Raw genomic sequence first — 130,756 nt, 5'->3', positions numbered from 1 at the left:
AATGGGTTTTTATGTTTTTAATTTGCTCCTGGTGCCTTTTTCTGATGGTATAAGACATACATAAAGACAATTAGGCTTAAAAATTGCATTTATGAATATTTCTTTATTCAAATCGTTATAAATCAGGAGCAGACGAAAAAAAGCTGTTTGAGAAAGATTGTATTTGTGACATAGAAAGCTACAGTCATCAGACAACAAGCTCCCTGGGACCACTGGGAACACTTTCAGGGTCCCGTTTCTGACCAGGGGCTCAGCTATTGGTGCCACCAATTTGAAATGGATCACATTTGCATAAGTAAAATCTTCAGTAAAATAATTTTAACTCTTTTTGTTGGACTTTCTTTTATTGTCTTAAGTTAAATTATCTATGAATTAAAGTTTTGTCTTTTCCTTCTCATCGTTTGTTAGCTAAGAATCGCAAAGAATTATTAGTTTCAACATGCAATCTGCACACAGAAAGATCTCCTCTAGGTTTTGAGTCTTATTGCTGCAAGGAGCAATCAACCAGATACTACCTTAAACCCTGACCTATAAGTAACAAATATTCCTTAAGAAACTTCTTTGCAGTGTTTCTACCGGTGAACGAGAAATTAACAGATCATGATGCAATGCATAAAAAAAGAAAAAACAAACGTCAAATACAAATTTTCTTTGTTTTGTGATATTATAAAAGGGTAGGACTGAACTGTATGCACAAACATTATGAGCTGAAACAGCATATTGGGTCTTTTTTTTCATAATTTGACAACCCATTCATACTGCAGAATAAAATAATGCATCAATCACTTTTATCAAAAGTAGTCAGAAGAGGGCAGCACATTACACATTTTGATTGTTCAAACCCTTCCAGTTAATTTCAGTGTTCATGTGGGGGAACATTTCTAAACAGGTCAGATTCAAGAGCTGCAGTGAATAAAGGAAATTTCTGCGTTTTTTATTTGCAGTTTTTTGGCCAAAAGAAGTTACTTTCTACTCTTTCTGTCTATATTGAGGAGAAAAGAAACAGATATCTTGGAGTGCCACACCTATAGTTTATTCATGTTCTGGAAGCAGTAACAGTATATCCTTTAGCTATTACTTGCTACATTAAGGTTCACCTTTTTGTGAAGACCACCTATGTTTCCTGCAGGGAGGATGTTGTCCTCTATTCACAAAGATAGCCACACCGACTAGTCAGCCACAATATGTGTCATTTATTTCTCAGCAAACCACACGTGCATACTAAACAAACTACTTATAGGCCAAATAAATACATATTTTAGCCCAAGACTCAAATGTATGTTTAATGTATGGATAAACATTTTTTTAACTAAACATTTTTAAACTGAAAACAAAAATAAGCTTAGTTTCCTTGAGCATAAAAAAATCAGGATGAGATATCAAACATTCCATGCAATGATTTCACCCGATTAAAAGATCTCAGTAAGAAACCACTCTTCCTCTGACCCATTTGAAACACAAACATGCATGGACACCCAGTTACAGAAAAAAATCTGCATTATTCTGCATGCTCATTGGCCATTGGCCACTGAACAGCTCTTTCTGGATTCAAAGTGAAACAGAGACACCATTGGTGCACTGATCAAAAGAACAAATGCATTTTTTTCATTTTTATCTTCAGAAGGTTGTAATATTAAAACCTTTAGAGATAAATCAAAATCCATTTTAAGACAGCACTTCATCTTAATTTAGGTTATTACTCATCTCTATCCATAAATTGATTTGTACACAAAAGATAAAGCAAAAACTTTTATTTTTTATTTTATGATACAAAAAGAACATGTCCGTTTTAACAAGAAAGAAGATCTCAGCACAGCCATTTGGTATTGCAGCAGAAACCCAACATGAATGAAAAAACATGAATCCAGATGCAGTCCAGGCACGTGTTTTCATTGTTTATGCAGAAGACTCTTTGTTTTTGTGGGCAAAACCTAATAATGTGCTAACTTCTAGAAATGCAAATGAGTGTTTCTGCTCAAACAGCACGAACCTGATTACATTTACATTCAATCAATTCACATCCGGTGCCTTGTGAACATGTGACATTTGGAAATGCCACTAGAAATGTTTTAAGGTCCCAGACGGTGTCCCCAAAGAAAAAAAACATACTATATTTCCTGCCGTTTTCCAAAGCAAAGAAGAATACATTTTTAAAGTTATCCAGCCAATTAGTGTTGAAAACATTTGTTTCTATTTCTGTTTCTTTCATCTCATCACCTCTTTCGAAGGTCCAACTTTACACATGTCAGCACAATTTCAAGAGAACAGTGTTATTCTGACCTGATGAGTGTAGAAACAAAGAATTTGTTTAATGATTCATTTTTTGAGAAAAGGCTGTCCACACATGAGGGCGTTAAAGTTTCATAGAAAGTTGGTTTAATAATGTCCACATTTATGTCGATGGTCCTTGCAGATAAATTCCGTTTTGTGGTTTACACATTCTTGTCACATAAAATCGTATATAAATAAAGCAGCAAATGACGCACATCAGAGGAGGACTGTGCAATGCCATATCGGTTACCACTTTTGCTTCACAGCGAGAAGGCCCTGGTCAGAATCCTGCCTGGGACCTTTCTGTGTGGTGTTTGTATGTTCTCCTTGTGCATGCGTGGCTTTTCTCCGGGCACTCCGGTTGCCTCCCACAGTCCAAAAACATGAATCAGGTAACTCTAAATTACCTCTATAGGTGTGAGTGTGTGTGGTCCTACAACAAACTGGCGACCTGTTCAATGTGTACCCCGCCTTCGTCCAACATATCTGGGTTGGCTCCAGCGGCCCGCATGACAGAAATTTAGCAGATTCTGAAGAAGGATGGATGTTTCAGAAGAATTTCTGCTTTTTACAGTATTATAGACTCACCTGTGCAGGGATCCTATATATTTTTTTAATCGTGTCATGATTTGCATAAATGCAGGATTTCAATTTAATTTTCCTAAATTTGGTTTTCCTCATTACCCTATCTAAAACAATTTTAGTTTGTATTTTGTATTATTTATTATAAAAAAAGAAATATTTCTTATTCATGAGTGGGCAGTTGATTCTTAGCGTTGTCTAGTATGGTATTGGCGGCTGAGGTGCAGCAGTAGGGCAGTCGACCTCTGATCTGAAGATTGAGGGGCGTGACTGAATGGGACTGTGAATGTAAAGTATACACCATTTACCATTATTAAAAGACGCACATTTTTGTAGAGAAAAAAAAATCCCACGGCATTCTTTTTTAAAATGCGCAGTATCATCATGTAGATGTTTGGGGATCGCAGGTTTATTTCTAGAAAAAGAGATTCATTATAAGTTTATGAGAAGCTTATGAGAAGTAATTTCCTTATAAAAACAGAAGGTAAAGGAGGCCCAGACTTTGGGACAAAACTAAGCTTCCCTGGGGCTAACATTTAAAAAATACATTTTTGTCACCCGTTAGATTAAAAATTTGCCTTTTTTATCTTTTTTTATTAGTCCAGAGACTGTTACTAAGAAAAGATGGATCTTTCTTCAGACATTGGTTTTGCTGGTTTAAAGTTCTTGGATCACCATATTTTGAACTTGATTTAATGCAGAGATAAATGCATAGGTTTGTTTAACTATCTCCTGCATTTCTAAGAAAACTATGTGTGCATTTAACAGTCTGTTGGTTTAGACTCAACACCCACGTAAACCAGAAAAAGCAGTTTAACTGGACATATGACAGTTTTTCTGCATACCTTAGATCCATTAGTAACTCTGAATGTAACACTTTTAAACGGATAAACTTCGCTTTGCTACATCGAACTTCCAACACTGTGCATACTCATAGTCACAGTCAAAGATTAAGTCACTGGATTACTCTCTTTTGCTGACATGTTTGAGGTATGAGGTACTGCATTGTAGTATCAGCTCAGTGAATCAATTGTCCCAACCTTAATACACTACATGTGTCGAGAGCTGCAAGCAGACGGCTACACAAAAACGGTTCCTCTGATGTTTGCTGAAGGATCGCACAGCTAATCCAGGTGCAAACATTTGCCTCGATGTTCCGCGTTAAGGGCCGACACCGACCACATGCTAACCAAACACGAAAAGAAAAATCACAATTTACTCTAATGCAGAACAGAAAGTGAACCACCTCTCATTTTCTTATCTTTTTTTTTTTTTTTTTTTTTACAGAACTTCGCAATAAACCATCATCTGACCTTTACAAGCTCCAAGAACATCCTGAAACCAAAAGAGCGAGATGCAGCAAAGGGTTGCCACAGCAAACAGGAACTTATTGCTGAACTTGAGTCAACCACAGAAAGACGTATTCTAAGTCGGAATGCAACAGGTCAGCAATAGGAATCACAGGTCCACACCTGAATTGCTTGAAAGCAAAAAAAAGGGTCATGTCAAAGGTCACTCTATTACCCAATGGAGTGACTTTAACAGGTGGAACACAAACAAAGGATTACTTAGAAGCACACATTTTTTTAAAATTCTGACTCCAACAGAGTTAATTTGTAATAAAAATATAGTTTGGTTATATCGTTTGTGTACAATTGTGTGAACATTGCTTATCAAACTAACTGGTCTGACAAAAACTAAAATTATATCCGTTTAAGAGATGGTAGATTTTTTAAAGAAGAAAGCAATTTAGTCATCATTCTGGGTAAGGGTCTGCAACCTGAGGCTCTGGACATGTGGCTCTTCTATCCATCCTTTGTGGCTCTTTGACTCAGAAGAAAAATACTAACAATTTTAACAATGGTTTTGGTTTATTTGATTTTGTTAATTAAATTATGGCATTTATTTTTAGTGGAAAAAAAACATTACAGCGCACCTAAGTCATAACAGTAGAAAATGACATATTTGACTTAGATTTCTTGCTTTTTGTTTAGGTAAATCTGCTGCAGCAGGAGGATCTTAGTCAACACATGGTGTATTTTATTTTTGAAGGAACTTGTGTGTGTTGCTGTCAAAAAAAAAAAGTAAACTTTTTTATGAATAGAAAACTGTAATACTGGTTTAATTCAATTATTGTAATAATTTAAAAGCTACATTTCATAAACGAAAGGCTTAATGGCCACAAAAACATGAATAAGGTGTATTTTTCCAAATTATAAAATGGGGCTTTGCGACAGTAAAAACTGGACCAAATTGCTCTTTTAGCGTTAAAGGTTGTAGATTCCTAGCTTTGGGCAATAAAATACCTTGATACTGATAGTATTCGTATCGAATTGTCTTTTTTTTACCAGTTGAAAAAATAGAAAATGAAACTGTTAATGCTTATTGCTGCTCATTCTGCTCATTGCCTGGTAAACATTGTCTATAGGTGCTGTTAACCTGGCTGTCTTGGACTCATTTTCAGATTTTACAACATCTTTGGGTTTTTTATTGACTCTACTTGTGCAGCTCGAAACCTGTGCCACAATAACTGGTTTATTTCATCTATTTTAGTTCTGTGACTTCATGAAAATAGATGCAGGGATCGTTCCATGCAGCTGTTCTCCATATGTTTTGAATTAATATTTTTGGTTGCAGAGGAATTCAGAAACGTCTGGTAACGATGTTCTCCCCTGAGTTCCATGCAACTTTGATGCATTTAAAAGAAATGATGTGAAATGCTAAAGTCTGCCCAGATCCCGAGACTTTCTCTCCCACCTCTCTGATGATTGTGTTTTTACTTCTAGCTTATCGTTTACATTTCTCATCAGTGTAGTGTTTGATCTTCCAGTGCAGATCTTTAACTTTGTCGGTGAAGGCTTGTAACGTATTGCTTGTTGACTGGCTGAAGAGGAAACAAACACAGAAGGCGCACACATGACTGGCGGGCTGTTTTGTAACCCTCCGCCCTTCTTCCTCTATCCGATAGCGGTTTAATTTGACAGGGCCTACCCTCCCTCAGCTCTGGAACCACAGGCCAAACACAGACTCACGACAAGCCCTGACAAGTCAGCCAAAGTTAACTTCAGCCCGTACGTACAAGTGGATAATATCAAATGTGATTATCATGCTGCTGAGTGAGAGGATCAAAACATCACGTGAAAGGACTTTGTCGGGTTGCAGCCACACGCCAGAAGAAAAATGTTGTGCACTGTAATCCAAAGATTTAGGCTTTAAATCTTTGGTTTTCATCTGCATAGTAGAGATTAGATTACAGAGTCTCACCGGAAAAACAAACTGGAGTTCTCTTATAGAAGTTAAGCACGGTATTTTTCACCTTTGTTCAAACCTAGCTCAAGGAAGCTGAAATTTCATCATCAGATTTAGCAGCATTTGGCTGCAGCCTCTTTATTCAACGGGTTTCAGAGACTTCCTCATGCACAGGGCTGACCTGTGCAACAGGACAACTAAACAACTCAACTTATTCGAAGGGAAAGTGTCTTCCCCAACCCAAAGGATTCTTCACTCAGGTTTCCAAACTGTCTGACAAACCAAGAAAACAAATTAGGTGACGAACTTAAAAATTAGTAAATAATGCAGGAAAAAGTATAGCACATTAAGAAAATAAAAGCCACAGAGGAACAAATGAATAAAGTTCTATGTTTTCTTCCCCCACTCCTGTTGACTTTTTGGACTTTCTTCACTAGTTTCTGCTGCTGAAGCTGCTGACATAATACTTTTGTCTAAGTTGGGCACAAATACAGACAATCGGGCCAGGAAAGGAACAGGGAAGAATGCCCAGGACAAAGACATTTCAGCAAGGCTCTCTGAAAGCGATAACCCGGTTAGAAGAGGAAACTCCAGCAAAAAAAAGCAACTCCCTTGTCAGAGGGTAAGATGATTCTCTGAGGATTGTCACCTGCTAGAAATAGTAACTTTTAAGCCACATACACATGGACACATACACATTCTTGAATGCACCAAACGCTGTTTCCTGAACATGCATTTAACCCACGGCATTCACACTGGACAAGCAGGGAGGGGCCTCCTCTTCTTTTTCTTTTCAACTGTTAACTAGTGCACGAACGCCACCTACAGTTGGGAAGAAGCTTAGTGTGAAATATCAAAGTGGTGCAAATCTGGTGAATCTTATTCCAGGATTTTTTCTTTCACAGCTCTATGTGGGCATATGAAAGACCTGGTGTCATATAAATCCGGCCGGGCACAAACCGCGATTATTCATTTCTCAAATTTAAAAAAAGTTGGCACATCCATGAAGTAAGGAGGACGAAATCCATATGTTACTAATAAATCCGAGTCCCTGATTGGTCAAAGTTTGACCTGGCTTAACTTGAAAAGCCTTTTCGGTGGCTGCACAATTTGCATGTAGATCCAAAAAATGGTTGTAAAAACTTGCGTAGCTGCGCATGATAGTGAGAGTTTTGAACAAGGAAGTCTGAAACGCACATCTATGCATGTTTACATATACTTTTCGTTGGAAGTGGCCACTTGAACGCACGTTGCTGAGAGCAGTGTGAACTCAGCTTCAGACTGTACATATTTGTGCTGTGTGGTGTCATAAATGTCAAAAGTGGATTACCGTGTGAGCTCTGTAAATAAAGAACCTGTCTTACGTGCATGTCCTAAAAGTTTTTCTTGTGTTCTAACACTATTTTGGTTTCAAAGAGTTACAAAGTTCTCTTATTGCTTATAAGAGTTTAGCACTAAAACATGATTCTTGCTTTGATATGGTGACAAAAACATTCTACGGTATCAAGAAAACACTTTCCTGCAAAAAGATTCCATTTTACTGTAATACAAACAGGTTTCCAAACACATTTTTGCATCAATCTGCAACTTCCTAATTTATTTGGTGCCTAAATTTGTTTTCCCGCTCCTCCTTTCTTTCTGCATCCTTTTTTTTTTTTTTTTGCAGCATGAGCCCACTGTTCCTCTTGTCTGTTTTTCTTTGGGTTTTTTTTGAGACCTGAGACACAATGACCCACTTCCAGTTCCTTCCTCTCTCTGAAGTTGACTGTGTAAATGTTAAAGTTAACAGTTGCTGTTTTTGCAGCAGATCATCCCCTCTCCTGCGGCTTTTTTTTCTCCATCCCTTTTGCAACCCACCCCGGGTCTCTGTGCTCCATCTGCAGCAGAGCGCCCTGTTTAAGAACTGAAGTGGATGAGGAACTTGGCCACAAGTCAATACCAGGGGACCCCCGTACCCCTTTCTGCATGCAAGGAATGCCCCGCTAAATGCACACAAGCCTCGATGCAAAGGCAAACTAATTTAGATCCAAACAAAGGAACTTTAGTGAAGTTTGACAGACAGCTGAGATTTGCCAAAGAAAGGCAAAAAAGCAGGGTTTTCCAAGTGGAACAAGTTCATTCAAGGCTGCTGAAAACTGATGGTCAGGGTGTTTTATGAATCCCCCCCCCCTTTTTCCCCCTCATTTTGCTCTGCACAGCTGCATGTTGAAAATGTGGAAACATTTGAACGCACCAAAGTTGGGTATCTGACATGCTGTGTCATTAAAACATATATGCGGATTAAGCAACCTGCTCGATCCATCAGAGCATGAAACAAAGTTCTTTTCCTTATCTTTTTTACCCACGCTGCCTCAGCCTCTTTCGCCTTGTTTTTCTCCCTTCTGCCTTCCCCCATGGCTGAATCTGGCAGGGCTATGGGTTCAAAGACGTGCGAGCAGCAGAATGTAGGTCAGCCATCGGTGCTGAGTTACCGATTAGAAACAGCTGTGTTTGCGGGCCACTCTCTCTGTCTGCTGGAGCTCGCAGCCATGCATTGCAGAGCCGTGCAGAGCAAAAATTTTACAGTAGGAACGATCCCTGCACTAAAATGTTCTCATTCTCGTGAAGAAGGGAAAAACAAAAACAGTCTCCTCGTCTGTTTGGAGAGCCGTTCTCCTGCATCAAATTGCGAACAAGTCTGGAGAATCTTTTTTGCTGACACACATTTTGTTGTTTGTCTTCTCTGAAGAGCGTGTTTCCTTTAAATGTCGCCTTTTCACTTCCTTTATGAAGAAAAAAACAGCCATGGAAGCTCATTGCCTATCTTTTCCTGCAACAGTGTGGCATTTCTACGGTTCTGCCCATTGTTTTTAAACGAAGTTTGCTCAGCTGCAGAATGTGTTTCCCTCCTGCTGCTCTGGACAATAGCCCATGTGTCACCATGCCGAAGCAACTCACAGATGCATCAAAAACAGCGGGGTCTATGAAAGCTGCACCAGTGCACAGGCATATGTGGGAAAAGGCAGGCTGGATGTGCACCACTTCTTACGAGAAAAAAAAACACACAAAGACCAGAACACTCGACTTGGTTGTGCTTCCTGAAAGCAGCGGTGAGTCTCTGCACTCCAGACTGCTTTAACTATCCTTCCTCCACTGCCAGCTCAGCAGCGGATGTGAGGCAAACCCTGCAGCTGCGGGTCAAAATGCCCAAAGGGCAAAATAATTCACACAGACACCTAAACACACACACACAGACAGTGTACTCACAATGCAAGTATGCACAGAAAGCACACAAACAAGGGGTCACACGCCACAGCTCAAAAAAACACCAGTTGCACGGAATTCATGACCTTGAGGGATAGTGGTAATCACTGTGGCGTGTTGTCTCTGACATGTGTCCATGCCACACCCTTTGATTACTTGTGAGCCAGCTGATGAAAAGCTTGAGCAAGGCATTTCAGCAACACAGGCTTTGGCACACACGCGAGCACACACAGCTGATTAGTGGTTGGACACGTGCATTTGTAAAGGTGGCTGTACATGGAAAAAAGGTAAAAAACCTGGAGGGAAAGGTTTCAGTTAGGTTTCATACTTGTTACGGATTGTGTAAACACATTTTTGCATGAAGTTGTGTTTTTGCCAGTCTTTTTAAACTAAGAGCATTCAGGGTCCCTTTTGACTAATTCAGACTTGCCCTTCAATGTATAGGCTAGTAAGCTTTCCAAATAAATATGAAATTATAACACATTTTCAACAATGTATGAATTTCTGTTTTGTCTCTTCTGCGAAGTAAGTCACTTGGTGTATAATCAAGACCACTGCTATCTCAAAACTGACAAGCATTTAAGACATCAGTGTGCTAACAGAAAGAGATCTTAAGTATTCCTGCAGCTGGAACCACAGAAATGCAATAACTCAACTCATGCAAGGTCTATAGAATAACACAGTTTGGGAGATATGACATGCAAAAGGGTCCATTAATGCAAAATGCTTCCATATTCTTTTTGTTTCATTAAATAATCACTTTGAATATCTTTTGATGTCTTTTCAAAGTGTTCCCAGTGGTCTTTTTATTAATTTAAGCCAAAATTTAGGGGGGAAAAAAAAAATCGTTTTTGGGACATAGTTTCTGCAGAGTGGCAGGAGTTCATTAGAAATTCGCCTCTGAGTTGTGGATGGGACCGTTAGGTATGGAGCAACTCCTCCCCCTCTCCGATGCAGGGAGCTTGTGGCTGGCCAGTGCATTTTCCACAAATATGTTCTTGTTCAAACAGCATTTTTTTTGTTTGTTTGTTCCTGATTCCTAACGATTTCAATAAAGAAATACTCAGAAATGCAATTTTTAAGATTAATTTTCTTTATGAATGTCCATCATCATCAGAAAATAACCACATGAACACGTTAAAAACACCAAAAACACAATTTTTGCCTGCCTGCCTGCAGGAAAAGATATGCTTGGTTTGCAGATTTTTTTGGGAGCATGTTTGTTTGAAACCTATGGATCGAATGGGTTTAACTTCACCAGCTGCCATGGTCATGATTATGTTTGTTTTATTTGAGCCTTTGAGCTCACATACACACAAACCAGTGTCGTAAACCCTCTGGTGTTTTCTTGACACACTGCAGCTGTGGACCATTTCACGTGTGGCGTCTTCTGAACCGCCCTAAAAAAGGTGGGATTTTGGTACCACCAACCTGACCGTCCCGAATGTTGGATACAACATAAACAAATCACAGTTGCAGTGCTGCAGCATAACGTGAGCAGGAGGAACTGGAAGGCCAAGACGTCTGCACACGGACAGTTATCCAGGCTCTGACATTTGTGCTACTAAGAAGCAGGATCACAAGGCTGAAACAGTGAAGGGTGTTGCTCAGCTTTGAATGCACAGTAACACTCTCAGGTTTAGGAGATGTGTCAGAAGCACATTGCTGAATTAGGCATGACTGCATTATTTAGGTGGACGTGACCGATTGCACGTACAACTGAATTTTAAAAGGCAAGGATGCTTAATGGCAAAGAAAAATGATGGATCTGACTAAAAAAGTCCAGCCAACTTTTTTGGCTAAAGATGTGTGCTAATTTGAGGCAGAATTTCACATCTTTACAAAATCCTGAAGCGTGTCCATAGCTCCTCATTGTGTGCTAAACATGGATTGATTCAATGTAAAGTTTTGCACCGAACACACTGGACTAAATCTCGACTCTCTCGGATATACCCAGATATTAATCCTGAATGCGATCGTTGTCACCACTCCCCCGCCTCTTCTACTCATATGTTTTGGTCATGTCCATCACTTGCACAATACTGGACTAACGTCTTCGGATTCTTATCGCAGACCCTCAAATTGCCCCTCAAACCTGAGCCGTTAACTGCCTTGTTTGGGGTCATCCCCAATATGACAAACTTGCCAACACTACAATCTGATTTTGTGGCATTTCTTACTTTTTTGGCAAGACGCAGGATTTTGTTGTGTTGGAAGTCTCCCTGTCCTCCTACGCTAGAAATCTGGATCAAGGATGTTTTGCACTATAGTAAACTTGAAAAGATTAAGTTTACTCTACGTGGTGCCACGGGCAAGTTCTTTAAAATTTGGCAACCCTTTTTTGGACATGTTAACACCTTACAATCACGTAACATACCCACCTAGCTGGCTCTCATTTTCCTAAAAAATATACTTTTAGGTATTTCGATTATTTCGTTTGCGCTCACTCATTTTTACTTTAAAATATCACTGACCTGAACTATTTGTTCTCTATTTATGAAGACCCTTTTTATGTATTTTTTTTTTTTGTGTGTGTTCTAATGCTTTACACATCTCCTATTCGTGATCCCTGGAGAGTTTCTTTTGATATATCACACATGTTGTGCTGCCATTTTATTTTCTTAATTTTAATGATTCATTACTATTATTGTAAGTCTTTGGTGTATATTAGGCTTAGTGATGGGATGTGTATTGCCTTTCTGTTTGGTTTTTTTTTTTTTTTTGCTTTTGTTCTAGGTTTCAATGGGGGGGAGGGAAAAAAAAGTGTAATCATTGTTGTTATCATGTGTTTACTATTGCTGCTCTAAAATCCAATAAAAACAATTTTGAAAAAAAAAAGAATTTCACATCTTTTAATCACCCAGAACATGCCCGAACACATAAATGCTTCATTCCTCCTTTTAAAAGGTCTTAACAGCCAGAGTGAGTGTCCTTCCTTGCTGTGCCATGCTTATTTATGGAAGGACTGCAGGGCAAAGAGCTAGCTCAAGGCTGATTGAGGTTCCTGCTCACAGATGAGTGTATACGTAAAATATTAATAAAAGATTGAATAGAAAGGTTCAGAAATGACAGCTTGAAGTTGGAGGAGCTTGTGAGTCTGAGCTGAAGTGAGTCAAAAACTGACCAAAGCATTTTAGAAATGTCATACCTTAATTATGTGGGGCAATATTTCACCAGTTTTTGCGCTAAAAAAAGAGTTTTAGGTAGAGATCATGTGATAGATGTGATTCCACCCATTGGTGGGAACACGCCGACTCACCCGTCAGGACAAATATTTTCCCTTCAACAGTTCCCTGCTATTTCATTGGTGTGTCACTAATTATGAAACACAGGATGCTTCAGTAATGGAGTTGTGATAGAACATGACCAGTACCTTAACTGACTAAAGCAGTTTGTGTCAGAGTCAACCGCTCAAACCACGCCATGTGTTGCAGCCGGATGGAAATTTTTTGAGCAGCAAGTGTGAGGCCATGGTTTAATGAGTCAGCTGTATCTTTTCATCATTGTCACGGGATTTAGCCAGTCAAGTAAGCATAAGGAGATGCCGATGACCAATCAGAGCACACCCCTTCTGAAGCACTCTGACCCTTGTACAGTGTGAGCATAAATACTTAGGATCTTAGCATGGGAAGCTGGTTTTATTTCTTTTCTCGTCTTTCATCTGCTTTAATGGTCTCATAATTACTTGGCGCATGTTGTATTTTGGAATTCAACTGACAGAGAAAGCTAAATATTTCTGTGCACTCTTGGCCTATTTGCAGTCAGACTGCTGTGGAACCAACATCTGTGACATGTGACAGCGACGCCAACACATCCACACACACTCAACAAACTAAGGTTTAAATGATCTGTAAGTCATAACCAACAAATGAAGGCTCAAAATACTTTAATCTATGTGTAAGAATTAAACTGTTGACAAATAATTGTGACATTGTGAAAATTTTTCTGATGATGGAGGACATATATGTTGAAATGACTCTTAAAATTCCTTTCTGAGTATTCAAATTGTAAATCACATGAGCAGTCAAAACGCAGTTTAAAAGACGGCTTGTTTGTGATGTAGTTAATACGATTGGTGAGCCCCAGGCTCCCGTCTCCAAACTCTCAGCAACAGGAAAGGAAAGGGGGGCGGGGTTGCTCAAACCCTAAGGTCCCACCCCCAACTCAGAGGTGAATTTCTAACAAACTACTGCTGCTCTGCAGAAACAATGTCCTAGAAAACAATACAGGTTATTTATTTATTTATTTATTTGACTAAAAACTGCATAATCATAATTAAAAGACCACTTTTAAAATAAATCAAAAGATGATTTGAGGTGCAGTTTTCTTCCCCTTCTCTAAATACCCTAATAAACAACCTCTTTTAAGTGAAACAGAAATGACGGACATGAGGTTGAGGTGAACATTGCATCAATTTAAAGACATTTAAAGTGTCTGAGGTTTGGTGGTACACCTAGCGAAATTTAAGAAACAGCTTTTGGCTCAGTTGTTATCACAGACAAAAATTTGAGAAACAAGCCTTGCATGACATATACACACAAATGCAAACAGCTTCTATACACTGAATATTTTTCTATCTCAATTCTCATTTTCACAAATATTTTCTGTTAATGTGGGGCACTGGTCTCTGACCAACCGTGGCTTGTGTGTGGAGACTCAAGATGGAAGGATGGAGACAGATGAAAAGGAGAGAAGCGACTGTGCTCATTTGGCTGCAAAGGCCAGAGGCAAGGTGCAGTGTGAGGCCTGAGCCTCAGTGATCATAGAGCATGCAGATGATAAGTCTATAAATAGAAACTGGGACAAAGGCTTTTCCCTTTCGAATAAGGCAGAAGGATCATTCGGTCTGTTGTATAGGACTAGATGTTATTACCCCTAAATATATTTTTTGATTGATGAGAATGTAAAAGGTTGACCTGTCAAAAATCTCCAAAGAAGGTTCAAAAGCAGGAGCATGATGACTGTTTGGATCATGTCACATTTTAAATTAAAAGTCACGAAGCTCAAATGTCACCTTGCAGACCGAACGATTAGCTGTTTTATCACACAAAAATATTTTAATTTAAAAAACAATGCAAAAGACAAATGATTTTGTCAAATCTTAAGGCATTCCAACACTTCAGTTTAAATGGAAAAATAACGAGTTTCTATACTCAGTAGTATGACTCTGAACATTTGCAGTAAACGCACAAGCTAAGAAAAACCAGAACTTTTTTCTTAAAATTCCACGTCAATAAGATAGGAAACAGAACTTGTAAAACAGAAGTGACTACATGCTCAAGATGATGAATGCATGCTTACATTAAAGATCCTTGGAGGGTCGAGATCAGCTTACTTGCAGGGCTTTGCTTTAGTGCGCTGGCCTCCTGGTAGGTCAAACAAATGTTAAACCTGAGGAGACATATACCTTATGTGACTCTTCAGACCAGCTGGAGTCGGAATGTGGTTTTAAACAGAATTCGGCACTACATCACATCAAAGTCGTCACATAGTTTCGCTCTATGATAATATTGTCTCATATTATTCAATATTGTATTACAGTTATGTGATCAAAAACAAAATTAGAATAAAAATGTATAGGATTAGATGTAGGTCTTAGCTTTTGTGAAACATATGCAATATATTACTGGTGAAATGACAGTGTGACTTACACTATGAGTATGTACTGGTTGCACAAATTCAAAAAATGACTTTTATGTTCTTTAAATGACGAACTTAAATGTAAATTTATTTTCTTGCGTACAGTTTTTTTTTACCTCCTTAAAAATGTAATAAAGTTGTTCTAAATGTGAAGACATTGGTTGAAATGACCACCTGATTTTAGTCTTTATTATTGCTGTTTGTATTAGATTTACAACTTTGCTAACCCTTATTTGTGTGAAGCTGAAATGATGGAAAATACAAGGGAGAAGGTGCTCGATATGCATAGATCATGCGATAAACAGCTCAGCTTGCAGCTGAATGTGGTTTCTGCATGGCTTGAGCTTGGTGAGCCAAATACAAGAACCTTTTTTTGTACATCACACATCAAAACGCAGCAGCACTCTGGGTATTCACACAGTCTGGAAACACTGGTATTTTAATCTATAGTATTTTTAAAAAATTCCCAGTTGTTTTTTGAATTATGACCATGTCAGTTTCAGCCAAAACCGAATAACCTGTGCTGTCCCCGCCAGTTTACAGCCCCTCACACCCCAACCTAGCATTACTAGTGGAACAAAAATGGCGAGCAACATTGGAGCTATCCAGCCGTGCAGTTTTGAGCAAGATGCCAGCTCGGACGAGAAAAGCGAAAACCTTCATGGATCTAGTCGTCTACAAGTGGACGTATCAGAATGAAGTGGAGCAGGTAGCTTGTGGCCCGCCCTGTTTATTTTCTACATCACAAATAAGCTCTTCTTCAGGCTCCTTTTTTTCATCTTATTCTTATTCACAATAATTTGAATAAAGAAAATACCCAGAAATGTGTACATTTTCTTTATATACAGTATATTTACAACCTAAAACAACTTCCCACCTTTGGATCGTGCATGTTTTTAGCAATTGTTTCTGTGTAACATCAATGTTCTTTCATAGTGGCAGTCTTATGCAGCTGTGCGCAAATTGCATTGCCTCATATGTTGTCGTGTAGAAGCTCTAAATTACTGGACTGATAGTTAACCCCTATGAAACATTCTGTATTACAGTGGTTCAAACAGGGCCTACTACAGTGGTTCTCGGTGGACTTTTTACTCATCACTCTGAAAGTTACTTTCTTGTGTACCACATTTGAGATTTGTCGATAATAGGGTCATACATTTTCCAGAACTAATATCTTGCCATGCTTGGCAAACCACATCTGTCCTCCCATCTTCAGACATTCATAACTTTTCCACAACTTCAGCAACTTTGACACCTTAATCGTGCTTACTGGGCATTTGATGTGAGGTTTTCTTTTAATAAAATTAAATTGAACATCTGTTTTGTAAGCTAGGGTGTGCACTCTATTCACATGGCCTTTAGTCACCTGAGTCACGAATCATGCTTGCAGACTTAACTCAACAGACACAAAAATAGATATGAAACCCAGCTTAGTTAGCAAAAAGGAAGGTTTTCTTTCTCTCCCTTTCTTTTTCTTTCTTCAGTGAGCTTCGGTTACATAAGGGAAAAAATATTAAGACACTAAATCCATAGACAAAACCCTCATTTTCACATTTGTACAGGATAATGAGGCCATAACACACAATATTTTACAGATTTGCATTTAAAGATTCATCTAAAATATATGATCTCCTGTTTCTTTTCAGCTTCAAAATTGAAAAAACAAACAAAAAAACAAATTTCTGATCAGATTATAACATCAAGGTCTCCCCACACTTAAATGTTAGCATTTGATGATTGTTAGGCAAAATAATAACACTCCCAGCATGCATTTAACATAAATTCTCTATAAAAGTAGATTATAATGAGCAAACATATTACTCATAATATGCCAAATGTGTATACAGCGGAACAAAAAGCAATCAAATAACTCAAATAACTTAAATAACTCAACGCACTTACTTTTTAGAGAATATACTATATGTAATTTTTTTTACTATCCAATGTTAGACAACTAAAACAAACAACACAATCTAATTTACTTTACAAGAATTTTGGTTCACAGTCGTAAAACATGTAATATTTTAAAAATGAATTTTTACTTCTAATTCCTTTATATGTGCTTACAAACTTTTTGATAGCATAATATTTCACTAACAAATTGCATACCCTATGATTTATTTAGAAAGCGAAATGCTTTTGGACATAATATTTTATGAGTCATGTCTGTACCACAATCTGCAAATTAAAACCTGTAACTGTGGTTATTTCTACGATGAACATCTTCAAGACAAACATTTCAAAGATTGTGTGTTTCATTTCTCCTACACTTTTGTGTGTTTTTTTCATCATAATAGGAAACCATGTTACGCCATATGCTCTTATATATTAATTGTGATAACTTTGCAAACGTGCAGGCCTGCACAGAACTTTCACCATGACTTGGACAGGAAATTAGAAGAAGTTAAAAAAAGAGGAAGAATGACCAATTCTCTTCCCAAAAAAACTCACGCTAACGACAGATGACGTACGGTATATGAAATATCTTGACTGAAAACATCTAGTTTACTTTATAATTTCAAAGGAAAGGCGTACACGGGGAGGTTCCAGCTTGGCCTCCAAAACAACACCCAAGTTCAGCAACTACACATTAATTTCCTTCTAACCAATCAAATCGCTCTCTTCTGAGCATGCAGCCAATCAGCTGCGGAAAAGGTGGGCTGCTTCGGCTGTTGCTAGGGCATGCCTCTTGTGACTTTCGCAGCGTGTAGCCAATCAGATCGCACCTAGGAGGTGTCGACCGATTCATTGGTCTAGACACGCCCAAGAGACGACGGAATACTTTTTTCATTGGACGGAGGTACGATCACTCACTTCCCTGAGTTAGGTGCTGTTGTTACTGTAGTTTGGAGTCATCTCGACTCAGAAGTGATCATAGCAGGGCGCTCACACCGCTCTAAAAGAGTTTTTACACGGTCATTACACCATTTTATGAACTGTACATTAGTGTAAATAGGCTATTTCTATTTTTTATATAAAGACAACAAGAAGATGGAACTTAATTCTCTTTTAATTCTACTGGAGGCTGCAGAGTACTTGGAAAGAAGAGACAGAGGTATTTAAACATTTGCGATTATTTGTGAGTGGAGGATGCCAGTAACAGCTAGCTTAAGTTTGTGTGTGTTGTTACGTTTTGACGTGCCCTGCCATAGTGCAGGTATGATGTCACTTCAGGCTCAGTGGGACACTATCGGGCGATGGGTCCAAGCTGTATCCTCACAGCAGCTTCCAACTGTTATTTGTCACACGTTTACGACCTAATTTTTTTTCTACAAATTGCTCAAACTTATTTCGACTGCGTGTCGAATTAGTAAACAAATATTGTACAAAATGTCTTTAAATGGTTGTGTATCAATATTTAGCCTGCCTAACATAGATCTAACCGACTATATAGTTTACCCTCCAGTGTATTGTAATCCAATAACGATCGATCACCCTTTTTTTATCCCTTAAAGTGACACCAAGCTGATGCATTTGTCTTTATGCCTTGTCTTTAATGCCTCGTTAATTTCGTTTTGCTGCTCCTGCAGCAAGCTATAGCATTTATGTTTGCTTTGTGTGCCAACAGAGGCAGAGCACGGTTATGCCTCTGTTTTACCATACACCAACGACTTTTCTCGAAAGAAAACGAAAACCTCTACAATGTCCAGAAAAACTCAAAACAATAGGTAAGTATTTTATTTTGGTTTTTTTTAAAAAAATTCCGGGCTTTTATTTTTTAAACTCCCGGTTTGTGTTGATGGAAACCCTCCCAGTCGCACGGTGGGTTTCCGGCCGCCAGCGTTCAGCCTTCACGGTGTTTTTTTTTTTTTCTCACGGAGCTGGGCCTGGCTCTGGTGTTTTGGTCTGTCCAATAAACAGTGCCACGCGTACACTGTCAACTCTGCAGCCTCTGCTCTGTCTCTTTCACTCTCACCTTTTACCACCCCCACCAATCTAAAAACACAACACTTCACATGGGTTTAACCTTTTGTTTATGCAGACCCTCTGATCTGCTGCTTCCACCAAAAGCTTCAAAATGCCTTTTTTTTCTCCTCTTCATGTGGTGTCTGTGTTTAGTTTGATGTGTTTGATGTAAAGTCACATAACGCCGGGTCCTGGGCTCAGAAACCGCAGCCCTGTTTAGATGCATTAACACTTGGTATTAAACTTGTGTTTTTTTGCACTGAACCATTGCTCCTGCAGGAAAAACAAACAAACAAAAAAAAAAACACTCGACACCTCCCATTATTGCTGCTGCAAGAAATCCTCTGGAGTAGTATTACAATACTGTAAGTTTCAGTTTCACTTCGGCCTCGTTTTGCTTTGAGCACAGCTGCACAGCTGGTTAAAGGTCATTTAAACACCAGCAGGTTAATATTTAACTTTGAAATAAGAGAAAAAAGGAAAAAACAGACGAGCAGAAACAGGTGTAGCTGCAGATTAATAACAACGTCTCAATAATGCAGCCTTTTCAGCTAAAAGGATGTTTTTTTCTATTGTTAGGTGTGAGAATTTTACAATAGAAAAGCTTTTATTTCGACGAACCTCCTCCACAGAATTCAACTACTCTTAAAATATAAGGCACAGCAGTTGTTTACTTGATAATCAGACAATTTCAAATGCTAATTGCACATAATGTGCACCAATGAAATCCAAAACAGAAAGAAAATGCCCTCCTTGTGTGCATCAGTGGACCCTTCTGTTCATTATCTATGCCATTTACAGTAAACAGGCAGCTTGACATGACTTGCACGATATGACAAAAGTGTTGTTAGAAACACCAAAATGTCGCCATTGGGCAAGAACAAAAAAATTCATTACAACCACCGTTAGGAAAGATCAGCAGGAGCGAGTGCTATGTCACCACAGGCACTTTTAAATGTGTAGTTTTGTGAAATCAAAGGTGATATTTTTAGGGCGCGGATCCCTCCGCGTTCCTTTGATTTCTTTTCTGACACAGAAACATGCTGGGTTTGTGCGTGTGGATGTGAAAGGTATGAGTTTGTTTGTGCTTGACACATGCATACACTCTGTAACAAACAAACCCACTGGGCTTTAGGCCCGCTTTCTCCTTCAAGTTCTTTGGATTGGCAAATACGCCAGCCAACGGCCATTTATAGGCTTTGCCAAAATGTTTAGCGTCTTTTTTTTTTTACTTTTGAGGCTCAACGCTTGCTTGGTGAATCTGTCTCTTCAGGAGCAAAATGCTTTGTTACAATGTAATAAGCATGTTCTGTGCATAGAGAAATAAGAAATCCTGATGGGGTTTCCTGAGTTACTCATAGGCTGTTGTGAAATCAGAAATGCTTCTAAAAAAGGCCTGAAATTTGATTGGCCAGCGATGCCTCGCTTCAATTCTGTCACAGAAGAAAGTGATATTAGAGTATAAATAGCACTGATGAAAAGAGAAACCCCCTCCTGCGGTTTTGACCCCGACTTCAAGGACAGGCTTTTGATGCTGCGCATCGCAAAAAAAAAGAAAAAAAATTGGACATTAAAGTAATTTTGCATATGGGACACTCATCTTTTACATAACATGTAAAGCAGCGTGCCGATTTGCTGTCCTTACAGGTTTGCCGGGTGTCCCTCCCTCATAGTCGTTTCCTGTTCGTACTCTATGCTTTGACTTTAATGTTTCCCCAATTTGCGCTTGTTTGAGGAGCATAACTTCCTTCATGTCCGACTCTTTGTCTGCTTTTGTAGAAAGGCACCAATGAGACACCCAGAGATTCTTCTTAGGAGGATATTTGTGCAGACTCTCTGTTATCACAGACTCAACTGTGACTCCTCTGATAGGGCGGACAGTGCAGTGGTGTGGAGGCCCTGGGCCCGCTCCCTCCTCAACACAGCTGTGGGAACCACTGCTTGGCGAGCACAAGGAGCTCCCAAACAGGGAAAAAGTCTGAAAAGGCCTGTTGTCCGTCTGGCTCTTTGTTGTTGCTGTTTTTGTTTGTAGCTGCTGCGGTAACCATGACGGGTGTCATGAAGGGAGAGGCTGTTTCTTATACGGACTGCAGGGCCCTCCCAGCTGCGTGTCATAATAGGGGCTCTCCCCGGAATAGCCCACATGCAGAGGAATTCTGCAGCGTCTCAGCCTCCAGACGTCTGAGTTTGTTTTTGTTCGCTGTCCAGGCTGCTGTTCGGTGAGCATGCAGCAATGGCCGCAGAGGGCGCATGCTGTTTGCCCGATTGTGGGGCAGATAGGGAAGAGAGCTTTTTACCCCACAGGCTTTCTTATGCTCTTAATTGCTAGACTGTTAAAAAATGCAAATGTATAATCAATCAGAAAAGGTTACGTGTTACAGATGTTGTGAATATGCTAACATGGTTAACGGTAGCGGTATTCGACTATGTTTGGTTTTTTTTTTACGTGTAACTAACAAAGTTGGGAGGTGACAGTTCTTGTAATGTTTGTTTTAGTTGCATTAGTCTGTCTTTTTCATATACAAAAAAGGTTGGGAGTTACAAGTATTGTGAATACGCTAACACGGCTAACGTGTAGCAGTGTCGTAATGTGTTTTTTTTTTTGTATGTGTAGCAGTGTCTGACTGTGTTTTTTTTACGTGTTACTAAGAAGGTTGGGAGTTAACACAGTCACAGTAACGTTTTCATAGCAGTATCTGTTTTTTACATGTCGCCAAAAGGGTTGGAAGTTACTAGAATTTTGAATACGCCAACATGGCTAACATGTAGCAGTTTCCTACTGTGTGTATTTTTATTTAATTTTTTTACGTGTAGCAGTGTCTGGCTGTGTTTTTTTGTTTACATGTAACTAAGAAGCATGAGAGTTAACATAGTCACAGTAACGTTTTCGTTGCAGTATCTGTTTTTTACATGTCGCCAAAAAGGTTGGAAGTTACAAGTATGGTGAATACGCTAAGGGGGCTAACATGTCGCAGTATCCGACTTTATGTCTTTTTTTTTACATGTTACGAAAAAGGTTTGGAGTGAACGTTTACAGTAACATTTTTGTAACGGTATCTGTTTTTTTACGTCTCAAAAAAGGGTTGGGAGTTACAGATGTGGTGAATATGCTAACGCGGCGAACGTTTCTAATGTGGCTAACGTGTAGCGTGTTACAAACAGGTTATGGAGTTAATGGGAATGCAGTTAATAAAGTCTGACCAACTGATGGACCTACCTCTGACTCTTTTTGTCTGCTCAATTCGCCTTATATATAACATAAGTTATAAAAAAGAACATTTATTGTCTGTGCCCCTTATAGTGCAGAAAAATGGTAATTGTCCACATTACCTTCACCAAAATTGAACTCTAGTCTTCAAAGAGCACTGGGTTTGACTTGTTATTGCTATCATAGTTGCAAGCTGTTGTCCTGATGTGGATCATTGGGCATTAGCGTTAGACAATTTGAGAGGAGGCCCTAATTGCTTCCAATCACCCTGAGCTCCATTGTTAGCTCGCTGACTTTTAAGCTGCTCCTGGAAACGTCTTTGATGCTTTGGCCCCAAGATGCTTGTGATTTTGAACCATATACAGACAAGTCTCTAGTACCTGTGGATCAACTCCAACCTTTTATCTTTTATCTTCATCACAGCCAATAACTCTCAGAAATGTTTTCAATGAGTCTACCTTCATTTGAAGGTCTAAAAGACACACAAAAGACAAAGGGGAGACACAGCATTTTCCACTTTTTTGTTCTTTTATTATTTTCTTTGTTACATCAAAATGTTTGATTGTTTGCATCTCCCACCTTTTGTTTAAATAAATGTAAGTATAACTTTTTAATAAATGCAATTGCTTTACTGACACTCCTCTTTCCTTGTTTCAGATCGTCACACAATGAGCTGGAGAAACACAGGTGAGTCCATATTTAAACGGCCCCTACCTTGTGTTCAGTTGATGTGCGTCTTTGAGCTCCGACTCACTAGCCGAAACAGTCACGGCTAATTAGGGTTTTCATTTTAAAGGCACGTCAGAGATTGAAGGTCATCTTGATTCCAACGGTACTTAATTGTGTCAGAAATTAGATACGGAGACGATGTCCAAGAGCTTCACATTTATTACATCTGTTGCCATTTTTGCAACCAATTCCCTGTCATGGAGTAATCCTAGCTACAATGACACATTACTTATCCTATGCCGTTAAGCACCTCATCCCAGCTCACATAAATGGGAATTTTTTTTATTGCGTTTTCTCATAGATGTAAAATAGACGTTAGGCTTTCATCAGCAGGGAGACGACTTCACAGATTCAGATGGTTTCCTCACGGGACAGAAAACCCCTCTGTGTGTTTGTGTGTGTGTTTAGTCAGAGCTGCCTTGCAAAGAAGGAAAAAAAAAAAAGCATTTAGGCAGCGCTTGTGAGAAACTTCCTTTAATTGGTGTTTTCGGAAACAGCTGATGCGGCTATCAGCATGTGAGTAGAGAGCTGAAATAGGCATGTTTAGTCTGCTCGTGTGACACGCTGTCACTCACGTTGAGGGCCCGGAGTTGGCTCGTCACATGTCTCGGGAGTGAGTAAGAGCGTGTGGCGCCCAGAGAAACAAGTCGGAACTTATCCCCCCCCCCCTCTTTGACTTGAGAGGCATAGATGTAGGCCAGGGATGATTACACTTACATATGTTGAGCCATAGCAGTTAACTCCCATTCAGTGATGGGTGTGGTCGATTACCAACGAAATGACGTGCAGTCAACCTGACAAATGCCAGGAAAACCTTCCAAATTTTCTTAGCTCACTTCCTATTTCATCAGTAACCATTTCTGTAAGAGCGGGCATTCTCATCTTACCGTAGAGATGAACTACACCTGGAACTGTAAAAAAAAAGTCATGACTTAGCCCACATTCCTGCTGAATATTTAAATGGAAAAACTTGAGAAGCGTAGTTTCTGATGACAGATTATAAACTGACTGAGAAGTGTTGTGACTCCTTCAAGGTGAGTCAACCACTGTCTGAACCTGTTGGCCCTAAATTATATGGTTCATAGCATACCTGTTGAAAACAGGAACATTCTGAACCACACGGCCACTCAGATGCATGCTCAGTTTGTAGGATTACAGGGATCCCTCGTTCATCTTTAGCTAAAACACACAAAGTTCACATTTTTGTAGAAAAGACCAGTATTTTGGAATGAACCAAAGATTGAAGATTTATGTAAATTTGGCAAGCTAAACGGCTTCTGTACAGGAGACACAACACGGAGGATATCGATTGACAATGGTCTACAACCAATCAAAACATAATGTGCTGTAAAAAAGCAAAACTTACAATCACACATAAAACCTGCCAAACTGTGAGGTCATTTTGCTTGTTTCGATCGTGTGACTGGTCACATCTACAGACCATTTTTTATAGTGCAGTTGTAAAAATTTGACCTTATGTAGACTATTAGAAGAAAACAAATCACAAGAGTTTTGGTTCGGCGTTCTTGCATTCTTTGTGTAGCTCTTTGAGATTACTTGCGTAAGGGTAGGTACTTTCTGAACAAACTATATTTAGTAAATTGTTTTGCCAGCCGCATACTTCTGCATACATGTTTGACCTGTTAAAGATTCGTTAGAGACGTCCAGTTGTTTTTCAGCCCTGCATGATTGACGTCAGGTTGGCCTTTAGAAAGGACCATCTGCATTCTGCAGTGGCGTTAAAGGCCATATTACAAACCTTTCTGGGAACATGAGTCAAACTACGGGTGTGTTTCAAGAACAAAGAGTCCACCTTGAACTGATATCGTCTGCGTAGGTTAAGGTGGAATCATTGAAGAGTAAACAGGTACGCCAACACGTGGTAATGAGAGAAAACTGGTTCTAAATTAAAAATAAAATGATTTAGACTAACTCTAGTTGGTCAAACGGGGGTCAGTCAGGTGTAATTGTGTTCTCAAATGTTGACCATTGATCAAACTTTTGAACTCACCGAACTTTCTGGCATCTGCAGTGTATTTGTCGTAAACATTCTGTAAATATCTGGAACGACACGGATGCAGAAAAGTCCCCAAACAGCTTAGTCATGCCCAAAACCAAAAGCTTTCTGGTGGGCCTGTTCTACCAGTTTACCAAATGCGTGACCAGTTTAATGTCTGTTTAAAGCCTCAGCCCTGTTTAATCTCCAGCAATCCGACTGTTGCCGCTGAAATCTCTGCCTCCTTCACGCCTTCAGACATCAGTCCAGGGAGGTGCTGCTGTTTTGGTCCTGACTCACTGTCTTTGTGTGGTCACATGTCTTGTTTTTCTTTGCGCCACAGAGCCATCCCTTGTGCTGTAGTTTGTTCACATGGCAGACGAGTTGACTGATGAATGTCTGGTTTAAATGCTGGAAGGCTTGAAATCAGTAGTAGAACAGCGTGAGCATGCCACAAGAGCTACAATTTCAGTTCCAATACCAATGAACTTTTTTGTTGTTTTTTTTTGCTCACACTCAGCTTCACAGGTAGTTTTTGTGGAAATATAGTTTCATTATCTCATCAAAGTCACGCAGAGCTCGACTCCCTCGATCTGGCTTGGGTTCTTTGGTCAAACTGAAACCAATTTTCCTAACATTTTGTGTGATTGGTATTTATTTGTTTCCATTTTTACAACTTTACAGCACTTCCAAAGTATTTAATCAACAAAACTTCCCATAACTTATCCTTATTTTAGCTTAAAATTGCTCTAATAGGAGTTCCTGCAACTAACTGATGAATCAACCAATCACAGGTACTAGAACAGTTGTCAAAAGAAATGATCAAATATTTAAAATGATCTTTTGTTTGCTGAATGCTCTTTGATCCTGTGCAAGTGAGGTGTTCCTCACTGCTGTCGCGCCGCTCCCTGCTATATTTGTGCCCCCATTATCAGAATTAGTCATCTGTTTTGGTGGGTGTGGGGGCTCTCACAGGGTCATTTGCCAAGACACTTTCTTCTTATCTGCAGCAGCATGAGGGCAGCTGTGACAGCTGTGTCTGCAGTTGCACGGGTGCAGGCAGAATGCAGCAAAGCATCAGCACCGATGACATTTGTGAAACCATTTGCGGCCGTGCGGTTGGTCTCCGCTGGCATTTCTTCCTTCCTTTTTCTGACTCGAGCCGCTCTCGATCAGCCTCGCGACGAGTCGCGCCGCCGCAGAATTTCCTTTTTTCTTGAGCGGAGCAGAGAGGAAAAAAAAGCCCCAACGCTTTCGTCTTCTCCACTCGCTTCCACTTGTTTACAGGAAATCAGAATCCACTTGTTAACATGTGCTACGTCTGTGCTGGTACTTTGATCCAAAAAAAGGATTTGCTTCCAATTTTTCCCCCCATAATCCACATTTAATGACCTATTTTTATCAGTATCAATAATATTAACGTTAGTGAAAAACACACTGCAATGACTCGCAACCCTTCTGCAGACAAAGTGCTATAAGAACTGCTGATCTTCTAAAGTTTCTCATACTTTATGGATGTTGGAACAAGCAGACCATTTGTCATGGTCTATTCTTCTTGCTAATTAAATTTACTCCCCTTGTGTCATCTTCTCTCAGCTTTGATGAATGACTTATTTGTCTTCTGAGGGGCTCTTTTTCCCTGGAGGGACGCTCAGCAGCGGCCTGCCAAGCTGTTTAAGTTATGCAAGTGTTTCGATGGAGGGGAGGCCCGTCTATCGCCTTGTTGCTTTACCTCTTACTCTCTCTAGAGACAACATCTGTTTTTTTCTGGGTTATTCTGTTTTTCTTTTTCTTTCTTCTCCTTCCCCTCTCCCTGGCTCTCCTTTTGGCCCACAAAAAGTGTCTGAGTCAGCAGAACCCTGAGAAAAAATAGCAGAGGAAAGCTGGCCTCAGACATTCATCACGCTGTGCTGCAGAATAAAACCCCTGCACGCCGGTTTCTCCACATCTGGACCATTAGTCCGTTTTATTGTATAATTTGTGGCAGAATATGACTTGCAAAACCTTTTTTTTTTAGCTCCTGTTAAGCCATATTTCTTTTGGTAGTTTGGACGTAGAAGTCACCTTATATTTTTAAAAGGGTTAAAGGTCACGTTTGCCCCTGTGCAGGATCGTTTAAAAAAGTTTGGAACATTTCGTCACTTCCTCCAAGTTCGTTTTTGCCCAACCGCCGCATGCTTACGTGCATTTACTTAAACGGTGACGCTCGTCTGTTGCACATATCCAGCCAACATAATCAGCAGTACTTATGCAAGAGGGGGTCGCATTTGTGAAGTTTTCTTCAGGTAGTGGGATCTGTTCGGCCCATTAGCGACATTTAAAGACAAAAAGCTTCTTTCATATGGAGCTGCAGCGTAATAAAACCAAATGTACCTAAAACGTACAAACTCAGAATCTCAGAGGTCACTCAGGTCAAAGCTGGCTACACTCGTTCTGTTGTGTAGTTTACCTTTTTCACGACCAGTGAATGCACAGCGTCCTCTGATGTCAGTGATCTGTGGTAACGTCCTGATGGGATCATTAGACAACGGGAGGACAGTGAGTTCTTCCATAAGTCAGGTTGTTGTCAGGATGTTCAGTGTGTCACGGACAGCTTCAATGAGGGTAGGTCGTTCCGTCATGCAGAGACGGGTAGATTAGGGGCGTCTTGTCTACGTCCTAGCAAACAAAGGTTTAGCTGTGCTGAATGTTTTTTCCTCTAAAAGGTAACCAGGTTGGTGCAAATTCTCCTTCTCAATGTGGATAATAGCCCTTTTTTCCCTTTATTTTGTTCTGTTTATTCAAATTTTGTATTTAATCTCCCTTATCAACTCTTCCTTGTAACCAGAATTTTGTAATCGCAGGCTGGCTTTCTGACCTGTGAGCTTCCTCTGTGGGTAAACCCCTCGTCTTTCATTGATTTTTGAACGTGGATCAGCTTCCTCATGTATTTCACGATTGTCATGTTGGATAAATAAAATGTGTGGATGGGTTTAGGGAAACTGTGGAGAGGGAAAAAAGCAGTTTAAAAGCCAAAGAGGAGGAGTGCAGGGACGACAAGTTCACATGTATACCCAAGGCAGAGGAGGAGGAGGAGGAGGAGGTGCAGATGAAGACATTCTTAAGCACAACTGAAGACAAGAATGAGAAGCAATGGAGAGGGGGGGCGGGGGGGGGGGGGGGGGGGGGCGGCTACAGTGTGTCAGCGTGTCAGGCTGCCTGAAATTCAGGTCAGCGGGGCAAACGCTCCAGTGTTGGAATGTAGAAACAGTAAAATTCAACGGGGAGTTCAGTCCATGCCTGGCAGACACAGACCGAGCCCACTTCAGCTTTGCTGGGGATCTCAGCCGCCGCTTCCACCTTTGGTTGTGTCAGTTACCTTTATTTTCTTCTTTTCAATTTTTTTTAGTTGACCCAAACACAGTCAAACATTTGTGGAAATTGTTGCCGTGCAAATGAGTGAGTTCACCAGCCAGATTTTTTTTTCTTTTTTTTGCTAATTTCCAACAGCCACAAAAGAAAAAAAACATTAGATATTGATCAATAAGTCAAAAACCTCTATTGTTTGGTCACAAATAACAGTTTTTAACAAACCAGTGGCTCTATCTACACAAAAGTGAAGGATTAAATAGTTGAATTAGTTATTGTTAGATGCAAATAACTGCAAATTATTTTAGCGATCCACAAACTTGAAATTAGCATTTTCAGTTTACAGTTTATACATTTATCATTGTTTTGAAGTCTCCGATTTCGTATCATATACAACATATTACTAACATTCATGTATGTAGCACAAAGAAATCCTATTGAATTCAGGATTAAAATCACATGTTGAACTGACTGCAGCCACAATGAGTGTTTTTTGCTACAGAGTTAAAAAAAAATGTAATTGTTTTGTGTCATTTGGTCTATATATTCTGTTTGAAACTGTTCTATTTAATCTAGAAAAGGTTGTAATCCTTTCTTTCCTCTTGCGGATTTGGTTGCAATTTGTAAATTGTCCTGCTGAAACATTTAAAACCCACTCTGATCATATTTTAAAAGTGGTCTTTTAATTATAGTTATGCTGTAAAATAAAAATAAAACATTTTTGTGGATATTTTTAGTCGGACACAGTTTCTGCATTTGAAATTTGCCTCTCAGTTGTGGGCGGGACTGTTGGCTCAGAGCAACCCCGCCCGCACTTCTCTGAGAGCTCTCTGTTTACAAGCTTTTTTTACAAAATCTATAGACATTTAAGGCTGTATGAGAGAGTCTCAGACATACTTTAACATTTTATAGTTTAAACACACAAAGTTCAAATTTTGGTAGAAACATTTTGGAATAAAACCAAAGATCTGATCGCAATTGACGATTTATGTAACTTTGGCAAGCTGAACGCGTTCTTGCATTCTTCGTGTAGCTCTTTGAGATAACTTGCATAAGGGTAGGTACTTTCTGAACAAACTATATTTAGTAAATTGTTTTGCCAGCCGCATACTTCTACATACATGTTTGACCTGTTAAAGATTCGTTAGAGACGTCCAGTTGTTTTTCAGCCCTGCATGATTGACGTCAGGTTGGCCTTTAGAAAGGACCATCTGCATTCTGCAGTGGCGTTAAAGGCCATATTACAAACCTTTCTGGGAACATGAGTCAAACTACGGGTGTGTTTCAAGAACAAAGAGTCCACCTTGAACTGATATCGTCTGCGTAAGTTAAGGTGGAATCATTGAAGAGTAAACAGGTACGCAAACATGTGTTAAAGCTTACTATATGTTACACATTACCGCTGCAACAAAAATGGCGAAGAACATCGCAGCTATCCAGCTCTACAGTTTTGAGTCAGACATCAGCTTGGTCGAACAAAAGACGGACACGGATCTAGTCGTCTATAATTGAATGCACCAGAATGGAGCTCGTGGCCCTGCCTAGCGTATTTTCTACATCACAAATACGATCTTTTTCAAATGGCTTTTTTCTCATCTGCTCCTAATTTACAACGATTTGAATAAATAAATACTCAGAAATGCAATTTTGAGCTTAATATTCTTTATATATGTCTTCCATCATGAGAAAAACGCCACAAAAACACGTTCAAAACACAAATTTCATCAGAGTGGGTCTTTAAAGGGTTAAAGCTCCTGCATCCCACTGTGTTTTATTTCTGTAGGATCATTTTATTACAGTGAGCGTCTTAGAAATGTTGTCCGTGCTCTGCAATCTGCAAAAACTGTAAAAGATCTGTAAAAAGTTGTAAAACAAAAACCGCTTTCCAGTGTGCTTTCAGGTCAGTTAGTTCTCTCTGGATTTGTCAGAGTTTCCTCGTTGGTTCTTTCCTAGACTTTCAGTCAGGAGATCTTCCGGAGTGAACGGCTCAAGAAGCCTAAAAACATCTCACGCGTTTAGCAAATCATTGTGAAGGATCATTATAAAACCCCAGCTTCTCCGTGTTGAGGGGGGGGGACGATGTGGTATTTGAACTTGCAGAACTTGCCTCCACTAGTCAGTCCAGCATTTGCAGATGTGTTCTTTTTTTGGGGTGGGGGACGGAGCAGAAGGCAGTAAAAGTGCAGGCCTGTCATTTAAGGTGGTGTTAAAGAAAAACATCTAGTGATGCACAAAGGAGCCGTTCTTCTGGCCGCAGCTCTCTGTTTGCTCGCACAGTCACCTCATGTGTTTTTGTGCGAACGCCGCAATCAGCAGGTCGCGTGAGGAGAGGACTCTGTAATGATCCATGCTCACATGGAGGGGGGGGGGGGGCGGGGGGTGAGTACACGAAAACAATCAAACGAATCCAATTACTCTGCATTCCTGAGCACGCCCAGTGGAAACCCTCATTTGTCGTGTGGTTACGCTACTACAGCGCATGAGCAGGAAAGTTCTTCCATTTCCTGTTTAATCGCCACCTAAGCGTGGATCGCTGTTGGAGTTTCTTTAGGGGTTTGTGCGCGGGGCGGCCGCTCTGCGTTCAGGTTTCTGTTTTCTGTCTGCGTGCGAAGGCAGAGTCATGTGAGAGCCGACGGGCTGCGTGTTCCTGCAGTCAGGAAAATAAGTCTGTGAACGGGGGGGGGGGATTGTATCCGTCTGCCTCGCCTTGTAGTTGTCACAGCACACAGTGGGTGGGGCGTCCTCGATGACAGAAAACAAACACAGCCTGTCCCAGACGACTGACATTTCATATCGGCGCGATTAAAAAGCGCCTGTGTGTGTGCGTGTCGTCCCGCAGGGCGTGGGCAGCGCGGCGGACAACAGGTTCGTATTCCTGCCCTCGAACGTGGACAGAGGAGTCCTGCGGAGACGACTAATGAAGGGCCGCTGACAGATGGTGGGACTGTCATGCTTGTCCTGCCCCGCACCTCAAACCTCCCCTCCTGTCGAAGGAACCTGCCAGCCAGATGTAGAGCCACTTTGCAGCCCCCCCCCCCCCCCCCCCCCCCCCCCCAAAAAAAAAAAAAAATTCCAAGGCCCCACAGCCGTGGTCGTACTCACGCAAGGAGGCCTCCCCTTTCCCCCTCATGTGGAACGTGCACGCTGTAAACACCCACTTTGAGAAATAGATTTCAGCTTAGAAATGTAACCCTTAAGATGTTTCGTCAGAATTCAAATCCTTGAGGATGACCTGTTGTTGTTTTTTTCTTCGGCTGCTCGTCGAGTCAGACCAGGGTTGTCCTGCATGCAGACTGGAAACAACAAACCCGTCGTTTCCTCTTCCTTTAAACCCAGCAGAGAAAGTGCAGAGGCTGCTCAGGCAGGACGACCCAGAACTCTTCGGCTGCGCTCCTGTCGACCCGCCCTCAGTCCGGCGAGCCGCCACTCACTGTAGTGGGAAAGCACTGCAACACGAGCACGGAGGGCAGACCTGTTGTCTGTTGGCTCCTCAGTCACTGCAGCTCTTTGTGATCTGTCCAGGGACACTGCGTGCCCACAAGGGCAGTTCCCGTGAAAACTTGAACGTGTACACGGAGTACCAAACCCGTTTCAGAATATTCCTGAATGTGCCCTTCTCAGGAATAGTTGCTGCACTCAGCAGTAATGGAGCAGACATCAGCAGGAATGATGGCTTTGGATGTTCTACTTTAAGCTGTGTAAAACTTTTTGACAAGAAGTCGTTTTTAGTCTTTTGGTGCTGATCTGATGATGAGAAGGGGGACAAAAAGGGAGGAAAGGCCGGAGGTCTGTCACAAATAATCCCATACAGCTCAGGACGTGGGAGCAGTGAAGTGCAGATCTGCATTTTTAGGCCTCAATCGAGGATCCTACGCCCCCACAACAACAACAACAACAACAAGTCTTCCTCGCCCCCAAAACTCTTCCTATTTCCCCGACAAATTGGCTAGAAGGAAAATGTGTGATTCAGAGACACGTGGTGCAGGGAGCGCACGCCGTCCTGCCCTCTCAGGGACACAACGTTCGCGTTCATCTGGTGCCACGTTCGCTCTGATAAACATTGCGTGAGGAGAGCCTGGCTTAAGGATAACAAACGTGAGTGAGGGAGGGTCCAAACGCCCCCGCCCGCTCCCACACAGCTCCAACTCGTCGGCGTGCTCGAGTGTGTGTGTTTGTGTTGTGGAAGGGGAAGCACATGTTGTTGTGAGGGAGCTGTCACAGACAAGCTCCAGAGTTTATTTAGGTCTCATTGATATGCATCAAGAACACAAGAAAAACAACACTTCACTGAGGGTTTAGCCCACTTCAGGGAAAATTGAGTTTTTAACATTTTTCTGATGATGCCGGACATATAGAAAGAAAATCAGACATAAAATAGAATTTCTAAGGAATTCTTTATTTTTAATCGTCGTGAATCAAGAGCAGTTGGAAAAAGATGGTATTTGTGACATTAAAAACACGCTGGGCGGGACTCAAGCTCCTTTCTCGGCTTCATTCTGATGCATCGACTCGTTTTCCTCATCCAAGCTGGTGTCTGACTCTAAAACTGGATTAGCTCCAATATCGCTCAGCATTTTTGTTGCACTTGTGATGCTAGGTTGGTGTTGTGAGGGTCGGTAAGCTAGCGGGTGAGAGTGCACACAAAGGGATGATGGGAAATCAGCAGAGGCTTTTTACTCAGCCCGGTCCCAGCCACATCTCAGATGAATTTCTGATGAACTTCTGCCGCTCTGCAGAAACTATGTCTTAGAAAACGACACAGGTTTTTAGATTTGAGCTAAAATTGGCATAATAATAATTAAAATAGCACTGGGAATGGTTTTTAAATAAATCCAAAGATGATCAGGGTGGGACTTCAATGTTTTGTGACTGTGAGGTTTTCTATTTACTGTATTAAAGGCTGTAACATTACATCACATTAGCTTCTCACAAACACATCAGTCATGCCTAACTGACTCTTTTCCGTCATTCTGTGACTTTGCACATTATTTATGTTAGCATTTTAACTGTAAACACCTATTTTTAGTTATTTTCCTCCATAAATAGTTTCCATCTTTCCCAGCATGCACTGGTCAGCAGATGTTATTTGATGGCAGGATAAACTGTATGTTTGACCGTTTTAGGCGTCGCTCCTTTTGCTTCTCTCCGGGGAGACATTTCTTTATGTTTTGCTAGAAGCTAAATAAATGTTGGCGCTTTGCTTTGAAAGTGGTGAACATTCACCGGAGCTCTTTCTTGTTTTTTCGGAGTGTCAGGTGAAAAAGGTGGTGAGTGAACGTTGGGGAGGAGGGCGGAGGACGTAAGAAGGGTCTAAAACACTGAGCTCTTTAAAAGAGGGTAGTCAAGCAGAGTATTTTTTTTGGGTGGTGGTGGGGGGGAGACGCCTTGTTTTGCTTTTTATTACTAGAGAGGAATGGGGTTTGGGGTGGGGGGTGCAAGATGGTTGGCTCAAGTTACCCTTTGGATGATGTGCTGCTTGGTGTAGCTGAGCACACTGCATTCAAATACCCCCCTTTTTTTTTCCAGCGCAAGGGAAAGAAGTCACAGGCGAGCTCAGACCGCATTCCCTTTCCCAAAACAACACCCCTCCCCCCCCCCCCCCCCCGTGCTGCAGACCCCTCCGCTTCTTCCTGCCTGCTTCCCCTGGCCGCAGACCAAGTGCTTCATGTGGCTGGACTTGAGGCAGGTTGGGGGGCGGCCCCCGCCCTGTCCTCAGAAGACACTTGTTTTCCAGTGGGAGCAGGGTGTGTTAGTGTTGGCAGGGTGGAGCAGAGGGTTGAAGGGGTTCAGTCGGGGTCGTCCCCCCCCGAGAGAGCAGGAAATAAAAGAAAAAGAGCACTTTCACACGGCCTCTGTGCTGGAAGGCCTCTATGCACCTGTAGAGCCCAGAAGTTGTTTTAAGCCTTTTTTTTTTACGATAAATCTTCTTTCTTACATGAAAAAAACTTTTAAATAATTCAGTGACTGCAATTTAAAGGTGTAGTTTGGATTAAAAAAACACAACTGATCTTTTAGAAAACTTTTTAGTCCGATCTACTTGAGGGGGGCGTACGGTGTTTTCCTTAAGCAGAATGCAGGTGATGTCCTTCTTGGAAAATGTTGTTGTTTTTTTATTCCAAAAGGGAGCAGAGGGTAGCTGTGCTCCTCTGTGTTCCCTGCAGAGGAGATCTATCTTCCTGATTAGGTTTATTGTGGTTGGAGCTGATGGCCAGAGGAGATCTCACATTGTCGGAGCTTGTTTGCCGTTCAGCCAGAGTTAGCTGAAAGAACAAGGAAGCGCTTCACGGGTTCAGCCCGACTAAACGGGAGGACTGTAAAGTCTTTATGAATACATGTGATACCGGGACACACAGGAAGAAGGGGGGGGTTGGTTTAGAACAGTCGGGAATAAGGTCTTGGAAAGCGTCTGTAGAAAGTGGACGGGCTGGAAGATTAGCTCCGTTTAAGCCTCGCTGTCACTTAAACAAACTTAGTTTACTCGAGGATCCGGGGTTGCTGGCCTGCAGGGCTTTGGCGGGGATTTTTCTTGGGTCACTCACAGTCTGTGTCTTGGATTTGAGTCTGCAGGGGTCACTAGAGCAGATGAGAAGCTTATAGTGGTTCCCATTGGGAAAGATTATTGATCTGTACAGAGATATGAAGCCATTAGTCGGCGTGAAGCACATTTTGTTAAGCCGTAGCGGATTCAGACCTAACTGTTTTGATAAGAAGGCATAGATGGGAGGAAAATTCATGAGAAAAATGATAAAAAAATAAACTTGCATCATAAATTAGCAGCTTATTTCACCAAACAGATGGAAACTCAATAAAGACAGACTGATGTAAATAGTGTTTTGGTGTTTTTAAACATGTTTCTGTGGCATTTTTCTGATGAAAAAAGGACATGTATAAAGAAAATTAAGCTTAAATTTGTATTTCTGAGTATTTCTTTATATAAATCATTGTGAATTAGGAGCAGACGAAAAAATACTGCTGGAAAAAGATGGGCGGGCCACAAGCTTCCGCTCCACTCTGATGCATCCACCAGTAGACTAGATCCATGCGCCTAAACAGAGAGCTCTCAGCAACAGGCAGAGGAATGGAGGTTTCCCATCGCCAAAAGCCCCACCCACAACTCAGAGGGGGACTCTTTATTTTTATTTTATTTTTTTACTTGTCCTGTCCAACAGCTGAGCAAACAGATGAGAGTTGAAGGCCTCTTGTGTTGTACAGATTTTACTGTTACAACATGGGGTTATGAATCTTCTGACACACGAGGAGTATATTTGAATAAACCCCTTTTGTGATTTAGGCTAAACTTTATGTATATTGTATATATTTGTAACCGTTTATTGTTGGACCGGACATAAAAGAAGAGGAGGGAAGAAGAGAGACTGATGTTGGGGGGAGGGGGGTGAATGATGATTACAAGGGGGGGGGGGTAATAAAGCATCATAAATTATAAAGTAACAAGTTGCTGGAAGTTTATATTCATTACTGTCAGGTGTAGATGTATAATATATCTAAAAGGGGCGGGGCCTGTCCACACACACTCAAGATTTTCACAAGAAAATCATGTTGTTGATACAATTCTGACTCTTTTTATGCCCTGTGTGAGGTATTTAATGCAAGTAGGCAAACAGGGGAGGCGTCTCCCGCCATCACAACTCTCGATGTGTGGGAGACACTGCAGTGACATGACAGCACAGTTATGAAACCCGGCTGCATGCGTCTCACAGCTCTTCTGATCATTTATCGTAGCTGCAGCTCTTGGTGTTCACTTGCATTGATTGTCAGCTAAAGTTGATTTAAACAATCCCTGAAACTCCTGACCCCACTCGACCTTCTGGAGACGTGTCAAATTTAAAAAGCGAAACCCAAGCTGGCTTTTATGTGTTTTGAAGCTGTGGAGATGCAGATGGGAGCGTTGACTCATTCTGTCTTTGTGTGCTTGCAGACGTGCCAAACTGCGGCTCTACTTGGAGCAGCTGAAGAAACTGGTGCCTTTGGGGCCAGACAGCACGAGACACACCACTCTGAGTTTGCTCAAAAGGGCCAAGATGCACATCAAGGTAAACAAAGAACCGAGGGAATGTGCTCACATGACGGCAGACCAAACAGGGGACAAGTGTGTTTGGAACATAAAAGAGGAAAACTGTATTTGTTATCATCTACAACCTTGTGGGTTTGAACTTAGTTTCTTCTCCTCTAGGAATACCCTGAAAGAAAAAAAAAAAGACCGAAAGGAAGAAAAATAACCTTTATAACCAACGAGCAAACAAAGGGGACCAGAATTCTGTCAGCTGATCTGTAGATAAGAAGACAACATGATGTTGGGTTTGTGAGCCACCTTTCCCCTTTAAGGTCCATTCAGGTGACAGAAATGAAGACAGGAGCAATAAAAAAAACACACACAAAAAAGAAAGTAGCTGAGCAGGATGGATGATAAAAGGAAATCCAGGAAGGAGTGTGTGTGGATGCAGCTGTTGAGATGCAAAGAGCAGTTGATGTCGTGGCTTCGTGATCAGGCTGTTTACAGGCAGCAACAGTGTGGTTGGTGGAAGGCAAAGATGTTGGCAGAGGTTTTTTTTTTTTTAACCCTTTCGTTTCCTGTTTACTGTGTATGTTCTTCTCTCTGCTTGAGAGGACGCGCGCCAATTCTCTTCACTGTTCTGGTGTCACAGAAGGGTTTCGCGCCAGGAGCGCCTTTGATTCACCACCGGAAAAAAAAAAAAACTTCAGATGCAAACGAGAGCAGACTAAACCCCAGAAAAGTTTGGGTTTGTTCTTCTAGCTTTTTATGGGTAAACATTTAGAGGTTACAGAGAAATTCCAGCTGACGTCTGTCTCTATCTGAGTATCTGTTGGTACATTTTCTTCTTCTGGAACTCTGTCAGGCATGAAATAGAGGCATGTTTGAGGGGCTTTTGTTCTCCAGAACATCAGGAACAGCACTGATGTGATTTCTATCTCAGTCTCGCCTATGCAACATTATAGAAAACTGCAACAATTGGGTACATGGAAAAAAAGAAAAGACAGGAATTTTATCTTTATCTTTTTTTTCTTTTTGCATCCTGAAAATTCAAAAAAGGAAAAAATCTTAATCTTAAGAAACATTTAGTCAAGCCTGATGCCAATCTTTCCTTTTTTCTGTCTGCAGAAGCTGGAAGAGCAAGACAAGAAAGCTTTAAATGTGAAGGAGCAGCTCCAGAGAGAGCACCGCTACCTCAAACGCCGCCTGGAGCAGCTTTCTCTGTCGGGATCGGTAGAGCGCATCCGCACCGACAGCATGGGCTCCACCATTTCTACTGATTCAGAACAAGGTATGCTGGTTCAGATGGGAATTTTTGGGCCCCTTTCAGTCCCTAATTTCTCCCAAATCTGGATACTAAAAAATCCTGAGTGCACACAGATGAGAAGGATGTGAGCTTCTCTGTGTCCTCTGAAGTGGAGGTGGCACTTAAAGCCTCACTTAGGGGGGGTTTTAAGGCTGGTCTCTGATAAACTCCCGATTAGCTCAGGATTGTTTGAAGGGTAAAGAGTCGGGTTAAAGGTTAACCCCTTAGATTACAGATAAAGAGGTCTGTTGTCCCTTTTTTTAGCTGCTATAGGGAGATGTTGCGGCATGCGGGCCCTTTGCCGTGCGATTCCGAGACCATTCCTCATCCCTGCGATTGTTAGTCTGCTTGTCGGGTCACACGTCCCTGGAAAGCTATAGGCTGCAGAAGTATGCGTCCTAATCCTGCATGAGGAAAACACACATGCAGTTGTTTATCACAGTGGATTGTCTGTGGGAGCACAAAGATCTGTCCGTTCACTCCGTATCAAAGGGTTAGGTTTAATCCTGAGGTGCAACATGCTTCCTTGCATTTTTTTGTTTGTGATGTACTTAATGCGTGAAGCTTTGAGACACCGGGCATTTGACGAGTTCAAGAACATGCTAGACACGGGTTCTTGAATGCGCATATAGCCCATGGTGTTCACACTTGACGAACAGGGAGGGGCTTCTTCTTCTTTTTCTACTGTTTACCAGCACATGTCCGCCACCCACAGTTGGAGGAGGAGGTTTGGTGTGAAATGTCAAAGCGGTGCCAATCTTGCTCCAGGTGTTTTCTTTCACACAAAGACTTAGCATCATAGATTTCAAGCCAGGCAAAAACCACAATTATTCATTTCTCCTCCATGATCAATTTTCAAACGGTTGGGCATTTTGTGAATTAAAAGCTGTTCAATCAATGCATCACTACCAAATCAGAGGCCCTGATTGGTCAAACTTTGACCTGGTTTAACTTTCAATGTGCATTCAATGGTTGCAAATGGTCCAAAAAAGTCCTAAAAACTTGCATAGCTATGTGTAAACACCTATGAACCTTTTCACATAGACTTCATTGGAAGTGGTCGCATGTTGCTAAGGGCGATAAGAACGTGGACTGCCTTTATGGGTGGATGTGGGGTGTGGACAGGCAAAAATGGGCGATAATGTACAGGGCAGTCAGTTAGCTCGCCCGTGGCCTGTAGAGCCAAACTGTCCCTGTGCAATTTTAGATTTTTCCACGCAAACTGTACATGTCAACCCCCCCATACTGGTGGATGAGACTGAGGTCTAAGTGAGGGGCTTTATTTTTTTTTGTCTCTAATATGCTTTCTGTTTTCGTGCAGAGGTGGACATCGAGGGCATGGAGTTCACCCCGGTGGAGGCCGACAGCGTGGACAGCATCAGTGACGGCGAGGAGTTGGAGGAGGAGGAGGAAGAGGAGGACCACTACAGCCTCCAGAGCAGCTCCAGCGACACCAGCTACACGGCGACACATTCCCACAGACTGCAGCCACACCACTGTTAGACACGGCGCCAGGCCTCCGCCCCCCCTCCTTCTCCTAATTGATTTGCAGCTCGCCCTTCATCAGAGTAGTTCACGACGGCGGTACGCTCTGAACTTTTGTTCCTCCTTTCCTGGACACGACTCAGCAGGAAGCATACCCCCCACACTCCCAACTGTTTACCTGCCACCCCCCCTCCAACCCCTTTCCTCTGTTGCTGCAGGCTCAGAAAGTGCAAAGAGTTGGTGGTTTTTCCATCTGATCGTTCTGTGGTGAGGTGGACAGCTTTGACTTGTTAAGCGGCACGCGAAGAGGAGGTCAAACGCAGGCCTTCAGCTATTGTTACAGAGGAATACGCCTTAAAGCTTTTCCTCAGAAGTCTAAAATCGGACCGATGCTAGATGCTAAAAACGTTTTTTTTAACCAAAATTCAGAAAAAATAAGAGAAAGACGTATCAGTTTCTAAAATTCATTAAAAACACATGCTTTACTATTTTTCTTCATTTAACGTTAAGCATGCAGTACAAGTTGACAGAAATGATTTTTTTCCCTCCATGATGTCATTTGACCATGAAGACGCTTGAAAAGGATCAGAGCTGATCAAATAATGTAAATAGTTGTACAGATGTTGTTCAAACCCTTATGGCTCCGCCTGGTTGGGCTGCCTAACCACTACTCCACACTACTGACCACTACACTGTAGCACCCTATGGTGTGGATGGACTACTATGTCACACAAGCAGAGAGAAAAATGTTTCCCAACTATAAAATCACCTTCTCAGTAGCTGATTGATGTAGCAATAAGTACAAGAGGCTTCCTGTGGGTGTTGACTAGTTCCTAGTGGAGCATAAGGTGCAAGTCGGACATAAGCCCCCCCCCCCCCTTTTTTTTTCAGCCAGTAGTTGGCGTGCTGGCACTTTCAAATAGACCCCCCCCCCCCCCCCATTTCATTCACTAATGGCACTGTCCGTGCGCAGCTCTGATGGTTTTCCTGTTGCGTTTGGTGCACAGATGCATCTCCCTTCAGCGTTCCGGTTAACAAGTCAAAGCTAGGAATGCTGGGAAAAAACAAAAAAAGTCTTCTCCTTTCTGTCACCCTCCATCTACGTTCTTTGGGGTCCGTGTTTCTAAAGTACCCCCCCCCGACTGTACCTTTTGCACAATCCTGACAGACAAGGCGCTTCTGTTCTTTGGTCATTCAATAATCAGTAGCCTCCATCTCTTGCAGTCTCTAGAGCTTGGCACTTTAAAGTTAAAAACAAAAGAAACAAAACAAAACAAAACAAAAGTGGGCCGGTCCAAGTCGGCAGGTCTGACCAAAAAAATATAAAAGTACAGAAAAAAGAAAAACCTGCAAACAAAAAGAAGCTACTTGTCACTAAAAGTGATCCTATTAACTAGTGTAGTTTATATTTCTTGTATTAAATTTTGTATTATATTTTCCTAAATGTTCTCATATGATGAAAATACAAAAAAATGTAAAAAAAAATAAAAATGGAGCAAATGTATTTATCCCCCTCCTCATCTCTACCTTCGATACATTTCTATAAATATATTTATCAGAGAGACGGGCAGAAGCCGGGCTTTTTGAAGGGAACCTGGGGACAAAGCTAATACACTGACCCGCCCCTCCCTCCTTCTCCCTTGGGTGACATTTCTGCTGTCATTCTGTGCCTTGGCGAGTCTTTTACATCTCTCCTCCTCCTCCTCAGGTCCCACTCTCTCCAGTTCCTCCCTAGTCTTCCTTCTGTTTGCTTGTGGCGGTGATTTCAACTACGCAAACCGCCGCCACGAGGAACAACAGGGTAGGATGCAATTTTCAGCACAGTAAGGACAAAATTACCCCCCCCCCCCCCCCCCCTCATTGCTCTGTTGGGGTTTTTGCTGAAACCACCACCGCCGCCAACCCACTCCCTCATGATGCCAGTACCACCTCCGTCGTGGAAAATGTGCGTGCGAACACACTGGTAAACCCCCCCTCCTCTCTTCCCAATGGCAGCTTCCAGTTGCTCCGGACGGTCACCAACGGGGTCGTAATCCCCTGGGGTTTTTTTTGTTTCTATCTTCTTATTACAAATGTTTGATGGCTGTGTTTGTTCAGTGGGAGCCACTGGGAGAGGAGCGATAAGTGAATAATCCAATCAATGGCAGCTTAAGGTGTTATCCTCCGAGCTCCTAGTGCTCCTTCTAATATATATTTAGTGTTATCCATTGATCAGGGGACCTCTTGACACACAGCAATATTACCATCTTGTGCTTTCTGAGGGGGGAGGGACAGGGACGGGGTTGTTTATGCGTTTGTTTTTGAGGACAAACCGGTGGTTTTGCTTTTCACTCTGTGGTGCATTTTCTTTTATTTTGGTGACCAACACTTTTATTTGGATGATTTGACCTCCTATCTGCACTCTCTCCAAAACACTGCAGGAGGCCAAAACCCCCCGAAAAAAAACTTTTTTCTTTTTTTAAATTAAAGTTTACATTCGCGTTAAGGGAAAAAAAAAAACTGACTCTTTGTAGCAAATAAAAGAGAAAACAATTTTTTTTTTCAGCTTGGTAAAAACAACAACAACAAAGCGAACAGCGCAGTCCAGTGTGAACGTGATGAGAGGATTCTCTTGCACAGAACCTTCCATGAAAATGAACAAAGCCGGATATGAGATTACGTGTTTTTCAGTGCCGTCATTGAAAAATGTACATAGCACACAAACGCACACACTCGGGATGAGTTCAAGGTGTTAACATTTGGCTTGAATGTCAGCGGGAATGTGTGTATGGAAATTCTTTTAATGATGTGCCTTGAAAAAAACAACAACAAAAAGTTATTTTCGTAAAGGAAACCACAAGATTGTACCATTTCTATGGACTGTTGAATTAGTTCCAAAAAGAGCCTTCTGATGGACGGTGCTCATTTAACCCACACGACGGCTTCCAGCTAATATTATTCCTGCCAAACAGATAGTCACTTTGTTTTTTTTTCTTTTTATTCCATGCTTTGAGCTCATATTCCTGAATAGCTTTAACTACCTTTAGAACAGCTTACTATTTTTCTGCACTCATGTCCCGTTTGTCTCCGTGTTGTGGGCTGACGCTCTCCAGTCAGCTGAGAAGAATCACCAAAGGGTGAACTGACTTAGATGTTGCTGATGTCTGATGTTCTGTCAGAGACCTGTGAAAATGTTATTTTCAACAACAGAGAAAAGTTATCGAAGTTCTTTTGTTTGTTTGTTTTGTGTGTCAGAGTGCATGCACGCAACTACCTGGTGCTGGCTACCTGTAAGCAAACACTTGAAGGTATTGTGCATTCTCTCATTGTAATATAAATAAAAATTTTATATATAAATATCTGATGGCTTTTGTTGTGATTGGTAGGTTGGAGATGGTTTAGTTTATTCCAAAATCTTTTAAAAAACGGCACACCCGCGCTTGAAAGAAAGCCAAATTGATTCGTCAGGCTTACCAGGTCGGGTTCTTCTCTGTGCTCTCCGCCGTCGGAGGCCACCCATTCCAAAATTGGCAAGTTCAGGTAGGTAAATAATAGCTTATATCCAGTCATTCAATTAAAAAAGTAGAAATTAATGCTACAGATGCTGAACGCTAATCAGGTTTTAATGTAAATGAAAAAGCTGCGTCATTTTTTGTCTCTCATAGTCTATTACAGTGTTTTTCAACCAGTGTGCCGTGGGAAATTGCCCTCATTAACTGATCTAACAACTTTTTCCATCTCCAAGAGATCAGCTCTTCATCCAAACAAGCCCTGATTAAACACTAAGTAGTTGTGAATATGAAATATCGTAAAAGACTTTTTTCTTTGTTTCTTTGATTCTATTAAAGACATTTTGATAAGAACGACGGTACCGTGATTTAGCAGCAACTAAAGCTGTTTTCTGAAAATTTTTAAAAATACATGGTCATGGATGCATTCTGGTAGCTAGTTATTCACTTCTTAATCAAGAAACTAAGACTAATTGGAGCCTCATGATTTCTCATTCAAACCCCTAGTTTAATTTGCCATTAGGTCTTGCTGGTCCTAAAAAAGAATTTGGATAATTGCTAAAAGTAACACAATCCTACAATCTAAACTTTTCCTTAAAGCTACTGCTAAAACATACAAATGCTAAAATATAGTAACATCAAAGCCCCAAATGGCAAAAAGAACACCAGTAACTATGATATTCTATGAAAGTACCTCATTTATTTGTACATGATTTCTGCTTAAGAAATGACAGATGTACAACATCCACTTGCACTGTTTTCTCAAACCATAATTACATCAAAATATGGGATCTGCTTTAAACTATCTAACTATCTTTCTATACAAAGTACACCAAGCATGACCTGTAAGAAGTAAATACATTTATTGAATAAAATGCACTACTAGTATATTTCATTTTCATCTGCATCTTTGAGTCCGACTGCAGTGAGTTTTGATCAATGTGGTCGGTTATTCTGCAGTCTGACCAAGAAAATCTACAAGGGGGGGGTTCTCCTGGTCAATGGGGCACTGATCAAAGAAATAAAAAAAAAAGATCCCAGACCAGATTTAACTGATTTAAATACTACAAAACGGTACATACAAACCATTCACAGATTTGACATAAATGTCAATTTCAAACAATGTATAAGACAGTTGGCATGTTTTAATCTCTGCATAAATTCCACCGTGACTAATTGTATGAGAGTGAAATTCTGAACAACACAAATTGTACCCACATCCAACATTTGTCTTGCAAATGTACGATGAAAAGAAATAACCATATTTGTCGTTTTCTTCCAGCCAAGACCACTTAAATTTGTTTATCGTCTTCTCTAGACTGATGTCATGACCACGCTCAATAATAACGATGCCCGCCATTATTTTAACACAAATTTGATCACAAACTCTTCAGATTTGTTTGTGAAAGTTTAGCGTGGGTCCACCATTTTTGGTCTCTAGGGAATCTGTCACGCTGACCACGTGGTACAGACAGCCAATCAGAGCAGTCGACGCATCCGAAAGCAACTAAAACGTCCCGGGATTGGTCAATTAGGCCGGAAAGAGGAAGACAGAGACGGAGAAATATCAAAAATAAAGCAAAAATTCGCCGATTGACAATTTTTTCATCCGGAAAGCGATTTGTCTGTAGAGATCAGGTCTTTATTTCCTGGAAGGTACGATCGCTTTGCTGAAAAACCCGAATTTCCGGGAATACCCGGAAGACTTTCATCACTGTAAAAGGTTCAGTCTTCATAAAAGTTCGTGTTCTGTGACATTTTTAATGTGGGCACAGATTCATGGTGGCGTCCTGCAAACATTAGCTTGCCTTTCATTCATTGTGTGTTGTTAGGTGACTAATGGAAAGATTGACAGGGTTTTGGAGGAGGACATTAAAGGACTCGCTCTAAACATCGAGTCTGACACCGTTTCGTGAGTTTTCTCAGTTCCTCCTCTGCTGCAGTACAAAGTAGAGACGCTGAATAGATAAACGTGTTGTTGCTTCACTTATGTGCTTCCAAACTCCGCCTTCCTGCAGCACCACATACATCACGTGTCCCACAGACCCCACAAAGATCCCGGGGATCAAATCCCCATTCCTGGTCTTGATTCTTAAAACAACGGAAATGTTTAGTTTTGAGGTCCAAGTAAGGTTTCAGACTGGTTTTGTGTCGCTGAACGCCGTAATTGCCTTCATTCATTGCAATTTCTTAGTCTACAATTGACTCCACATCAGATTTCGGACAACAGAAATGTGCGTTGGTGGCTGAAGTGGTCCACCATCCATAAAGAGAAGAAGGTGGACCACTTCAGGGCAAACCTGCCTTTCCAGGGAGACGGGTGGAGGCGTCTGGTTTTCGACTTGCAAAACATAACTAATACATCCTTCGGATCCAGCTACATCGAGACACTGCGGATCCAGATTTGTGGACGTGAAGCCAGCGAGGGGATGTTTGTCTGCAGATTGATTGATCTTAGGTTGTCGTCTTCATCAGATGGATCCGGAGGGTGTATTTTACAGACAGGGAGTACTCAGAGGACGAGATCTTCAAAGATTTCAAGCTCCCCCTCCCCCAGAGGGCCAAAGTGAGTAGCGTCTACATACTGGACTGGTTCTGGGTTCCATCAGAACTCAAAATATTCTCTTTTTTTTTACAGAAGTAGATCCTGATGGCCCTCTGTACTGGTTCGCTGGTTCCAAATTATCTGGTGGAGGAATCTGCAGACTTTTCCTCCTTAGAATGAATGTTTTTGTCTTATCAGTTGTAAAGTTTACATTTTAACATTGTTGTAAGTTTTGTTTTGTAATAAATTCAAATTTGTTTTACAGAAGTAGATCCTGATGGCCTGAAGTGGTTCGCTGGTTCCAAGTCTGTGGTGGAGGAATCCTTCACTTTCGTCCTTTACCGTGTCCCTGAGCAGCCGCAGGGGCACCTCTCCTGCAAGACCAGAGAGCTGCACTTTTGAGATCCTTTCCCTAGAAAAATAAAAAAAGGAAATGAATCCCTATAAACTGAAGTCATGATTTACTCTAGAAAAAGCTTACACACATCTCTTCTCATCACTACTACTAAAAAACTTCTAAGTCAGCTACTAGTCTGTGAGGCTCATGTTCAGAATTATTGGGACAGTCTTACATGGCGTTTCATCTCTGAAACGGGCGTGAAAGGGCTTAAAGTGAAAGGGCGTAAAGACAACTGTGCGGGCGTATTCAGGAACTGAGTGAAGAACCTTACAACCATACAACCGCGCAGACGCAATTCTAACCGAGCGACCCCGCATTTTAAAAGTGCACTGTTGCAGTCTTAACCGAATGGCGATCCTGCGCCACGTTGGGTTTGCGCGCAGTGTTCGGGGTGTGTTTGTCACTTGGGGGCAGTGACCTTTCTGGTTGATCTGATTGGCTGCAATTTGCTGGTCAAATCCGGCGAGAGAGCGGGGGGGTTTAACTCTTGAGCTAACCCCCCCTACATACAGTACTTTCACAACCATAGGGCAGTTCAATTTTTTTATTCCTTTTTAACTTGTTCTGTCCAACAACTGAGCAAACAGATTAGAGCTGAAGGCCTTTTATGTTGGACAGGTTTTACTAGCACAAAAAGAGGTTATAAACCTCTTTTTATTGTATTATTGTTTATTTGTTATATTTAGTGTGTGTGGGGAGGGAGAGGGGAAGAATGTGGGGGGGGGGGGGGGGGGGGGTAGAAGAGAATAAAAGAGAGAGAGGTGGAGAAATTGGGGGACACAAGCGCTGATTTGAACAAGTTATTCTAAACTGTGTAACAATTATACCAGATCTGCTGAGATGACAAATATTACATCCAAAGGTGAAATTCTGACACTAAGATGGGGGGGGGGTATCTGTCCATCAATACACTATGGGTTAGGAACAGGGATGAAGCAGACAGGGAGCAGTGTGGCAGTGTGTACGTGGGGATGGAGATACAGACATGCTGCCGAAGTTAACCGTGTGTTCACAATGGGAACCAGATCCTACCCAGCCCGACCAGGAGAGGGGGGAAGAGACCCCCGGGCCATGAGCACCCCCGGCCTAACCACCCACCCACCCAGGCAGGTGCAGAGGGAGCCCCCGGGAGGCATAGGAGAACCCGGCGTGTGTGCTGCTAACATGCAGTGTGTGTGTCTAAAGTGGAAGTTAAAATTGTGAGGCGGACCAGTGAAAGATGAGCACAGATGTATCGCTGTGCCCCCCTCCACCAGACCATCCCAACAAGGCCCTTAAATGATACAAGGTTTCTAATATGCGAGTAAAAGTTGAATAGAGGGCGGGCGCCGACGCGACCCCAGAGAGAGACGCCCCCAGCGAGCCCCACCAGCATGTCCCACCCATCCAGTTCCCGGAGCCCTATGTGCAACGCTGGTTTGTGTGTGATGGCAGCATACCCTGCCACACCCACAAACTAAATGGCGGTAACCTCCCCATTGCACACTTTTTAATTATTATTTCAGATTTTTATTCTTAAATAAATGCACACATTTCTTTGAGTTAAAATGCACATTTATTCTGGTTTCAGTATTTATTTGTAGCAAATACACATACATTTGTTTAGTTTACTTATTCTGGTTTGTTTAATTAATGTCACCTATTTTTGAGTTGTCAGTGCTGAGGGTGCTACTGGTCCCTACAGATGTGGCTGAGGTTCTGCTCCTGCAGCTGTGCTGTGAGGACTGGCAAAGGAGGAGCTCAAATCTTCACAGCCTTTAAATACTCCAGTCAGACAATTGGGCAGGTGCCATGTACAGAAGCCTCCAAGGTAGGGTTGGGCCGATGGACGATATCATCGTCCATCGTGATGGGTGACTGACATCCCGATGGAGAGACCACCATCGTGATGCCACGCCCCCGCCACGTTGCGCGTCGACACCATAAGCCGCGGTTACATGTAGAAAATATCCTGATGGGATCAATGGTCGGATTAGAATCCAACCGTGTAGATGGGCCCAGAAAAATGTTTTCAGAATGTAAAAACGTTCACTAAGGTCACAATTTCGGTCGGAATAAATCATTCGCACATGCGCAGTATTCGCACATGCGCAGTTTGAAAACCGGAAGAGGATACAACTTCCGCCGAGCGGCTTTTTTTCCAAACTTTATTGAATATAACAATTCAATACAAAACGATAACAGCGCCGAGCGGCTATATACATTGACATGTCAGCTCGGTAAAATACGAGATGATCTTCTAAACTTGCTTTTAATAATGTTACGGTTATTATGAAACACCTGTTCGCTCATCATTTGAATTTTAATCCGTATGGTCAGTGCTTTTTCTGAACGTAGCCAGGATTAGCAGTATGCTAACACGGGCTAACAACATTAGCTTTGGGTGGCGCTGCATGCTGTGATAACATCAGCCTTTATTTAGTCGGGACACGACTGGAAACCCAAATCCACGTGATTGTTTGAATGTTTTCTAAGGACTGAGCGACATTTCTGCTTTGATGCTTAAACCTCTGTGTGTCTGCTGACGATCTGAGCTGTGCTCAGACACACTTTTAGACCCGGTTCTGAGTTTGATAGCTCGTCCCCCTAGAGCTGCGGGACGGATCGCAGTCTAAAATCTCCCACACATACCGCTCATGTACCCCCCCCCCCATCCCCCCATCAAACACAGAGCTGTAAATCCGCACTCCGCCGGTCCACTCCGCCAGTTAAGTGCGGGAGCGGACCACTTCTTTTCTATCTTGCTTGTTACTTTTTCTGTTAAAGTCACTTCCCTCAGTTTATACTGGATCATCGCGGATTAACCATTAGTTGGGAAATAAAATGAAAAAAGCAAAATAACGAATAGCAGTTATATAAGAACGAAAAATGCAAAAATACCCCCCCCCCCCCCCCCCCGACGATGTCATCGTCCATCCCGATGGTTGACAGCAAACATCGTCAACGGCCAATTTAGGGGACATCGCCCAACCCTACTCCAAGGTGAGAAACCAATGGACTTATTTAATGTTTATTTGCTTTGCTTCTGTTGGTCATTATTCATTTTGTTCCACTTTTGATGATTTTTCTTTTCCACTAAGAGACAAAGTTTTGTGTTTAGTCTTGTCTTTATAGTCTTTGTTAAATGTCTGTGTAGTCTATGTTAAATGTTAGTTCCCCCCCATGTTTCCCAGGTGGTCTGATCAGCCACTATATATGTTCCCTGTTGTCTCTTTGGTTAGGTCAGTATGATTCTGTTACTTGGTCTGCTCAGTCGCTTAAGTTCAAGTTAAAGTTAAGTTTGTTGCCCGAGTTAATTATGTTTCTGTTGAGCTCTTTTAAGGGCCCAGTTTGTTAATCCTTTTACATTTGAGAAAAATGAAAACTTTAATTTTTTGATAAACTTCTGTTGTCCTCTTTGGCCGCTCGATCCCTCACAGGGTGGGAGTGGGAAGGAGCAGGAGGATGGGCACAACCGGGGGAAGAAGACTCCCCCAGGGCGACCAGGGTGTCAGGAGGCGACAAGCCAGACACAGACAGAGGCCAGAGTTGCGCCAGCGCAGAGGGATAGTCAGCAAAAAAGGGGGCCCGGTGCCACCCCCGAGGGGCAGGAGGTCCAACCCCACCAATCATGCCCTGACTTCCCTAAGAGAACCCCTTAACCCAGGGGTGGGGAAACTATGGCCAGCTGTTCATTTCAGATACAGAAGATGAGGACTTTGATAGATTTTTTGGATGCTGATTGATGACTGAAAAAATTCAAAATAAATCAAAACCAACTCAGATTTGCGCTCGCTGCCTCTTTTTTTTATTTTTTAACTTGTCCTGTCCAACAGCTAGGCAGACAGATGAGAACTGAGGGCCTCTTGTGTTGGACATATTTTACTTTAACAACAGGGGTTGTTAATCTTCAGACAAACCAAAGGTATGTCTATGTATAAACCCCTTTTGTAATTGAGGCCACGCTCACTGCCTCTTTCAAACACACACCAGCGTGCACGTTTTACCGGTATGTGTTAACGTTAAATACAGGAAAAAAAGACTGATAACTGAAACTGTGCCTTTCAGTACTATTGTATTGTGAAGTTGAGGAGTGCGTTATGGGAAATAATATGGCTTTCACTGTTTGTTTGTGTGTGTATGTCTGGCAGCTCAGTGTGTGGTGTGGCTCTTTGACTATCACAGTTAGAAATTTCAGCTTTTTGTGTCAAAACTTGTTCGCCACCCCTGCATATGTTAGAGGCTTTAATAGAAAAAAAAACGGCTGATGTAACGTGGATTTAAACATTAACCACTGACCTAAAACCAAGGTAAGAAAGTGCAGCGTGTTTTTCTGTGCTGTAAGTGAAAGTATGTATGTGAAAGTCACTGCATTTGTTACCGTTTTAATCCATGTTACATCCGCCATTTGGACGCTGACTCCATCCAAAGTCTGGGAGAGTCCTGTCAAAATAAAACAGAAATATGAATAAATCAATGAGAGGATCGGACAGTGACATCTTTATTCCACAAATTATGATTTCATTATTAGGTTTGACCAAGAGTGGAGATTTATTATTATTATTATGTGTGTGTAATCATCATTTGTTTCAATATAAAAACCACTGTTGATAGAAAATGCATCTTTAGCGACCGAATGTGTCTGTTTAGTTGAGGGTTGAGTGATAGGTTCACGGACTGCCGTAAATGTAAATAACCTGCTAACACGGTGGTTTCTAAGTCGATTTTGTAGCGGCCATAGGGTGAGCAGGATGGTATAGACGGTGAAAACCGAGAGGCTATGTCTACCTACGATGACCACATCGAAAACAAAACGAAAAGGTTACTTCACAGTAGAGGCTTCACAGTAGAGGGCTGCAGTGGGATTGGGTCCCGCTGGGTCCCACAGGACCCAACGCAAATCTCGCGGGAGATGGCAGTTTGAATTGTGCTGCGGGTGGGAGCGGGCGCCCATGTTTCCATCTCTCTGACAGAGTTTGAAGCCAAAGCCCCTCCCCCGTCTTTTTACCTGCTTTTCCTCTCTACCTGTTCACCTCATCTGCAGCTGAGAGTTGTTTTTCCCGCACTCCTCAGTCTGTTCTACAAAGAGCGCAAAATAGGGTCATCGTAGGTTGACACGACAGTCGGGGCGCTCTAGTGCAAGCGCAGCACAAGGATGAAAGAGCTGTGACTCTATCTGGCAACACTGAGCGGGATAAGGAAACGCATGGTGTTCTGGGGCCTCATTTATAAAACTTTGCGTAGGATTTGCGTCAGAAGTGGCGTACGGATGAAACATAGGACGTGCGTACGCACAGAAATATTCGGAGTTATAAAACCGTGCGCACGCACATCCTACGCATCTTTCCCTTAATAAATCACAACCAATTCTAAATGCTGCGCAGCTTTTGCGGCCTCATCACACGCCCATAGTTGCCCATAAATAGTCCGTGAAACGCCCACAAATGAATATTCATTGATTGCGAAACCATGCCAAACACGGAGAGAAAATCAAAACAACGTAACTTCACTCAATGTGAAGTAGAAGTTATCGTTGGCGAGGTGGAAAAGAGGAGAATAATGTTGTTTGGAGGGCACAGTGTGGGCATTATTAATGCCAAAAAGGCACGTGAGTGCAGACAGCGGCAGACGCCGAAAATGCTGCAGCCTCACAACCTTGGACCGTGGCCGAAATAAAAAAGAAAAGGTCGGACATCAAAGTCAAAGCAAAAAAACGTCTAGCGCTGTACACGGGGGTGGGGTGGGGGGGGGGGGGGGGGCACCGGAGCTGACCCCTCCTGATGAGAGACTGGCGGCAATAATTGGGGAATCCCTTTTAAGTGGAGTGGTGACTGAGGCGCAGGGGGACACCGACGCGCCAGATGCACGGGGTGACACACCCCCAAAAGCCTGAAGAGGAAGTCGGAACCGGCTCATAAGCCACTCGTCCTCGTTTGCCAACAAGTCTCCTTGCTGTCTAAAGATGCGTTCACTCCGAATTCTTCCATTTGCCACATCTTCTAAGAGCTCAAGATCAGCCATTGTGCGTCATTACGCATTGTGATGGGGCATTTTATTTCCATCCATTTAATTACATCTGACAAGCTACAGATGTCGGGAATAATCGACGTGGAAATGGGAAATTGATCAGCGCAAATGTAATTTCTTGTTGCTTTCTGAATGGTTGAGACATACGCCATACATTGTTTTATGAAAAATAAAACAAACTAAAGGCATATGCATGAATACCATAATTCTGTAGCTTATGAAGAAATATTTTACTATGAAAACAACTTTCCCCAGTGGAGAATTAATGCATCTCTCTCTATCTATCCATCTGTCTGTCTAATTGCACCTATATCTGCTCCACCAGACGGACACATTGACGGGAATATCAGTTGTGTACATTATTTCGTTCTGTTAACTATATTATTTATATTATTTATGAGGATGAATTGCACAACATGCCAATATTGCAGAACATGTTTCACTTTTCTTTTTGCAAATAAGTGTTCATTTGAATTTCTGTTGTAATTTTCGTTTGATATTTTTATTTGTTTCACTGCTGATCGATCAAACGTGTTCGTGTAGGCTGTTAATTGTAAGACTTGCTTTGTGAAGTCTTCATGTTATTTCTGAGAGGCAGTATTGTCATTTTCACTTTCACGTGTTTCTTCCATCTGCCGACGGTGTCGCCGTTTCTCCTTTCACCCGTTTTTGTGCGTACGCCTGGGTCAGAGTTTGCGTGAAGGACCGCACATTTTCCCGTCAAGTTTGCTTTTTATAAATCTCAATTATTGCGTAGAGAGTGGCGTACGCCTTCTTTTGTGCGTACGCAACGTTTATAAATGAGGCCCCAGATCTGCATGCTGATGCCCCACTGAGGCGCAAAACAGCAAAAACTGGAAAAGGCTGAAGCTAAAAAGTATTTTTCCATCAGGAAAAAAATAATTCATAGATTTTCATCTCTGTTGAACCATTAATGTTTTTTTCCTCCATAAATTCAAGTGACTTTGACCTGCATCTGTACCAGGTGGTTCAGCGCGCTTTAAGAGATTTAACCGCTGGCTTCAGAGGGACATCACTTTAAGAGGAAGAACTTTACTGTCCAAAGCTGAAGGAATCTCCAGATTGACATATCCAGCACTTGCTCTCAATGTCAACACATCCATTCTTAAAACCGTGGATAAAATGCTCTACAAATTTATTTGGAAAAATAAAACTCATTACTACATTAAAGATAACGTGCTTTTGAACACAATAGACACAGGAGGACTTAATGTCTTAGATTTCACCACCTTAAATTACACTTTTAAGATCAATTGGATTAAGAAATTTCTTAGCAACCCAGATTCCTTATGGAATTTTATTCCAAACTATTTATTTGCTAAACTCGGTGGACTCCCTTTTCTTCTCCAATCTAACTATAACATTCAAAAGTTGCCCATTAAATTTGCAAATTTTCCCAAACAAATGCTTCTGGCCTGGTCCCTAATCTATAAACATTCATTTTCTCCTCACAACTTTCATATCTGGAATAAAACTAATATTTTATACAAAAATAAATCTTTATTCTTCCCCTACTGGTTTCAAAATAATATACTCTATGTAAATCAACTTTTTAACTCAGAAGGGTGTTTAATGTCATACAATCAATTTTTAACCACTTATAATATTCCAGTTACCCCCAAAGAATTTGCAGTAGTCATGGATGCTATTCCTGAAGGTATTATAATCAGTGATGAAAGTCAGGCAAGGAAAAAATCCCTGAACTTTTCTTTGAGCGATATGGCGGGCACAGAGCGAAATTTTGGAAAAATACGTGGTCTTAGATGCATTCTGGTGCATTCTGGCAGCTAGTTATTCACTTCTTTATCAAGAAACTAAGACTAATTGGAGCATCATGATTTGTCATTCAAACCCCTAGTTTGACTCTCCATTAAGGACTTGCTGGTCCTAAAAAAGAATTTGGAAAATTGCTCAAAGTAACACAATCCTACAATCTACGCTTTTCCTTAAAGCTGCAAAACATACAATTGCTAAAATATAGTAACATCAAAGCCCCAAATGGCAAAAAGAACACCAGTAACTATGATATTCTATGAAAATACCTCAGTTATTTATACATTATTTCTGCTTTAGAAATGACTGATGTACAACATCCACTTGCACTGTTTTCTCAAACTATAATTACATCAAAATATGGGATCTGCTTTAAACTATAATTCTATAACATAATACATCAATTCTTTAACACCAATACTAAGTAATCTGGGAAATATCAAAACAAACATACAAACTAAACTAAACATTGTAAACATTATTTTTTAAGGGAGTGCGGGTCCAAACCATCAAATACTTATAATTAATGTTAACTATACTGAACTAAATCATGGTAATTAGGAAATACAAATAAATTAGATAGAGAAATGTATTCAAAATAAAAACTGAAACTCAAAACTAAAATTGAAATTATTTCAAAATGTGGTTTTGAGATTATTTTACACAAAAAAGTATTTGACCTACACTACCTTAAAAATCTTTTTTTTTTTTTTTCCAGCCAAGACCACTTCAATTTGTTTTTTATCGTCTTCTCACAACTGAGGTCGTGACCACGCTCAATAATGACGATGCCTGCCATTATTTGAACACAAATTTGATCGCAAACTCTTCAGATGTGTTTGTGAAAGTTTAGCGTGGGTCCGCCAGTTTTGGTCTCTAGGGAAGCAAGTCACGCTGACCACGTGGTGCAGACAGAGCCAATCAGACCCGTCGACGCATCCGAAAGCAACTAAAACGTCCCGTATGTTGGTCAATTAGGCCGGGAAGACGAAAGATGGCCACGACCATAGAGGAAGCGATCTGCGGAGAAATATAGAAAATAAAGCTAAAATTAGCTGATTTCAGACCATTTTCTAATCCGGAAAGCGATTTGTCCGTAGAGATCAGGTCTTTATTTCCCGGAAAGTACGTTCGGTTTGCTCAAAAACCCGGATTTCCGGGAATTCCCGGAAGACTTTCATCACTGATAATGTTATTTAAAGGTCTTGTACACCCTTTACCCTCACGTTCAGTCTCTTTATTTGAAACCAATATTGGCAAGACCTGCTTTACTACGAGAACGTCTATAAAAAAACAAGATCACTGTTTCAGAGAGATATTGCAGTTGTTCCCTATGTAACCCACTATTGGGGAAAATTTGCCCCAGATATTGAATGGAAGAAAGTTTGGACTTTATCCTCTAAATATTTTATTTCAAATAAATCCCAGGATGTTTGCTTTAAACTTCTTCACAGATGCTACCCAGCCAAATCCTCACTACACATAGACATTGATAAAAACTGCTCCTTCTGTAAATTAGATACTGAAACAATTATACATAAATCTTTTCTGGAAATGCCCCCAAAGAGGAACTTTTTGGAAAGACTTTACCTCTTTTGTTCAATGTAAAATTTATAAAAAATTTGATTTGGTATACAAGAATATATTATTTGTTTTTTTATAATGTTAATAATTCACTAATAAGGGAATACTATTTAATTAACCTTTTATTAATACTAGCCAAATTCCATATTCCTGAATGCAAATTTTCTGGAAAAAAAAAAAACCTTATTCAAACTTTTTATGATTGAGATAAGCCAATCTATCAGAACAATAAAATTTTTCTTCCAACCTCAGAGCTATAAGAATCTTTGACACCCTGGAATTTTTTAAATGTATAGAATAGCAACTTCTGCTTTTACTGCTCTTGTTTATAATCTTTTTTTCCTCCTTTGTTCTTTATGTTCCCCTGGCACATTTTGTTACTCTTTTTTAATCTATGTACTTAAAAACTGACTTGCTTTTGTATCCTGTATATCTTCAATAAAGTTTTAAAGAAAAAAAAGAATGTAAGAGCAGGCTGCGCCATTTTGTTCGTGCTGTAACCGTTCTGACGTACAAGGTTAATAAAAGCTGTTTGACCACCGCCCGTCTGAGGAGCTTCTTTGCGGCCACTACAGTATCAACACAAATACGTGTTTCATTTTTCCTGCGGGGCGGGAGTGTAACGAATACATTACGGGATTGGTCAGAAATTCGGCGGGCGGGATGAAGAAAATAGTCCCGCGCAGGGCTCGACTTCACAGCATGTGATTGGTCACCATCATGAAGTGACCCATCTTTACAAAATTAATCTAGATTTACCATCGAAATTACAGTGATATACATATATTCTAATACTATTTCATAGTCTTACCTGTATAATATGTAAACAAAGGCAGAGTTTTTATGATATCCAAAGACAGAAGGGTGAGGTTTACATGGAACAACTCGTTCGCCAGTGTTAGCTAATTTGACACATTACGCTATTAACAAACAGGAAGGTCGTTTGAGCATTAGCATCTTGGCTATACTATAGTGACGTACCAGCTAGGTTGTAGCATTGGTGTCAGAAGTGGAATCCTTCGCCGATGCCAGTGGCGGTTTCTGACAGTGCCAGGCCAGGGCGGCACTTCACTGGGAGAGGCGTATCCCGTGTCTGCGGTGTAACACAGACGGACATGAGAAATTCTACATGGAGACTATCAGCCATTATTTTTCACTTACCTGCAACAGCACACATTTAACTCTCTTAGTAGAGAGTAGGCAGACGTGGAACATCGCACCCATCTCTTCATCCTCTCCCCTCTCCTTACTTATGGTGCAAAAATAAATAAATAAATAAATAAATAAATAAATAAATAAATAAGGATGAAATAACTAAGAGTAAAACAACGTAAACCAGTCACATGAAAAATAATTAGGCAGAAAAAAACTGTGTTTAACCCTATTTCGACGAGAGCAGGCAATGGGGATTATTTCCCACAATCCCCCTCTCCGACACAACGTGCACGTGACCACCGCCCTCTGCTGCAAGACACTTGCGCCCACCACACCTCTTTGAGGTAGTCTTTGGAACATAACAAGTCAAAAAATTCGAGAGGGGGCGCAACTCACCGGTGGCTGGCTGAATCACACACTAACACAGGTAATTGGGAATCTTTCACTCTAACAATCAACTCTAGGCCGCAGCAGATGCGCGTTCCCGTCATAAAGACGGAGCTGTGTCAGAAGGAAGCGGAGGGGGAGGCAGCAAGGAGTGCAGTTTACATTACGCAACACCTGAATCATCGGTGCTGTTGGATCACTCAGCAGCTCATGTTAATAATGTCATTATTTACTAATTATTGTAGATATTTTCATTAAGATTCTTTTCTGTGGTTTAGTTGGTGTTAATATTTGACAAAAACACAGCAGGTAATGCGGGAAAACAGCTGCACTTTATGAGACCATAAATAATTGATCTTTTTTTATTGATTGTGGTCTTTTGGAGGATTGTTAATGTTGGTGTTGCACAAAATTAGGGAAATGCCAAATATTTTTGGAGGAATCTCACTGATGGGTACTATGATTTAGTTTGTAATGTTTTATAAGACCACCGGCCACCCCAGCCGTATCTAAAACCGCCACTGACCCTGATGGTGGTGCTGCCACTCACGTGGAGACAGTTTGATTCTGCTGGCTGGGCACATACTGGCACGGAACTGTGTCAGTAGGTTACAGATGTGCGAACCCAGTTAGACTGTTACACGGTCAGGTGGTTGGAACCCAGAATTGTGAGCACGAGTCTTCAGCCAGTGTGTTCATGTGTTTTGCTGTTTGTGTTGTTTGGTTCTCAGCTATGTGAGGGTTGTGGGGTTACTTAACTTAACCCTCTAGGTGGGGGCACTGTAGCGACCTGGGGGTTAGCCCCGCCGTCAGCCCCTAAGACTCATGAGAAGTGGAGAATCTTGGTGAGAAAACCATGTGTGAGATGGCTGGGAACAGAAGTGAAGTCCATGCTGTTTGGCTCATTTTCCTTATCCTCCCCCCAGAGGCTGTCCGGAGTCGTGCGGTGTATGGGGCACGGACAGCTTTCTCTTGGAGTCATCAGCAAGGCTCCCTACGCCATTAAAGCAAGTCTTACAATTAAAAAAAGTATAAATCAATTTAAAAATTATGCTATATAGTCATGTTTTTGTGTAAGTGTGAATCTGGCCTCCTTTTTTGTCTCTAATGTCAAGGTGCGCTTGACAAAATGCGGAAGTGACGTTGATGACTAGAGGCGGGAAAGATGACCTTTTGGCTAAGGCTAACAACCCAAGGAAATCGTGTTTCGCAAATATCAGCGGGGATGTTTTTCTGTCTTTACGCCGTTGGAAGCCACCTCTTCGACAACTGGCAAAAAGAGGTAGGTAAAGATCGGATCATTCAACTAAAAAAAGTAGAATTTGGTGCTAATGTTACTAACGCTAACCAGGTTGTAATGTAAATGAAAAAGTGGCGACATTCTTGTCTCATTATAGTCGATCTAAGTGGACCATCTTAGTTTTGTTTGGGTTTTACCGCAGAACCTACATTATCTGAAATCAACACATCGTCACGGAGCCTGAAAATGTCTCTTTTGAAGTCCAGGTACAGTTTTAGTCCTGTTTGTGTTGCTGAACGCCGTATTTTCCTTCCTTCCTTCATTGCTATGTCTTTTGTCTACAAATCCACGTCAGATTTTGTATGATTAAGAAGGCCCACCTGTGGTTGAAGTGGTCCACCATCCAGACCGAGACCAATGTGGACAATTAAGGTCCCCCATGGCCTCGTAGCTGGGGTTGGGTGGAACAAACTAGAGTTCAACTTGGATCCAACTACCTGGAGTCGCTTTGGATCCAGGTTTGTAGACGTGAAGCCGGCGAGGGGGTGTTTGTCCGGGTTTTCTTTTTCTAGGGGGGGCTTGCAAAAATTGAGACTGCCATAAACCAACCATCATAAAAATTTCTGTTGGATTATTCAACCTTGTGGTTTTGTAATAACCATAATTTTTGCTGCAGTACAAAGTAGAGACGCTGAATAGATAAACATGTTGTTGCTTCACTTATGTGTTTCCAAACTCCGCCTTCCTGCAGCACCACAAACATCTCCTGTCCCGCAGACCCCATAAAGACCCCGGGGATCAAATCCCCATTCCTTGTCTTTATTCTTAAAACAACAGAATTGTTTTCTTTTGAGGTCCAGGTAAGGTTTCAGACTGGTTTTGTGTCACTGAACGCCGTAATTGCCTTCATTCATTGCAATTTCTTTGTCCACAATTGACTCCACAGAAATGTGTGTCGGTGGCTGAAGTGGTCCACCAGCCAAAAGAAAAACAAGGTGGACCACTTCAGAGCCACATTTATATTGGACATGGGGGAACGTTGGGGAAAGGAGATCTTCAACCTGGCCGAATTTACATCATCTTCGTTTGGATCCAGATATGTGGAGACACTTGAAGGTATTGTGCATTCTCTCATTGTAATATAAATAAAATTTATATATAAATATCTGTCTTTTGTTGTGATTGGTAGATTGGCGATGGTTTAGTTTATTCTAAAAAAATGTAAAAAACGGCACACCCACGCTTGAAAGAAAGACGAAATTGCAGTTGACAAGAGGCGGTAAAGACGACCGGCAAACGGACATTCTACAAAAATGTTTCGTCAGGCTTACCAAGTCGAGGTTTTCTGTGCTCACCGCCGTCGGAGGCCACCCATTCCAAAATTGGTGGGTTCAGGTAGGTAAATAATAGCTTATATCCAGTCATTGGATTGTCCAACCGTGTGGTTTTGTAATAACCATGATTTAAATATTCTCCATAGATGTCAAGTTAAAAGGTTCAGTCTTCATAAAGGTTCGTGTTCTGTGACATTTTTAATGTGGGCACAGATTCATGGTGGCGTCCTGCAAACATTAGCTTGCCTTTCATCATTGTGTGTTAATAGGTGACAAATGGAACCACAGACAGGGGTTTGGACAAGGACATTAAAGGACTCGTCCTAAACATCGAGTCTGACACCATTTGAGTTTTGTCAGTTCCTCCTCTGCTGCAGTACAAAGTAGAGACGCTGAATAGATAAACGTCTTGTTGCTTCACTTATGTGCTTCCAAACTCCGCCTTCCTGCAGCACCACATACATCTGTCACGCAGACCCCTTATGATCCAGCTACATGGAGACACTGCGGATCCAGGTTTGTGGACGTGAAGCCAGCGAAGGTACGTTTGTCTGCAGATTGATTGATCTTAGCTTGTCATCTTCATCAGATGGATCCGGAGGGTGTATTTTACAGACGGGGAGTACTCAGAGGACGAGATCTTCAATGATTTTTAAGCTCCCCCTCCCCCAGTGGGCCAAAGTGAGTAGAGTCTACATACTGGACCGGTTCTGGTTTCCATCAGAACTTGCATGTTACCTTTGTTTTACAGTAGTAGATCCTGATGGCCCGCAGAGTCTGCTGGTTGTCTCTACCTGCTGGATCAACCCCACCAACAGCTGCATGAGAAGAATGACTGTAAAGTCCCCCCCCCAACAATGACTGCACAGAGGAATCTGCCCCCACCATTACACCATTTCAGAGTCACCTCATCAAGAACTGTTATCAGATCCAGGGAGAACGCTGGAAGATCAACTGATAGCAGAGAGTCGGGGCCAGGATAAAGTAGCACATGTCTTCAAAATGAATGGACCTGTTGGATCAAACTGTTTCCTGTTGAAAGTAGAGTAGATGTTTACAGAGTTCTGCAGGATCAGGTTTTGGTTTCTGACATTTTGCTTTGTTACATTTTTTTTTTTAAATTGACGTTGGGATCTTAATGTTTTTGTATCGAGTGATTTGTTGAATGATTTGCACTTCAGGGCCTCTGTATTATATTCTTTATTTCTGTCTGACAAACACATTAAAACAAAGAATTATAATAACAATTCATTTGCATGAGCTGATCATTAAACATGCTAGAGTCTCAAAAGTACATTTAACTCATATTTTATTAGAATTTAACACAAAAATAAACATTCAGTCAGAACTATCACGCATTGACATGTTTACACTATTGCACATGAGTTGGGTCACTACACAGGCGTTCTGAGCTGACTTTCATATAAACCACTAGTGTTGTGATTGTCAGTTATGCTTTCTAACCATCTGTCCACTGCAGTGTTTTGTGATGGTTCTGCTCCTTCAGAGTCCTGATGTGATCTAACACTCATTTGGTTTGTACTTGTTAGTCCAGATTGAAATAAATGTGCGTTAGTTCAAAGATTCAGTCAAATCTGAACTTTGAGTCAGCAGAACGGCCGTCCGTCATGAGCAGCTTCAACCTGCAGCACATTAGGCCTTAAACGGAAGCTTTCATAGCTTCAAAATGTCCAGCTGCTGTCTGAGGCAGACGGTTTTTTAAAAAGAGACTTGTATATTTTAAAGCTTAGAGACACAAAATATACTTAAAAAAGAAAAGAGGTGACGAGGTAATTCAACAGATGCTGGTTGAAACCACAGAGCAGCCCAGGTCCCAGCGTGATCAGACGCCACCGTCACCATCCGACATACTGCTGGGGTTTCTGTGGGGTGGCGGCGGCTGAGGCCAACGTCTTGGCTGCCTCTTTGGCTTTCTCTGAGGCGTCCTTTACCGTGTCCCTGAGCAGCCGCTGGGGCGCCTCTCCTGCAAGACCAGAGAGCAGCACTTTTGAGATCCTTGAGATAAACAGTTAGAAAACCTGCTACCTTTAGGCTTTTGCTGTATTATTTGTGTGACTTCTTTTATTTTAAACCAAACAAGAGAAAGAATCTGGGATCTTGAGAGTACCTTACAGCTTAATCTATGACTTCACAGTGACCAAAAATTCTCATGTAGCAGCTCATGCAGAGCTGACACCTTTAAAAACAGAGCACAAAATACACTATTTTGTTTTTTAGACTTCTTAAAAGCTAGAAAATATATTTTTTAAATGTGAAATGGGGTTGATTCTGCAGTTTTGATGTCAGAGGATGGTCAGGGGAACCGTCCGCATGCAAACACAGCTTTTCCTTCAGAATGGTCCCACATCACAGCAGCCTTCCTTGCCATGCTGGCAGAACAACACACAAACTAAATGAACCATACAAGGAATCTCTAAAGGGAGGAGGAAGAACAAAGCACTGCACAGACCTGATAAAAGGAACCACAACAATTCCACATTTTATTGTTGCTTTTGGAACCAAAAATAAAAAAAGGAAATGAATCACTATAAACTGAAGTCATGATTTACTATAGAAAGAGCTTACACACATCTCTTCTCATCACTACTACTAAAAATCTTCTAAGTCAGCTACTAGTCTGTGAGGCTCATGTTGGGAATTATTGGGACAGTCCTACTGCAGCAGATCCCAGCAGACGTACTCACCACAACGCTCAGCCTGATGCCGAGTCCTGCAGTGCCATCAGCAGAGGCATTAGGACAGAACCGTGACAACAGAAGAAGATCCTCACTCATTAAACACTCTTCTGCCAACTCAAATCAACCACTTTTACAGAGTTGGTAGTTCACAGTCCCCCTTAGCACCTTCTGTAACTGGCTTCAAAGCAGACATCTTCTGCTTTAAGCTAGAAGTGATGTCAAACTTTTCTAGAGAGACGGGTCAGGACGGGGGATTGCAACCCCTCCATTGTACCCTTCCATTGTGGCTCTGTGGTTAAAGAAATGAAAACGTTTTTCATTTAAAAAAGTTACTGTAAAGTAAAAGTAAGTAGCAGGGTAAAACAACTTTAAACTCAAACTTTATTCAACTAGTTGCCAAACAGTTGAAGGATGGTCCGCATCACACGTCAAACTAAACACTTTGACAGAGTTTTGAGCAGAGCACTGTGTAGCACAGAAAGTCATTCGGAAGTCAGTAAATTCAAGGATTTTAAGTAGAAAAATACGGTAAGGGTCACTCAAGTAGCTTTGATTCAATTTTAGGTTCCAGACGTAGAAATTTCTGGCTGAGATGAAACACAAACGGTAAAAACTGTTTCCTTATTTCTTTTTTAATTACGGCTGATGTCACACTGCTAATACATTTGTTCCATTGAGATGAACTATGTGACACAGGGTCTCTTATTTTGAACGAAAGGTTATGTAAACCTCTGTCAAAAATATTTCATTTTTGAAAAAAAGGCTATTATGTCTTTATATTTATCTTTTTAATTCAGAAAAAGCAACTTTATATTTTTTCCCCAATAGTAACAATAACATAAAAGAAATCAGTGTCTTCCTTTTCTACAGGGTGAAGTCTCCTACCGGGTTGTAGTGAGTGAGTGTGTGTGTGTGTGCGTGTGTGAGGAATGGCTCTGTGAGTGCAGGTTGCAGACTCAAAGGTTGGGGGTTTTCTGTGATGTTTGTTTCCTAAATAAAGCGAGAAGCCGTGACGTACCTTGCAGGTTGGTCAGTGCGTACTCCAGGCCTTTCAGGGCTTTCACCTGGTTGCTCTTGAAACGGGCCAATCCAAACTCCTAAGAGAACGGCAAAGCAGAAGGATATATTAAAGACAACGGTCTCAGAATCACTTTCACTTCTGCTGTTCAAACCATCAACTTCTGTATCTTGTTCACAGGTTCCAGCTTTTCGCTGCATGGAGTTCTCTGACCGATTCTTTTAGTCCAAACATCACTGTTGGCCTCCATCTTCCCTCGCTATATCGCGGTTCACCTTTTGCTAATTTGTTTTCAGTGCACTTTCTCCTCCCTCCCCCTCTAAATAATGTCCACACTGATCTTCATCTGACCTGTTAGTCACTCAGAAATGCTGTTTATTTACGGTCTGTAACTTGTATTTGTAACTGTACACAAATAGTTTCTGTGTTCTTCTGGAAGGATCCTGATCTGCCTCATCTGAATGATGAAGGACTTAGAAAAGGTCTTCAGAGGTTGTCCTACCTCCTACTGCTGCTCTTTTAAGTAAGTCGAAATCTAAGTGGACTTTTCTTTTGTTTACCTTTAAATTATTGATTCTGTAAGTTAACAGAATCCTTTTACTCCTTATTGGTGACCATTTCATTTCAGTTTCAGAGGAGGCTTTAACATCAGAAACAGTTATTGGACACAATATCCTTATTTTTAAGATAACACGTTGACGTTGAATAGAATAAGAAAGACGTCTGGTGCCACTTTTATAAAAAATCAGTCAAAGTCTAATTTTTAATTTAAATCCCAGCTGGATTTTAGTGTCTGTTAGTAAACTGAGAGGAAAACATCCCATAAAGGAATCAAACTAGTTATGATGTAAGAAAACAGCTTCAAGCATCTTCATGTGCTGCTTTACGTTGTGTTCGGGAGGCTTGAAGGACGTTTTTCTCAGTTTCTGTCACCTGAATGGGTTTGGAGAAGCCATAAATGCTGGAGGATATCCACGCCTCCCGTTTCAGCTGTGTGGTGGCCGGATGCTCCACCGACTCCAGGAAAACGCAGCGCTCCTCTACAGACTGATGAGACGACAGCAGAGACAGCAGGCTGTGAAAGCCGCTTCATGTGATCACTTTTGTGTCAAATAATTATAGCAACATGCAGATAAAGCAGGCTTCTAGAAGACAGAGTTTGGCAGCACAAAGTACAAACAAAGCTTTGATTGAATGTGACCAAATGTTTAAACTAGAACAAACATTTTAAAAGCAGAGATAATTTCACACAAAATGAGGCGATTGAACCAGAAGGACACGAAAGCATGAGAGCGTCCTCACCATGAGAGTGGTGTGGTTGAGGTTCCAAGTGTACGTGGTCAAACTCCGCTCCACAGGATCTACGATGGAGTCCTCCACGATGTATACGGAGCGAGACATGCCGGCAGGGAAGAGCCGCTCCGCCCAGCGCGGCAGCCGGTTGGTTTTCATCAGGAGGCGTCTGGAGAGGAGCCGGTGGTCCGCCGTCAGCTCTCGGTAAACCACATCCTCTGTGAGAACATGGGTGCTGCGGGACACACAAACACATTAGTGGTATTGGTAAAGAAATGCATCAAATAAAGCAAAATCTCCTCACCTGACCTTGTGCTCTGAGCTATTTGTACTTCCCTGTTATATTTTCTCACTTCTCTCTTCTAATAATGGGTGACACTTTGTCACTTCTAAGTGAGGCTAGAGTTTGCCATTATTTCATACAGCAAGTAATTTAATAAAAATGAACTGCATTCAGCAGAAACATTCTATCTTTTCTCTGATTTTACACAAGATAACTTAAAATCTTTTAACATAGGGATGTAAATCAGATGTATCTTAAATATATCAGTGGAGTCTGTGAAACTCTAGACATTAAATGACAGAAAGATATAGGTGACTAAAACACTGCTGAGCTGAAACTTTCACTGATTAAAGCTAGTTTAAAGAATTATAGCCACTTAGATCAACATGTGAAGGTTAGTATTATAAAAACAATTAAACAGATATCCCTAATTTTGGAGCTGTGATGCTAAACATCTCTACATGCATGATGTGTGGCGTCCATACCTGAATGGGTTCGGGTACCTCTGCCAGAAAGCAGACACCACGTGATCCCAAGTGCTTTTGATGTCTATGTTGCTACAAAAATACTTGACCATTTTTCTGGCAGTGATGTACACACTGGTCTGAATGTTGTTTTTCTGTAAAAAACACTAAAAATCTGGACGCTGACTCCATCCAAAGTCTGGGAGAGTCCTGTCAAAATAAAAAAGAAATATGAATAAATCAATGAGAGGATCGGACAGAGTGACATCTTTATTCCACAAATTATGATTTCATTATTAGGTTTGACCAAGAGTGGAATTTTATTATTATTATTATTATTATTATTGTTATTATTCTTATTAATATTATGCATGTGTGTGTAATCATCATTTGTTTCAATATAACCCCCTGTTGACAGAAAATGTATATTTAGCCACCAAAGGCGTCTTTTTAGTTGAGGGTTGAGTGATAGGTTCACGGACTGCCGTAAATGTAAATAACCTGCTAACACGGTGGTTTCTAAGTCGATTTTGTAGCGGCCATAGGGTGAGCAGGATGGTATAGACGGTGAAAACCGAGAGGCTATGTCTACCTACGATGACCACATCGAAAACAAAACGAAAATGTTACTTCACACCATATGATTGGTCACTATCACGAACTAAGTGACCCATTTTTCAAAAATTAATCTAGATTTACCGTCGAAATTACAGTGATATATATATATATATATATGTTCAATTACTATTTCAGAGTCTTACCTGTGTAAAATGTAAATAAAGGTGGAGTTTTTGTAATATCCAAAGACAGAAGGGTGAGGTTTACATGGAACAACTCGTTCGCCGGTGTTGGCTAATTTGACACATTACGCTGTATTAACAAACAGGAAGGTCGTTTGAGCATGCGTCAGAATTATTTTCAAAGTAATACTATTTCCGGGTAAAATATAAAAAACTTACAAGTTCAAGTGACCTTTTCTGTAGTTGATTACAAGATATACCTTTGCAAACTCCATCATCAACATTTCTTAAAAAATAGTAATGATTTTAAAATTTTGTAGAATAATTATCTAAAAATGCTATCTTTGATAAATCTCTTCTAGATTCCCATTGATATGATCCTAAATTAGCATTTAGATTTTTTTACTTAATATTAATACTTAATTATTAACCCACCCACCCACTTAATTATTAGTTATTGCTTATAGTGTTTGGTAGAGATTTCCCAATTTAAAAAGGAAATTAATGCTCCCTTTTTTTCCAGAGACAGCTGATCAACTTACTTTGGATCTGCTGACATTCAAGAACTTTTTAGAAAAACGTCCACAGACATGTTATTGATCATCTTCATAAGTACTTCCCTTTTAACTGTGAAAAAAAATTTTTTTTGTTTCTTTAGAAAGCAAAAAAAGAAGACTCTTATTTCAGAAATGTGTTGATCATGATGCCAATATAACACGTTCATAAATTTAATACACTTTCATGATGATATTATTTTCTATGCTAATGATAACAATCACTGACTGTGTTTAAATTGTTTATTGTTGTATACTGACTGTGTATTTTAATTTGACATAAGAAAAATAATTTCTTTCCATTTTCCGCCAGTAGAGGTCGCCATGCAAAACAGGTCAGCCCTTTTTTACCGGTGACATTTCCTCCTGTTCTTCTTCGTTGGTGCCCTCCAGAGGAAGTGTCCTCCATGGTGTCATTGTAGGTTGATCGAGGTTGAAAATACTGAAATAAAAAAAATGAGTGGTTACACACCAGACGAGAAGCTCCGTTTCGAGCAGATAGTTAAGCTGCGGAGGCAGTGGCTGAAGGACCAGGAGCTCAGTCCCAGGGAGCCCGTGGTGACGCCGAAACCCCCCGGTCCTGTTGCCAAATTCTGGGCTGGTTTTCTGGAGCCGAAGACCCTCTGGAGGCTTTACGTGAGTCCCGGCAGTCAGCATCTGTTTACGTTGTTTTAGTTTAGTTGGAAACGAGAATAACAACAAGCCTTTTATACGTTCAAATCAATGGCTGTTATTCTTTTGTTGTGATTTAAGGTACAGATTAATATGTAGTAGCGTCAGCGTGTTATGTTTATAAGACTTATCCTAATTCAAGAACGTTTATTTTGATCAACAATTTGACTTGGAAAAAAAAGAGCCTACATCGAATTGTTTAACATGGAATAAAGTGTATTTAAAGTCCTAAACGTCTTTACAATGTTTAGCTGTTATCATAGAGAAAAATAAAACATTTAAACTAATTTAATAGGATACATTTTTTTAAATTTTGTAGTTGTTGGCAAGTATTTCATTTACACTACCTAGTGTCTATGTATAAACATAAACAAATCATTCAAATATATTATTAATACATTTTATACAAAAAGGTATTAATAATATACTCAAATATATTATCAATACCTTTTTGTATAAATATAAACATAAATATCTACATTTTTTGAGAGTGTAGTTGTCTTTTTGCACCTTTTAACGCTCTTTAAACTCTCAATTTGCACAGGAAGCCGTTCTAATGATCCTGAATGTTTTCATGTCAAATCATCTGCACATTTTCTTTCATTTTGAAATCACTACATTCATCAGTTTGGGAAATCCTGCTTTATTTTTGATTTTGTTTACTGTTCTGGCTTTTGATCTAGAAGCTGCCTTGCAGTTTAAATGAATAGAAAAGTATTTATATCTATTCAAAATAGTCTGTAGACCTTTAGCAGGAAAGACCAGACTTTCATCAATTAAGAAGAAATGAGCTTATTTAATATTTACCAATTATCTAAAGTATTATAAAAGCTAAACATCTTTTTTTAATTAAAAAATTGCCTTGTGTTATTTTTTGATTGTTTTTTTAACTGGGTTAATTAATCATATTTTAACTTTTACATTAATACTAAAATATATTAAATGTATTTAGCAATAAGCACATGTTCAATGAAGCTCCTTTTTGGTTTTTTTCCACCAACAATTGAGAACATTCTCTCCCATTTAAATGGTAAATGGCGTATACTTGTATAGCGCCTTTCTTCCTACAAGGACAAAGCGCTTTACAGTCACAGACCCATTCACCCAGTCACACACACATTCACACACACATTCATACACTGATGGCGGCTCCGCTGCCAAACACAGGCGCCTGCCTACCACCAGAGGCAAGGTGGGGTTCAGTGTCTTGCCCAAGGACACTTCGACTCATGGGCGTGCAAGGCGGGAATCGAACCTGCAATCTTATGATCATGGGTCATGGGTCGATCGCCCTACCGCTGCACCACGGCCGCCCCTGGCACCCTGGCAGCAATGAAATATTTTGAATAATTCTTACTTTTTGTATTTATTTTTCTGTGTTAAACTTCATCTTAAATTATGGGATTAGCATTTTTTAAGCGTTCTATGTTTGTCTTTATTTCTTTAGTTTGGTGTCTTAAGCTGTTGGCCTTTAAACACACATTGTAGCAGGAAATATATATTTTTGATCGTTTATTGATTTTGTGTTTTTATTTCTCTCTTTCAGACCTACAAAGTATACAAAGGTGGAGTTTTCACATTGACAAGACTGCTGATTCCTGCCTGGGTTGTCCACTATTGTGTGAAATATCACATTGCTGTGAGTTCATTTGCAGAAGCTTTTAGATGTATTTGACACTGTTTTGTTTTGTCTTTTGTGCTGTATATAAATAAGAAAGGTTTAGTATCAAGATCAACAACATAAATATTATGTTTAGTTAATATGTAACAAAAAGAAAAGAAAAAAAAGTATTTATCCTTCCCCTTTTTAAAATTGACCTAAAATTTAAAAAAATGGCTGCACGGTGGTGCAGTTGATGCCACTTTCACTTCACTCCCACCTCCCAGTGAGAAGGTTCAAATCCCGGCTGGAACCTTTCTGTGTAGAGTTTGCATGTTCTCCCCGTGCATGTGTGGGTTTCTCCGGGCGCTCTGGCTTCCTCCCACCTTCCAAAAACATGCTTCATTGGTTCCTCTAAATTGCCCCTAGGTGTGCATGTGTGAGTGTGTGGGGGGAGTGATTGTGTGACCTGGGACAGACTGGTGGCCTGCCCAGGGTGGACCCTGCCTTCGCCCAGCAGTAGCTGGGACAGACTCCCTCAACCCTGTGACCCCAAAAGGAATTTAGCGGGTAAAGAAAATGGATGGACCTAAAATATAGTTTTCATGCCTTTTCTTAAAAAAAAAAATCCTTAACACCTACAATGGGGCAAAAACTATCTAGTGTGCCACCAATTGTGCAAGTTCTTCCACTTAAAAAGATGACAGAGGCCTGCTAATTTCATCATAGGTATACCTCAACTATGACAGACAAAATGAGAAAAAATAAATCCAGAAAATCACTGTCTTATTTTTTGAAGAATTCTTTAAAAATCTGATTATTGTGACTGTGTTCCCTATGTAGCCACCTCTCCTGCAGGTTTTGAGGATGTAAACGCAAGGACATTTTAGTTCCGAGGCTGCAATTCTGAACAGTTGAAATTATAATTAAATCTTTCCACAATCACAATATTATATTTACCCCACTTTAGAATAAATATCAGAGAATGTGAGTATTATAAAAAACATCTGCACTTCCAGGAATCCCAGGAGCGACACGCAGAATAAGACTGCATCTGCACAGATGTGCTGTAAAACCTTCATTTTAGGATGTCAACAAGGTTCCACAGCTTCACTGAATTTATCAATGAAGAAGAATTTAAGGGATTTCAGGCATAAACATAGAAATATTGTATACTTTCAAACACCACATTGTGTATGCACACATGTCCTTGTGTGTCATCAGCAGCATCTTCAATTTTACTGCAGTCAATTTTTAATAAATCATTCTCAAAATATGGATAGTGTTTTCTAAATATGTACATTATGTTATTAATGCGTATCAGTCAGTCACAAGTGTTTCTACAGTATTGTCAAACTTTTTAGAATTTTCCATAGATACAGTATTGTGTCTGTTGTGCATTTTGTTTAGATGTTCACTTCAGTTAAATGATCAGAGCCGTACACCTGACAGCACATGCTAATTATGAATGCTTTGTTTTCCAGCAAAAGCCCTACGGCATTGTGGAACTAAAACCCAGACTGTTTCCTGTAAGTTGTCTTCATTTTTGGCTTTCTGTTTGTGGTTATTGTATTCATCATAAAATATATGTATATAATCAACCTTTTTTCTGTTCAGGGTGACACCATTCTGGAGACCGGGGAAGTTGTTCCAGATCTCCCAGAGACTCATAGCCATCATTAAAATCAGAACTATTTCAGTCATTTTCTTAAATTTCTGTTGTAAAAACTATGTAAATTCCATCAAAGTGTCAATAAAGGCTAAAAATATAACTTCACTGGTTTCTAGTGAAATTATTTCTACAAAAAAAGATTATATTTCAATTAATTGTCATTTATTAAAGAACATAGAAATGCAGCATAATGCAACTTGATGCATTAGGTTTTGCAGCATTAAGGTCAGAATATTACTCATGGTGATATTAGTGACAGAAAGATTTAAACTTTTCTTAGGATAAAGTCAGTTTGCAGATATAATCATCTAATTCTTATACAGTAACTGTTAACAATCATGGGAAACAAGGACATTAGAAGATAGATTTAGATTTTGTGTTGTGATTTATGACCAATGCATTAATCTCCCACTCCCATCATTTTTTGATCTATTGTAAAAGCATTTCCAGTGGTCTTTCAGTTATGAGAAAGCAGTTTTTAGGCAAAAGTTAAAAAACTACAGTTTTCTAGGACAGTTTCTGCAGAGCAGCAGTAGTTCATCAGAAATTCACCTCTGAGTTGTGGACGGAACTGTTGGCGTGGAGTAAGCCTTCACTCATTTCCCATCATCCCTTTCTTTACTCTCTCTCTCCCCCACTAGCTTACAGCTCACAACTGGAGCCAGTTATACACTTATAATGCAGATGCCATCTCAGACGAGGAAAACGAAGACGATCATGGATCTATTTGTCAGCTAGTGGATGTTTTAGAATGAAGGGTAGCAGGGAAATTGTGGACCTGTCAACTGTAGCACCTACGTCAGCGTTATAAGATTTTTCCAACAGCAGTTTTTCATCTAACGAACTCAAGACGATTTGAATAAACAAATACTCCCAAATGCAATTTTGATCTTAATTTTCATATGCATGTCCTCCATTGTGAGAAAAATGCTACAGGAAGATGTTATAAACCCCAAAAACAGGATTTTGGGGTCTTTAATTTTCTTTTAATGGGGAATGGTACTCTTTTCATTAGATCGTTTAAAGTTAGACGTGCACTTATAGGCCAATAATGGGCAGTAATGCATTATTGGAAAACTGTTAATGTTTTCAATTTTTTGGCCATTTCCTACGAACATAAAAATGTAAACAAAGTTCCTGTCTACAGTCAAGCTATAATTTCCTGTGTTTGGACTTGTTGACATTTTATTTTGAAAATCGGAAACCTGTACCGACTATTAATAGCTTCCGTAATGAAGTCTGAGGAAGGAAGGGTTAATACGACCGTTTACTTTTTATTTTTTTTTAAATTGACTGTGTTTCTACCAGACTAGAGGTTTAACCCATATCCTGTGGCACACGGCTTCAACGAAGTCGAAGGTAAACTCGACACCTTTTTTATGAACTTACTGAACCGATGTGTGGTTGTTTTGTTAGCTCTGCTGGCTAAACTTTAGCCGCTGTGTGTGCTAGCCAACTTAGCTAGCCTGCTAAGTTTTATTGGGGAATGTATCCCCTTATTATATTATACTTACTGTTTATGTGTTTGTAAAAAATAAGTCTAGAAATATTGGAGAGGCTTATATGTTTGTGTCAAGCCTATACTTGGGTTTTGATGTCATTAGCTGCTCAAGACAAGAAATCAGGCTATTAGCTTAAACAGAATCAGACAAACAAAACACGAACGTTACAAATTACAAAACGACATTTGACGAAATATTTGATAGAGTGCGAAAAGCTCTTTATCCTGACGCTCTTTCAATTGGAGAAAAGAATAGACTCAGATAATCATATTTCGGGGGACAGTGTTAAAGTATGGCGATGACGATTATGAAAGGCTGCCATGTTATAACACGTACAGTAGACTCATTCTCTATGTTTATTTTAACTATACATACGATAGAAACAGAAGGTCAGTGAAAGTATTTGAGGCTTTGGGTAATTTAATATTAGTTAAAAACCGTGTTGATAAAGAAAACAACACACATCTTTTACCATTAAGCGTTCCAACAACTAGTGTGATGTCACTACATTTAGCATGACCAGGACAACCTTGCATGAGAAACCTGCCTCACGTTTCTCATGTAAGCCTAGACACTAGTGTTTTTCATTCTTTACCAAATAAATGTAAATAATATCATATATTTGGATTGTATGTTGAGTAAAAATGCTAATTGGGCTTTGTCACTGTATATGTAAAGGTGTTGTCCATATCTGTGATCTATGCACCATATGTTGTTGGATGTTCAAAAGTTCAAAAGTAAACAAGAGTATAAGTACAAGGCTGCGGGAGAAGAAAGGAATTAAGTGTTATATGTCTACATCTAATACTTAAAGCATAAAATTGACAGCTCAGGATTTCTGTTCAGCCCAATGAGTGTTACATTTCCCCTCAAATTCATGCCAGACCCAAAGTGATCCAAACTGCACTGCATATTACTTCATTAATTGTGATGTCAAACTTGTAAGTTTAAGATTTCTGTACCAATCCCTATTTTACTTAGAGCTAGAGCCAGATTCCTAAACCAGCTCCATTTAGTTTCAGAAGATCATGTTTAGGTATGAATTAATATTAATTACTTTTCCAAATTAGCCCTTCAAACTTACATTTGATTAGTTTAAAAATAAACAAGAAAATGTTAAATTTTTTCTTTTAAAATTATTATTATTACTTTCTTTTGAATGTATTTCTTTATTTTACTTTATTTATTTTATTATTATTCATTTTTTTATTTTTATCTATTTTTAGTTCTCCATTTATTTATTTTCTTTTTAGGTGTGTGTGTGTGTGGGGGGGGTGCTAGTCCATTAGGGAAGTCAGGGCATGAATGGAGGGGCTGGACCTCCTGCCCCTCTGGGTTGGCACGGGCCCCTTCCTTGCTGACTGTCTCTCGGCGCTGTCACGGCTTTGGCCCTTGTCTGCGGCTGGCTTGCCGCCTCCTGACTGCCTGGCTGCCCTGGGAGGGGGGGCGCCTACCGCGGCCGGCTGGGGGAGCCTTCTTCCCCTGGTTGTGCCCATCCGCCTGCTCATCCCCGCTCCCACCCAAACAAACGTTGCACACAGGCACATAGGGCTCCAGAAACTGGATGGGTGGGACATGCTGGCGGGGCTTACTGGGGGTGACTCTCTCTGGGGTCGCATCGGCGCCTACCCTCCATTCCATTCCACTTTTACTTTTACTTTAGACACCCTGATTCATCTAGGCCCTCTTTTTGTGATAGTAAAACCTGTCCAACACAAAAGGACTTCAGCTCTAATCTGTTTGCTCAATATTTTTAGGACTAAGTTTAACAAAACCAAAATGATTGAATTGAACTTTTCTTCGAAAATGATTTAGTGATTCATTTAGTTTTTTTGCAGTGATACTCAGCCTTAGTCATCCCTAAGATTGAAAACTGAGAAACTATGTGAGCACACATGCTAACAAATGTTAACTTGTGCATAAAAAACAAAAGCAAATGCTTTATTTAGATTTAATTTGTTCACTGCCAATTTCTTGACTAGTAGTCTCTGCATGAAGCCAAGTGAATGTTTTCAGCATTTAGTGATTTCACATCTTTTTTCAAAATGTGTTTAAGTCTCCTCTTAAATTCCCCTGCATAAATAAAAAAAGGACTATACTGATAAGATCATAAGAAATTTTATAAGGTTGACCTCTATTTGAATTTTTTTTCTTCATTTTTTTTCCAGATCATGTCGGCTGTCAAGGTCGCCCTGCAGCACGCTCAGAAAAACGGCAGGAGAAAAACCTCTGAAGCGATGTCTGTGGAAGTGTCTCCCGACTCCAAGTGTCCCATCTGTTTGGACGGTTTTCACAACGTTTCTTACTTGGATCGTTGCCTGCACAAGTTCTGCTTTCGCTGCATTCTTGAGTGGTCCAAGAACAAAGCCGAGTGTCCACTCTGCAAACAGCCGTTCAATACAATCTATCACAGTATAAAATCCGAGCAAGACTTTCAAAAGTATGAACTGAAGCAGCAAGTGGAGAACTCCTCTTTTGGGTATTTCGAGGGAGTGAGGTTCAGGTACCGCACCACTCTTACCGGTGTCCATCGGCAGATGCGAGGAAGAACCTCTCCGCCTCCGGATAACGGGGTGATGTTTGAAGCTTCGGCGCATCCTCCCTTTCAGCGGCAAGATCGCTACATTCGGCGCATGATGGCGCGGTTGGCAGCCAGAAGGAGAGCCGAGAGCGAAGGCAGGACGGTGAACAATGTCAGAGAGCAAGAGATGGTAAATTTCCGAAGGGAGCTGTACAGACAGGGTGTCAGGGTTCGCAACGTTCGAGACGGCGGCCGCTCTCGGGACACCTCCGCCGAGTTCTACCGCAGAAACCCCGCCTGCCTGCATAGATTGGTGCCCTGGTTAAAAAGAGAACTCACCGTGCTGTATGGAGCTCATGGCTCTTTGGTCAACATAGTTCAACATATCATCATGTCACGCATCACACGCTACGATATGGAAGACGGCGCGATTCAGGAAGAGCTGAGGCCGTTCCTCCAGGCTCGAACCGAGCACTTCCTGCACGAATTCATCAGTTTCGCCAAGTCCCCCTTCAACATGGAGGGGTACGACCAGCACGCAGTTTATGACTGTCCGGCCCCCTCCTCCAACGAAGACAGCAACTCCAACTCGTCCGTTATTGCCATCTCAGAAGAAGAGGAGAACCTTGTAGAGATAGAACAACCAGGAGGATCTACTTCTTCTCTGAGTCAGTCTGTGTGGGATGATGAGACTCCTGGTCCATCGTATTCAACAACAGCAGATCCAGGAAGGATAAGTCATCTGTCGGTCCATGACTCGGACTCTGAAAGCAGTTCAGACGGGGGCGTTCAAGAGTTTAGGGCTCCTCAACAGCGAGTGAGTCCAAGAAACCAAATAGACATGACTCAGGAGAACTGTAATGATGAAGATTGTCTGTCTTCTGACAGTGATGACTGTGTTATCATAGGATTTGTTAAGCCAACAAAAGAAAGGACTCCCGAGCTGGTTCAGCTGTCCTCTGATTCTGATGAGTCTTTCGGTGAAGACGCCAAAGCTGCGGCTCTCCAACCTAAACACATTCGTTTCCCCAGTTGTAGTCCAGCAGCTTCACTGAGGAGTGAATGCAGCGGCTCCAGACGAACAGAAAACCAGAGAAACTATCAATATCCCAAGTCAAACGAGGAGTGCGGCTCATCGAAATCAAGCAGATGTAAAACATCCAAAGAGTCTCACAATAAAGAGACAGACCGAAGACACTGCAGTGAGAAGCAGCCAAGGGAAAGGTACAGGTCAAAGGATAAAGAGCACAGAAGGCAGAGACGGTCAAAAAGCGGAGAGCATAGACAATCAAGCAGAAGTCCAGACGCCTCACAGAGTCAGTCCATCGACGGGAGTTACTCTTACATTAGCAAAGACTTTTCCAAACGTGACAGGAGGTATAAGGATAGAGGCAGTTATTACTACAATCAGACATATAGCCATCACAGACATGAGACAGATTGCACACGTAAGCAGGCCAACCATCACAGCAGCTACAAGTACTCTGGGAAGCACGTTCGATCTCGCTCCGGGAGCCCCAGCAGGGGGACAAGGGGACGGGACGGGACCAGGTCTCCATCCAGGACTTCCTTCAGCAGCTGCTCCCCTTCGTCGAGAAGAAAGACATACTGCGACAAGCCTGGCGGGAAGAGAAAATACAAAACAAGACACTTAGAGGACCCATCCACACAAAGGCACCACAGCCAGGATGAAGACGAGGACTCTGTGTCAACTGCACACAAGAAAAAAGCTAAAGAGAGGCGTCATAAAAAATCCAAAGAAAGGCAGAGAAAGAACAGCAGCAGCTTAGAGTCAAAAGAGCAAAGAAAACACCATAAAAAGAAGAAGAAACACAAGAAGAAAAGTAGACGGCAAAGGAGTGATGAGCACAAAAATACCTACTTACCCTCCGTCATCGTCATGGGGAGCAAAAATGAGTCTTCAGCTAAAAACATGCAGGTGTTAAGCACAGATGAGGAAAAAGACACAGGTGGTTCTGCTGTCAATCCAGTAGACTCTGACTCTATCGATTAACCACCTGGCATATTTATATGGTTCTATCTAACTTCAACACAGATGCCAGTATCTCAAGAAAAGAGTATTCTTTAATGCATAAATAATTCTGCCTTAAAAGCTCCTTATCTACTGTGCTGTTGAAGTATGGACTTTTGTATTCAATTTTAAGAATAAAATCTAGTCATTAACAATGGATGTTTGAATATTTGTGATATTATTTCTGTGTAGTTTAACCCAGAGTAGGTTGAATTGAAAAGACATGCATATACAATCTTTATTAATATTCATGCATATTTGATATTTTATGCCTAAAATATGATGATTTCTGGATTATTGTGATTTGCAGCTTCACCAACAATGATCTAAAATCTGATGGATATTTTTTTATTTATGTAAAACAAAGAATAGAATAAAACTGTATTGATTCTACAAAGGTGAAATTATCACGTTGCCATAACTCTATTAAAAACAGAAGTTAGATAACAAAAAAAATCAAACTTATTTGACAGAATATAAAAACAAAAAATATGATGTCCTTGAAAAAACCAGCGCCCCATGGAGGCAGAAAACCGCAATCGCAATCAACAATTTAAGTTCAACTTTTGCCCATTGACTGTAGGACTTTTATTTTGAAAATCTGGTGACCGGGAAGAGAAATGTTTGATGGCCGTCTTTTTTTTTTTTTTTCAAATATTTTGATTACGAGCGTTAACGGTTCAGCGCATTCCCTTTTGGTCAAATCCCACTCTTCATCCCAGAGGCGTTGTCATGGCGTCTACGGTTCACGTTAAGGTAGTACTCTGTTTAAAACGGTGGTAGTGTTATTTAAAAACAAAACAAATAAAACATTTGCTGCTTTAAACCACTGCTAGGAACCAGAACGACAACAGAGGTTACAAACCCGGAAATGCAGGGACAGGCTGGTGTGTTAGCATGCTGGGAAAAGTAAATGTGAAAGGCTTGAATTATACCCAAGCCTTCAGGAGTTTCAAAATGTGCTAATATATGTATGGCACGGATCATATATATGAGCATAAAAATGTCAACTACAAGCTAACGACGCGTTGCCGGACAGCTTACATGCTGCAGCTTCTTCTTGACCTCTTGCTAGTCGGCTGTCAGCCGGCTTTACTTCCAATTCCAACTCATTAGTTAATGTTTGGAGACTTAACTAGACTACAGTAATCATCTAATGGAGCATTATTGCACTTTACGGTAACAAATGTTTTTTTTTACATCGTATTATTTTCTTTCATGCTACTTATTTTATGATAGTTAATCATTAAAACAGCTGTCACTCAAATCTTCACTTCACCTAGGTCACATTGATGGAAACTTACATTGTGATTTTGGATTTCTTTTTATTCTGGACTAACAATACAAGTTAGTCACGCCTGCCTACAGATATAACAGATTTGAAGAAATATGGATTTCTAATTTTGAAGAACACATGAAAGGAGTAACACTTAATAGGGATAAGGGAAGAAAAAATAAAATAATGTTTGTGTAATGAAACTTTAGCAGCGGTCACATAATCGGCACAAAATCCAATTTAATTTTTTTTCACTTTTTTTTTTTTTTAGGTCTGTTAGATTCTCATATCTGTTGTACTTTAGCATTTCTTAAATAATTTTAGTAATAAAGAAAATGTCTGACTTGAATCAAGGTCATTTTTGCCTTAAAATTAAATTGAACAAGCTAAAAAAGGCTGAGACGATTGACCTTTTGGGCATATTTTAGGTTGGTGTACCTAAAAAAAAAAAAAAACCTCTTATTTTGCATTGCATTTATAAACAAATGCTAGATTATAGATATCCTAACTTTATGCCCAAAATAATAGAAAAGAACAGTTTTTGTTGCTTGCAGCTTTCAGCTCAGATCTGCAGATGAAGCACTAAACGCAAACAGTCCATACAGGCTTAGAGTTAAAGGTTATTTAAGACTTTTTCTTTCAAAGTAGGATTATTATTATTATTTAGACATTTACATTTGTAACTTGAAAATGTAATAATTAATGTTAAAGTTTTAGTTTACCACACAAACACGTTTGAGTAAACATTCCACTCATTTTATCGTAAACCTTTTATAAAATTTAATGTATTAGACTTGGGTATTTAAAAATAAAAAAACATTTATGTCAGGTTAGAACTTAAATAAAATTGAAAAACAAGTTCTAAGCATTTCTTTTATTAAATTGTAAACAGTGGCAATTTCCCATTTTTTGTACTATAAATCACAACTTTGTGAAATTCTTTTCTAGACCAGTTTTTTTGTTTTGTTTTGTTTGTAATCATCAAAACTGCCAGATGTGACTTATACTGCCCACATTTTATAAACAGAAATAAATAAAATGTACTTAAGACAGCAAGTTAAATTTAATTGATGGTTTCAAACATTTATAAAACAAAAGACGTTTAAGAAGTGAAACTTCATGCTACTTTTAATAATAATAGGATTGCTTAGTGAATGTTACTGTAAAATTACAATATTGATCTAACTTAAACGTTCAAACTGATTGTTTTACAGACCCCATAACTACACTTTTCTAAATGATTTCCTAGATTGGAATTATTGGAGGGTCAGGATTGGATGATCCTGATATTTTGGAGGGAAGAACGGAACGCTATGTGGACACGCCATATGGAAAGGTGAGTTGTGCTGATGCCAGGGATTGTTCTTGTAAGCATAAAGGCTAATCTTCTACCTTATTACATATATTGTAACTTATTAATAATATGTAATATTTCTGTTTCCAATGAAAAGCCATCAGATGCTTTGATCTTGGGGAAGATCAAAAATGTGGAATGTGTGCTCCTTGCAAGGTAGGAGAAACAAACTAGTAATGAAAATGGTAGTTTTTGTTGGCGCCACCTACTGGAAAGTGCTTGTAAACAAGAAAACAGACTGAATTTTGAAAGGTTCCTGGCAGGCATGGAAGGCAACACACCATAATGCCATCCAACGTGAACTACCGGGCCAACATCTGGGCTCTCAGAGAAGAAGGCTGTACACACCTGCTGGTCACTACGGCGTGTGGATCGCTGCGAGAGGAGATCCAGCCGGGAGACATTGTCATCATAGATCAGTTCATTGACAGGTCAGTGAAACCAGAACACCATCACTTCTAGACAGTGTTGCTGCAAGTTCCACCCAATTTTACAATAAAATAAATTCAAACAAATAGTTATAACTTAGCATTGGTTTGAAGAAGAGGTAGAAAATGCCTTTCAGTTGCTTTTGGGTAAATCAATTCATGGATTTGATGAATGTCTATTGATAAATATGTTGTTGTTTTTTTAAATCCAACCCTGGATTTTAGTGGAAGATGAATATAACCGTTTCAGCAACCAGTTACACCTGTAGGCTTTGTTTTCAAAAAAATGTCAATAGTTTAGAGAACATAGTGTTCTACGAATAGCATAGGGTTCAGACACTGTCCTTTTACAGCAACAGTCAATCATATCAGATTTTTTGGCCTCCCTGTCCTGCAAGTTTGACCTGTTTTCCTGCTCCGTCGTACTGATTCATGACACCAGCTTGTCATCAGTCATTGCAGAAAAACAAAAATCCGTAAAAATAACACCGCTGTTTGAATTGGGTGTGCTGGAAACAAGTAAAACATGGAGGACAGGAAGGCTTCTGAGCCAGAACAGAGAGGGAGACAATCAGTGAGAGTATTTCTTTTTTAAATTTTTTTCAAACTTTGTCAGCATTTTCATCCACAGTATTCAATTACAGTATTGTTGAACTGACATTTATAGATATGTACCAAAATATATAAATATACATAAATGAGTAAAAGTGAGATGTAACTAAAAAGTAAAACATAAAAGAGTAAAAAAGTACCCTTCCCACCCGAGGCTCTTAAAACAAATGAAGGAACACTAAAAAGAAAGGATGATTGATAACAGTTTACTTCCCATCCAAGTCATCATATATAAAATATTAAGCAAGCACCACATATTGTAATGTAGAACGACCGGGTAAAAAATCAGTTTGGTTAGAATGTACAACTTTTGGTAATACAGTGTCAATTCTATAGTAACTGGTAGTTACTAATTAATAGGCTCACTGGTCTACTGGAGCTGCATTGTAGGCCTCCTTATGCAGCACCGATATTGTAGCCTGTCTCATGGTTAGTGGTATTTTTTCTAAAGTAAATACCTCCTGATACACAGCTTTAAGTATTGGAGCCAATTTATCTATAAAGGTTTTATGCCGTGCAATGGGGAAACCATCGGGTCCCGGTGCCTTGTTGCTCTGCATGGAATTAATCTGAATCAGGAGCCTTTATTGTCATTGTACATAATAATACAATGAAATTGTAGCAGCCTTGTAGTGGCAAATACTATAAATCTAAACAAAATAATCACAACAACCGATAAAAATACAAGTAATAAAAAAATAGAATAAAGTGAAGTGCAATAAAGTGCAATACAATTCATTAATTGCCTGTTTAATTTCATTGGTTGTTATTTTATTATCAATTTCTTCTCATTCATCTGAGGATATTTGGGGACTAGACAAACTCTCATAAATGTGGTGAGACTGCTTTCATCAACCGACTCTGAGGTGTAGAGATTAGAATATAAGATTTTAAACTGGTCATTTCTTTTCTCTAAATGTAGTGCCCGCCCCCTTCGAGGTTTTACAAATTTCAGGAATGGTATTGGCAGTCATGGATTTTTTGGTCTGTTTGTCCCCATGGTTATAAAATGTCTGCCTTGACTTAAAGATTAGGCGCTCTGATTGTTGAGTAGACCAACTCTTCCAACTCATTCATTATTTTATCTTTTTTATTTTGAAAAGATGTATAAGAAATAATGTGGCCCCTAAAATAGGCCTTCATTGCTTCCCACATAATATTCATTTGCATGCCCGGAGTTTGGTTCAGGTCCAAAAAACATTGTATCTGGTCAGACAAATGAATTTTTGGATAAACGTTTAGGGTGCTCATGCAGCTCGATATCCAGATGTACTGTTCATTATATTGACAGTCTAATATGTTGGGAAGAATCCTATGATCTAATACAAAAAAAATCTATTCTTGAATATGGTTGGTGTACTGGTGAAAAAAATGAAAACTGTTTAGAAGTTAAGTTGTTATTTCTTCAAGGATCAAAGAGCGCATGAGATTCCATAAAATTTGCTATAACTGTACCCACTTTAGACATTTTGCTATCGAGTCTTGGGTTTGATTTATCAAGCTGTGGGTTATGGACACAATTGAAGTCATCTGGTAAATTCCCTAAAAAGTTTTGTTAAAAACTTGGGTCTTCCCAGTTTGGTCCATATACATTTGCTAAGGTAAAACACGTCTTTAGATGGCTACGCTCAACATCCCCCCCCTGGATATTTCTGACTGAAGTTTTCGTATCATGTTTGTGTTGGAACTCCAGTAAAGAAATAACAATATATATGTTTACTTGTGTGCCAGTATTCAATCCAGAACAAACTCAATTCCAGAATAAGACACTGTGATTTTATCCAAAAATTTGCTATTCCAGTTCAATTATATTTAGAAAAAAACGAGGTACCTGCTGAATTCATCCCCAAAATGGAAGTAATGGGACGTGCTCGCTGCATTTTGTGACTGTCAGCTGATAAAAATCCTCTCCTCCCCAATTTATATTGTTGAACTCTAATGTTCAATGTTTTTTTCCCCCCAATCCAAATTTCTCTCTCTATATATATATATAAATCTTTGAAGAACTTTAGAAACAAACAGCCATATTTCTCGTCTTGTAAAGCAACCGAAGATTCTGTGATAAACCAAAGTTTGCACATCTTGGTCACCTGTCTTGAACAGCTTCCAGCCCCAGTGGGGCTGTTTCTCAAGTCCTGTTGCCTCATCTTGATGGTTTTCATGCTGGAACTCATCCAGTCAACTGTGCAGCTTCAACCTTCTCAAAGCTGGCATCTCGTGAGCCGTCTATCATCAGGTCTTACCCCTCAGAAATGTGTCCTCTGATTCAGGTGAGATTTGGGGTCTGCCAGACCCCTTCCTGTCAGAAATCCCCCCAAGTTCCTGTTGAAGAGAGGAGAAAGAACTCACTGACAGCTTTTTGTTGTTATTTGTAAAACACACTACTTATAGAACCACAAAACTGTTCAACTAAAGCTCACGAGGGTTTGGCAGCACATTGCTTTCCAGCTCTGCTCTCTGAAATGTTTTTTTTTTGTGTGTATTTCTGAAATGTACACATTTTTTCAGTTTTGGCTAACTTTAAAAAAAAAAAAAAACTCTGATAGTTTGTACAATTTCAAGATATCTTCTGACACATCCTTCTCAATTACAAAACACAACCTTGAAGGCGCAAGTCAACATGTTTAGCGAGATCTTTTGAAACAGATTTTTCTTATGTATAATTGGGAAAAAGGTTCATCTCTTCTTGGTTTTGCATTGAAGATTAAAACTGGGGAAACTGCAGCTTCCTTACGGTGTTAGAACCAATGTGATGGTGTGTCACCTCTACAGATAAACTCAGCTTGTGCCTTCTTCCTGTGACTCATGTTTCAGTCTGTCATTTTTTCTGTGAATTTTTCTGAGGAGTTCTTTACCTGTTAAAACTTGTTGTTCTACCAAGTAAAGTAAATGAGTTTGTTTTGTTAACAAAGTTTTGAGGTAAAACCTTTATTTTTAGGCGGTAGGATTTAGAGAAGCAGTGTTTCTACTTCATTAGTTTAGGGCCTTCCTTTTTCAGTGAACGCTTATATGATATTTTTTACTGTTAAAGTAATTCTCTTTGCTTTTGTCTTCCTCAAAAACACTCAGAATTCTGCTACTCAGACCGGTAGCGAAACTTGCCTCTGTAACATATTCTCATCCTGAAAGAACTCAGTTGACTCCCCCTTTCGTTTCAAAATTCAATTTAATATTCCTGAATGCTAATGAAGCCTTCACAGTTTCCCCCTCAATATTTGTCTTATTTTCACCCCGTTTTCATTCATCTGCTTCAGCACAGTTATTAAAATGATCGTACATTTTGTTGTACAAGCACCAAATTTGGCATAGATCCCCTCTTTCAGAAATTCATGTTAGCCATGAGAAAATCCAAGATTTGAAAATACATATGATAAATATAAAATATACATATGATAGTATTCTGTAGGTACCCCTCAAGTTTACTTTTTTTTTTTTAAAAGGGGATCCTAAAGGTACATCCATACCAAATATGGTGCTTCTACAACAAATTGCACACTTTGTCTGAAATATCAGCCTAACCGGCTCCACTAAGAGCTTTATGTCGTTGTAGATCAACTTGAAACCCCGCCTCCACCTGACATCTGAAAAAGGAATTCTCTTTCTGCCTTAAAACTAAAACTGTCTGTTCCTTATAATGTCATTTTGATCTATTTAAATCCAAATCTCACTTGTTTTCCAAATTAAAATGTTTCTTAATGTTATTTTGGTTTATTTTCTGTTTGTGATAGGCTTAAATTTGAAAACTTTATAGTAATATTATTTTTAAAAGTCTCAATTGTTAATTCATAGTTTTGATGCCTTCAGTGTGAATCTACAATTTTCATAGTCATAAAAATAAATAAAACTCTTTGAGTGAGAAGGTGTGTCCAGACTTTTGGTCTGTACTGTGTGTGTGTATTTATATACACACACACATATATATATATATATATATATATATATATATATACACATTTCCATATTTCATGGAAAGTTTTTGACAATAAAGTTTCTTAAACATAGAGTAAATTGTTGCATTAGTAGGACAGCTGCATTTGCAAAAGGCAAAAACACTAAAAGATGAAGGATTTCTGTTGTTACTAATCATACTAGTTAAACTAGTATGATTAGTAACCTGCCTTTCAACATTAAACAGCCTTGGGTTTTATGGCCTTCTGAATGGGAAGCGCATTAACTAACAGCGCTGTGTCTTATTTATCCAGAAGGAAGAAGGAAGTTTCTTGTTGAGACTTGCTCAGACTTGTCCCGATGCATGTGACATCTTGCTTGTGACAGCATCAGTTGATCTCTTCCCTGCTCTTTATTTTCTACAACTGTAGAGTCTAGACTGTAGAGTCGGTTGCTATGGACACACGCCAGCCTCATCTAATCTTTACAACATTTTTCTCAAATTGCTTCCTGAAAATGGCTTTCATCCGACTTTAGCCGCTTTTGTTCTGTTTCTTTTACTTATGACCTTAATGTCTTAATGTCATTAATACATTTTCAACTGAATCTCAAGCAAATCAGTTATATTCGCCCATAGTTTTTATTCTCTTTTTTTGTTAAAATCCACCCGAGCAAGTGCTTGAAAATTGTTTGGAATGACGCCGCTCTACGTAGCAGCGATTCAGCAATGACAATGCTTGACAAATACCAGGCCGACCTAACTCAATTTCTATCGCATAAACGAGCATTGTGCTCAGCTCAGGCTTTATCCCACACGTGAGAGTTATTGACTTAAAGCAGGACAAAGAGGGCTGAGAAAATGCAGAAAAACATGAGGCTTAAGGGCTAAGTGCCCGGGTTATGAGTAAGACTTGAGGTTGACGCATTTTGAATGTCTCATATCATTATGTTACCTTCAATGAACCCTGAGAAAAACAAAAACAAACATGTGCAATCAAGATGAATGGTTTAACAGTATTGGTAGAAAATTAAAAACTTTCTATTATTTTGACGTTTACATTGTGGGTTAATATTACCTCTGTCCAACATGAACACAAAACAGCAGTTGTTTGGATGAAGGAGGTATGTAAATAACTCAAATTATAAATTGCATTTGTAGCCTTTCAGTATTGTTTGGAGCTGTAGCAAACTGCTTTTTCTCCATCACATTAATGAAACTCTGTACGCATAAAGTGTCGTGGCTGCAGGAAACAGAATCTTCTTATGGGAAAACAGGAATCGGCATTTTCACTGCGTTGATTATATGACGTCCTCATCGCTTTCCTCACTCAGCACAGATGGGTTCTGAGTTTATAAAGGGAATTTTTAAAAAGGCTTTTTGGATATTTTTAATAATCACTATTAGAGCTGGGTTAAAGAAAAATGGATTTGTTTGAATTGAACTTGTCCTTACTTAGAAAATGCAAATATATTGTATTTTGTTGGTTTTTCTGTAAAAAACCTTCCATTTATTTTTATTTTGAACATTCTAAATCACAAGTTTTGTTTTTTAATCTAAACAAATTATTTCTAGTTGAAAATTTAAACATATTTTTAATGAACTGTGTCAAGTTTAAGTTAAATCAAATTAAACTGTAATTTTTGTGTGTACCAAAAAATCAATCACTATTTCTTTCTTGAGTTCTTCAAAATCATAAACAAATGAGGTAATCTACTTTGCTTCATCAAAAAGAATTTGGAAAATGTGGAGTAAGAGGCTTTTCCCTGGACTGGAATGCATTTATGATCACTTGGGCTTTCTTTCCTTCTCTGCTTCTCCAGGACGACCAAGAGACATCAAACCCTGTACGACGGGCAGCCCTCCAGTCCTCCGGGGGTGTGTCACATTCCCATGGCTGAGCCCTTCTGCAGCAGAACTAGAGAGGTCAAATATACAAAAGCTATATATATATTAAAAAAAAGGAAAGTTGAACTGAACCAAAAGCAGAACAATGCTCTCTGCTTATTGAAATTAGTTCAATGTGTCCCTGTTTTGAAAACCGTTAGCATTTAGCTCCTTTGAAGACACAGTTTACCTGTGATTTAGTCCAAACTTGGAACTTGTTACATTTTGAAATAATTTCTTCACAAATTCTGCTGACTGTATGGGCTGACAGGTCTTGGTGGAAGTGGCTCGAAGTCTGGGGGTGAAGTGTCATCATCGAGGGACCATGCTGACCATCGAAGGGCCTCGCTTTTCCTCGCGGGCCGAGAGCCTGATGTTCCGCCAGTGGGGCGCTGATGTCATCAACATGACCACCGTGCCAGAGGTCGTCCTTGCCAAAGAAGCTGGCTTATGCTACGCCAGCATTGCCATGGCGACAGACTACGACTGTTGGAAGGAGCACGAGGAGGCAGTAAGTGCCATTCTTGAAAGAGTTTTTCTTTATCTCCAAGGAGAAGCAGGGGAGGGATGGCGCCTGATCCTGCCTAACCTTCACTGCATCGTAACACAAATAGCAACTTTAAAGTCCCACTCTGATCTTCTTTTGATCTATTTTATAAACATTCCCCGTGGTCTTTTAATTATGATGATGCTGTTTTGAGACAAAATAAGAAAAAACAGTCATTTTCTTATTAGTTCCTGCAGAGCGGCAGGAGTTGATCAGAAATTTGCCTCCGAGTTGTGGGTGGGACTGTTGGTTTGGAAGTAAACCTCTGCTGATATCCCCTCATCGCTTTGTTTACGCGCTCTCCCGCTAGCTGACAGTCCCTAACATTATTGATGCAACAAAAATGCCGAGCAATATTGGAGCTACATGTCAGCTCAGACGAGGAAAATGAAGACAAACATGGATCTATTTGTTTGCAAGTGGATGCATCAGAATGGAGCGGAGCAGGGAGACTTTGGCCCGCCCTCTTCACTTGCTTTGTCACCAAATGAGCGACCTTGGACGCCTTTCCGGCAGACTACTCTAGCAGTGTTTTACTCGGTTACTCCCCTAGGACGGTTCAGTTAATCAACTCACCTGTTCAGCGTCATATTTAAGTCCAGGTGTGCAGTTGTTCCTTCTCTTCCTTACCCCAAGCGCTGCGTTCGTCACCCCATCCTCCTCCCAGGCTTCCACCTGTGAGCTCCGTGGGGGGTAGTTTATTACCCAAAAGTTTTATGGAAATCTTGTCTCATGGAATTTTACGGAGCCTTATGCCAACTTAAAGAATGTGAAAATAAATATTGTACTGCATGAGTTGTCTGACTGAAAGAGATCTTTTTCAAACGACACGTTTAATCTGCTCCTGATTCACAACAATTTGAATGAAGAAAATCTCAAAAATGCGATTTTTGAGCTGATATTAGTTGATATATGTCCTCCTTCATAAGAGAAATGATACAAGAACATGTTACAAACACCAACAACTGATTACCTATTTGATTCTTTGAGGAGTATTTTAAAATGAGGCTACTCATAGACAACCCAGAAAAACAATAAAAACTTGCAATGGACCACTGAGTCTCTATTAACTTATTTTGTTTTTTGGTTTTCTTTTAATAAAAAATATGAATACTGGTACTATCCTCTTCCAGATCGTAATTGTTTAAAGACAAATGTTTTTCAGTTGTACGTTTTATTTTATTTTAGCTCATATTAACTTGTTAATGTTGAGGGGAAATATTTTAGCTACATTTTAACAGTTCAAAATAAACTCAAATGGCAGAAAATCAGGCAAATCAGATCATTAATGGAATGTTGTTGAAGGAGAAGTGATGAGGAAAATATTGTTTTCTTCATTACATTTACAGTTGTTTCAGAATATTTACATGTGGTGGTACATTTAATTGTGCATATTGAAATGTTACAGCCAATTTATTTTGAAAATATAAATATCTCAAAAATAAGAATTGACATTTAAACTTTCAGGGGGATGTTGTACTGGAGTGTGGCACTTTCATTCTTCCCTCGTCATACTATCGTGTTTTGTTTTATTTTTCATTCCCCCCCCCCTGAAATTGGGTAAGAAAGCTTGACTGCAGCCATATATCATTGTCATTTTTTCATACTTTACTTTATTAATATCTCCTGTCATACTATTCTAGGTTGTACACTGCTTTTCCCACCCTGTTACATTTGTAAGTGCGGCATCAAGCCTGGCCTGAATACTACTGTGCTTTAAAATATTTAAAATGAACAAAGTTCTGGAAAAAAAAAGATTCTGGTTTTGCAGCTGGTTTTCACAACAAACTGAAAATCAGGTTGGAAGCTTGTCAGCAAACGTAACGGCTTTTTTTAACCCTCGGGAAGTACCGCAAACACACTTCTAAGGCCTGTAAAACAGAAACTACCTTTGAAACAGTAAAACGTTTGAGGTCAGGCAGGGTCAAGTCACTGTTTACCATAGAAGGATGGAAACACATGTGAGCATCTGACACAGCTTTTATTGTGCAAAGAAAAAAACTACCTCCTGATAACATTGTGCAGTGCCATTCAAAAACCCAGTGTGGGTGGCTCGCGTTGAGTTGGGCAATAAAACTATTAATTCACAATTATAGTCCAGTCTTCCCATGATGACTGTATGACTGTAAAACCTATGATTTTACTGCACCAGAAAGTGATAACCTCAAAGGTGGTTTCACCTACAATTGAAACTGGCTTTGAGTTTTTGTAAAGCTGGGAAATTGGCATCGTTTAAGTCGCAGTTTACTAAAAGTTTTGTGTTCTCAAAGAAAAATTGTGAAGTATTTCTTCTGGTGACTATTATGGTGTCAAAGGGGACTTTTCTTTTCAGTAATGAATCGTTTGAGGAAGGGAGATGTTTCTGCGGCTTGTTATTGCTTTTGAGTGACTTGTGTTCTGGCAGACGGTCGCCATACTGCAGTCGATATACCCCGTGTGGGTTCATTCTGGTTGACTTGTCACCGATCCAGCCCGACTCACAACTTTGCTTCCGAGTTCCTGCAGCTGACCTCTTCCCCCTCCTGTTGCAGAAGGCTCGCCACATCCTTCCGCCACCCACCTCATTCCCTCCCTTCCAGCCCTGCATTACCTCCGGGCCTCTCCTTGCACCCCCCCCCCCCTTCCCCCCACCTCCTCCTCTTCGCATTTGGCTTGCATGCCAGCCTCCGGGGGAAGCTCTGCCAGAGGAGGTTGAGTCACTGTCTTTATCCTGACAAATACCACAAAACATCAGCATATTAATGGAGTGGGACATAAAAACACAGGACTAAAAGGAAGAGTGTCTGAGGGTTTCAGAAGGTCAACTTGAACACAGGAAACATTTTTTTCTCATTTGCTTTGTGTCGTGTATTCTAATGCATCCATTTTTGTCAGATTTGGTATATTTGTAAATAGTTCAAGCAAATCTTCTGCATCAAGGAAGCAAAATGATGAGGTCCGTTTTTCCTGCAAACAGTTGTTCGTGTGTGCAGCATACAAACGTTCACTGAAATTTGGGTGATTTTTTTGTAAATCTATTCAAAGATCCTCCCCACGTTTAGCACTGAGAACAGATCACAGCTGCTGACAGGTCATCATACCCTCTTATGTCTATAGTCGTGTCAAAGGACAACCATTGGACTTCTTCATCGAAGCCTTTTGGAAAACAAAAGCAGCGAGAGCCAGGGCAGTTCACAAAGTGACCTCTATTGGTGGATTGTGAGTAAAATGATCTTAATTCAATGGAGAGATGAATGTACTAACAGTCTGGTTTAAAAAACATTTTTCTTATCTGCACTGAGATTGCATTATTTTCCGTAGGGTACATTTTCGGATCTTTTTTTAGATTTAATGTTGAAGTGACACGTAGATGGGGATTGGATTGTTTTATTAAAAGGTGAACATCAAATCTTCAGCAGGTTCTATTCCTCCTTCCTATTGGCCTGTTTTTCTGCATGTCTGCTAGACCAGATCAGACAAACAAAAATAATGTGTTAGAATGCAGGACACATCCTGGTGAAAGTCTAATCCTTCTCTGCTGTTGTGGTGTTATCCATTGACAGCTCTGTACGCAGTGCTTTTTGAATAGCCATGAAATGAATCCTTAAATCTTAAAGACCCACTCTGATCATCTTTTAAACTATTGTAAAAGGGTTCCCGGTGGTCTGAGAAATGTGATTATGCCTTTTTTTTTAGCCAAACTTGTTGTTTTCTAGGACATTATTTCTGCAGAGCGACACTTGCTCATTGGAAATTTGCCTCTGAGTTGTGAGCAGGACTGTTGGCCTGAAGAAAACCTCACCGCACTTCCCACAATCCATCTGTTTACATGCTCCCCCGCTGTCTTACAGCCCTTCGCAACCCCAAGCTAACAATAGCGGTGCAACACAAATGGTGAACAATATTGGAGCTGTACAGTTTTGAGGCAGATATCAGCTCAGGCGAGTGAAACAAAGACGAACACGGATCTATTAATCTGCAGGGGGATGAATCAGAACGGAGCGGCGCTGCCAGTTTATTCTCTAAAAGACAAATACAATCTTTTTCAAACTGTATTTTTTTCATCTGCTCCTGATTCACAACGATTTGTATATAGAAATACTAAAAGGACCAATTTGAGCTTAATTTCCATCATGAAAAAATGCCTTAAGAATGTGTTAAAAACACCAAAACACCATTTTTTTATCAGAGTGGATCTTTAACTCTAATTTTGATTTATCCTTGAACCTCTTTTATTATAGTTTTAAAATGCAGGAAAAATGCTTGAGAACCCTTCAAAACTTTCTTTAGAAAGAATGTTTAAAATTTAATCAATTACATAGCAAATGCTATATAATTGATTATGTTTTTATACTGTATAATTAGTTTCCCTTTAATAGTGGTGTCGTTTATCAGTTAATCAGTTTGATGGACTTTGAAATGAAGTCATTTCATAATTGCTCTTTAGTGGGTCGACTGTTGTTTAAATGGCTCTATATCAGATTTTAATAAGTATAGTCTAAGGTTCGGATTATGCTGGCGATGTGAACTCAAAACGAAACTTTGCTGACTTAGCTCAACTTGAACTTCTAGGAGCCAGATGTTCCAGATTTTTAGAGAAAATGCTAAATAACTGTAAAGTTATTGTTCCTTATTTGATGTACATTACATGTACGTTTTTATTTTATTTTATACGTTTACTTTTATACAGAACTAAAAGGAAAAAAAAATGTTAAAGTGCCCATGTTAAGAATTTGATAAATATAAATATACAGTATATATAATTATCACAGCACATTGTGTGTGGTTTAACATGACTTATGCTACAATAACAGACACTTTAATGTTATTCCATTTGATGAACGTACATATTTAGTGGGTATAAATTTATGGCTATCTATGGTGCACTTAGACGTAACTTTTGTAAAAAGTGTGATCTTCTTTGATTGCTCCGTTTTAAGCACAAATTTTCTTATGCTGTACAACAATGGTTATAGCTGTCCAGAGGGGAGCTGTTTAAATATATATATATATGCATATTCTTTTGTATATTCTTTATGTACTACTTCTACTAAATCACAAACAAATGAACTCATGTTTATGTTCAGGTTAACACCAGTAGTAGGAAAAATAATGAAAACTCATCAAAGTAGGCCTAAGGTACAAGAGAAAATGCTATTTTTGTCTTGCGTTGTTTAAACTTTTCATATGTGTACATTAGCTGCACTGGGATCATGCTGTTTCGCACAAGAAGTCTTTTATTTTGAAAGGAAGTCATACAAGCTTCTGTCAAAAGTGAAAAAGCTATTTTAAATCTTGAGAAAACGCCTGTTTTTATACACAATTGTTTTTATTCTTGGCAAAATAGAAATGTAGTTCATATTTATCATAAAAGTAACAATATATTGAATGCAAAGCAGTATTCAATTTTCTTAAAGGGTAAAATAAAAACACTCTGGATCCTGCGAGGTTTTAATTAAAGAAAGTGGTTCAAATGGCTCTTGGTGCTAAAGGTTGCAGACCCCTAATGTAGCAGATCTTGAAACAAAGCTACAAACATGTTCAATAACTATAACAAAGGTTGAATCATTGCAGTCAGATTATGTCCCAATTTAAATAAGCATTTGTCATATTTTGGCAATACCAAATTCCCCCAGCAGGACCCAGATTTTATATATTTTTTTATATTTATTTATAAGTTTTTTATTTTTTATTACACCTTTATTTACCCAGGAATTGAGATTAAGAATATCTTTTTCAAGGGAGTCCTGGCTAGGGTGAAACGATAAATTACATTTACAATAAAAATGTTAACATTCAAAAACATAAAATAAATAAAAATGAGAGCTTATGTAAAATGGGTACAGATCCGCTCTAAAGGTGTTGCCAAAAAGCAACAATTCAAAAAATGAAATGAAAGTGACATCAATGTCATGTTTTTTTTTTTTTTTATATATTTCAGGTCTGCGTGGACAACGTTCTGAAGACCATGAAAGAGAACGCTAATAAAGCAAGCAGCATCCTGCTCACTGCAATACCCCACATCAGTCAAGTGGACTGGACTCAGACAATAAAGACTTTGAAGGTAAGCCGTTAAAGCTACGGTGATTCACTGAAGCAGAACCTGAAGTTGGTACTTTAATTGGTTTCTCAGAGTATCTGCCTTACGTTGGAAATGTTTTCTCTGACAGAAAGGTTCATCAAGCATGCCATCGCAGCACTTCCACAGACTGAACTTATTTATTAAAGTCATTATTGTTAGCCAATCTTTACATCTACAGGGAAGTGTGACTCATTGTGCCGTGCTGCACCTCTGCACACTTGATTACACAAACTTTTCTAGATGTGAAAAAAATGGTTACTTAGGTTCTTTTTAGATTGAGAAACGTTTATGTATCGAGCTAAGACGTTTAAGTCATTTCAATCAGTAGTTTTGGAACCACTTAAGTGAGATTTGTTGATAAAGATAAGAGATCCTTTTGCTGTCTCTATTTTTCTGCAACTTGCTAAAAAGCGAGCTTCCTCAGAATTGTGGCAAACAGTAAATCCTCATAAATGCAGCTCGTGCAGCTTGTTTATAGGTCGATACCCTCATAAAGGTTTTTTACACAACACTTAAAGGAACTGAAAGCAGTGTTGGCAGCTTTTTTCAAAATGTCGTTTTTCATCTTTTAGTCCTAAAAATCTCTCTTCTTTTCTGTTTTTTTCTTTGCTTTATCTGTTGCAGTCAATGGCACAATCGTCTGTGATGTTACCAAAGCACTGAACCGGGAATGAAAACGAGCAGCAAGGGATAAAAACAGCAGACAAACTCAACTCTGCCTGCGGATTCGTCAGCAGTGTATCAGGAAAAGTGCCTCACACTAATAATACGTCAAAAATCAGCTGGAGATTCAGTGTTTTATCTGTGCCACTCATTTTTACAGATTCACAATTTGTCTCCGGAGAGTTTTAATGCTGTCTTTGTCATTACAGCATTTGCCTTTGTAGATCTTCAGGCAGAAAATACTGTATGCCTTGAAAGCTTCATTATCACTTCAGTTAAATGTCACTCTAAAAGCTATATATATATATTTTTTAAATTCATTTTGGGAAGTCAAAAGTTCGCGTTCTCTGTATTAAAGTTACATTGAAAATAAACCTGCTGCAGGGTAAATCAAACACATTTCACGTTACCTGCTAATATTCAGTATTGGAGTGGATTAGAAAAGCCTTTATTGTTTGTACGTATCCAGACTGGTAACTGAAGTACTTTATGTGTATTGAAATTGGCAGTTTTACTTTGTCACATATTATATTTTTGCACTTACACTGAGCTTTACTGCATGTTTTGTTTGCATCCACTTCCTTTTTGTTGCCTAAATTTTCACATTAAAAGTGTCACGCCTGGCTGAAAACAAAAACTGTAAATATGATGGACTTGTTTTGATTATTCAACTTATTAAAGGGAATAGTTGCATTTTATAGATGTTTTTTCTGCATAACTAAGATCTTTTTGTTTTTAGCTCCAAACCAACTTAATACTAAAGTGGTAAAAAAATTTAAGTCTGAGGAAAATCCAGCTTATTTTAAAACATGTCCAGATCTACATGCTCCTCGTTTTTTTTCACCTCACTGTGCTTTTAAATTGTTTTTCTCTTTTTAATTTTTTGCAGAAATGCAGAGAAAGAAAATATATTTTTGCAATAAGCTGTAAGGGGCACTTCCATGCTTTACAAAAAGTGAAATATATTCTTTTTTTTTTACATTTTTAACTTTCTTTTTCTTGGTTTTGAATCTATTTTTACTATCTTTTTTAATCCTTTAGGAAAATAATAATGGAGCAAATGTTTCCTTTAAGGAAATACTCTTAAATCAAATGTATATGCACCAAAATCATAGTTTTAAACAGTGTTTATGGTTTCTTGTTTGTGCAATCATTAGACCATCATTTAATCACAGACTAAACTTTCCTTTCAATTTAAAATTTATTGTTAGACATTTTGTCTACTTAAATACAGGACCATAGTTATTTTTAATGAAATAATTTAAAACTAATAACAGCTGTACATGATTTTTTTCTTCCTAAACCAAGACAGTCTCTGACGCTGCATAAAAAGAATAAAAATAAGACTAAACAGTCTTGATCTGTAATAATTATATTAAAATAAAAAGCAAGTAGTCCATTTAAAGATAATATATATTGCAAATAAATATAAATATAATCTGAGAGCAGACAAAGGCATCACTTAATTTAGTTTATGGGCCGCTTCCGGCCTGTTCAACAGTCCTGGAGAAAGGAAAGCAGCCACGTCCGCGTGGCCGTTCTGCCGGGCCACATCTCCCGGCGAGCGGCCCTCCCTGTCCTCGGCCTGCGGGTCCGCTCCGGCCTCAACCAGCAGTTGCACCGTGTCCAGGAAGCCGGTGCGCGCCGCGTCGTGCAGCGGGGTCGCGCCTGTGCTGCTGTCCGCCACGTTCGGGTCCGCTCCGTGCCGCAGCAGCACCTGGGCCACCGCCGTGCTCCCCATCATCATCACCTTCATCAAGACATCACAGTGAGTCTGCGGCCACACCCGCGCGTGGAAGCGCCAAACGTTTTGCGCTTTTGATCGAAAACGAGCCATTTTTACGCACTTTTCAGCACTTGAGTCTTTTATGCTCAAAACCGAATTCACTGTTTTTTTTATGACAAGCAAGAAATAAAAAACGTTTTCCTGGAATAATTGATTGTGCAAATTGTTTCTTTCAAAGATAAATAGGCCAACATAATAAAACAATAATAACAAGAGTTTAAACATTTAGAAATGGATGTCAGAATAATCTTTCATCGGTTTGTACTTATTAAAATGTCTGATTTTTGTGAAACAGGCCTTTTCTTATTTTGGTTTAAGGAAGTGCTTCATTCATGCTTTTTCCTTGTACTTTACTCAACATTTTAAAACGTATCACTTTTAGCCTGGTGAGATTAAACCGTGCCGTGGCGTGCCGTGTCAACGGGTGTGTGACAGAGGAAGAAAGGTGGTCATTTAAACGCGCACATTCAGTTTCGTTTCTTTAATGACTAGAGGTGAACCATTTAAGTGTTTAGTTTTCACAGGAACGATTCGTGTTTTATTGCTGAGAAATGACTTAGGATTTTCTAATCGTGGCGGGATGGATTTGATGGAAGGCCATCTGATCTGGGCGTATAGATCATCGAGCGTCGCATTTTCAAAACATAAACAAACCCAGCTGAAAAACTAAACTAAACTAAAAGAAAGCCGCTTCTATAGGCGTGACAGTGTCGTCTGCTTGTTTGTTCTCTTTATTATGACTTAGTTTAAAAGCGCACTGACCTGGACAGCGGTCCGTCCAAAGCGGTTCCGTCCGTTAACTTCGGCTCCGGCCGACAGACACCTCTCCACCTCGGCCGCGTTCCCCTTCGCTGCAGCCGTCGTCAGATCATCCTGCAGAGTCATGATTGTCCCAAAACCTGCTGCTGCGAGAACATCCGCGGCCCGGCGATGCTTGTGTGAGGAATCCGACGGAGCGAGTTTTGAACCGGAGACTGACTCTCCCCCACCCGGCCTTGTTCGTCTTCCTAAGTCCAACTCCGACAGTCTGGTCCTCGGCGGTGTCCGGCTTGACGGCCGTCCGCGACCCCGGCTGCCTGAGCGGGGTGAACAGCCCCTGCTTGTCCCGCAGACGCTGGGTTTGTGTCTGGACTTGTTTGAATTGAATGGGTGGTGCATCGCCTCTTTATGCAGTGGTGCATCGGCTCCTACTGCAGAGGCGCCACTGCGCAGGCGCAGTTGACAGGCTGTCAAAGTCAGCTGCGAGGATGCAGACAACCCCAAGAAAGATGATTGAAAATAGAAAATTAAAGTATTTTTTTTTCTTTTTTTGTTCTTCAGTAAACCCCCTTATAAATAATACATATTGCATTATTTACTAATTTAAGTTAATTTTTGAAAACCTATGTTTATCATGTTTTGAGTTTTTGTATTAATACACTTATAATTACTTATAGATTAAGTTTAAAGTAGATTTTTTTTCAGGGTATGCACCTGTTTCAACTTTTTAGACTTTAGACAACCGGTCAACATAATACAGTGAAATAGGACTCAACTATTGACTGGATAAAAGAGCAGGACTGAATGTTCCTATTAGTAATAAGAAAAATAATAATAATAATACATTTTATTTGTTAGGCGCCTTTCTAGGAACCCAAGGTCGCCGTACATAAAAGTGAAAATAAAATAAAGTTAGTCCCAAACAGGAATATTTCTATAGAGAAATAAAAAGCCATTGCTCAGCCATTCTATTGTCAGAATAAGCACTCCTGCTCTGCTACCTTATTCAAGTTATCCAAGTTATAAACTGGCCAATCAGATGCCTCCTGACCGGCGAGAGAGAGGCATCTGAATGAAGAAAAGAAAGAAATGTAGACTTACTGACGCTGTCTGGTTCCAACATTGCAACATCCATATTGTGAAAAGATGGTGATTGAATTGGCCTAATTTTGTTGGAACCTGAAGTAAGCCATTTTCTATGGGTGGTGTTACACTCGCTCGGTCCAGTCTTATATAAAGTCATTGGGCTCAACAGATGAATCCGGTGTTCTCTGAGCATTTTAGAAAACAGCATGAGTGTTTAATATTATGAAATGGAAACATAAGAGATTTCTACCACCCACACATCTTTGGTGTTTTTGCACTTATCTCTTTTGTCATTTTCACTTTTGGAATGAGGCAATTCTATGCACAAATCATAAGGCTGGCCACTGATTGTTTCATTGAAGATTTAGCACTGCCTTGTACCCAGTGCTGTTGTATTTGGTAGATTTTGGTGTTCCTTCTGTTCTCCACTCTACCAAGAAAATGAAAATAAGTGGATGACTTAGCAGGTGTTGACACTCATTTTTACTTCAAATCTGCTTGCACAACTTTCAAAATGATAAGTCTTTTTTTCCTAACTACAATGAAGGACTCCGTGTAGTATGCAGGAGCTGATAAAGCGGGTGCTCTTGCCATCAAAGCTATGTTAGCAGTTATGCACGTGGAATGCTGTGACTGTTTTGAGAATAATGAAAAATATGGCAAATATGAAAAGTGACAACAATCCAGCAAACGTTCAACTATAATCTCTGCAGATGAACAAATGATGGCCTCCACTCAAGGAACCCTGTAGGTCACATTGATCAGTTGTAAAAAAAAGAGTGTCTGGTACGAACCAGATGATCGATTTGTAGCTATTTCTACGTTCTATTTGCTCTATACTTTTTCTTTTTCTTGTCTGATCTAGCCTAACTTTTCCTCATGTTCCTCGTGTTCTGCTGATACAGTAGTAGAAATCGATGGTTTTCTACGGGGTTCTGTTTGGGTCAAAAATATGCTCTTCTAATACAAAACAATCAACAAAGAAGCATCGACAGGCTTAAGATCTTGTTTAGTAGCGCATAGACATTAACAAATGTTCGCATGTTTTATTTTCTTGTGCCATGATCTTTAGTATTGTCCAAAACTGAGTCCAAAAAAAAGTCTTTCTAAAGTTTTATGACCTTCTGTCCCACATTAATTTGAGAGTAAAAAATAACAACAAAAATCAAATTAGAGGATCATTTTATCATTGTCTTGTTAAAAAAAAGAAAAATGCCATAATGTTCAGGAGTCCAGAGGGGGTTGCATCCCCTTCCCGCAGCGACTCCCTGTCTGTTGGCCAGCTAGCTGCCCAGGCGGCTATAATAGTTAATAAAGAATGACATTATTAACATGAGCTGAGTAATCCATCAGCATGTGATGATCCATGCTGATGGATCCCCTCCCCTTTTCCTCCATGTAATATACAACTTCCTCAGTTGTTCTCAGTGGATAATGTTCTCTTTTAATGGCAGCATTCAGGTCTTGTGGGTCAATGCAGATACAAACTTTGTTAGGTTTTGTTACAGTCACCATACTATTTACCCACTCTGTGGATTCTGTTTGTTTGGTTATTACTCCCAAGCATTCCATTCTTTTCAGCTCTGTTTCAATTTTGTCTTTCAGAGCAACAGGCACTTTCCTGGGTGCATGGACGACTGGACTGACATCTGGATCTGTTGTGATATCCAGTCCAGGCAAACAGCCTAATCCAGTGAAGAGATCCTCATATTCATCAAGTATGTCACTCTCTGTTTCAAGCACATGCAGTCTTTTATTTCCTCACATGACGCTCCTCCCAGAATTGCAGGTGCCTTGTTCTTTATGACTTCAAACTCCATATCATAGTTTTTTTCTTTGTACGGACATGTCAACACGATTTTTCCTTTAGTTTGAATTTTTTTGACCTGAATACGCAACAAGCTTGGAGTAAGATCTGCTCACCTTTTTGTCCAATCTCAGCTTTCTGAGGTCCCTCATGGAAATGACATTACATCAGCTCCAGTATCCAGCCTGACTCTCATGCCACTTTTCTTTCTTTGTTTCCCTCAGCATTCATCTGCGAGACTGGGTGTTCATATTTTTCTGCTTGTATGGAGCCAATGAAAAATTCTTGATCACACTTTTTTACCTGTTGCACTTTGTGGTTATCTTGTTGTCTTCGTGAATTACACATTTTTGCATAATGAATGAGACTTTGCACACTTGTCCATAAGCAGGACATTTTCTTGGCTCATGCTTGTAGCCACATCTGGTGCAGTTTCCTTGATTTCTCATCTTTATGCTCTGTGACTTTAATCCATCATCTTTCTTTCTCTCATGTTGTTTTTACTTGGTGACTTTATGAACAGGAATTTCAACCTCCTCATGTAGACTTTTGAGCTGACTCCGGCTTAACTCACTGGCCTTACAAAGGTCTATTGCTTTTTGTAGCGTGAGGTCAGGTTCTTGAAATAGTCGTCCTCTAACTTGATCATCCATTACTCCACAAATGAGTCTATCCTGAATCAGTGAGTCAGTGAGATGCTCGAACTCACAGTTTCTTGCTTTATTCTTCAAATCAGTCACATACGCATCAACAGTTTCTGAATTTTCCTTGCAGGCATGTGAAGAACAGGTGTCTCAAATACATCACATTTTTTCTTGGCTTACAATGCTGCCTGAACATCTCTTTCATCACATCGCAGTCATCAACGTCTTCATCAAAGTTAAATGTGTTGAATACCTTAACTACCTCGTCCCCAGCCACGTGCAGGAATGTGGCTCTTTGCAGCGCGTCAGACTTTTCATCGATTCCGCTGGCGACAAGAAAAAGTTCAAATCTCCGGATTCAGACCTTCCGATTTTCCGCTAGATTTCCTTATAGACTTAGTGACGTCTGTGGTTTCATCTGCTCCATTTTCTTCCTCTTTTCCGCTAAGTTTCTTCACTTCTGACAGCATGTAATACACGATGTGTACAGAGTCAGGTTTTCAGTCTACCGTCTTTTTATTCAGTTTTCTTTTACTACATAGAAACAGCACAAGCTCAAACCTGTGGACACAACGAGTATAACACCTCCATTACACTACAATTCACAAACATTTGTGGCTCCTTCTCTAAGATAGGAGCGCTTGCAGCTGCGGGGACGGCAATTGGCAGGTTTTAGGCCGTTCCAAAGTCTGGGAAATAACAGATGATAGAAAACCGATAGTGTGCAATTTTTTTCTTCCAAGCACGGGGATGGCAACCCCCTTTGAATTTGCACCCCGGGAAATTGCCTGTGTTGCCCGTGCCTAGAACCGCTACTGCACAAGGCTCAACAATAACACTTTTTGTTGTGAAACAGCATTACAATCAGTCATTAAAAACAGTTGCTGTGGGTCAGAGTTGGAAGAGTTTTCCTCAAGCTTTAGTTTTTAGCAGTGCTTGGACCTTTTGATGGTCCTACTCCAATTAGCCCTGAAAAGGGCTGCAGACCTGTATGCCTTCAGCAGGAGACGCACCTCCTAGAAGCGTTCCCAGTGATCTTTTAATTATGATTATACCTTTTTTAGCCAAAAAACCCCCACAAAAAATTGTATTGTATTCTTGGACATATTTTCTGCAGAGCGGCAGGAATTCATTAAAAAATTGTTGGCGGGATTGTTGGCATGGAGTAAACCTTCCGCCTTCCCATAATCCATCCCCACTAGTTTACAGCTTCTCACATCCCCGACCTAACATCACCGAAGCATCAAAAATGCCAAGAAATATTAGAGCTATCCAGCCACACAGTTTTGCGCTCTGACGAGGAAAACCAAGACGTACATGGATCCTTATTGCATTAGCACATGGATCTGGTCGTCTACAAGTGGAAGCATCAGAATGGAGCGGAGCAGGGAGCTGCCAACTGTGGCTTTTATGTCTTAGATAAAAGCTTTTTCCAACAGCATTTTGCTCTTGATTCACCATGAGTTGAATAAAGAAATACTCAAAAATGCATATTTCTGAGTATTCAAATTTGCACTGTCTGTGCTGTGGCTGAATTGTACAAAGAAGTGGGAAGTTTGATGTGCACCGCTGTCAAGTTTCAAGTCATTTATTCTCTTCGTTTTCTGTTTGTTCACAGTTCCCCATTTTGCATTATTCTTCTTCAATACGTCAATAACTTTACACATTGTCATGTGGACCAATCACCTCAAATTGCAGAAGGAATTCTGTTTATCCAGCACGGCTGTGGGAAGTAGTTCCTGATTTCACTCTCCAAATCACTCTGTCTGATGCTACACTCACAAAGGGTCACAGGTCTTCCAATGAAAACATCAAAGCTCAACCCACCAAGAAATCACATGTTCTTCAGAGCTTTATGAGTAAAAAGAAGGTATATTTTTTCATTCAACACCAAGGTTTCAAATACAGAGTCGTTATTAAAAGCCGTCCCCGTTCTGAACACATAGCTGTATGCAAATGAGAGGGTGTAGACCTACTTAAACAAGAATCAAAACAGAAAGAAGCTTGTTGGTCGAATAATGCTGAATAATCCACACTTGCTCTTCATTCTTTCTAATATAAACATGTGATATTGATATGAAATACTTTTGCTCACAAAAGATGCAGACATCTTAAATTTACTGAATTGAGTCAAAATGTGTGTTTTAAACTAAATTATGACAATTAGTCATCAGTAATCCACAAAAAAGCTAAAAATGAATTGTTTTTGTGGTTATGGTTCAGTGTAAAAGAGAACATGAGTGATGATTTTATTTACATGAAGGATAACAGTTTGACTAATCAGCTTCAATCTGTATCAGTTGAGACAGAAAGGTGGCTTCTGACAATGAAAGGAGACAAGGAGATGGCAGCTTTGAGCTAATCGCACAAACAGAGACAGACAACTACGCTGAAAATGTTGCAACGATGATCAAGTGGGTTAAAAAGCTGTTTTAATTCTAGTGCTCTGCTGCACTGACTGCAGCTGTGAACAAAGGCCATTGAAGACTGATGTGTGTTAATAGATATTCAGGAAACATTTCATGCATTTAAGAAATGCAGAAGATAGATGAAGGACGCTGATTCGCTGTGGCGAACCCTGAAGGGAAAAGCTGAAAGGAAAAGAAGAAGAGGCAAATTTTGTTGAAAGATTGTAGGCCAACATTTCTCTGCATCACTATTATATTTAATTTATTGGATAAAAAAAAACATAACTGTAAAAAAACAAACTGAAACTATGTAATCTAAAAGAATTGCAAACTAATATCTTCTTTTGTCTTATATACAATGTTATCAGGGGTGAAAGTAGATTTTTTTTATGCCAGTACCATATCAAGTTTTTTCAACCTAAACATTTTTAATAGTAGTAAATGCAGAGGAAGAGTGTAATGATTGATAGATGAATTGATTTATCCAACCAAATTTATCCGTCTGATTAAAAATTTTAATTGAATCAAACTATAAAATTATGAAAAAGTTTCAATATGAAATAAATTGATTATGATTGATCTGGGAAAATACCATTTAGATTGAGATGTGATAGGTTTGTTGTACGATAACGTAATAACAACCGAATTCCATCATAGTGGACAACTCAAGTGATGACATCAAAATAATGATCAGTCATTCATTCATTGTGGAAAAAATATTTGAGTTGATTATTGTTCTTATTGATAAATGCTAGAAATGCACCTCCTTTTCCATTTTATTCTTCTCCACTATTAATTTCAGCTTGTACATTTTCATCGTCACTTACAGTCTTCCTCCTGAACAATCTACCCTGCATTGTTCTTTTTTCAATGACTTTTTCATATATAAATTAATCTTTTTGCTGCACATTTCACCTCTACCGTTGCATTAAGTTTTATCTTGAACTGTCAATCACAATATAGTGTTCAGAAGACTGTAGGAATCATTTAATATTTTTCTGATGACATGCAAAGTAACCAACCTCCAACTTCTATGAAAATATGCCAACTTGACTGTGAATGAATTGATTGACCCCGGACAACAAATCAAAGGTTTTATGATATGTAAATGTATATGCTATTATAAAGATGAAATGCTCAAAATTAGATAATAAAGACATAAAGCAGTAATATTACAATTCAGCTTTAAACTACTGGTATATAACATTTTAGCTTTTCCCTTTTGTAACAAATTTGAAAGATACAACACAAAGCACTGCACTCACAAAACAAAATAAACAACAACAAAAATACCTTTATTCACAGTAAAGGTTGACATTTAGAAAACTATGTGTATCAGCTCTGAGGAGCTGATCTGGTTTCTTCTGTCAGTATTGATCTACTCAGTCCTGGAGAAGATTCTCTCAGGTGTCTGTAAAGGTTAATTGGTGAGCTGATTCTTTGTGGAATTATTTTCCTGCAGACTCTACACTTTTCCTTTGAATTATCAATAAAAGTGAAATGGTCCCGGATTTTGCTCTATTTCCAGTGTTGTTTTCTCTACTTTACATTTTTGTGTTGATGTAGTTTGTTGTTGCGTCCCTCGTATACTCTCTCTGCGTCCCTCGTATTCAGTCCTCGGATCACGTGCTGCATGTAACAACACAAGCTCAGCGCAAACACTGCTTTATTGACCAGTCAGGTGAGGCTTAAAGAGAAAAAAGAGAGGTCAAAAGAAAGTTATTTTTATTTTTAAAGAACATGGCTCCCATGAAGGAGCCGGCTCTTGTCCTTCTCTCCAAAGAGCGGCTCTAAAAGAGCCGTTTCACTGGCGACCGACAAATGGCTGTTGTTTATGGAAGCAACAGAATTAGCGGATAACTTGAGAGGAGAGAGGGATGTAGATCACAATTTTTAGTGATGATAAGACACTAATAACTGCTAAAATAATGAGATAAAGTGCTGCAGGGTTCACAGTTTTAGCGGCATCAGCATTCACCGCCAGTTCGTTGCTCCTCCATGGTGCCTAGTCTGGTCATCTATGTTTTTGCTCTCAAACCTTTATTCCTAAGTTTATCTCTGCTTATGCCTTGCTTCCAGGAAAACAAACCATCCACAAGTGGAAACCTAGGAATGCTCCTTGAACCGTTTGGACCTCCTCGCTACGCCACGATCCTGTTCATGCCTATCCTCCAGCCACGCCACGACCTCGAAGCTTTAATCCTATCCCTCGCTCAGCTTCTCACCTGCCACCAGCTGTCATCCTCGCCAACGTCTCCACAACCTGCAAAGAAATAAATCATCTTTGCTTACCTTCTCTCTCCTGTTTTCCTTCCGGGTTCCAGCATCTGGGTCTGTTTTCGTTCACTGCCAATCATGACAGTTACAGCAGTAACAAGCCGCCAAACAGCTGATCTTCCAGCCGGTACAGCGTACCTCTGCCAGGTACCGCAGTACAATACACAGTACTGGACCGTACTGGCTTACGTCCAGCCCTGAGTATTACATAAATGTTTACCTTAAATCCTGTCAATGTTACATTGATCTTATTTGTACTAATGGCTGCATTTTTTAAATTCCATATATCATTGTTTTAAAAAACAAACTGCAATCAAGATTCAGGAATTAGCAGGGATTTCATGCCTGCCCGTGAGGGTAAATCCCTGCCCACATTCTGTTCCCTGTATCAGCAGAAATCCTTGCTAAGACTCCGTGTGCCTCCGCCCTGTCTGTGGCACAACAGACAGACTGCATAGAGAAAAAGGCAGGAGACAAAAACAGCAACTTTACTTAGTTTTATTTAATCCAGCAAGAGTTTCGGACTCTGTTCATCAAAAAGTAGATGCTCCGGTGTGTATCTGGCCTAAATGTTCAACTAAACATGGATAGATTCATATATTTAAATATCATTCATGAACATTTAGCTACAAATTATATTCATTTAGCCTTAAGGAAAAATGATGCACAGAATTTGCAACAATATGCACATCTCTGCAGAGTCAACAAACAAAAAAGGATCATACACCTACCTTCAATTCAAACACCTCTTTTAACTTTCTAAGAAAGAAAGAAAGTATTTTTCATTTGACTTTAATTTTCATTTAAAAAAAAAAAGCATTTGAAAATGTACTCAATTGGCAGCTTTCCATCACTGCGTGACCTCTTAAAAAAATGCATTCGTTTGTGCAACAGCATATTCAGCAGTGACTCAGGAAACAGGTTTGATGGTGTTTTCAAGTTAGCAATAACTAAATGTGGGTTTAAGTGTGTGTGTGTTCAACACAAAGACTGATTCTCATTTTATCAGTGTTAATGTGAGCAGACCTGCATGGAATGTGTAGTTCAGCCTGTAGCAACAGTGGTTGAAGATGTGGGTGGATGTCTGTCGGCCCAGGAAGTCCCCTGTTTTTGTGTGTGTGTGTCTGTGTGAGTGTGAAAAGGTCACTGAGAGCGACTGAAGACGTTATTGCTGTAGCCTTTTGTTTTCAAAGGAGATTTAGTAAAGTTAATAATAGTTTCCTCCTGAACAAGAAGCAGTCAGTGGAGCTGTCATAGCAGGGAGCTCATCTAAACTCGCCGTAGTTCATGTTTGTTCTCCGGGTTCAAGTTTCCAGCGAGATCGGAAAGGTGTTTGGTCACATAAAAAGAAAGATAGAAGCTACAAGAAAAGGTTTTTTTTATCGTCTGTATTACTACATTGGGGTGTTTGCCATCCTTCTTGATCCTTACAAACTCTGCTTTGTGTGCGATCACAGCTGCACTCTGGACCGATGTCCTGTGCAGCTGAGGAGGGGAATACCTTTCCTCTGATTCATGGTGAATGAGACAGCGACCTGCTGACTCGTTCACTCTTTACACCGCCACTTGAATGGTACCCCATTGATCCCCTAAAGCTTCCTGATGAAGATTTAAACCATTATACAACAACAAAATTGAAATTAAGCCCTCATGCAATTCAGGATTTGCATCTTGCAACACGCCCCCCTGTTTAAACACCAACATTCACTTGTGCTGAACGTGGTAGCCTTGTTTTTTTTCATTTTGTGGGATCTTAAAGTTATTGCACACTTGGTTCTCCGTTAGAGCCATTTGACTCATTTGTGTTAAGATCGCCCTACTCGCTGATCCTCCCCTCCTCCCACGATGGCAGACATTACATCAAAGTCATATCAGGAACCATGACTTGGGTTAAGCACACACAATTCATTGTACTTTATTGCAGTTTAACTATTTGATAGGCTGCTTTGTTTGCTTTGACATTCACTTGTCTGAACTTTTTTCAAATAAAAGCCAGACTGAGAAAGACTATGTTTCTCTTTGAACTTGAGGTTAGGTTTTAACACTGAAATAATCGTTCCATTCATTCCTGGTTTGCAGTCAGTTTGGAGTTGTTCCTTCTTGTATTGCTCATTTAAATTACAGCACGGCTAATCTTAGCATCTAACTGTTTTGCACAATCTTTTGTTGGGGAAACAGATCTGCATCAGCTCCGGATGAGACCAAAAATAAGAGAACAACTTCTACTGACGCTTCCCCGTCCATGGAAACGCAGGTTAGAACAGAGGCTGTCTCATGCTGTCCTTCGTTTACCAGGACAACACGTACAAAAAAAAGGAATTATACAACAAATCACAGTCACTGAATCATGATGTGAGGTAATGCTGTCTGCTGCTTTTTGTTTTTAGGTCCAAAAAAGTTTGAATAACTCTTAGATTTTATTTTCTTGCAAAAGTGTATCACAGAATGGCCACTTATAAAATAAGTGTTTGGATTCTTCTTCTTCTGTTGTTGCGATACAAAAATGTCATGAAAATAAAAAAATAATAATTGAAAAACATTGCAACATTTTTGTGTGAAAGTTAACTTCATACCACTTTTCTTTAAAAAAATAAACCAAACACATAATGATATCTTGTTTGTTTAGGTTTACTTATAGACCTAAATACTTATAGACCTAAATGAACTAAATGATTCGCCAATGTATCAATTTTTTTAACCTCTTTTCTGGTTGGAAATCCAATTTAAAAATATCTTTAATATTGCATAACTCCTCATGGAGCTCTTTAAAGATAAGTCTCTGACATATTTTGATCTCAGACCTCAGAGGTCATGGTTTCACATCTGTTTTCTTTGATTTTTTTTTCTTTTTGCCAGAATAAAAATAATTGTCCAGTAACAGTGTATTTCTTTTTCTATGACATGGCGATATAAGTGCCTTCAAAGATAACTGGTTATTTATTCAACCCTTGTGCTATCTTAGATGACCCCCCCATACATTGACGTGTTCTCCCTACCATGACAAAGGTGGATAAAGGTGGAAAGATTTCATGTAATCCATGGACACCAGTGAAGATCACAAATCATTGAAGAAAAAAGGTTCAGTGTACTGTCTAGTGGGTCTAGATGACCCAACTCCAAACGTTAAAGTGCCTAGGATAGCACAAGGGTTAGAAAATATATATCAATTCATCACTATAGTGTAAGAATGGAATTCTATTCAACCACTCTGAATGAGGGGAGGTGATGATGGTTATATTCAAAACTTTTTTTTTTTTATCACTCCACCTGAGTTGAAGCCCTGAAAGAGGGTGGACCGTTGTGTGTCTGTAGAATGACTAACCTAAATTAGAAAAACTGTCCCTTCATTCAAAAAACATGAATAATTCTAGCTGAATCATAAAAACAAAAAAAGCAAATTTTAGAAGGTAATGTGAATTTTTCGAAGAAAAGAAAAACTGTAAATAAATATGCACAACATAAGGTGTTGTAAAAAGGGGTGGAATGATACAATATTTCTCTTCCCACTCCTTTTCAAACACACTGTTTTGTTTTTTCTGTCTGCTTTCAACTTCTGTTTTTATTTTCATTGTGTATTTAAATAAAAAATAGAAATTGAAAAATTGAAATTGAAATATGTTTTGTTGTGCAGACTAACATGGTTGTCATGGCCTAGTGGTTTGGATGACAGGGGGGAAACCAGTTTGGGTCAATACCCACTGCAGGGATTCCATGTTAGTGGGATCAAATCCTGTTAACAACCAATACATTTTTTTTTCTTCTTTTTCAGGAAAGTAATCTACCATTTCCTGCCATTCAATCAAAATTTCAAAGATTTATTTAATACACACATGCACACATGCACAAATGCACACACACCCACACACACACACCCCCCCCACACACACACACATACATATATATACATTTTCTATATATATATATATCACCAATAACTTCATAACTGGTTTGTGAATCTCAATTTCCTATTGGCTTGCAAACTAACATTACAGTTCTATGCTTTTTCTTTTGTTCCAATTTCAATTTTATTTCCAAATAAAAAACTGTTTATTACTTTGTCCAAAATTTTAGCAACAAACAGTAAAAAAACACAACAAAATTCATTATAATTCAAAGTAGCGGGTGAACAAAGCACTCAACTGCACTTGGGCTTTCTTCTCTTTTCCAAAAAGCTTCTGGAATAATTTCAAAATAAGAAAGCCCAACTGCACTTGGGCTTTCTTATTTTGAAATTATTCCAGAAGCTTTTTGGAAAAGATAAGAAACATCCTCAATAACAAAAATTTACGATGGAGTTTTAGGGCCACGGTGAGAAAAGAATTCTGATAGTTAATCTTTTTTTGTTTCTCACTTACAGGAAAAATGTCGAGATTAAATTTGAAATACATTCAACCCGCTAAAGCAAAGTTGTCTGTTTATCTGAGCCTTGGTCTAGGATGAAAGACATGGAGCATTTTGTGAAGCTTTAGTTCCAGATTGGTTTCAAAAACAGAAATTTCTAAACCTTTTGGCGGCTCAAAATTAAATTATTGTTAGTGTAGCCGGCCTTCCGGGGTTCGGTGGCAGTAAAGCGGAGTTTCCCATGTAAAATAAGGAGCTCAGAAAAACGTTTGGGTGAAGAGGACTACAACTTTATTTTCCTTTTTTATTCACACACCTTGAAGTTCATCTGTCACCTTACGTCATAAACCTGTCATCCGAACACCAATGCAGAAGTAAACAGTGTTACACATGCCCCCTCCTGCAGATGAAACGCCCCGTTTCAACATAAAACAACAAAGATGAATGACAATAGTCTGTTATATTAGCATTAGAACGTTAAAATGCCAAAAAGTGCACCTGCTGACACGGAAGTGTCACAAAGACGTAGAGATCTTGTCTTTGGTGGAGGAAGAAAGGATTCAAGTGGACAGCTGCCTGCAGGGATACCGATGGCTTCATCAACGGCTGCAGAGATCCTGCAAACCACCCATCAATAAATAAAACTTTAATAAATTGTAAATCAAACAAATGAGCTTCCCATCAGGAACGTTATCAATAAACATTCAGCTCACCTGTTCAACTAAGTTCAATAGGTCTGCTCTGCTGCTGCGCGGCGTTCACTTGCTGCTGCTCTGTATGCTCACAATGATCAGTTCGACTTTAATCTCGAAAATTTACAACTTTAAATGTCGTAATTTTACTTTCTTTTTTTTGGTGGCCCTAAAAGTCTGTCATAAAAAAAACAACCAAGTCCAGTTGCCTCTTTTTTCTTTTTGTACACCACTTCAATGGAATCAACCTGAATGAATGAGAATCCACACAGACAGGCTTTTTAAAATGCTCTGCACACGGACGGGCACACGCACTATTTAGCCTTGCACTCTCCCGGTTAGAACAGCTATGAACAGTCTTAACATCGTTAGCTGGAATGTGCGTGGACTTGGCGCTGGGCCAAAGAGATTGAAAGTGTTAAATCACCTGAATGATCTTAAAGCAGATATAGCTCTGCTGCAGGAGACCCATTTATCTTTATCAGCTGGTAATCTCCTGTGCTGTTCCCAGTATCCAGTTATGTATTCTGCCAGTTTCAACTCCAAACAAAGAGGGGTTGCAGTTTTGATTAAGAAAAATGTTACATTTACTCATAAGGACACAGTAACTGACCCAGAAGGCAGATTTGTAATCATTAATATATCCATTCAGAATAAAGACTTTTGCATCGCCAGCATCTATGGTCCGAATGTTGACGACTCTTCCTTCTTTCACAGATTCTTCACCTCACTCTCAGCTCACTCTGACTCCACAATCATTATAGGAGGAGACGTCAACCTTGTTATGGACCCTGAACTTGACAGACTCAGCACAGCAGCAAACCAGCGTACATGGCAGTCTGCAAGTATTCTAAAGCAGTACATGAATGATCTGGGTCTCTGCGACGCTTGGCGCTCATGTCATCCAAACACTAAGGGGTTCACCTTTTTCTCTCCAGTTCATCATTCACACTCTCGTTTAGATTATTTATTAGTCAGTAACTCCCTTTTGAAAGAAATTAAAAGTTCCAACATTCATCCAATTATTATCAGTGACCATGCACCAGTTTCTGTTACTATTTCAAGGGAAGTACCCACACCCTCAGGTTCAACCTGGAGATTTAATACGTCTCTGTTAAAAGACCAGGAATTTATTGAATTCTTTAAAAAAGAGTGGGCAACCTTCTTAGAATTCAACAATACTTCTGAAATATCACCAAGTATTCTTTGGGAAACAGCAAAAGCAGTCATGAGAGGGAAAATCATCTCTTATTCAACGCATAAAAAACGCAAAGAGAAAGCAGATTTATTAGAATTAGAAAATAAAATCAAAACCCTGGAGACTGCTTATGCTGCTTCTGCACAGGAACACATACTGGGCGACCTGAAAAATTTAAAGCTGCAGTTTAATGACATCATCAATAAACAAACACAATTCCAGATACAAAGGCTTCGACTGGAAAGATATGAAAACTCGAATAAATCTGGCAAATTTCTAGCTAATCAGCTTAAAATTAATAAAGAAAAATCAACAATCGCTTCTATTATGGACAAAACAGGGAATGTCACCCATGACCCGGTAAAAATTAATAATGCGTTTAAAGACTTTTATCAAAACTTATACACTCCACAGATCAATCCATCAGAACAAAGCATCAACTCATTTCTTACCAATATAAACCTGCCCAAGTTAAACGAAGATCAAATCACAAATTTAGACTCTCCGCTCTCGTTGTCTGAGCTTCATGAAGCTCTGTTACTTATGCCTAACAGCAAAGCACCAGGACCCGACGGCTTTCCAGCAGAGTTTTATAAGGAATTCTGGGAACAACTGGCACCAACGTTTTATAAAACGGTAAAATTTATCAATGAAAGCCAATCTCTACCACCTAACATGAACTCTGCCAACATTATCCTTCTTCTAAAACCAGACAAAGACCCCACGAGTCCTTCAAGCTATCGCCCCATTTCTTTAATTAATGCAGATGTAAAAATTATCTGCAAAGCACTAGCACAGAGAATAGAAAAAGTCACTCCTCACATAATTCACCTTGATCAAACTGGATTCATCAAAGGCAGACACTCGGATGACAATGTCCGCAGACTCGTTAACATAATAGACTTTGCCACCATCAAAAACCAGGAAATGACTATACTATCACTGGATGCTGAAAAAGCCTTTGATAGAGTAAATTGGAAGTTCCTCATTGCTGCCCTCCATAAGTTTGGGTTTGGAGAATCATTCATCAATTGGATCAAAATATTATATCACAACCCCAATGCATCAGTTAGAACTAATAAACAGACTTCCAACAGGTTTTTTCTTGGAAGAGGAACTAGACAGGGTTGCCCACTCTCCCCCTCTCTTTTTGCAATATTTATCGAGCCTCTAGCTGCAGCAATAAGACAGAATGAGAGTATCAAAGGAATTAAAACCAAACACAGCCATCATAAAATTAGTCTCTATGCAGATGACATATTACTGTTTTTAAGTAATATACATTCTGTAAATGAAACGGCAACAATCATTAATGAATTCTCTTCTATATCAGACTATTCCATTAATTGGAATAAATCTGTTTTATTACCACTGAACAGTAATGCGGAGCAAGGACCCACAATACCAGTTAAATCAGGCAATATAAAATATCTAGGTATTTATTTTCCCCCCAAAATATCAGAACTGGTGCAGCTAAACTACACCCCATTACTGAAAAACATACAGGACGATCTAACACGCTGGACCAACCTGCCTCTGTCCCTTATGGGCAAGATAGCCACGGTAAAAATGAAAATCTTACCCAAAGTTAATTATCTATTCTCAATGATTCCCACACAACCGCCATTAAAATGGTTCAAAACATTAGACTCATCCATATCAAGCTTTCTATGGAACAATAAACCTGCAAGAATTAGTCTAAAAACTTTAAAATCTGCAAAAAGCTGTGGAGGATTAGAATTACCTAATTTCCACAATTACTTTCTTGCAAATAGACTACAATACATCTTAAAATGGTTAAAAAATAATCCAGAAACCAACTCATGGTTAGACTTGGAACAGGCGTTATGTGGAAAGATCAACCTGTCAGATCTTCCATTTATCAGCCAAATAGTTAAAAGACAGGATTGTTTCAAAAGTACCAATATAAATGCCACCTTAACAGCCTGGTGGGAATTTCTCAAAATATCAAAATCATCAATTCAACCGTGCAAAATGACACCCATCTGGAACAACCCAGACATCCTCATAAACAAAAAGATTATCCACTTCCCAGCTTGGCAAGCAGGGGGCATAAAACAACTAGAGCACATAATTATTGATAGAAGATTCATAACTCCCCAGGAACTTCAAGACAAACATGGAATATATAACTTCTTGGAATATCAGCAACTTAAATCAATTATTACTAAAAAGTTTAAATACAGAGACAACGATTTAAAGCTACCAGATGTAGTTACCACTCTGATCAATTTCACAATGAATAAAACTCTCTCCAAAATATACAAACTTTTATGTAATTTAGATAATAATATTTCACTTCCGACAACAAAATGGGATGCGGATTTGAGCATCAGCACAGATGAAAGCTTTTGGTCAGAACTTTGTCTAAACACCTTTAAACTGACAAAAAGTCCAAATCTGCAGCTAATCCATTTCAAAACTCTTCACAGAATTTACTACACTGGACAGAGGATGTTCAAGATGGGTCTCAGTAACTCAGACATTTGTCAGCACTGTGACAGTAATCTACCCGACAATTACATGCATGCACTGTGGTTCTGCACGCCTGTCCAGGCTCTCTGGCAGCAGGTATGTGCCGATCTATCAGTCTGGCTTAAGGTTTCAATCACAGCTTCACCGTCACTTTGTGTGCTTGGTGACATGAGTGCCATCGATGTAGAAGGAGGATTAGGCTCTATCATTTTCATAACTCTTTGCATTGCTAAAAAAACTATTTTAATAAATTGGAAAAGCAAGAAAAATATAAATATAAGTCAACACAGAAATCTGCTGCTTGATCATATCAGCTTGGAAAAAATGTCAGCCCAAGGTTCAAGTAACTTTGAAAGAACTCAGTCTCTCTGGTCTCCCATAGCTAACTCCGTGACTTAGGGGGTGGGGGGGGCCTGGTCGTCGCCGCTCCTTGCCCTTCTGCCGTGGGCTGGGGTGGGGGTCGGGGCCTCCGGTGCCTGGCGGGGGGTGGTGGGGGCTCCGTTGGTCGGGGGGTCGGGTCCGGCGCCTGGGTTGGGCGGGCTGGGGCGCTGCGTGGTCCTCTGGGCTTGGGTGTGGGGGTGCGTGGTGGGGGGGTGGGGTGGTGGTCTGGCTTGGCTTGGGGGGGTGGTCCCTTTGCCTGTGCTGGGGGGGGTTGGCGGGGGGCGCTGCTCGGGGGGGGGCCCAGCGGCGCTGGATGGGCTTCCCACCTACGCCTGGGGCTGGGATCGGCCCTTCCCTGGCTCTGGGGCGGGACGGGACAGCCCTCTTGGGGCCCCCGGTCGCTCTGGGTGTCATCCGCTTTGGCTGCGGGGTCTGGGGGGTGGTGGGGTGGGGGGTCTTGTCGGCCCTGCCTTGTGGGGGGGCATTCTGGGGGAGGGGGGGGGGCACTATTGGTACGGGGCAGGGGGGGTTGACGGGTCGGGGTCTCCGCTGAGGCCATCGGCGGTTTCCCCGGCCGGTCGGCTGCCTCGGTCCCGTCGAGGCCTGACCAGAGCTCTTCCAGGGCCGGCGTTTGGGGGTGGGGGCCTGGGCTTGCTCCTGGGGGGGGCCGACGCTTTCTGGCTCCTCTCTCTCTGTGTGGGGGGGGGTGGTGCTGGGCCTGGGGTGTCGGCGCCTCCGGGGGTGGGGCCCCTGGGCTGGGTGGGCCTGGCCCCCTTGCTGGGGGGGGGGGGGGGGGGGGCAGCTGTCTGACCACCGGGGGACAGTCTACCAGCTGTCCCCAACTTACCCCCTTCCTCATATAACCTCATAATAGGGTGAGGGGGTGGGGGGCTTAGCCTGCGATGAGCCTTGGGGGGGGGGGTTTACTAGGCAGTGGCCCCCCTCCCATGGTTGCCGTATGGAGTGGGCCCCCCCTCTTTCGGTTTTATTTGCACCTTAGACATGTAGGGCCCTTGGTAGGGGGGGTGCTTGGACATCACTGCCAGCAAGCAGCGGATGTCCTCCTGGCACCCTACCCGCCAATTTTAACCACACCTTAGACATTTAGGGTCCCTTGGTGGGGAGGGTGAGGGGACGTCACTGTGAGTAATCAGGAGATGTCCCCTCAGTGCCCTACCCGCCAATTTTAACTGCACCCCCCTTAGCACACACACCCCTCCCCCCTCAATATATACATTCCAACATAAACACACACACATGCACACACACACCCTCTCAAACACACATACACGCACACACATTTTGCAAGGAAGGTGGGACCTAGGGCCATCTGTCCCCTGCCTCTTCCCTGGTGGGGGGTACGGGCCCCTTTGCAACGGCGGCCGTGTCCCCGGGGTGCCGGCTTCCTGGGCCCGGCGGTGCTCTCTCCGCGCGGCGGGGGGGTTCACATTACATCTGAGCCGGGAGTGTTCGTGTCCCTGGGGGGTGGGTTCTGGTCCTTGCTCCTGGGCGCTGGGCCCCGCCATATTTCCAACTGTGGCCGAGCCTGGTCGGGCCATATTTACAACACCCCTTGTGGGCCCTCTTTTTTTCCCCGGGGTTCCCCCCCTCTTGGGCGGGGGCGGCGGGCCCCTGCCCCGCTCCTCCCTGGACCAGCCGCGGGCCGGGCGGATGGCTGCCTGGGGCGCGGAGCGGGTCTCCCTTGGGGGGTCCTGGCTCGTACCTGGGGTTGGGGCGGGGGGATGCCCGGAACTCCTGGGTGGTGGTGGGGTGCTCGTCTGGGGCTGTGGGCGTCCGTCTCCGGTGGGGCCCTGCGTTGGGTTCTCCCGGCGCGGCGGGGGGGCTGCTCTCCTGGTTGGGCTGGGGCGGCGCTCTCTCTCCCTCCGTGCTTCCCTGCTCTCTGGCTCTGGGGGCCTTGCGGCGGTCCTGCTGGCCCTGGCCTGGGTGGCGGGCTTGGTCGCCCGGGCGGCGGTTGTTCCCTGCCGGTTCCCGTGTGGCGTTGGGGGGATTCCGGCTGCCGCTGCTGCTGCGGTGGGGGTCTTGGGGTGGGGATGGCTGGGCACTCTCCCTCCTTCTTTCCACGTTCCACCATCCATTTTAGAAGAACATAAACACTCACCTGAGCACAGGTGTTAGCTCACCTTTGCACTTACAGTTTGCATGACTGAATGACTGAAATATTTCACACTAGTTGGTTTTAAGGCATAAGTATGCGTGTGAACACTATCTGTTTTGTATATATGTCGACAGGTGGACATTTTTTGCAGCTAGCAGGTGTGTTTATAACATTTGAGTGTGTGTGTGGACAGGCTCCGCCCTTATTGTACTACATTTGAACGTTACCATAATGATTAACAACCAGTAAACTTGTTGCTTTATGCTGCTTCATGGTCTTATCCCCCTTCCCCTCCTATTATCACCCCCTACCCCCCCTCTCTCTATCGTCCCTCTCTCTTCTTCCCCTCTTTCCTTTTCCGTCCGGTCCAACACCAAAGATTTTCAGACATGATTGAAATTAATAAAGTTTGGCCTCAATTACAAAAGGGGTTTATCCAGACATACCTTTGGTTTGTCTGAAGATTAATAACCCCTCTTGTTAAAGTAAAATCTGTCCAACACAAGAGGCCCTCAGCTCTCATCTGTCTGCCCAGCTGTTGGACAGGACAAGTTAAAAAAAAAAAAAAAAAAAAATAAAAAAAAAAAAATAAAATGCTCTGTTAAAAAATGAGCAGGTTTAAGCTTAATGCATTGTTAATTCCCTTTTAATTTGAAGTTTTGGATGATGCAATCAAAGGGAGGTTTCCCTTTTGAACTAAGTCCACTTTTGATGCTGGTTTCTGCACTGAAGGCATGTTAATTGTCTTTCTCTTACAACCATATGTGCAGCACAGTCATCAGTAAGTGGTGTGTGTTTGTGTGTGTGTGTTCCTGTGTGTCGCCCCTGGTCTCAACTCATCACAAACGCTGAATATCAATAAGCAGCTTGTGAATGTCAGTGGCGCGCGAGGCCTGCAGATCTCTGGGGATTTCACTGCACATGAAGAAAAGAATTCGGCGGGGGGGCTGAGGAAGTCGGCAGCTGAAAGCCATCTGGATTTGCTTCCGCTGACATGATCTGGTTGAGCCAGTCAAATGTACACCCAGCAGCCAACGCCCACATACTGTACTATCTTCAGCCACAGAGTCACATTTAACCATCCTGACATGAACAAATGGAAGGAATGAGGGAGCATAGACTGCGATAAGCAACGTCCAAAAACATTTACAGTTTTGAAAAAAGGATTTCTTATGAATGCAGATAGCTTAGACAGTATTCACACTATTCACTATAGGCTACTGCACTTGATAAGATTCTTTTTGCTTCTTCATGTGTACTAAAAAAAACTCCAGAAAACGCGCTTTGTTCCGTCCTTATCGACATATTTGTTTTCCAGAGCAGAGCAGGTTAAAAGGCAGTGTTTCAGAACTTCCATGTCCGGGTAATATTTAACAGAGAGGTGACTTTACTGCCCCTCATAATGACAGTGATTGACTTCAGATATGCTTAAGCAAACAAAACCAATGGCTTTTTATGGATGCATCATGGAGACCAGCTCCCTATACTGTCAAAAAAGAACAATAAAGGCTTTCAATTCTTTTTTTTATTTTCAGAAGGTGTCCAACTAAAAGTTGGATTTTGTGTGTAAAAGAATAAAGATCACAGGAAAAAAAATGTATTCACAAAAACGACAGCAAAATGTAAGTGCATCGTAAGTTTAATTGATGTACATGTTGATTTATATTTATAAAGTATAAAAAGGATATAAAAAACTTTCATCTAAGAAGGCAAATCTGTTTTTTCTTTCACAGTTTATAGAATTTTTTATGAATATTTTTTCTGCTGTTTAATGTTTCGGAGGAAGCAAACATTTTCATGCTCAGCTGGTAAGCAATTTTATTTTTTTGTGTGGGTAAACTAACAGTGTTTTTGTGTGCTAATGCAAAGATAACAAAAGCTTGGATTAAAGGTGAGCTGCAGCGAGGTGTTTGCTCTGCGCTCAGGGTGTGGGTAGTCTTTGCCCCGCATGTTATGCCTGCCGGGAGAATTTGGACTCTGCTTTCGGTAGTGAAGTACGCACAGACTTTCTTTTCCTGATAAAATCCACAGAGGTCATAGTAAGAGTGGTTCTTCTTGTTTTCAAGTGTTTAAGATGAAGTTTACATGAGAGACATTGAGGCCACCATTGTTGTTTCAATGTCACATGATCAGGAGAAGAATTTGATTCACCTTGATTTTGTGGTGGTTTGTGTATGTATTTTTATTGAATACCTAATTTAACACAATCAATCGCCTGCAACATTTTTTGAAAAACTCAAAAATGAGGTCTTTTTTTTTGTTGGGTGTATTCTATGCTTAAGAATAAACACAAGAGTTTTATTGGCCAAGGAGTATTTTACAAACAATAGACCTGCCTCAGTGTCTCCGGCCTCTGAGCAAGCCTTAAAGTTGCCAAAGACATCATTTTAATACAATAACTAATCAATTTAAAAATAAAAGAAGCGCAAATTCCATCAGTACTAAACTTTCAAAGGTGTAAGGAAAAGTCATTGTTTTTTCAAAAGATGGGTAAAGAATTGGGTTTTTTAAAAGCACGAGACTTTCAATTTCACCACTAGGGGGCAGAAGTGACCCAATTCTTTTTTTTTTTTGAGGACACTTGAATTTTCACATTTTTTCCTGCATCACCTGAAATTATAAGAGGGGAAAAACAACATAAATATATAGAAACTCACTGTTAACTCCAGAAATGCTCATAACAATAATGCAGTTTAGCTTTCACATAGGTGTTTTTTTTTAATTTTTTTGCTGCTTTCTTTCTTTTCCTCAGTTTAATCTAAATTTGAGGCTCTTAAAAAAATCAGCATTTCCAGTGCACGATTACTGAAAGAGGCCTAATGCAAGTGAAACCAAATGATAGATGTTGAAGGCCGCTGACAGGAGATTGAGAGGCTGCAGCCATGCAGACTGAGCTTCTCCCAGAGGAGCAGATAATGTGTGTAGTCACCCGCCCAGCACATCCCACATCAACACCATCCCTCTGGGCTATATGAGACGTCTAGGGAAGCAGAGGGGTGAAACTGGGGAGATGGTGCAATCACTGGCCCATGTAATAGAACGACAGAGCGGAGAGGAGCCACACATACACACACACACACACACACCTAGCCCCCCCACCCCCAACAAAAATACATGCACTTGTTGTTTTGTATGTTAAAAGGTGAATATCCAGGACAGTGTAATGCCTGGACTCTAGAATAAACTTCAGACTAGCTTGTTTCTGGTCAAATTCATTAACGTATCAATATTTAAAAAAAGGTGCTAAAAAATAATCAGCAGACATTTGTGAAAGTGACAAACTCTGTGCTGAATGGACCGATGTGAGGCTGTGGTGTCCTTTTAAAAGGTTTCTGCTGGATTATGTTTTGCTTCTGCCTCCTTCATGCAATAAATTCACCTAAACTCATAATTTTCTCACTGGTCTGAGCCAATAGAATTTGATCAGCCAATCAGCAATCTTCTCCTTTACTTCTCTGTGCTGTTTCTCCATCCTACTGGCCTTTTAGTACCACTCTTCCATTTGGTCCCAAACTTTGAACCCCGTCCACTTCAGCCTGCAACCTGTGTTGGACCTGTTCCATGCCGTGCCATGCTGTTCTCTGGGTCTTTGCAATAGATTGTTGCATACTGTTAAAAAACATTTTTAGAGCTTTTTTTCTGTTTATTAAATCCAACTGTGCTTATTTTTACTCTTCAAAATTCTTTGATTAAAAATCTGAAATGGAACTAATGAAAAGGTGCAACAAGATGAAGTGACTCATAAACTAATGCCTTTTATTTGATCTTTTTAATACAGTTTGCCCAAATAAAAAAAAAGTTTTGTTGATTTTATTGTGTGTTATGAATTTGGATTATTAAAATGTCTCTGTTCGTATTCAAAGAATGTGAAATTTTTACAATAACTCACTGAATAAACAAACAGTTTATTAATTGTGTATGAAAGTACTTGGCATTGAAATAGTTATGTTATGGTAGAAACTAGAAACAGCGGCAGACCAACTGAATTACTACCCTGGGTAACCCCAATGAGGTTACCAAACATGTAAAGGCCACAGGCTTTGGAATGTACACAAACATATGTTTTTGCTGGTCTGTACCCTTAAGGTTGAGATGTCTTTGCAAAAGAAAATGATCGTTGAGACTTCTGGATCACTGAAGGTATAAATCCTGACGGAGAACAATCTGCTATAGTCTGATATAGGAATGACAAGTCTGAAAATATGGAGTTGAAGACCCACTCCAATGATGTTTTTAACATGTTCTTGTAACATTTGGGGGTGGGGTTACTCTGCTTCAACAGTCCTGCTTACAACTCAGAGGTGAATTTCTGATGAATGACTGCTGCAGAAATTATAAAACTGTTTTTTAGATTTTGAAGGTATGCTGAGTGAGATTTTAAGAACAATAATGCCGTCTAATCATTAAAACCCTCACTATGTGTGTCTGAAAATTCATGACAAAAGTGAAAAGATTTACAACAAATATCAATATTTTAATAAATGTCATGTTGGTTTTAACAGTTCTTCTTACCTGATTTATTCTAACTAGTGTCTTGTGCGTTTCTGTAGCCTATTCCAGCTATTATGGGGGTAAAGGCAGGCTCCACCTGGAAGAGCTCACCAGTCCAAAGTCAAAACTAAAAAACAAACCTCTTCTAGCCTGCCGGTGGTTACAGCAGAGAAGCTGCTCGCAGTTTGAGACGCAAACAATCACTCGATAAATTCCACTTGCAGATGACGGAGAGTGTGCCATAAATCACTGTTTGGCTCTAATTGGATTCCTATTCAGTCCATAAAGAGGCCACCTGAGGATGATGTGTCCTGTTTATCACTCCTCCACTAGATGGCACTATGCCAACAGCAATGACCCTATCTAAGAGCACACTGACCTTTTCGCTATCTATCTAATTACACATTAGACCTGTAATATGCCATTCCACATCCACGGGTCTCAGATGAATAGTTTCCCTCTCTCCTCCTCTTTTCATCACTCTCTCCCTCCATCCTTCCCTCCTCCACCTGCATCTTCACGCCGTTCCAGGCCAGCTTCTCTCCCAATTACTGTCACGGTCAGGCCAAAACGTCTGGGAGGCTCTGTGGGTGGAGCTGGAGGAGGAGGAGATATGGAAGTGATGAGAGGAGGAGACAGTGGCTGACATACCAGCACATGGTAAATGCTCACAGGTGAGTTAATGTGTGTGAGCATGCACACCTGCGTCAGGGCGCTGAGACACGTCTGCGGGGCTAATGTTTGCCACCCTCCATGACTGCTGTTGCAACAGTGCTGCAACATCAAAGATTTGACATTTGTGAAAAAATGAAAATATATTCCACCATCAATGCTTATAAGAGTGTAGGTGTCTTTAAACTGTAATAGCACTGCCCGCAATTATAATTCTGATGTATTGTCTGTTGCATTGACTGAAGCTGGCGGTCGATGATTTGTTGAAGACAACCCGTGTCTTGCACTACAGGTTATCATAACTTATTACTAGTTCTTGACTGTGCGTTCTAGTGTGGGAATGCTCAAGTCTGGTGTAAGTTATGATTGTAATCCTTAATCATTTTCTGTCCTTGCTTCAACCTGTTTAGGGTCACAGTCCGCTGGAGCCTAATGAGCTGTCATTGGACGACAGGCAGGTCCCAGGATTGCCATTGCCATGACAACCTGATATAGACTTGTTCAACGTTCATACAGGTGTGTTTTTTTTCCAAGGAAATAGTTTTTATTTCCATCCATCCATCTTCTGAACCCACTAAATCCCTTTTCGGGTCACAGGGCTGTTGGGGCCAACCCCACTAGTTTTGGTGTGAAGGTGGGGCCACACCCTGAACCCAGTGATAAACTAGACAGAGCATGTTTTTGGACTGTGGGTGGAAGTGCCCAGAGAAAACCCACACATATGGGGAGAACATACAAACTTAGAAAAGATAGAAAAGGACCCATCAGGGATTCGAACCACAGTCGCTAACTACTGCGCCACCATACAGTCCATTGTTTTTATTTTCATTCATGCATTTTTGTACAGCTATAACCCAACCCAGACCCCAATCCTAATCAGCATCAGCAGCGGTTTATGTAAATCACCCTTGGCTGCCTTCTCAGTGATATGTTATTATCAGAGCGTTTGATTCACATTAGCCCCTCCCTCCCTTGGAATTTAGCTGATGAACCTGCAATCGTTCTCATCTTTGCTGCTACAACATCAAAACCTTGTATTTCCTACACGTATTTTGGGTTGTCTTTCAGTCTTAACAAACAGAATGTTGATAATCAATCAGTGAGGTGTAACCTTTACTTACCTGGTTTGTGTTTGCTTGTCAACCAGTTGGAGTCAGTGATTCCTGAAGGTGATGCAACTGGAACCTTTCAAAATAAAACAACAAAGAAAACTTGATTGAAGGTCAACAAAAAATGTTTCTTTGTTTTTACAAAAACAATCATCAACAATAGTTTGATTGAATGTAAAACTAATAGAAATCCTGTTTTCCTGAAAATCCATAAAAAGGATAATATACCATTAACCCTTGTGCTATCCTAGGCACTTTAACATTAGGAGTTGGGTCATCTAGACCCACTAGACAGTGCTCTGAACCTTTTTTCTTCAATGATTTGTGATCTTCACTGGTGTCCATGGATTACATTAAATCTTTCCACCTTTATCCACCTTTGTCATGGTAGGGAGAACACGTCAATGTAAGGGTGGGGTCATCTAAGATAGCACAAGGGTTGAAAAATCGTACATTTTTTGTCTCACTGCATGTCCAGTCTTAAGCACAGCTATGTTGTCACAGATGTCATGGACGTACATCATCTCTGTTTGTTGTGTGGGGACAACCTTTGAATTATAGGCTCTGATCTTCTAAGAAACCAAACAAAAAGCACAAAACATATGTATTCATGCAAATACTTTACAAATGCAGTTTAGACTTTGGAGGATTGCGCAATATTTAACAGGTGGAAAAAGTAGCAATCTATTGAGACGTTAGGATGCTAAGATGGGATGCTCAGACCATTGCTGCACAACTTGGTTGCTGGTTAGCCTATATATAAAGATGACCAATAACGTCCACGATCTTGTTTTGTTTACACCTTCTCCTTCAAACAGTGACTGCAGCCATTGTTGTGTAAAGTTGTACCATTTCTCCACCTACATAGTTTAGACTACATACAGTTGCAAAACACAATTTGTGCTGCTATTTTGATCCCTTCTCCTCATTTTTTGTGTGTTCTGTCAAAAGGCTTTAAAGTCGAAATTCATGTAGCAATGATGCCTTAAGTCAACTGCTTACATCTATTTGTTCATTAAACTGTATGCAGATGGAGGGGTCTCTTTTGCAGCAAGAGTTCTCTGGAACTGTTCAATCATGGAGTTACTCACAAACTCATCTTCATTCCATAGTGTTTCTAGAACCAGCTACGATGTCAACCATTCAACAGCTGAAACATATTTGCAATGGTCCACAAAGGAAAACAATGATCTTAACCCTTGTGCTGTCTTAGATGACTCCACCCTTACATTGACGTGTTCTCCCTACCATGACAAAGGTGGATAAAGGTGGAAAGGATTTCATGTAATCCATGGAAACCAGTGAAGAACACAAATCATTGAAGAAAAAGTTCAGAGCACTGTCTAGTGGGTCTAGATGACCCTACTCCCAATGTTAAAGTGCCTAGGATTGCACAAGGGTTAAAACCTGCAAATATCTACAAAAACGACGCCTTGATAAATTTGATGCATTAGAAAATCCCGATTGTAAGTGAATTGAATGCATGGGTTGAGGACAAACCAGGTAATGTGTCTTTAGGCAAGACACTGAACTTCACATAGTCACCATTGAGTGTTAAAACTGTGTAAGTAGATTTTCACAAAATAATTTTCGAGTGAAAGGAATAAAGTCAGCCAAACATTTATGCAAAACACTGATGTAAACAGAATACTTTCAAGGTGTTGTATCATGTGCTTAACTTCTGGCTTCATTTTTGTTTAAATCAAAAGTGTGCAAAAAAAAGTGACATATATTCTTTCTGATTTTGCATTTCCCTCTGATTTTGGCCAATTATAATTCTAAAATATGTGAAGACTTTTTTTTTGTTTTGAGTTGTCGTTGGTGGATAAGCAGTGTGTTTCATTTAATTGAGACAGTTTTGCTGTGCTTGCTGGATTCAGATACATTTTTCTCAAAACATAATTACATTAATATTTATTGAAAAGTAAATCGCTCTAAATTTTAAGGTTTGATTAGCTATTTTAATTGTACTGTGTTATAAAAAAACAAAAGATCAACAACCTCCATAGGTCTTTTTTCTAACATAAGTGTTACTGGATACTGACTCCCAGGATGGTTTGTATTATTTTTATGATTGCAGTTGTTTTTTTCAGTATTTTAAATCTTTAATTTCTTTTTTAATCAAATAAATGCATTATTGTTGTCATTTTAGTTTGTTTTTGTCTAGCTGCACCAACATTTTTTATGAACAAAGTCATAGTGCGTATCACGGAACAAGCTCTTTGACTGTAGCCTTCCTCACACCAACAGCTGAGACATTTTTTAAATCTCTTTCAATAAGAAAAATCATAAACGCTCGACGGTCAGCAAAGGCCCTTCTCCGGCCTCCTCTCACAGTCCATCTATGGTGTACCCATTGACTATGAGATCTGGAGTGAGTGACCTCTCCACCCTCGCGTTCCAAACAGGAAGTACCCGCTGGATCCAAGAAACCAAAATCCCATAGATTTCTATAGAGAAATAAACAGCTATTATTCAGTAATTACATTTATCAGAATAACCATTCTTGCTCTGATACCGGTTTTAACTAGTTCCTATTTTTTTTTTTTTTTACTGATTCAAGTTATGAACTAACCAAACAGAGGCCTTAATGAAAGTATGTGGTCTCACTTTGAAAATTCAAAACATCTTATTGAGGGACTCTCCCGAGCCTGCTTTTAGTTGCCATAGAAACAGTAACTCAGACTGACTGACTGACCAATCACTGCTCACTGAACACGTCTGGTTCCAACATCCAACAACATCTGTATCGCAAAAAAACAGCTACAGAATTGACTTAATTTTTCTATGGGTGACGTCACACTCACTTAGTCCAGCTCTTATATACAGTCAATGGTTGTACCCTTTTGTTACCCTGAAGTAGCTGGAATAAGCTCCAGGGAACTCCTTGATCATTACAGGAGTGAGCAGAAATAGAAGGAAAATGATGGAACAATTGTAAATGCACGTCTGTCTTTAAGGGGCTCTCTGAAGGTCTGCAGTTAAAGTCAGAATAATTTTTCCCATTTTCAGGAGTCTTCATTATGAGCTCAGGCCTGCTTCATTAAAAAGGCTGTTCACGCCTCTTACCCTTGTAAAATGCTCCATACATAACATCCCTAATTTTCTGTCTGGGTTCATGTGAGTAATTGAATATTTTCACAAAGAGGACAGACGTTGATCTCTCTATTGAAAGGGTTTTTGTGTCGTTTGGGCAAATGTAGCTGCAAATGCTCGTGAATACCTAGTTATGGGTGTGAACATCGCACATGTTTAGAAAGGGTAATCCATTGGAGCTCTTAATCATTTCACAGAGATTTTATGAACTGATGGTTTTACAGTCAAGTTACCTCTATGTCAGGACTCTCTAACCCTGGCCCTCGAGTCACTTCTACACCGCTGCACCACTGCTTACCTGGATCAGGTGTGTTGAACCAATCAAACCTGAAATCAATCTGCAGTGAATAGTAAATTTGAGATGGTAAAAAAAAAAACAATTAAGGTATTTTTCCCGTTAGGTATAAAACGTCTAAGCTCTTCCTTCTTATTTTGGCCTGTTATGAGGTTCATATTGTTAAAAGGTGGAGGCAGAGGAAGCCAGTTCAGCAAGCTAATAAAAAAGCCCACTTTAGTTGGTTAGTGAAGTGAGTCAGCACAGTAGGGGTTTTGAATCTTGTTCAAAGAACAATAGTGGTGAAGATGCATCAGTTTCCTACTTTTACCATTCAGGAAGTGCTGAAAACTACTTAATATTGTTGACAAATCAACAAAAGGCAGAAATACACACATTTTAGCTTAGTTGTTTGTCTTCGAACCCTTTTACCTCAGTCTTCTAATCGTCTGAAGAGGTTGAAAAGGCTTTTGGGGGCTTGGAGGAGAGGGTGAAAGGGTGAACAGTGGGGTGGTACCGTGGCAGCTTATTACTTGAATGCAATTGGTTTCTGAATCCTTAATTAGGGGACAACATGGGCAGCCTCAGAAGAAGAGAGCTCTTCTAAGACGTAAGTGGAAAGTCGAAGGACATCTGCTGGAAAGAACCTCATATTCTTCTCGTACAGCATCCTCCAAAAGCTTTAAGAGACTATTATGTGAGTGACTGTGCGCACATCCTCGCACAAATAAAAGAGAGGTGCAGTGGAGTAGAGGGTGGAAACAAGACAACGCTTCAGCAACCTCTTCTTGTTTTTTCATTTTTCTCTCCAGATCGGTGACTGACGTTAAAGTGAAGACTCAGAGGTGGGTGTGCATAATGCATTAGGAAAAAGAAAAGCAAAACAGGGTGACATGCAAGTGCGACCCACATAAAGAGAAGGACACGAACACCTGCCTCTGATTCATGAACTTGGCCGTGTGGCTCTTTGTGCACTTTTGAAGTTCAGACAGCACCAAACTGGTTTTCTTTCATGCAATTGTCACATTTAGCATCAGGTGACAGAATGATAAGTTTCCAATCATTACATGACGTGAGTGATTTGACATCAAAAACACTGATACAGCAAATTGTATGAAAGGTGCATCATGAATTAAAAAGGGTAAAGATCCAGGGTCACCAGTGAGAGTTCGTGTCATTTTTGACACATTAACACAGTGGGCCAAGGTCAGTGATCTCACACACAACAACTTGAAATCAGACTTTGTCCTCAAAATACATGAGGCTTGAGCTAAACTGGAGGTTTGGATCTTGAGAAAGATGTTTGCTATTTAACCAAATCACGTCACTGTTAAAATCGGACAAAGTGGTTTAGGTTTTCCACTGTAATGCATTTGGACTACACCTTTTGCGATCTCCAACCTTACTTCTTAAAGGATGAAATGATGAGGGCCAATGAGGGATAATAAACAGTTTGTCTCTTCTGGAGCTGTTATTGGATTTTCAAGTCAACATCCTAAGTGTCACAGAAAAGAAGGGACCATGGATCTACTCAGGATGAGAGTCCATGTTGTCTTTGAATGAGTTTGATGAAACACATGCTCTTTTTTGCTGTGGTGTATCCGCTCCCATTCCAATGCTCAGACATAATTCAGTAAACCTTGCTGATATTGGCTTGCATAGCTGGGCCACCATGTTTTAGACTCTAGTGGAATACAGGTACCAGTTCTCAAGCACAGTCACATCATGTAAATACTCTGTTTTACATTTTTTATACAAAACGGATGTGTACAGTGGGGCAAAAATTGTTTAGTCAGCCACCAATAGTGCAAGTTCTCCTACCAAAAAGATGAGAGGGGCCTGTAGTTTTTATCATATGTTTACCTCAGCAAGACCAAAGAGCTGTCTAAGGACACCAGAAACAAAATTGTTGACCTGCACCAGGCTGGGAAGACTGAATACGCAATAGGTAAGCAGTTTAAGTGGGAAGAAAGCAAATTTCAGAACCACACGGGGTGGGGTGGGGTGGGGGGGGGGGGGGGTAGTGAAAGACCAGTAGGGAGCTGGCACCAAAGTCAGAAAGGCTACCATCAGAAGCACACTTCAGCAAAGGGACCAGGACGACTGATCCATGTAAAAAAAAGAATGTATCGTCAGATTTTGAGTGAAAATCTCCTTCCATCAGGAAAGGCATTGAAGATAAAACCTGGCTGGGTCTTTCAGCATGACAAAGATCCCAAACACACTGCCCTGGTAACAAAGGACTGGCTTCGTAAGAAGCATTTCAAGGTCCTGGAGTGGCCTAGTTAGTCTCCAGATCTCAACCCCATAGAAAATCTTTGGAGGCAGTTGAAAGTCCATGTTGCCCAGCGACAGCCCCAAAACATCACTGCTCTAGAGGAGAACTGCATGGAGGAATGGGTCACAATAACAGCAACAGGTGGTGAAAACCTTGTGAAGACTTATAGAAAACATTGTCATTGATTATTAAGGGAGATTCATTCTGAAAATAACTTGCGATTGGTGAAATCGGTAAACTAGGATCTTAGTATTCATGATCACAGGATTTTGTTTTAAAACTGTAAAATTTCTCACTGCTCACTTTATGCAGCTTTTTCAGACAGACACAGACATTTTCACATTTTATTTTCTCTTGTTTGAACACTCTTAACGGTTAAACCTTTGTAGAAAACTAAGTCCAGTGTTATAAAATGAAAGCAATGATCTGAATTTGATCAAATATTTATGTAGATTTGGCAAACTGGATGAATTCTGTGCTGGAGACGGCATTCAAAATTAGACTGAAAAAAAAAGTGAGGCCATGAAAGGTGATGACGCCCAAATCAAGTTCTTTTTGTGTTTAAACCTTAGAAGTAAAGTTAAGTAAAAAGTTGGAACATCTCAAACAACAACTGTCTTTCAATGGTAAATTAGCAAAGGCAACACAATTAAATGCTGGGAAAAGCCAATTCAACACCTTCTGGTTGTCAGTTTGTGTGTTAAGTCTGGTCAATCGATGCCATCTCCAATACTATCTGCGGTTCTCCTGGAGTTTAACAAATTTGTAAAACAGCATCAATGAGGATTTGGGTGCATGAGAACACGTTTGTGTCCAACAGGGAGGCACAGCTGGATCCTCAGGGCTAAGAGTGTCAGCCAGATGTACCCCCCACCGCCACCACATCACCTTCCTTCCTCTCCCTCCTACGGGTCTCATTATGACCAGGAGAAAGCCAGCAGATATCCTCTCCTCCCTCCAACTCTGACTGTATCCTGGCTGTTGGGATGGCGAGGTGGGAAAAAAAAAACAGCTAAATGTGAACGTGGATTAGTTTCTATGCCAACGGTGGACGGGGGCACTTACGCATCCAGCCAGGGTCCGTGTACGCCACTTGTTTTTGTCCCTCTTCGTTTCTCTTCTCTCCTGCCCTCCCCTTCTTTGCTCTTTCTATCAGTGGGGGAGATAAGGGTGCGCCCAATGCCTGGTATTAAACCTTATCTCTCCAGCTGGGTGTAACGCCTGCTGGATTTGGCCACACAAGTTCTCCAGCCCAACTAGAGCCAACCATAGTTTAACAACCGCCCTTTAGCATCACTCATCAGCAGGAGGAGATGTAGAAGAAGTGGAGCCGTGAAGTGTTTGATTTCCTTTGTGCATATCCTGAGCTTTTTGTTCTCTCTGAACTTTGATGGCACAGAAAGGTTTAATTGATTTATTCGACTTGTCTGTCCTCTGAGCCCTTGAACTGGAACATCATCCAGGCCCTCTTTGTTGGATATTGGCTGCCGATGCCACTGTCCTTCTCTCTCTGCGTTAGGGCTGGGGGCTGGTGGGTGGTAGGAAGTGAAAAAGAGGAGCTCTGAAGAGGAGCAGGAAAGGAGACAGAGAGAAACAGGAGCAGGGAGAGCGAGGAGAGGAAAGAGACAGAGGAGGGGAGAAAGGCACACATAAACTCAGGCAGAGGAGGGGGGGTTAAGGTGAAAACAATAACAAGGGGAGTGGGGATTGTGCGTCTTGTGAGCGGGCTCCCTGGAAGTGTCAGGCTCTCTGTTCATTGACAGTGTCGTGCACCCGCCGCCCTGAGAGCGCCGGCAGCCTCACAAAGACAGACAGCTCCAATTAATCCCACGGGGGGAGTGCGTGACAGTTTGGCAGAGCGGAGAATTGAAAGGGAGGAGGATGCTGAGAATGGAGAAGGCACGAGCATTTGTCAAATCATAATTAAATGATGAATCACTATTCCGCTATTAACGATATGCCTCCTTCCGAACCACCCTTGTTACTGGAAAAAAAAAAGAAAAAGGAAATATGAAACCACCAGCAGCATCACGGCCAGTGAAAAACTGGATTTTTTTTTCCTGCTCTGTTGTAATACATATACATTTTATCAGGGTTATTTTTATGGGAATTTTGTGCACAGGATAAAATGTATATTTAGAGTTTGGTAGCTTACAAAAACAATGTAAAGCATTTTAACAGACAAAACCAATCAATCACTTCATATTTCTTTTAAGTTTGCATTTCAATTTTTGTTTTTCAGGACCAGAACTTTTATGTATTTATGTATCATGTATTCTAAGAATAGCAAGGCTGGTGGTCACAAAAAAAACCCTGAAAATAATTGGACATAACACAAGTATAAGGATTAATGATATTTATATATAAAATTAAATTAGATAAATCACTTAGAAGAAACCAAATTGAAATAAGGAAAAAACAAGAACAATATGAATTAAAAAAATCTTACTTTGCCATAAAGATATTGAAATCATATTTTCATGTGTATGAGTTATACATGATAAAAAACCCACTTTCTAATAACTTAAGCCTCCTTTATTTACATATGTACATTCACTGTATGTCTACATTTTCCTAAATTTGTTTGGAATATTTTTGTTTTGTGTGGCTTTGTTTTCAGTCATCAAAGTTTGCTTTAGCTATTCATACAATGATATTAATTATTTTAAGTAGGTTAAACCGACCAACAAACAGATTTATGACCCCATAAGCAAGCCCTTGTGGTCATACCAAGTAGAATTATATTAACATCCAGATCAACTGTTGAGTTTGGATCAAGTTTACAGTGCTCAAACATAAAAAACAACAACATTATTCCCATTATTCTTCAATTGCTGTTGTAAATAAGGTGTTTACAGTGATAAAATATTCTAATGAAATGGCTTATACTAATATATTCTGCATAACACAGCTTATCCAGACTGTGTTCCCATAGTCATGTCTTTGTAGGGATTGGAGTATCTTGAAATGCAAATGAATGAGGAAGTAAGAAATTTCAAGGGATACTCCTTCAAACTAAAATATAGATGAAAAGGATGTTAATAAATCCTTTTGTTAATAAAATTTAGGCAAACCTAAATAAACCAGACAGTTGATTATAAAGCAAAGGCCAGATGTCTGCCACATTGGCAGAGATATACTAAATAAAAAAATAGGGATTGGTGTGCATATTGAACCCTTGTGCTATCTTAGATGACCCCACCCTTACATTGACGTGTTCTTCTTACCATGACAAAGGTGGATAAAGGTGGAAAGATTTCATGTAATCCATTGACACCAGAGAGGTTCACAAATCATTGAAGAAAAAAGGTTCAGTGCACTGTCTAGTTGGTCTAGATGACCCAACTCCCAATGGTAAAGTGCCTAGGATAGCACAAGGGTTATATATAACCAAGATGAAAAAAGACAACTAGTAAGATTAAGAAGCAAGCAATCATTAAACATTTCAAAGGGCCTATTCTAAGCTATTCTTATATATATTCTTATATGAACATAAAAGGAAATAGTTTTTGCCGAAAACCGCTAGCTCAGCGGAGAAAGTGGGTTGTGTGTTAGCCTGGGGGCGGTGCTGGCAGTGCAGACTCTTCTTGGAAGGGGCTGTTCCTCACTGGTCTATGTCAGCTCGTGAGAACCCACTCAAGTTGGGAGGGGCTGGTGCTCAGAGCGCAGGTTTTTAGAGGAATACTAAGAAATGCATGAATGGATCAAAATACCATTTTGGGTTTCTTTACGTCAGTAATGAACATTGTAATACATTTAAAAGCTCAAAAAATGGATTTTGCATGGTATAGGCCTTTTAAACATGGCTACATTAAAGAATTAACGGTGGAGTTGTGCAACCAAATGGCAATGGCTCAATCTCAGTCCTTGGCTTCTCCCTGGTGCTTCTCAGTCAAGGCACTGTTGGCTGTTAGAAAAAACCCAATTTGTCTTTGCAGATATAAAGGGGATAAGTCAATGCTGGTTAGTATTTTATCGTCTAATACAGTGGTCCCCAACCACTGGGCCCCGGTACCGGTCCACGGGAAATTTTGGCACCGGGACGCACAGAAAGAAAAAATAATTTCCATTTTATTGTTTTTCCCCCCGAAAAAAACGTTTTATTTTGAAAAGTGACTGGATTCTCTCTGTTACATCCTTCACACTTAACGCACGTCAAGTTTACAGGTCCGCG

At 40.3% G+C, this 130,756-nt stretch overlaps 6 protein-coding genes and 3 long non-coding RNA genes across 13 annotated transcripts; 6 read left to right on the top strand and 3 right to left on the bottom strand.

Annotated features, from left to right (window-relative positions):
• Positions 1-17,793: 17,793 nt before the first annotated feature.
• LOC101170006 (max dimerization protein 4) lies at positions 17,794-42,312 on the top strand. Its single transcript, XM_011476007.4, has 6 exons — positions 17,794-18,040; positions 18,554-18,653; positions 22,757-22,786; positions 36,109-36,223; positions 37,312-37,474; positions 38,811-42,312. The coding sequence occupies exons 1-6, from the start codon at positions 17,977-17,979 to the stop codon at positions 38,990-38,992; spliced, it is 654 nt and encodes a 217-aa protein (XP_011474309.1). The 5' UTR covers positions 17,794-17,976; the 3' UTR covers positions 38,993-42,312.
• An 823-nt stretch (positions 42,313-43,135) lies between these two features.
• Positions 43,136-56,457, bottom strand: LOC144994489 (uncharacterized). Of its 2 annotated transcripts, XR_013658046.1 has the most exons (5): positions 56,343-56,457; positions 55,953-56,040; positions 55,773-55,884; positions 49,768-49,829; positions 43,136-45,419 (listed from the first exon to the last, which is right to left on the bottom strand). It is a non-coding gene; the product is annotated as an uncharacterized LOC144994489 (long non-coding RNA). The 2 variants fall into 2 exon arrangements; XR_013658044.1 differs by lacking the exon at positions 56,343-56,457 and having other exon boundaries at positions 55,953-56,260.
• LOC144994487 (uncharacterized) lies at positions 56,233-60,154 on the top strand. 2 transcript variants are annotated; one of them, XR_013658041.1, is made up of 12 exons: positions 56,233-56,373; positions 57,260-57,362; positions 57,449-57,615; positions 57,776-57,839; positions 57,929-58,091; positions 58,325-58,433; positions 58,520-58,689; positions 58,763-58,968; positions 59,054-59,085; positions 59,177-59,423; positions 59,497-59,588; positions 59,659-60,154. It is a non-coding gene; the product is annotated as an uncharacterized LOC144994487 (long non-coding RNA). The 2 variants fall into 2 exon arrangements; XR_013658042.1 differs by having other exon boundaries at positions 57,731-57,839.
• Positions 60,092-65,565, bottom strand: LOC101164954 (PRELI domain-containing protein 1, mitochondrial). 3 transcript variants are annotated; one of them, XM_078952436.1, is made up of 6 exons: positions 65,426-65,565; positions 64,686-64,874; positions 63,927-64,152; positions 63,558-63,699; positions 62,625-62,703; positions 60,092-60,891 (listed from the first exon to the last, which is right to left on the bottom strand). In XM_078952436.1, exons 2-6 carry the CDS (start codon positions 64,775-64,777, stop codon positions 60,648-60,650), a joined length of 783 nt encoding a protein of 260 aa, XP_078808562.1. In that variant the 5' UTR covers positions 64,778-64,874; positions 65,426-65,565; the 3' UTR covers positions 60,092-60,647. The 3 variants fall into 3 exon arrangements, with proteins under 3 accessions (XP_078808562.1, XP_023813024.1, XP_023813030.1); XM_023957256.2 differs by having other exon boundaries at positions 63,558-63,671; XM_023957262.2 differs by lacking the exon at positions 60,092-60,891 and adding an exon at positions 61,439-61,638 and having other exon boundaries at positions 63,558-63,671.
• A 762-nt stretch (positions 65,566-66,327) lies between these two features.
• LOC101165205 (NADH:ubiquinone oxidoreductase subunit B) lies at positions 66,328-70,002 on the top strand. Its single transcript, XM_023957282.2, has 4 exons — positions 66,328-66,594; positions 68,177-68,269; positions 69,715-69,759; positions 69,848-70,002. The coding sequence occupies exons 1-4, from the start codon at positions 66,415-66,417 to the stop codon at positions 69,911-69,913; spliced, it is 384 nt and encodes a 127-aa protein (XP_023813050.1). The 5' UTR covers positions 66,328-66,414; the 3' UTR covers positions 69,914-70,002.
• A 1,099-nt stretch (positions 70,003-71,101) lies between these two features.
• On the top strand, positions 71,102-76,116 carry LOC144994477 (E3 ubiquitin-protein ligase Topors-like). Its single transcript, XM_078952390.1, has 2 exons — positions 71,102-71,261; positions 73,573-76,116. Exon 2 carries the CDS (start codon positions 73,576-73,578, stop codon positions 75,937-75,939), a length of 2,364 nt encoding a protein of 787 aa, XP_078808516.1. The 5' UTR covers positions 71,102-71,261; positions 73,573-73,575; the 3' UTR covers positions 75,940-76,116.
• Positions 76,117-76,538: 422 nt separating this feature from the next.
• Positions 76,539-93,315, top strand: LOC144994479 (S-methyl-5'-thioadenosine phosphorylase). Its single transcript, XM_078952401.1, has 8 exons — positions 76,539-76,713; positions 78,483-78,569; positions 78,685-78,743; positions 78,851-79,018; positions 85,337-85,439; positions 85,672-85,911; positions 91,868-91,990; positions 92,633-93,315. Exons 1-8 carry the CDS (start codon positions 76,690-76,692, stop codon positions 92,669-92,671), a joined length of 843 nt encoding a protein of 280 aa, XP_078808527.1. The 5' UTR covers positions 76,539-76,689; the 3' UTR covers positions 92,672-93,315.
• Positions 93,316-93,853: 538 nt separating this feature from the next.
• Positions 93,854-95,656, bottom strand: cdkn2a/b (cyclin-dependent kinase inhibitor 2A/B (p15, inhibits CDK4)). The gene is made up of 2 exons (XM_023957296.2): positions 95,220-95,656; positions 93,854-94,421 (listed from the first exon to the last, which is right to left on the bottom strand). Exons 1-2 carry the CDS (start codon positions 95,613-95,615, stop codon positions 94,134-94,136), a joined length of 684 nt encoding a protein of 227 aa, XP_023813064.1. The 5' UTR covers positions 95,616-95,656; the 3' UTR covers positions 93,854-94,133.
• Positions 94,301-98,021, top strand: LOC144994480 (uncharacterized). Its single transcript, XR_013658038.1, has 2 exons — positions 94,301-94,439; positions 97,908-98,021. It is a non-coding gene; the product is annotated as an uncharacterized LOC144994480 (long non-coding RNA).
• The last annotated feature ends 32,735 nt before the right edge of the window (positions 98,022-130,756 follow it).

Source organism: Oryzias latipes, chromosome 1, assembly GCF_053564925.1.
Source record: "Oryzias latipes strain Hd-rR chromosome 1, Olatipes_Hd-rR_3.1".
NCBI lineage: Eukaryota > Metazoa > Chordata > Actinopteri > Beloniformes > Adrianichthyidae > Oryzias > Oryzias latipes.
The sequence above is the reverse complement of the archived record's forward strand: the minus strand, read 5'-3'. Positions and strand labels throughout refer to the sequence as shown.

Bases quoted from the DNA above. Each gene is read 5' to 3' on its own strand.
- LOC101170006 (XM_011476007.4), top strand. From the start codon at position 17,977: ATGGAACTTAATTCTCTTTTAATTCTACTGGAGGCTGCAGAGTACTTG. The intron at 18,041-18,553 runs GTATTTAAACAT...GTGTGCCAACAG, and splicing joins CTTGGAAAGAAGAGACAGAG to AGGCAGAGCACGGTTATGCC. The intron at 36,224-37,311 runs GTAAACAAAGAA...TTCTGTCTGCAG, and splicing joins GGGCCAAGATGCACATCAAG to AAGCTGGAAGAGCAAGACAA.
- LOC101164954 (XM_078952436.1), bottom strand. From the start codon at position 64,777: ATGGTCAAGTATTTTTGTAGCAACATAGACATCAAAAGCACTTGGGAT. The intron at 62,704-63,557 runs GTGACAGAAACT...CCGTTCTCTTAG, and splicing joins GCTTCTCCAAACCCATTCAG to GAGTTTGGATTGGCCCGTTT. The intron at 60,892-62,624 runs GTACGTCACGGC...CTGGTCTTGCAG, and splicing joins CGCACTGACCAACCTGCAAG to GAGAGGCGCCCCAGCGGCTG.
- LOC101165205 (XM_023957282.2), top strand. From the start codon at position 66,415: ATGAGTGGTTACACACCAGACGAGAAGCTCCGTTTCGAGCAGATAGTT. The intron at 66,595-68,176 runs GTGAGTCCCGGC...TCTCTCTTTCAG, and splicing joins AGACCCTCTGGAGGCTTTAC to ACCTACAAAGTATACAAAGG. The intron at 69,760-69,847 runs GTAAGTTGTCTT...TTTTCTGTTCAG, and splicing joins TAAAACCCAGACTGTTTCCT to GGTGACACCATTCTGGAGAC.
- LOC144994477 (XM_078952390.1), top strand. From the start codon at position 73,576: ATGTCGGCTGTCAAGGTCGCCCTGCAGCACGCTCAGAAAAACGGCAGG.
- LOC144994479 (XM_078952401.1), top strand. From the start codon at position 76,690: ATGGCGTCTACGGTTCACGTTAAG. The intron at 78,570-78,684 runs GTGAGTTGTGCT...TCCAATGAAAAG, and splicing joins TGGACACGCCATATGGAAAG to CCATCAGATGCTTTGATCTT. The intron at 78,744-78,850 runs GTAGGAGAAACA...GGTTCCTGGCAG, and splicing joins GAATGTGTGCTCCTTGCAAG to GCATGGAAGGCAACACACCA.
- cdkn2a/b (XM_023957296.2), bottom strand. From the start codon at position 95,615: ATGCACCACCCATTCAATTCAAACAAGTCCAGACACAAACCCAGCGTC. The intron at 94,422-95,219 runs GTCAGTGCGCTT...GTCTTGATGAAG, and splicing joins TTGGACGGACCGCTGTCCAG to GTGATGATGATGGGGAGCAC.